Below are 144,179 nucleotides of genomic sequence, written 5' to 3'. Positions count from 1 at the left end.
CCGTGGACGGGTGGGGAGCTATAGAGCAAGCAACACCTGTTAGCGTTGTCCCTCAGTGCCCCGAGCTAGCGGGGCCTTCCTACTCCACTTCTAGATGTGGGTTGCCTAGCGCGGGCATGATCTCACACCCAGCGGCTGCTTGCAGCCCAGGTAGGCCCTGAAGGAGCCATCAGCTGGGAGCCGTGTGGCGATGGACCTCTCCACAGCTCGACAGTGAACCTCCCTTCAGGCGGATATGGGTGGCCCATCTCTGGGTCTACCTTCCCACTACCTGTGATAACGTGATAGTAAATGCAAAAAAGCACCTATCTCATTATGGTGAAACACGTTTGGTACGCGGATCGTGGGGTTAGCTGTTCTGGGCCCCCCAACAGCTGCAGGAGATGGCCTTGCCGGTTGTTCTAGCCACCCTTGCTTCTGCTCAAAAATTACTTTCGCAGGCACACCTCCATGTACTTCGGAAACATCTCTTGTCAACCTCTGTTGACTCTGCCTCCTTTGGCTTTGGACCTTGACTCCACCTCTCCGCTTAGCCTCCTCGGATTCACCACCGCATTTTGGGCTGTTGCAAAACTGCTGGCAGGCACCTCCCCCAAATGGGAAGTAGAAAGCCGCAGATCACCAGACAGCTTCCGGAGCACCCTCCCCAGGGCCCCATGGCCCCAGCTGTCAGGAGCAGGGTGTCAGACCTGCGTGGCACCGAGGCTGGGCAAGTCTGAGACCTGAGAAAGGCAAAGCAAGTCTGCCCTCAGTGAGCAGTGGCTGCAGAGGGCACCGAGCCAACCAGCCATTCTTTAGTCATTTCTGCCTGCAACCCTGATTTTCCTTGGGGGAACAACCATGCCTTTCTCAGGTGCCATGGGTCAGTGAGGATGCCCAACCCTGAAGGCCCGAGGTGGTCCTCTGGCTCAGGTCTGGCCGGTCAGAAGGTCTGGATGTAGCGATCGGGTCAGAAATGGACACTCGACCCAGCCAGGGCAATAAAACTCTCCTCCAAGACTCATTCTTGAAAGGGGTGCTTTCTCTCTGTGGGCAAGCCTGTGTCAAACCTCAATTCAGCCACACCTGAAATGGACATGTTGGCCACGGGAGCCGATAAGTTCCTTTCTATGCCTAAACAAGTTTGAAACGGGATTTTCTATTTGCACCCAAAAGAATCTGAGCGAATACAGAACCTATCACAATCTCCTTAGTAAGTGCTGGTGAGGTTGATTTGATGGCGAGCTCACCACTCTTGATTGCACCAAATCAAAAGCCTCTTTGAAAGTTCACCCTTTATCCTGCCCCATGGAGCTGCAGCAGGCAGAGGCATTGATCCAAATATCGCGTCTACATCGGTGGTTCTCAAACTTGGCCACACATCAGAATCAGCCGGGAAACTCGAAAATTGGCGATTCCCGGTCCTCATCCTGGGTCTACAGAATCTGAATTTCTGGGTGTATCGTGTATGCGTATTCTTAAAAAGCTACAGAGACAATGTTAACCTCAGATTTAAGAGCTACTGATCCCATAACGCCACGTAATTGTTCCATTAAATGTAATAAATTGGCCAGCTGGAATACAGCCATGCACACGTCTCCTACACGTTTGTGTCATAGTTTCTACAGCTCTGGTCCTTAAGTTCAACAAGCAAACATGCATCCTTCCCGAAGAAACAATAGCAGCTCCAGCCGAAGAAAACTGGAGTGGACAGAAATGAAGAAGTGGATTTACCATGAAACTAATAAAGCTTAAGTTTCATGGCTCCTCGTGTGAGGCCCTTGTAAGTGCTTCCACGGCCATATGTTCTCATAAAATTTATAGGAGTACAATATTTTAACCACAAATGGCTGGGGCCACGGGTTCTTTCCCACTGCAGCTTCTCCTCAGTCATGTCTCCCCTTGTGTTGGGCTCTACAGGAGAAGCCACAGACATTTTTGGATCATGGCTAAGGAAGCAGAGGGGGTTACATATCGTTGTAGTTTAGTGGGCTATTTATGTGGTTCACAGACTCTTCTGTGTATACTTTAGTTAGTTCTGGCTGCCCCCCTACAGGAACCATTGTCAGTAGTGGGTTCTAACACCCACTCTCCCGACACAGTTCACCTTGATAAATAAAGGCGCAGGGTCTGACGTGACCCTCATAATACGCCACGACATTAGGGACCCCGAAGACAAGCCAGTCCACGAGTGGTATCAATTCAGAAAGTATTTGAGATTTGCTTCTGCAACCAACCTCGGAAATGCCTTGAAATCCTCCAGCTCGTCTGTGAAAGACACGTGAGAGAAGTTTTCCTAAAATTGATAACAGTCCTAAAAATGTACCAAGAGTAAGATGAGAAGCCAAAAGAAATCTTTCCACACTATCAATCATAAAAAAAAAAAACATCATTTCACCCGTGGCAACAAAACAAAACAAAGACATCATCGCATCCACCATGATGATTCACCGCCAATCCATTACTGGATTGATCCAGTCAGAGGAAAGTCTGATTTCTCCTTCTATTCTCTCCGTAGGAAAAGCAGGACAAGATCACTGCTTCAAGAAGAGGTGACTGAGCCTATGCAGACAAGAATTTTATTGAGTCGTGCATCAGGTAGCTAAGTATTAAATACGTTATTTTCTATATTTTGAGATCTTTCCAGAGTTTGGGTCCACAGCTTTAAGTATTTTGCTGTGACGGTGGTCATTTACATGATGATTCTAAGTGAATATTTAATGTCGTGTCTAATAATCTGAATTATTTAAAAAGGGCCTCCAACACTGTCTGAGCTGCAGGCCCACAGATGTTCGTCCACTTTGAAGGGAGCACCTCAGCCCTGTGTGCTGGTACCGGATGTGATACAACCTTGTGGATCTGTCCCTTACAGCTGCCTGAGTCTCCCAAAAACCAAATCTGCTTATTATTAAGTCAGCAAATGCGCCGTTGATGGATTTAATGACTCTGTAGGAATGAGTCAGTAATGACTCTGAAGGAATCTGTGTGGCCAGACAGATAAATAATACATCATTTAAAGGTTTTTGAACTCAGTGTTTTGGAAGAAGCCATTCGTTGAAAGAAATTAGGAAGGAGAATATATCATGGCCAGGGAGAGAACTATATCAACAACCAATATGATTAATGGGTAATTTATTTTGCTCTTATTTTGCTCCATAGGAAATATTCCAAATCATCGTCATGTGAAGAGGTGATTAAGTAGATCTCATCTAACAGATCTTGGCTGGCCGGGCTCAATAGAGCTTCAGAATCCATTTGCTCTTGTTCAGCAAGGGCATTGCTGCAAATAGGATGGTGCCCGGTTTCATGTGTAGCGCGTATGGAAGAAATGGCCCAGGTCTCCATGCATGCTGACTGTCACCCCCTGCTTTAGCTCCTTATAGGCGTGAAGGGAGAAATCAGTTCCTGTGCTGACTGATATGCTCCGTTGTCCCAGCATCTTATTTCCTGCAGCACTCTGAACAAACTCAATATTTACAATGCAGCATTTAACAACTGTTCATGTAGGGGCGCCTGGGTGGCTCAGTCAGTCAAACAGCTGCCTTCGGCTCAGGTCATGATCTTAGGGCCTGGGATAGAGCCGCATGTTGAGCTCCCTGCTCAGCGGGGAGACTGTTTCTCCCTCTCCCTCTGCCCCTCCCCCAGCTCATGCTTTCTCTCTCTCACTCTCGCAAATAAATAAAATCCTCAAAATAAATAAATAAATAAATAAATAAATAAATAAATAAATAAATAAAAATTGTTCATTTAAATTCTCTACTCTGAGTGCCTTTAGTCATACCTTAGATTCGTGGCACGTTAACAAAGTTTACTAAAAAAAAAAAATTGTAGCCATAATAGTTTGGTAAACACTGGTTTATACAAAACTGAACTGATTTCTTTGTATATCTGCAGCAGGACTTCTCAGAGCTTTTAACAATGAATCTCTAAGTGCAGAGTATAAAAGAATGTAGTTTGCAATGCTTCCCAAATTATTGGATCACAAAACCTTTTTTTGAGGGACCAGTATTTCAGGGACCATAACTTTAGGACATGCTGCTTTAGACTAAAATAAAATGACATAATGGACTATAACATAAAAGCTAAACAAATTATATGACACCATGGCAATCACTATTATTATTGTTATGATTAAGATTACTATGCTCTTGGGGTGCCTGGGTGGCACAGTTGGTTAAGCGCCCGACGCTTAGTTTCAGCTCAGGTTGTGATCTCAAGGTCGTGAGATCGAGCCCCGTGCAACAGGCTCTGTGCTCAGTGCAGACTCTCCTTGAAAATCTTTCTCCCTCTCCTTCTGCCGTTCCCCCTCCCCCACTCACTTGCTCTCTAAAATAAATAAATAAATCTTAAAAAAATAAAAAAGATTACTGCTCAAAGGAAACAACTGATTCTCTCTTCCCTTTCTCCTAAGCACCATAATCTGTAGAGATCTGAGAAAAAGACAAACTAAGACAAATACATTTACTGGTATAATTTTCAGCTGTGATAGTTTTATTTTACCAAGAGGTTGAGAAAATTACACATACTTCCGGCTATCAAGCTTCTGACTGCTGCCTCGGTAGCTTTCACTTCTTTTTTGGGATTCTCCACTGCATTTATTAAAGAACAGTGACTGTCAGGGCAATCCCTATCAAATATCCCAGTGGCATTGTTTGAAGACAAAGGAAAATTCATCCTAATGGATGGAATCTTAAGAAACCCTGAATAGCCAAAATAATTCTGAAAAAGAAGAAGAAAACTGGAGTACCCACAATTTCTGATTAAAAAAAAAAAATTACAGGGGTACCTGGGTGGCTCAGTCATTTGAGCATCTGACTCTTGATCTTGGATCAGGTCTTGATCTCAGAGTCATGAGTTCAAGCCCCATGTTGAGCTCCATGCTGGAGTTTATTTATTTTACTTAAAATTAATGAAAAATTTAAAAATTACAAAATTACAAAGCTACAGTAATCAAAGCAGTGTGGTACTGGCATAAAGTCAGACCAACAAATTAATGCAATAGAATATAGAGCTCAGAGGGGTACTGGGTGGTTCAGATGGTTAAGTGTCTGCCTTCAGCTCAGGTCATGATCTCAGGGTCCTGGGATTGAGCCCTGCATCAGGCTCCCTGCTCAGCAGGGAGTCTGCCTTTCCCTCTCCCTCTGCCCTTCCCCATCGTTCGTGCTCTCTCTCTCTCTCAAATAAATTAAATAAAATCCTTATTTTTATTTATTTATTATTTAATTTTTTAGTTTAGTGTTTTTTTTAAGATTTTATCTATTAGAGCACGAGCATAAGAAGGGGGAGTGGCACAAGCATGGGGAGTGGCACAAGCAGGGGGAGCTGCACAAACAGGGGGAGCAGCACAAGCAGGGGGAACGGCAGGCAGAGTGAAAGGCAGAAGAGCCAGGAGTCCAATGTGGGGCTCGATCCCAGGGCCCTGGGATCATGACCTGAGCTGAAGGCAGACACTTAACCAACTGAGCCACCCAAGTGCCCCTAAATAAAATCTTAAAAAAAAAAAAAAAAAGAAAAAAAGAAAAGAATATAGAGCTCAGAAATGAATCCTCACATCTATGGTCGAATGACCTTCAACAACAGTGCCAAGATTACCCAATGGGGAAAGGACAGTCTCTTCAACAAATGGTGTTAGAAAACTGGATATGCACATACAAAAAAATGAAGTTGGACTCTTATCTTGCACCCTATACAAAATTTAAATAAAAGTGGATTAAATCGGGGTGCCTGGGTGGCACAGCGGTTAAGCTTCTGCCTTCGGCTCAGGGCGTGATCCCGGCATTACGGGATCAAGCCTCACATCAGGCTCCTCTGCTATGAGCCTGCTTCTTCCTCTCCCACTCCCCCTGCTGTGTTCCCTCTCTCACTGGCTGTCTCTATCTCTGTCAAATAAATAAAAAATCTTAAAAAAAAAAGAAAGAATATGAAAAGATGCTCAACATCACTAATCATCAGAGAAATGCAAACCAAAACAATAACATACCCATTAGGATGGCTACTATCAAAGAAAAAAAATACCAGAAAATAACAAGTGTTGGTGGGGGTGTGGGGAAATTGGGACACTTGTGTACTGTTTTGGTGGGGGCCAGGGGACTGTAAAATGGTACAACCACTGTGGATCACAGATTAAATTAAAAAATTAAAAAGAGAACTATGAGTCAGTCATCCCACTTCTGGTTTATATCTGAAAGAACAGAAAGCAGGATCTTGAAGAGATATTTGCACGTCCATGTTCATAGCAACACTATTTACAAGAGCCAAGATACGGAAGCAACCCAAATATCCACTGACAGATGAATAGATACACAAAACGTGGTATATGCATACAACGGATTGTTATTCAACCTCGAAAGGGAGAGAAATCCTGTCTAAGTCACAACCTGGATGAACCCTGAGGACATTATGCTAAGTGAAATAGGCCAGTCACAAAAAGACAAGTACTGTATGATTCCACATGTCCGAGGTATCTAAAGTAGTTAAATTCATAGAAATTGCAAGTAGAATGGTGGTTACCAGGGGCGGGGGGGAGTGGGCCGTGGGGGAGTTGTCTAATGGGTATAGAGTTTCAGTTTTGCAAGATGAAAACGTTCTGGAGATCTGTTTCACGACAATGTGACTATTCTTAACACGACTGAGCTGGACACTTAAAAACGGCTCAGATGGTAAACCGTGTGTTATGTACTTTTTACCACACGAGCACAAAGGAACAGTCACTGTCCTAGAACTACTCACAGATGAATCGAGGACATTTACATCCAGGTATTTTTAGTACTGCTTCTGCTCACCTTTGTTCACTTTTGTTCTAACCAAATGTAGAAGTTCTTTTTAAAAATTTCTCTTGGAGGGGCGCCTGGGTGGCACAGCGGTTAAGCGTCTGCCTTCGGCTCAGGGTGTGATCCCGGCGTTGTAGGATCGAGCCCCACGTCAGGCTCCTCCGCTGTGAGCCTGCTTCTTCCTCTCCCACTCCTCCTGCTTGTGTTCCCTCTCTCGCTGGCTGTCTCTCTCTCTCTGTCAAATAAATAAATAAATAATCTTAAAAAAAAAAAAAATTTCTCTTGGAGCCAGAATACTTAAGAGATTATAAATTGACTCCACAGGTGTGTAAAGCAAAAGAGCTAAAGAGTGAGAATTTCACAATGGGTCTGAAAAATTTTTTTAATTTAATTTAAATTCAATTAATTAACATATAATGTGTTATTAGTTTCAGAAGTCGAGTTCAGTGATTCATCAGTTGTATATAACACCCAGTGCTCATCACATCACGTGCCCTCCTTAATGCCCATCACCCAGTTACCCCAGCCCCCCATCCCCCCTCCCCTCCAGCAACCCTCAGTTTGTCTCCTATAGTTAAGAGTCTCTTATGGTTTGTCTCTCTCTCTGATTTCGTCTTATTTTCCCCTCCCTTCCCCTATGAGCCTCTGTTTTGTTTCTTAAATTCCACATGTTTTTATTTGAAATCCCCTTTCTTTCAAATTTTGCAGTTGGAGATTAAACACATCAAGGAGCTGCTTGGCCATCCAGGGTCTGGGAAGCCTTTCACTACTCAGGACTCTGCAAACCATTCAAGAGACTAGAGTCTCAGAGGCTGGACCATCTCCTCAACACTCATGGTCCACAAGCACCTACAGTCCCTCTCCTTCCGGTCGAAGGTATGGTTAGATATTGTGTGTATAGACTTATACCATCTTTGGCCTTTATCTCTCTAGAGGTCAAGATAATCCCTGGTGTCAGGCTGGGAACTCCAGTGTCTTACATTTTCCCACCTTCAGGGAGCCTTCAGAGTCTGGGGATTCATTGCAGCGATAGAGTGCTGGCACAAACACTGGTCAGAAATGTGATACAATTGCAGCTTCCTTTTCTCCTGTGTGGCGTCCAAGAAGCTGCTTATCTTTTGATTAAAAATACTGCACTTGATTTTTGCCTCTCAAAGAGAAGATTCATAGCTTAAGGAGAAAGAGCTTTTCTAACTTTAAAACACATTTTCTACTTAATTATTTTTATAGCATCTAATCAAAGGGCAGACTCACAAGAGGGGAAAAGTTTTTTTCTCCATTAACCCTACAGACTTGATTAAAAGGGCCAGGCTGCAGAAGGGCCTTTTGGAGAAATGTACATTACGTGCATGTCCAGTGAATTTTGCCTTTGTCATGCACAGACACCAAACGATTGGAGGGTGAAGAAGCTGGACTAGAACTGAGCCGGCAGCTGCTTGGCACGTGGGGCACGATCTCTTGAATGGGTCCCAGAGATGAAGGTGGGGCAATGTTAGCCTCATAGACTTTCCGAGGTGAGGAGGGGCCCCGCCTTCGAGACCTGCATCTCTCTGAATCTTTGGAAAGATCTGAGTAACAAACAGCTTGGCCGACCATGTGTGGTCACTGCGTAGGAAGCTCTAGTTTATCCGTTCTGCTCATAGAACATTCATTGATAACCTCCTACACAGCCTCTTCATCTCCCTTGATCCACTCATTCTGGGTTTTGGAGCAATGACTCAGAGATGTCTGGAATGATAAGGGCAGAGCTCTGGGCTCTGATGGTGCCTGAGCAACAAGCAAGAGAAGAGACCGGAGAGAACGCTTGGGGCTTGCCCTGGGCAGTGAGCTCGGAAAGACTTGGTTTGACACCTGGGTTCCCCGCCCCCCCCTTAGCACTTCCTTAATTTCTTAAAGAAGGCTGAGAAAAGAGTCAAGAAAAAATAATGAATGAAAGAGCTGAAATCAAGATGATTTTCTCTAGTCCCTTAAAACCAAAGTGCTAGAGAGACCTTCAAAAATGTGAGCAATATTAGGGCTATTTTCATAGAACGCTGCCAATTTTGAGTTTGTCTCTAAGATTAACAACTGACAGGAACATTTTCAAATATCACAGAAGAAAGAAGTATAATGAACACCTGAATTTCTATCATCCAGCTTCAACAACTTTTATACATGGTGACAATCTTATTTCTTCTATTCTCCCACTTTTCTTTTCTTTTAAAGATTTTATTTATTTATTTGAGAGAGAGAGAAAGAGAGAGCGAGAGAGTGCAAGCAAGGGGAGGAGCAGAAGGAGAGGGAAAAGCAGACTTCGTGCTGAGTGTGGAGCTCCACACAGGACTTGATCCCGTGACCCTGAGATCATGACTTGAGCCAAAATCAATAGTTGGATGCTTAACTGACTGAGCCACCCAGGCTCCCCTCTCCCACTTTAAAATGCATTTATCTATATATTTATTTTTGCTGAGGTATATTAAAACAAATTCAAGATATCACACTCTTTCTCCTACATCATTAGAGAAGATATGAACTTTTTTTCATAATCCCACTGCTATTATTATACCAAACAAAATCAACAATAATCCCCTCATATCACCTAATCACAAGTACTGAGGCCTCACCTCACCTGTCTGGGCTCATTGGCCCAAAGGAGGGAGCCAGGACACATTTGTCTGACACCTCAGTCTCCTGTCCCTCCTCCCTGCCGACCCCTTCCAGACTATCTTTACCTGAGCTCCTCATGAGGCCTCTTCCCCATCATGGCACTGACCCATCCACTTCCTTAGAGCCACAAGGGCATACCAGTTCAGGGGAGTGTGTGTGTGTGTGTGTGTGTGTGTGTGTGTGTGTATGCACACCTGTGTGAACCTTGAAAAATAAATTGGTTTTAGTTTAATATGTTTATGCTAGTCCACATTATCCAGTTAACCTGTGTTTTCCTGGGGTTATTTTCATGGTGTCACATGAATGGTGGACCACAGTTAAAACAAATAATGGAAAGTGAAATATGTTCTCCAGTGGCAGATGCAGTATTATATGCTCCTGATTTAGAAGCCCCCCTCAATTCTTCTTGAATAACGGCAAAAGAATAAACTTAATTTTGCCAATAATACAGTCACTTCTTTTCCAGTTTACAAATCAAATTTTGGGGTAACGGTTCAGTCAGTTCAGGACTGTGGCCTCTCTCCTTTTACTCTGGATGGCACCTGGGACCAAGGAGGGCAGAGGCAGGAGGCGGGGAGGAGCAAGTGGGTCCTCGCTGGCCTCTGCTCAGGTGACCGTCGCCCCGTCTCGGTCCCTGGTGCACCTGATGCTCTGTTGCTGGGACTTCCCCTCTCAGGTCCATCTGCCTCTTCCCTCTCCCAACCACAATCTCCCTGTGGACTGTCTCAGACGCGTCTGCTCCCCACTCGGGCTCAGGAAGTGTTGTGTGCTCTCCTGGAGTGCACTGGCACAGCAGGAGACTCGAAACTGGGTGGTGCAATGAGTGTGTCTAAATCTCTCCACATGGAACTCCCCCTACCCCATTGTTACAATATACTCTGGGCCTTTGGGGTGCAGCTTCTCCTAGAGGCTTGGAATCTCCCCAGGGTATGCTCTAGAAGTGAGAGACAACCACTCAGGTCCTGGAATCCCCTACAATATATCTACAGGTTACTACTACCCCCACTCCAGTTTTTAGTTCAAGAGGAGTTCAACAAGCAAAGTTTTTGCAAATGTATCTGAATATTCTTTTTCTGCTCTCCCTTCTTTTCAAAGCTTTTCCCCATATCTTAACTGGAGTTCTTCCAGAAGTGGACCAGGAGATAAGAGGGGATCCTAAGGGGACAGCAATAAGAGAGGTAAGAACAGGAAGCAGGAAAGGGAAGATAGCCACTAAAGGGTGCCCTGTCAAGCCAGCTCCTGCTGTGTCCGGAGCTTAATTCTGCTGGGGAAACTCTGAGAGCAAGGAGAAAACACATGCCCCAGAATTCACTTGCCTGAGGAGGGATGAGGGAGCTGGGGTATGAATACACCAGCTCTCATTCATCCTTGGTTGAGGGCTACTCCTAGGGGCATTAATTCCTCAGTACTCCAGGCAGCAAAGGAGACTCTGGTTGCAGCAGAAAGTTCTCAGGGATGGAAATGGGGGTGTTGGCACTCCTATGACAAAAAACCAAAAAACAAAAACAAAAAAACCTGCTTTTACATTATTATATTTTATGGCAAAGTTTCCTAACTGGTCTACTGCAGCCCACCGGTGTGCCATTATGGACTGAGAAATATTGCCCTCTCAGCTGTTTTGCAACTGAGTGCAGGCTGGGGCAGATGCAATCTAAGGACCAGCCACTAGCTGTGAGCAGCCTTACTGGGGCCACAGAGCTAATATGGCCAGGAAAATAACGGCCCCTAAAGATGTCCACATCCAAATCCTAAGAACCTATGAATATCTTACTTTACATACCGACAAAAGGGACTTTGCAGATATGATTAAGTTATAGATCGTGAGATAGGGAAGATATCCTGGATTATCTAGGAGGGCCCCGTGCAATCATGGGGTCCTTATATAAGGGAAGCAGGAGGGTCAGAGTCAGAGTTAGAGGAGATGTGAGCTTGGAGTGAGGTGGCCATGAGGCAAGGAATGCAGGCATCTTCCAGAATGGAAAAGGCAAGGAAACGGATTCTCCCCTACAGCCCTCAGAGAAATACAGCTCTGGATTCTAGCTGAATTTACCCCATGGCCATGGGTAAACGATTTGGACCTTCATGGCCTATATTAGCACCCTTATTGTAAAATGGGAGTAGAAAAACAAAGGAATCGCAAAATATTGGTGTGAAGATCTACATATTTAAGAGCAAAAAAGCATTTTTCAAATTTCTTACATAAAAGAACAAAACATTTTAAGACACAAGAGTCTGTGACGCTCTGACCTATCTCCCATCTTGTTGAGAACTGATTCTGTTTTACGCTGGGGTGTAGACACTTGACAAGCCTTGGTGACGGCCAGCTAACAGAAAGCCAACCTCAGTACCAATCACTGCCAACTGGGATAAGCTCTGGGACATTAAACACTTCATAGGTTTGCATAAGCAATGTCAAGTACACAGGATTATGAAGCCCGGAAGCCTCCAGCTTTTCTCTTTTGGTTGGCAGCTCGAAAAATTACATTTAGAGAAAGTTAAAACTCTTAAAAGCAACTACTAATAGTCCCTGGGGGGCACAACAGACATGCATTTTCTTGCATAAACTACAGTTTAAGCAGAGTATTAAAACACCAAAAATCCAATGAGACAAGAAAATATACGAGGAAATGGGATGAATTTATTATGTTAACTACAAAATCTACCTAATTATTCTTTTTTTTACTCATATCTTGCTGAAAAAAATTAAAATGAGCAATAGGAAAAGAAATGGTTTTATACTTACAACAAAGTTCTAGAAAAGAAAAAAGCTACTCTTTTTGAAAAAAAACTCTTCCTTCATAAACACAAATATTAACAGAATAAAAGCATTTTCTTGGGTGGTAAAATGTGTTTCTAAATGACAACTTAACTTGTCAAAGGATAATTAATGCTTAATATGATGTAAAGTCATCCAGCCAATACATTTTGCAAATTGCATTTTTTAAGGACAAAAATTCCACTTCTGAGAGTCAGTCTTAGAGAATTAATCCAAAATACAGTGAAGACTATCTGATGAAGATTTGAATTGCCACACGATCTATAGTAGCATAATATTCTACCCAAATATGCACTGATGAAAGAACACTTAAGAAAATTATGGTAGAGGGCATCTGGGTGGCTCAGTGGGTTAAGTATCAGACTCTTGATCTCAGCTCAGGTCTCAATCTCAGGGTCGTAAGTTCAAGCCCCACGTTGGGCTCCTCACTGGGTCTGGAGCCTACTTAAAAAATAAATAAATAAAGGAAAGAAAACAAAAAAGGAAAAAAAGAGGGGGGGAAGAAAATTATGGGAGAGTAATTGGATAAAATGTTAATCAGCCATTTAAAATCACTTATTCCTGGGGTGCACAGGTGGTTAAGCATCTGCCACCGGCTCAGGTCATGATCCCAGGTCCTGGGACTGAGCCCTGTGGCAGGCTCCCTGCCCGGCGGGGAGTGTGCTTCTCCCTCTCCCTTTCCCCCTTCCCCTGCTCGTGCTCTCTCTCTTATGCTTTCTATCTATCTCTCAAATAAATAAAATCTTTAAAAAAATAAAATAAAATTCAAAAATATTTTTTGAGTGTCTATTATGTGCTAGGTACTATTCTAGCCATTGCAGTAGGGCAGGAAACAAAACACAAAAACGTTATCCCCCACAGACTTCTGTGAATATGAGGAGGGACAGACAGTAAATAAAACAGCTAGTTAAATATATGACATACGTATGCAGGGCTGGCTTCTGGGGCTTGTGACAGGGCCCTCTACTCAGAAGGGCCTCCCACTTGCTTTAATGCTTTGCTGGCAAGCTTCCTGAAATTCTTTTTGTAAAAAGATTTTATTTATTTATTTGCGAGAGAGAGCCTAAGCAGGGAGGGGCAGAGGGGGAGGAGGAAAGAATCTGAAGCCGACTCTGCACTGAGCACTGAGCACAGAGCCCGATGTGAGGGTCCATCCCCCAACCACGAGATCACACCTGAGCAGAAACCAAGGGTCGGATGCCTAACTGACTGAGCCCCCCAGGTGCCCGAAGCTTCTTGAAATTCTTAATAATTTTTTAACAAGTGTTCTACATGTTCAATTTGCATTGGGCCCCGACAATTATGCTGCCACAGAATGAAATACAGCAGGGTAAGGACAGGAAGTGGGGAGGAGGTTGCAATTTTGGATTGGATGGTCAGCATCAAGCATCTCTGTTACTATATTTGAACAAGGAAACGATGTCCTGATTATAAAAAGTATTAATATCATGGAAAAATGCTTATTGCGTAGTTGTTAAATTAGTGATTGCTATTGACTAAAACACGTAAGCTGGAGTTTTTGGATTCAGGACAAAAGCCCTGGAAATATCCTTGGAAACTCTTCTCAATCCCTTGCTCCCCACATCAGCGGGTGCTGTCAGCCTCACGTTCACGTGCAGAGTCCAAGCAGTCCCAGGGAATCCGAGCACCTTCCTCTCTCTAGTTTGTTAACCAAAGCCACCTATCCAGGTTGCCTGTTTCTAAACTTGCCCTCTAATCAATTCTTCACACAGCAGCTATAGTGATTCTTTTGAAGCCTAAAGCAGATTCTGTCCTTCTCTGCTCAAAATCCTTCAATGGCTTCCCATTTCATTCTAACTAAAAACCAAAAATCATTAAAATGGTGTGCAAGACCCTACATGATCATCTCTACTCTGACACCTACTGTGGCCTTATCCCCTGTCCCCTCCCCTACCTCACTCTGCTCCTGCCATTGGCTTCCTTGCTGTTCCTAGAACACATCAAGTATGCTCTTACCTCAGGACCTTTGAACATGCTCTTTACTTTGCTTGGGGCACTCTCGGAATACCACATGGTTCTGTCCCTCACTTCCTTAATGTCTTTGCTCAAATATCACTTTATTAGATGGGCCTTCCTGGTCTCTTTATTTAAAATAGCAAGCTACCCCTTTGACACCCCAATATTCCCTGTCCTCCTCTCCTCCTATATTTTATTCCATAGCAGTTTCCACTTCCTATCATATTACATATTTATTATTGCCTGTGTCTATCATACACACACACACACACACACACACACACACACAAGAATATAAACTTCATTAGGGCAAGAATTTTGTCTGTTTTCTTCACAGTGTGGTTTACATTGTCAACCTGAAAAACACTGTCTGGTACATAGTAGACACCATAAACAGTAATTTGAATGAATAAATCAAATTAAAGTGAAGCAAAGTATGTCTATCACTATTACAACTGTGTAAAACATATGCTTAAGTGAATAAATTCAGTGATGGCAATAGCTATGCTGAAGTACTGGGTTATAGGTGATTTTAAAATAGTCTCTCCCTGAAAAAAGAGAAATTAGGTAATCCATTCCATTTACAATAGCACCAAAAATCTTACGTTATCTCGGAATTAACTTAACCAGAGACATAAAGGATCCATATTCTAGAAACTACAAATCACTCTTGAAAGACATTGAAGAAGACACAAAAAGATGGAAAAATATTCCATGCTCATGGATCGGAAGAATTAACATAGTTAAAATGTCTATGCTACCCAGAGCAATCTACACTTTCAATGCCATCCTGATCAAAATACCAAGGACATTTTTCAAAGAACTGGAACAAACAGCTGTTAACTTTGTGTGGAACCAGAAAAGGCCCCGAATCGCCAAGGAATTGTTGAATAGGAAAAACAAAGCTGGGGGCATCACGTTGCCGGATTTCAAGCTATACTACAAAGCTGTGATCACAAAGCCAGCATGGTACTGGCACAAAAACAGACACATAGACCAATGGAACAGAATAGAGAACCCAGAAATGGACCCTCAGCTCTATGGTCAACTAATCTTTGATAAAGCAGTAAAAAACATCCGGTGGGAAAAAGACAGTCTCTTCAATAAATGCTGCTGGGAAAATTGGACAGCTACATGCAAAAGAATGAAACTTGACCACTCTCTCACACCATACACAAAGATAAACTCCAAATGGATGAAAGACCTCGATGTGAGACAGGAATCCATCAAAATCCTAGAGGAGAACATAGGCAGCAACCTCTACGACATCGGCCACAGCAACTTTTTTCATGACACATCTCCAAAGGCAAGAGAAACAAAAGAAAAAATGAACTTGTGGGACTTCATCAAGATAAAAAGCTTCTGCACAGCCAAGGAAACAGCCAAAAAAACGAAGAGACAGCCCATGGAATGGGAGAAGATATTTGCAAATGACACTACAGATAAAAGGCTGGTATCCAAGATCTACAAAGAACTTCTCAAACTCAATACACGAGAAACAAATAACCAAATCAAAAAATGGGCAGAAGATATGAACAGACACTTTTCCAATGAAGACATACAAATGGCTAACAGACACATGAAAAAATGTTCAATCATTAGCCATCAGGGAAATTCAAATCAAAACCACATTGAGATACCACCTTACACCAGTTAGAATGGCAAAAATTGACAAGGCAGGAAACAACAATTGCTGGAGAGGATGTGGAGAAAGGGGATCCCTCTTACATTGCTGGTGGGAATGCAAGTTGGTACAGCCACTTTGGAAAACAGTGTGGCGGTCCCTTAAAAAGTTAAAAATTGAGCTACCCTATGATCCAGCCATTGCACTACTGGGTATTTACCCCAAAGATACACACGTAGTGAAGAGAAGGGCCATATGCAACCCAATGTTCATAGCAGCATTGTCCACAATAGCTGAATTGTGGAAGGAGCCGAGATGCCCTTCAACAGATGACTGGATTAAGAAGATGTGGTCCATATATACAATGGAATATTACTCAGCCATCAAAAAGAACAATTTCTCAACATTTGCTGCAACATGGATGGGACTGGAGGAGATAATGCTAAGCGAAATAAGTCAAGCAGAGAAAGACAATTATACGGTTTCACTCATTTATGGAACATAAGAAGTAGGAAGATCGGGGGCGCCTGGGTGGCACAGCGGTTAAGCGTCTGCCTTCGGCTCAGGGCGTGATCCCGGCGTTCTGGGATCGAGCCCCACATCAGGCTCCTCTGCTATGAGCCTGCTTCTTCCTCTCCCACTCCCCCTGCTTGTGTTACCTCTCTCACTGGCTCTCTGTCTCTGTCAAATAAATAAATAAAATCTTTAAAAAAAAAAAGTAGGAAGATCGGTAGGGAAGAAGAAAGGGGGGTAAACAGAAGCGGGAATGAAGCATGAGAGACTATGGACTCTGGGAAACAAACTGAGGGCTTCAGAGGGGAGGGAGGTGGGGGAATGGGAGAGGCTGGTGATGGGTATTAAGGAGGGCACGTATTGCATGGTGCACTGGGTGTTATAGGCAAGTAATGAATCATGGAACTTTACATCAAAAACTAGGGATGTACTGTATGGTGACTAACATAATATAATAAAAAATTATTTTTAAAAAAATAAATAAAATAAAATAGTCTCTCCTCGGGCACCTGGCTGGCTTGGTTGGTGGAGTGCACGACTCTTGATCTTGGGGTTGTAAGTTCGAGCCCCATGCTGGGTGTAGAGATTACTGAAAAACAACAACAAAAAATCTTTAAAAGAGATAATGAAATTCTCTTTCCCAAATTTTCTTCCAAGGAGTTGAACAATTCCTATACATTTTAAAAATTACTCTTATCAGCACATTGTAAAAAGTATTAAGGTACTCTAACGTAGTAAATACTAAATCAGATGTTTCCTTGGAAGGTTTTCCAAATCTTGCTTACCGGATTTTACTCGAAGAGGTACAAATGCACAGTAAGCAGATATGTCTTAATCCCAAGGAATGTTAGTGGCCTCGTGATTGCAAGTCCCCATGAACTGACCACATTTTAAAAAAATAAACTTTTTATTTTAGAGTAGTTTAGATTCACAGAAAAATTACAATGATAGCATAGAGAGTTCCCATATACCCCTTACTCAGTTTCCCCTATTATTCACATCTTATGTTAACAGGCCACATTTATCATAACTAATGAACCAATATCGATACATGATAACACTGAAGTGCATGCTTAAACAATGAATCATGGAGCACTACATCAAAAACCAATGATGTACTGTAGCAGTTCAATAAAGTCTCAAGGGATTTACAAAAAAAAATAAAGGTCATTGGGGCGCCTGGGTGGCTCAGTCATTAAGCATCTGCCTTTGGCTCAGGCCGTGATCCCGGCGTTATGGGATCGAGCCCCGCATCGGGCTCCTCTGCTGGGAGCCTGCTTCTTCCTCTCCCACTCCCCCTGCTTGTGTTCCCTCTCTCGCTGGCTGTCTCTCTCTCTGTTAAATAAATAAAATCTTTAAAAATAAATAAATAAATAAATAAAGTGCGTGCTTTATTCAGATTTCCTTAGTTTTGGCCTAATGTCTTTGTTGTTGTTGTTCCAGGATCCGATCCAGGATATCCCATCCCATTTAGTCGTCCTGGCTCCTTAGCCTCCTTTAGGCTGTGACATTTTCTCAGACCTTCCCTGTTTTTGATCATCTTGACAGTCTAGGGAGATCCTGGTCACGTATTTTGTAGAATATCCTTCTCTTGGGATTTGTCTGATGTTTTCCCATGCTTAAACTGGGGTTACAGGTTTTTGAGCGGAATATCACAGAAAGTGCCGTTCTCCACACATCACATCAAGGGTACATGTGAGCAGCCTGACTTAACTGCTATCGACGTTAACTTTGATCACCTGGTTGAGACAGTTTTCATTATGAATTATTTTTATTTTCCAAAATGGAAAAAATAATTTCCCTAGAAAAATAATCTTTTGGTTTTTTGAAAAAATATATTTTATTTATCTACTTATTTATTTTAGAGAGAGAGAAACAGACAGAGCACCTGTGCCCAGGAGCAAATGGGGGAGGGGCAAGGGAGGGAGGGAGAGGAACGAGCAGAGTCCACTCTGAGCCCCGAGCCTGAAGAGGAGCTCAGTCTCACGACCCTGAGATCATGACCTGAGCTCAAATCAAGAGTCAGATGCGTAACCCCCTGAGCCACTCAGGCACCCCAGGAAAAGCACCTTTTGAATCACTGCAGATTGGGCCTGCTCAGTGAGCTTCTCTTCTTATTTGTGGCACTTACTACGTACTAGGCACTGTTTGAAGCTGAACAAATATTAATTCATTCTGACCCTGCAGCAACCCTATGAAGTAGATACCACTCTCCCATTTTACAGGAGAGAAAACTGAGGTACAGAAAGGTTAAGTAACTTTTCCAAGACTGCACAGCTAGTGAGCAGCTACTAGTGTTCTCAACCACTAGACCATACTGTCTCTCCACAGTGGGAGAAAACTTATCACCATACACGGAATACATTAATTCTTTTAGAGGTTATATCTTTGCAGTATAGAGCAATGAGATCTAGTGCCTACAGTAACCTTCCAATTGATACGGGTCCCTCCTGAGACTCAGTTCTAATTCCGGCCCGCCTACCACTCCCAAGCTCAACCTCCCACAGACACTCCTGTCCTGTGCTGACCGTCGACCATCCAGCTGTCTACAGAATTAAGCCCTACCCTCCTAGAACAGCATTCTCGGTTTCCTTTGATGGTGTCCTACACACTGCATGCTCTCAGTGAAGCAGGCCACCTGCCATGCCCTCAACACACCCGCTTTCCCTGCGGCTGCCTTGAATGTCTTTCTCTCTGCATTTTTCTTTTTTTTTTTTTTAATTTTTTTATTTTAAAGATTTTATTTTATTTATTTGACAGAGACAGCCAGCGAGAGAGGGAACACAAGCAGGGGGAGTGGGAGAGGAAGAAGCAGGTTCCTAGTGGAGGAGCCTGATATGGGGCTCGATCCCAGAACGCCGGGATCACACCCTGAGCCGAAGGCAGACACTTAACGACTGTGCCACCCAGGCGCCCCATCTCTCTGCATTTTTCTAAGCCCTCCACAATTCACTGACCATGAGTCTGTGGGAACTTCTTACCTCCCTAGAGCAGAAATTACTTCTCTCTTCTCTTTATTCTCACCAGACCTTGTCCCTGGACCACAAACTTGCCTCATTCTGCCTCCAAGTTTTGCACACATGTTTAATATCCTCTATTAAAGGCTTAGTTTCTAGAGGCCCAGGTACCTTACCACACGGCAATAACGCCTGCCAGAGAAGGACCTCAATAAATGTCTAATTGAATCAACCCAGCTTCTATTTTAAAATGTCAGCCTTTTGATTGACTCATTTACTACTTGCTTCTGAGGGGCATTATCTGACTATACATCTGTTCTTCCAATATTACCAATGAGAGTTCACTTTGTCCTCATATTTTATACAGGGCTTTATTTATTATGACTAACAGATCAATAACACGTGGTTAGATTCCTAGGTCAGGGCTCCTCCTCCTTGTCTTTCTGACTGAGATGCTAACTGGATCTCTATCTCTGAAATAATGGAAGACCTGGGTTGGAACCACTCAGTCATTATTGGCTTGTCACCTCGGGCTGGTGACACAAACCTTCTGGGCCTCTCTCATGGGGCAGTTGTGAGAACTGTTGAGACCAGGAATAGAAATGCCTGGCAGAAACAATAATGAGTGTTAACAGAGATCGGGAACTCTGTGTGTAGAACATATTCAATCTTCACAACAGACTTATGTCACTATTCATCGCCATCTTGAAGTTGGGAAAACTGAGGGACAGAGAGGCTAACTAGCGTATCTGATGCTACACAGGAGGTGAGGAGGAGACCTAGCACTTGGACCCAGGACGATTAATCCTAAAACTAAGACATTCTCTCTTTAGATAGTCGATGGAGGAAATATATATAAAAGATTACTCCAGACCATTGGTGTCTTCCATCTACTCAGGTCTTCAAAAAGAAAACAATTCGGCCACTACTGTGTATCTAATATATTCAAGGATTGAGCTGGATTCACGAGCAAAGCCAATTCAAACCCTGATGTGAATCCTGGGTTCCTTGTTCCTGGCTTAAGATCCCTTTCCACACAGTTTTCACCACAAGGAAAGCCGAATTCCTACCGGAATGACCAAGCTTCACTACTTACTGCTGCAGGCAACACTGTGAGTACTGAGCCCTGCAGCTCATTAGGGCAGATGCCTGTGACCTGCGGCATCAAACTCACACTCCTCAGGCATGTCATGCCTCCTCGCTGCACTGAAAAAGCCCCCATGTGGCACCTTTATGAGTCCTAAAACTGAGTGACTGGCCTTAGGACATAAATGATTAGAAATGCTGGGTCCCTTTAAAAAGCCATCCAAACACAGAGAGTAAATTCCAGCTTTGCTAACTGAATCCTGGTAATTGTTTATGACCCCATCAATAGAAGGTACGGACCTCTCAAAGAGGGTGCTATGGTGTTTAGGGACCATGAGCTGTAGTAAAAATGCTGGCAGCTACTAATAATTACTCCTGAGTACCAAGGCTATCTTTGCCTGTACCAGTTAAAAGCTGTGAAATGTTTTTGCTTTTGGTTTCCCGTAACCAAATCTGTGACCTTGGTAGAGACCTGTGATCCTCCAGCAGGGGCAAGTATACCCCCAGGGTGAGTTTACCCCACCCCCACCCCATGTCACCACTGGCAAAGGGCTGCTACTGATATCAAGTGGGTAGAGGCCAGGGATGTTACTAAACATCTGACCATGCACAGATCAGTAACACAACAAAGAATTATCCAGCTCAAAATGTCAATAGTGCTGAGGCTGAGACTCTGCTCTAGCCCCGTGCTCCATTTCTCCATTCTTCTATCCAATGCTGAGAATCCAGAATCAAGTGAAAATTCAAAATCTTCAATTGGTTTGCCCAATGCAGACGTGTGGACTTTCAGAACTCTTTTCCATCCCCTTTTGACCTGGAAGCTGCATATGTCCTAGGAACTGGGTGGGTGGGAAGGACAAGACATAAATACACACCATCTCTCCTATTTTTTGTGCTCCTTCCCCCCCCCCATGCCCTGTTTTTATATGTTTCCTACATCAGCATTATGTGTCTTCTCAGTAAGGGCTGATCAAGGCTTGAGTAGAAGAGGGACGCCTGGGTGGCTCAGTCCGTTAAGCATCTGCCTTCAGCTCAGGTTATGATTCCAGGGTCCTGGGATTGAGCCCAAGTTGGGCTCTCTGCTCAGTGGGGAGTCTGCTTCTCCCTCTGCCTCTCCCCCTGCTCACACCTGTTCTTTCTCAAATAAACAAATAAAATCTTTAAAAAATGAGAAATAACAAATTTAAAAAGGGCTTAAGTCGAAAAACCCAGTTAAAAACTGCACATAAAATGTATGATTCCAGGCTCTTCACAATCATACAGCTCAAGGAGGAAAAGAGAAGGACAGGCTGCCAGTTCCTTCACTGAGAGGTTGGTTTGCATAACTTTGTAATATTCCAAGGCCAGACTAGGGCCTTCTTCTGATGTCTCATCACCCTGCCCTCTGTTCATCACAGCCCCCATCTCAAAATGACATACTTTAAGAAGAAAGAGTATTATCCCAAATCATATTTATAAAATTTGAAACTAGGAAATGGAAAGCTAAAGGGGTCCTCTAATGAGTTTTCCTAAGACCCTTCACACTTAAGACACCTACACATTCACTATTCACCATCAGAAAAAGTAAATTTACTTTCAAATGTCATAGAAACTTACTGGTTGTTTATGACAATTCCTGCATTTGTGGCTTCTTGGTTTCCTTTTCCTTCGGCTCCTTCCCCGTTCATTCATCATTTCCACAAACATTCTCTGGAGCATCTTACTGCCTTCTGCAGAGAACCAGGAGAAAAAGTAGAAACATTCCCATCTCATGAGAACCCAAAGAACCATTCTCTTCCTCTCCCTTGTTGTGGTTCTCTCTTCATGGGGGAACATCGAACCTGGAGAAACAAGGGAAGAGAACTTGTGGTTAGGAACACCTGAACAGCACCTTTCCCATGGTCTCCCAAAACCACTAGTCCTGTATTCTACTGGGTGTTCCTTCAAGAAGTGCTGCTTCCTGCTAGCCTGCCAGTGGGGCTTCCCTTAGTTTTAATAAATCGGGAAGATCTGTCCCAGGTTACTCATGGAATTTTTGGCTCTCCATATTTGCGTATTAAAACTTTAAGTGGAGGAAGCTGTTGAATGGTGCCAGGGGTTAGTTTAAGCTGGACTCTGAAATTCCCTGAACCTGTCTTACAATAACATTTCCCCCTGCTGCCTCTGTAAACGCCTGCGCACCGACGAAATAGCTACCTCCTCCCCTGTGGTCAGCGCCAGAAAATCAGCGAGACCTGGCTGGTCTGTGTCTTCGTGCCTACTTAAATCTCAGCAGGCGATATTTCAAGGGGAAAGAAAGATACAGTTTAGCTCCAAAATTTCCTCCAAATGGTGAAATGAAAATGCCAGCCCTCCGCTTCCACCCTGTGAATGCTGCAGGGTTACCTGTGCTTTGCTAATACAAGTGGACAGCGTAAATGGCTGGGGGATTACTGGCTTCGCCCTTGGACAGAGAAATGAGATCACGATTTTCACGAAGGACAGGAACCCGCTCTGCCGCCGCCGCTGCCCAGGCTGCTGCTTTCCCTCCCTGCGCGGGTCCCGCATTACATCACCGGTGAGCTCTTGCTGGTGGGGGGAGAGGAGGCTCCGCCAGGGACTCAGCCCCAGACCAAGGGGAGTAAACACGGAATAACAAGGATAAGGGGGAGGAGGGCGAGGGAGAGGAACAAGGAGAAAGCAGGACCAGGTTTCCCACCACCACCCCCTGTCTGTTTGCCGGGGAGGGGGAGGGGGTGTGTGCAAAGGCGCCACATCCTTAAGCAGCCGCACCCCAAATTTCGTTCCCGCACCGCCCCCCAGCATCCCTCCACTTCCAAGTCCAACAAAAACCGACATCCAAAGGGCCGGGACAGTGGCCTTGAGAGGCTCAAGGGGGACGACAGAGAGACGCCAGGGGACTGGGAGGGACCGAGGCGCCCGCGCCTTGGGGTAGCGGGGGGAAGGCGGTCGCCGCTGCGCCCCCGCCCGGCCCAGCTAGCGGTGCCTCCCCCGCCAAGCGACAGCAGCGGGAGTGGGGGAGGCAGAAGCGCCTCCTCCCCGCTGGGAGCCGAGGCGGCGACCGAGGGGGAGGAAGGCGCCTCACCTTGCCCCCGATGAGGGGCGGATCATGCCATGGCAGCGCCGGCAAGCGACAGCGGCGGCGGCGAGCGGAGTCCAAGCAGCAGCCCCGGGAGCTCGACAGGAGCCGGGGTCGCCGCGGCGGGAGCCCGGGACGGCGGGGACGCGGGAGCTCGGAGCGCCGCCGTGACGGTCCCCGGCCTCCCTCCGCTTGAGGACTACGAGTGCAAAATCTGCTACAACTACTTCGACGCGGACCGGCGCGCGCCCAAGCTGCTGGCGTGCCTGCACACCTTCTGCCAGGAGTGCCTGAGCCAGCTGCAGCTCCGCGCCGCCGCCGCCGCCGCCGCCTCTGCCAGCGCCGCGCCTGAGCGCCCGCTGCGCCCGCCGCCCTGGCACGGCCCGCCCGGCGCCATCGCGTGCCCCGTGTGCCGCCACCGCACGCCGCTGCCCGACAGCCGCGTGCACGGCCTGCCCAACAACACCAAGCTCGCCGAGGCCTTCCCGCTGGCCCTGCGCGCCGCGCACGACCCGCTGCCCCAAGACCGCCTCCCGCCGCTGCCGGCGCGCCGCTCCGCGCCCGCCGCCGCCCCGCCGCCCTCCCCGGCCGCGGCCCCGCCGCCGCCCGCAGAGGACGCCGCCCGCGGGCCCCGCGCCCGTGCCGGCCTGCGCGCCCCGGGCGCCTACGAGAGCTGCCAGAACTGCAAGCGCGCCGCGCTCACCGCCGGCTGCGTGTGCGTGGTCTTTTCCTTCCTCTCCATGGTGGTGCTGCTCTTCACCGGCCTCATCTTCGTCAACCACTACGGCGGCGGCGGCGGGGGACCTCCCGGCGGCGGGGCGCCCCCTGGCGCTGCCCCGGCAACCGGGTCGCCCTCGCCTTCGCCCGTGGGGCCCATCTGCCTGTCGGTGGCCAGCATCCTGGCGCTCTTCTCGGTCGTCGTCACTTGGGTCATCTGCTGGCTCAAGTACAGGCCCGAGGGCGCGGCCGCGGGCTCGGCTGGGGGCGGCGGGAGTGGCCCGAGGGCGCGGGCGGCGGCGGGCGGCGGCACACGGAGGAGCGACACGTAGCACCTCCGCCAGTACCTCCAGCACCTCCAGCCCCGCGACGCCAGAGAGGAGGGGGTCTCCGGCTCCGCGCGCTCGAGCTTCGCCCTCTCCGAGCGGCCCCCGGACGCCCCGCCACCGCGGGGCCTGAGTGTTGCGCCCCTCCGGCCTCGCACGCCCCGCCGCCTCCGCGCGGGGTCGGAGAGGGAAACCCAGGAGGCGGAGATCCCGCTGGGGAGTCCCGTCTCCACAGACTGTGCAAGGTTAACCGCTGCTTAGCGCATCACCCGCGTCCTCGCCAGAGTGCACGACCGTCCCTCCCCAGAGTCCGAGGATTTGCAAAGAGAAGGGGAAGAGGAGCGGGACCCCCGCCGCCCCGCCTGAGAGCAGGTTTCCTGGCTGCCGCGACCAGAGAGTTTAAGGGGAGAGGTGCGCGCGCGCGCGTCTGCAGCAGTTGTGAAAGGACTTGAATTGTCCAGAGCAAGGATGAATGAGATGTCAACGTGAGAGAAGGCTTTCCCTGCTTCCTGGAGGTCCTGGAAGGCGAAGGAGCCGGGGCCTTGAGGGTGACGTCCACTGCCCCGGGGCACTGTGCGGGAGAGTGCGGGGGCGGCGGCGGGCGCCAGCCTCGAGCAGGTGCGCAGCGCGCGTGCGCGACCCGGCTGCGTCCGACTCCGGGGAGTGGCGAGGTGGCGGCGCGCGCTAGGCGGTGGATCCTGCTTGTCCCAGCCCCGCGGAGTGCAGAAGTCCCCTCTCCTGGAAAGTTATGGTGGTTTTATTCACGGTGTTACTACCAGGAAGTCGTTTCATCTTCTGTAACTGGACTCAGGGAGCTTAAAGAGCCCGTTCTCTCTTCTCCTCTCAAAACTGACTTACTGTTGCCCCCACCTGGAAGATATTGAAAGCTATTCACGCAGAATATAAGCTGTAGGCTTCCTCCGCCCTTTTTCTTAATTTCATTTTTTTAAAAAATTATTTTAGGATGTATAAATCTGGAAATCTTGTGCATTGAAACTTCCAGAAAAGTGTTTGATAAGCAGTACTATTTCTCCCATACCTCCAGTCCAAGTACATTTCAAATTTAGGAGCAGAAAATAAAGGCGTGTTGGTAATTGATTCAAGATTTTATACTGTGAAACAACTACTGACTTTCAATTATCTGATAAAATAGAAAATAGCTCCCAAAGATGAAACTGAGAAGTCTTAACTGATCAGTCTTTCTTCCTTTGATTACAAATATATGACACATTTATCAGGAAAATATTATTTTGAATTTAATTGTTTGATATTGTTGGAACTCACTGAAATGTTCGCATCGGTCACATTAGATGAAAAAGAATACATATCTACCTGATTTTGTAACTAAATAGATGAGTTGCGAGTGTATGTTGCAGGTGGTTAGATGCCTTTTTAAAGGAAAAACCCCCACTGGTCCAAATGTATTTTATATGAAAACATTCTTTATTCCATCTTTTAAAATTTGGAATAAGACAAAGTTTTCATGTTTAAAAGTCACAGAAGCTATTGAGGGTATGCTATTATTCCTCATGTATTTATGCAAGCTGTCTGCATGATATCCTGACACTATTCTATTAACTGAACTTGAATGGAGCATTTGTATCTACCATAGAGTGAAGTAATTTATTGGTCATTGATAAGTGGTATGGCTGCAATTTAGGAATTGCAATATGGTGTGGTTTATGTCTGCACTGTCTTAATAAAAACAAGAAGCATTTATAGAAAAACTTATTTTCATGCTCTGAGTTATTTGTATGGCACTTTTCTTAAAATACACATCCCCATCCAAATCCTAATCTCAGATTTTGAGCGGGGCTGAGAGAATAGCTCACACGTGGGAGGAATGTCCATTGCTAGGGTGAGCATTTTATGGGAATTATTTCTAGGGTTGAACAGGACTCCTGAAGGCCACGGGAGGTCTGTTGTATTTTGGAGGGAGAAACAGCTTACCCACCCATTAATATAACATCCACTAAAACTAAGCTCTGCTGTCAGATTTTATTCTCAGTTTCTGCTGAATGCTTTCAGGTTCCTAACCGTTTTATGTTCCTAATACTAAGAGTCACATTTCAGAGACAGTCTTGATTTGTTTTTACCTCCAACAAGTAACTTGTGTCACTTCTCTATTCATTTTTATCTTTTATTTTTTGTTTACTTCCAGTGCTGAGATTGTATTCACAACTGTTTAGTTGCACAAGTGTATCTGCACTAGCGTGTATGCTAGTGACAGAACTTGGCTTTATGTATGTAACGATGTGTACAGTGTGTACACACGTGTTTGTTATTTCAGTCCCTCAAACTGGCAACCTGGAAGTCTGTCTAAAGTTACTTGGGGACCAGCCTGCTTCTTAGAGAGTTTATTTGTGTTCCACAGAGGAAGGTACACCGATGACCTAAACCGAATTATTCCTCATAAATGAGAAAGAGATCTGAATCACCTCAGTCACAATACAAGCCACATTTTGTTTCTTTCATAGGTTGCACATGTAAATTTCTTGTGATGAGAAATTTGAGTTAGAATACTTCAAAACAAAATAGATACAATTAGTAGTTCAGTACCTAAACAGGGTGAGTTTTCTTTTCTTTTCTTTTTTTTTTTTTTTTGTTTTGTTTTGTTTTCCCTTGGCTTACTTTGTATTACTGCTGACTTCTGACTTCCTTATCGGGAATTAAGTGACAGGATAGACTAATGGAAAACACTTGTTCGATTTCCAGTGGTTTTCGAGTGTCCCCCATTTTGCAGATGTTCTTTAGTGGGAAGTCCTGGTACACCAGCACCTTAGACAAAACGGGAGTTTAAAAAGTAATTGTTGAAGTGGTGGGTGAGTTGTAGAGAGGGCTTGTGGTGACAGTGGAGTGCTTTCTCCCTTCTCCTGAAATTCTCATCTTCTTGGAAGAGCTTGACTCAATTCTGGACACATCTCCAGCTCATAAGTGTTAACTACCAATAAAGTTGCTGTAAAAAGCCAGCCTGGTTTGCACACCTGCTCAAGAACTCAGGGTTTCCATGGCCCAGGTTCTGCTTAGGTCCTGGATCTGCAGGTTAGAGTTATCATTGTGATTCAATAGAGTCTAAATGTCAAGTGAAAGTGATAGATTAAACACTCAGATTAAACACACTTGCAGGTGATAGATTAAACGCTCAGCCTCTGAATGCAATACAATTTGGCAAATGGTGTGCATATCTAGAAAGAACATTGATGTGTGGTCTAAAGACTAGTAACGGCACCCTGGATATGTGAATCAACATGGGCTCTCTCCTTTCTTGGACTCCTCTGCTACGAGATGGGAACACCAAGTATCAGCCCTGCTTTACTTTATGGGATTGCTTTCAGGACTTGTACACAAAAGAGGGCTTATAAGTAAAAATGCTTTGGAAACTGAAGTCCTGTGGGGATCTATGGCCTTGTTTTCCTTCAGATTTCCAAGGGTGTAATATCCCCTCCCCAGAGAGGTCTGCCCCGACCACTCTATCCTCAGGGACTATCTACCAGTTTTATTTTCTTCTTAGCGCTTATTACTGTCTGCAGGGGTCTTATTTCATTGTTACATGCTTTATCTCAATCTCCCGCAACCAGAATGCAAAAATAAGAGCAGAAACCTAGTCTGGTCACAGACTTCACCCATAAAACCTTAGTCAGCCCTAAGCATATGGTAAGTGGCAGATAACTAGTCTGTTGAGTTGGCTGAATGGGAACCCCTAGACTAGAATGTTAAGCGACTTGGCTCCCCTAACTCATACTACCACTTAAAAACTCCCAAGACCCTGGGGGGCTTAGGTAAACAGTTGCTTTTCTCAATTTCATAAGGATTTTTGGAAGGTGAAAAAATATACCAGAAAACCGCTTTGATTTTTTAGAAAAATCAGTTCACCACAGTGAAAATCTTCAGTGCATTATATCCAGTGACAGAAGGTACTGGAGAGACTGGAGGACATTTGGCCTTGATTTCTAATCATTTTCTGCCTTGTGAGATTTCAAGGTATGACTCCTCCTGGCTTCCTTTCTTTACCTGCATGACTGCACCATCCCCTCCAAAGCCAGCAGCACCTGCACCGGGGGGACACGTTTATATTGCAGTGAAATTTCCCACGACATTGAATTTAAATTTCTCATTTGTTACTTTCTGTTTTAATTCTTCAATCTTTGCCATCTTAAATAACTTATCCTTCATAGACTTGCTAAATTTATAATCTTAATAGCTGAGTAATCCCCATTATTCTGTGATCCAGCTCATCCTCTTTAATCATTTATTTCCCATTAACTAATATTTACATTTTAAATCTCTGCTCTGATACACAGTTGATTAAATTCATGTCTTAGGCAATGAACTGCATCCCTGCTAAGTATGCATTTACATTTTTTTCCCTTTGAAACGATGTGTTTTTATTGTATGTGTTACAGTGTAAGTTTGGGGAATATCTAATATTTACTCCAGGAACAATTTCTGAAATAAATGTTAGAAATGACTGCAGCCAGATCTTAATTTGAAGTCCTATGAGTGAAGAAATTGTGAGAGATTTTATCTATCTTTTGCTAGATCTCTTTTGAGTGTCCCTTTAAGAAAAGCTTGGGTATGTATACCATAAGCATGTTTCTCCATCAATGAAGCTTAGGGCTTCGGTTTAATGCAAAACTAAAACGTTTAAGTTTTTTTCTATGACAAATTTACCACCATTCCTGATTACAAAATACATTAGGGGATGTAAAACTGTTCAATATCCAATTTCTAAGAATATTCCTAGGAGCTCAGGAAGAATGTGCACACTTCCTTTGGAAAAAAATGTCTTTGCATGTAAAATTGGATTATCTTTGGTTTAGAAATACCATGTCTCCATGGGGTGGAGTGGGGGAATGTTGAAGTGAGAAGAAAGAGGATAGAAAGGATATGGAAAAAGCTTCTCCTAGCTCCTAATATTTAAAAAAAAACCCACATTTCAAAATATAGAGGAGAGACAGTGTTTAATCACTGCAAGAACAGAACACTATTATTTCGACAGTTATTATTTCAAAAACCACGGCAATTCCTGTGCAGCTCAGCTATCTCTTACCACAATGACAGAGTTATCTGCATCACAGAGAAATAATACATTTATATGTCTACTGTGTGTGCGTTTAAAAATATTTTATAGTCAAACTTGAGTGGTAGAGAACAACTGTACCTAACTTGTAGTTTGGGTGAAGGATTAACTCCAAGTGAGAAGTAGACAGTTACTGCTTGGGAAGAATATTTGGGACCAATCTCTGCAAGGCAAATGATTTGTGCATAGAGCCCATTTCTTATTAAATTCACACACAGCAAACTTACCACCTGATGGGAAACTTAGCAGAACTTCTCTATGCTGACTGCAGGTTAGAATTACCTGGAACTTGAAAAAAAAAAAAAAAAGCCCAAGCACCCGACTGGCCCCCAGAGACGTATATTTAATTGGCCGGGAGGGGAGGCGCATCAGTATTTTTAAAAGGCACCCCAGGTGATTATACTGTGCAGCAAGATTTGAAAGCCATTGTATTTCACAAGGTTTTTATTGAAACTCGACCTTTTCCCTAATCTCACTTTAATGAACTAAACCCCACCAGGTTTCTTAGAAACTGCGAGATCGTGGAGCAACGCTTGGATTTTGCAAGTAGTCATAATTTAGATAACTAGTTTGGATAACTATGTAATGGTTGCTTTGGCTGCTGACTCTCCCCAACCCCCACATGCACTCCTGTAGACTTTGTGCTCCCTGGAAAGTTAAGTAAATATTTGTATCCCCATTTGGAGTGCTGTGATCTTTCCCAACGAGGTTGGCCTCCCAGCCCTACAGGACTATTCTGTGGGCTCCCCCTTCCCCGCAAAATAGGTGAGTGTTTTCCAAGTCCCCTGAGTCATCGAAATTCAGTGACAATGTGGGGGATTTGGGGGTGGATTATATGGATAACCAGGAAAGTCTCGAGGTTAAATTATCAAAACTTTGCCAGTGACAGCTGTGGGTGTCATCGCCAGTGACAGCTGAAGGGGAATCCGCTGGTCGCCAATAGGATGGAAGTGCGAGCAGATTTAGCGGAGTCATGTTTTAAAACATTCGCTAGGAGAGCTATTAAGTGCTTTTAAAGGACCCTTCTGAGCAGCAGTGCAGCGTGCAAATTAATTCCACGCTCTTGGATCCAGGTGTAAATGGATTTGCTCTGAGACCCAGTTTGCCCGCTGTGGGAAGGAGGAGGGGGATTACCTCGATTTCTCTCCCTTTGGACTCCGGAGCCCGCCGTGGCTCCCTGTTGAGCCAAACGACCCTCAGGGGAAAAGCGGGTTTGTGCAAGCGCTGATGACTGTCCCGCCTTATTCCTCGAGGACCTCCCCGGGGCCCGCCTTCAAACAGTTTCCCCGAGGACAGCTCCGGGGGCGGCAGGTGGAATCCCTCCTCCTGGGGCTGGCCTATGTCCCTGATCTCCCGTAGCCTCCTGGGCTGGAGAGAACCTGAGTTGGCTGGGCTGACAGGCCGATCCCCTCACAGCTGTGCCAACGACTCGAACCTGTCTCCTTCGCGGTCCCTTGCCCCAGTCCTCCGCCCCGCAACCCGCGCACCTGTGACCCAGAAAAGCGGGCACCGGCCGGGGTGGAAATCGAAGGCGCAAGGACGCTCTCACATAGCCCACTTGGGTTGCGCGGGTGGAATGGGGACCAGCTTGCAGGCATCTTCTCAACCCCACCCCGGCACCCAACGTCTCGGCTCAGCTTGTTTTGTTTTGTGTTTGTCTGGAACCTGGTCTTCAGCCCTAACGCCCCGGATTTTGTGATATTTCAGGGCCGGAAGGGTCTGTGATTTATGATCCGATGGTGTATTTACAGTCCCTAGGTGCCCACGAGACCCTGCCCGCGCCTGCCTCAAAGCTCTAAGTTCGCAACTGTTCTTAAAAATAGCGGTGAAGCTCCAAATACAGAGGTAAAGAAGAAAAGAGACTCGGAGTGCGGTGGCTGTGGCAGCCTGCGGGGGACGCGGAGTCGCATTATTTCAGCCTTTCCTTCTTTCTGTGCTTTCAGGGCTCTGGAAAACCCGCCCCATTCCCCCACCCGTTCAAAGACGCAAAAGGTGTCCAGACAAACCCTGCCCTAGTCCGGGGGGCGGGCCAGAGCGAAGTGGACGTGAAGGGCGGGGAAGGAGGGTTTGGAAGTACCTTAAGAGTCCCTGGCTTTCCCTTGTCAATTCCTTGGAGTTCCCCCGCAGGCGCTGCGCCAGCTTCCCACCCCAGATTTTCCAGGACCACCTGTTCAGCAGAAGGCCAGTTTGGCCACTGAGCTAGACGCCTGGTAGGACCTCAAGAAGTCCCAACGATGACACGTTTCAGAGACAGAGCCAATCTCCAGGGAGTCAGAAGACTTGGATTCTTTCTGCGAATCTTCAGCCGGCCTACCACTTGTCCCGCCAGAATTAGAGGCGGATGGATGATGCCAACCTGTCTCAGGTTATTTTCCACAAGGAATATAGGCTAATAATCTCTCCCTGGGAGTAAAAAAAAGGCGGGGGTTGTTTAGAATAAGTAAAAATTTAGAAGTGGGACTATATCGTTGAGTGTGTTTTAGAGCAGGGACTGAGGTGGAGTAAATTTCCAAATTATTTTCAACAGAGATAGACCAGTGCCTCCCAGAAACATTAAAGGTAACTTTAGTTGAAATTTATTTACAACCAGAACAAAGCAAACAATGGAGAGATGAAGTATTTGGGCAGCTCCCAGATCTCATCCCTTTGGGGGTCTAATCAGAGTGGTGGAAATCTAGGGCTTTCTTTTTTTAAAATTTATTTTTTAAAAATGTTGTTTTTTAAAAAATAAACTCTACTCCCAAGGTGAAGTTCGAACTCACCGCTGGGAAATCAAGAGTCACATTCTCTACCCACTGAGCAAGGCAAGCAACCCAGCAACCTAGGGCTTTGTAACTGAACAGGACTGGTAATATAACGCCCTGGGTTTAAATCTTAGCTCTGGGGGCACATGGGTGGCTCAGTAGGTTAAGCGTCTGCCTTTGACTCAGGTCACCATCCCAGATCCCAGCCCCCCCCCCCCCGGGGCTTACCACTGAGCGGGGGAGTCTGCTTCTCCCTCTACCCACCCCCCTCTCGTGATCTCTCTCTCTCCCTTGCTCTCTATCTCTCAGATAAATAAATAAAATCTTTTAAAAAATGTTTTAAAAATAAATCTTAGCCCTGCTGCTTCCTAACCGTGTGACTAGGGCAAATTAATTAACCTCTTTTTGCCCCCTTTCCTGCATTTTAACTAGATATAGTCTGGTTGTTTGGAGAAGTGGGTAACTTGTAAAATTGTAAAGTGCTTTGAACTATGCCAACACCTTCAAAATGCTCAATATATATATATGCTATTACTATCATATAATACATATATAACATTATATAATATATAATCATATATCACATTGTAGTAATATAATAACCATAAAATAGTAATCTAGTGTGATTATATAATATTACTATTACATATTTCTGTGATGATAATCTGTCAGTGTCACTGAGGACTGTTGTCACTACATAATGGACTTATGTTTTCCCAAATATATTTGCAATTCTCCCAAAATAGCTTATTCAAGATTGGGATTCCAAGCAGCTGGCTCAAGGTACACCAAGCCTTCTGAGCTCTCCTGCTGCCAACCCCAGGACACTGGACATGTCCTCAGAGAAGTGTCCTGGAAAGTGTGGTCCAAATCCTGGGAGAGAGGCTGAGACATGGTACAGCGACCTGTGATGGTAGGCAGAGGGTGGTGGGATCCCTTTCTCTGATTGCCCCACACTGGCACTTCCATAACTGAGACTTTGAAAGGGTTTGTCTCGAGGGTTGATTTTATTTATATCCATCCTTTCTTCCATCACCTTGCACATCTTCAATGTATAAGCTGGCAAAACCCAACCTCTATTTCATTTGTTTTTAACATAAATGAATTTGAAAGCCTTGAGAGCAAACCACACAGAATTATTCTTAAGTCAATATTAAGTAAGGGTATACGTGACATATCTGGCACATAGTGGGGTTACAACTATTGTGTTTTCCATCCTAATGTCCTTTTCTTCCTCTCAATCCCCTATATCCTGCTATTCCCCAATATACAAGTATGTCCTCCATGCCCACATATTCTGGAACGGTGAAATGGGGATTCAGATTACTTCCAATATAAACGTGTCCTTCAAATCAGAAACAGTCATTCATTGTTGTCTAGTATGAATCCACCTTGACTGACATCAGTTAGGATTCATGTTTTCAGAAATATCTTAGTCATACTGTTTCTTCTGTATTTCGTCATATTTTCTTTTTCTCCCTCTCACCCCTCTCCCTCTGTCCTTATCCTCCCATCCCTTCTCTCTTCTTGCCAGTTCTAAAGCAATCTTCTCTCTTTCCAGTTTTCATTTTCTTTTCTTTTCTTTTTTTCCTGCCCCAAACCTTTCATTCTGGTGGCACTTCTTTCTTTTTGAGCTCCAAAAGCTTCTTTCATTTCTCCCTCCCAGGGTGACCTGCCACTCTGTTCCTGAGTGCCCCAGGGTCTGGCTCCTGCCTTCCTGGGTCATTCACCCCAACGAATCCACGTTGTTTGCTCTTCTGAGATTGGGGCTTCCTCACCGATCAGATGAGTAGAATGCAACCCCTGCCCTCACACCAGGGAAATGTGACCTTGTTCTGAGGGACCTGAAAGTATCATTTCTATTCCAGGGGTGACTCTTATGACCCCGTTGTGACAGGGCATCCTCGGCTTTCTGAGAACCTTCTCAGCCAGGTTTGGAAATAGAGAACTCAGGTCTGGAGATGCCATTGGGATTCCCTTTCCCATGAGCCTGCTTACCTCGGCCACAGCTACACGATTTCTGTTTTCTCCTCTGCTAGGGAGCTCCAATGTCTCGTCCAGTTCATTTTATCCATAGTTTTTGTGACAAGAAATGCTCCCTTTGGCTGGGCAGTATATCTGTACACTGTTCTGAAAGAGCTCTGGCCTCTTTTCAAGCCCCCACTGCAGGGCTGCTGGCTACTGCCTCCACTTTAACTGTTGGGTCCCCTGGTCCCAAATCTCTTCAGGAAAAGTGTTTTCGAAGCCGTTATATTAGTAATTTGTGGAGTCTTGTGAAGACACGCTCTCCTGAATGTCCCTGATTTCTTTTCCATTTATTGCACAAGAGCTACCAGCTGGAAAATGATGGCTGGTTCTCTAGGATCGGGAAGTTCCAATCCCCTGGGGCGCCTGGGTGGCACAGCGGTTAAGCGTCAGCCTTTGGCTCAGGGCGTGATCCCGGCGTTCTGGGGTCGAGCCCCACATCAGGCTCTTCTGCTGGGAGCCTGCTTCTTCCTCTCCCACTCCCCCTGCTTGTGTTTCCTCTCTCGCTGGCTGTCTCTCTGTCAAATAAATAAATAAAATCTTAAAAAAAAAAACACACACAAAAGGAAGTCCCAATCCCCTGACCTCCAACAGTGACATCTGCCTTACTCCCAGAGGCGGAGAGAGGGTAGGTCTCTAGGTAGGTCTCTGTTCCTGAGAAGATCCAGTCCCCCTCTCACTCCTTTGGTGTCTTGAAGGAAGTGTCTTCAGAAAGAAGACAATGGGGGAACATCCAGAGGGATGCTGAGCCCCAAGAAGATCCCCAAACTGCTTCTTTCCTGGAAGAACATATCTGCAGGTTTGGCTGGCCAGGGCCTGCCTCAGTTTGCCAGCACTTCAGAATGTCCAGTGGACAGTGTCTCTCACTACTGTAGTCAATGTGTATGTCTCCCACACTGCATCCCTTTGGCCTTCTCCACCCACAGCTCCTTCCTACCCTCCCTTCTCTTCAGTAAGTTACCTTAGAGGAGCTGCCCAGACTTCTCTGGCTGAAATAGCACCGCCCCCGCCCCCACACTCCCGGGGGCAGTCCATGCTCACTCCTTCCCCTCTCCTCCTCCCCCAAATCCTTCAGCTTCTCCAAAGCTGAGCCTCATCCTTGCAACCAATCTCCTGACTTGTGGCATTTATATTCTTTTTAAGTTATTTTCTGGACTGCCAGCTCTGCCAGGAGGAGGATTCTGATCTGTTTCCTTTACTAGTATAGCCCCAGGTCTCAGAACAGCACATAGTAGAAGCTTAATCAGTAGGTGTGGAAAGAATTAAAGTCCTTGGGCGCCAGTCCTGTGATCTGCTTCGAGGATACAGCAGAAGACAACTGACCATTCAGCTGGAGATAAGGGCTAGAATAAAATAATCAAAACTTTCCCAGGGAAAGGCTTCAAGGGCCAGCTTTGCCGGTGTCTCAGGCCCTGGAGGTGACCAGTGAGCCTCAGCATTTAATGAGAGTTTTATGAGGGGTTAATGGAAGATTGAATGAGATACTGTGGGACACCAGAGTGTGCCCAGTGTGGGCACGAAGGACGCAGTGGGAAACAGGGCAATGCTCGAGGCACTGCGAAAGCCGGAGGGAGAGGGGTGCTAGCTGGCCACCAGCTCCCACACCTCTTGGCTGGGCCAGAACAACCCAACACAGTGAAACAGATTGGCTTCTCCACAGACCATTGGGTCCCAGAGCTAATCCGACTTTCCATTTCCAGGGGAAACTTCCTTGGGCCAAGGGTGCCCAAGGATGCAAGGGTGGACAGGCCAGTGCTTTAGGGCCCAATCGACTGAGGGCCTGACCTCCGACACCAGGCTTGACACAGCAGTTATAATTGGGTGGCAAAACCAAAAAAAGGCAACTAGGAATGGACCCAATGTCCCTCCAGGTCCAATCCTTGCACACATGGCTCAGAAAACCCATGAAGAGGCTTGCGCAGCTCCTAACTCATCTGCTACAGCCTTGGAAATCACTGTCCCCAAATGCCCACTTTTTCTTTTTTTAATCCAGCAGAATCTCCTTAAGAGGCTCCGCTGGAAGAATCTCAGGCCCGATGTTCCAGATTCAAGATACAGAGAGGACAGGACCCGCAAGCTGGCGTTGGAGGGATGGGGGTGAGAAGGGCTCTGGCCCAGACCAACCCAGGGCCCCGTTGGGAGCGGTGGTTGCACAAGACACCCATTCCTAGGGCACTTTTCAGAGCACAGGCTCCTTGCCCTCAGAGGTCAGCGGGGCTGCCGGAAAGGAACCTGAATTTTTTGACTCCCATCTCCAGCCAGCTTTCCCACACGTGATCTGGAGGCTTCCAGCTTCCGGGGTTTCTCTGCCTAGACCGGGAGCTTTGATACCCTACCCCACCCCACCTGCGCAACGCAAGCCTCCCTGGCACCCTCGGTACCCAGGAGTAGTGTGAGCCGCCAGAAGGGCTTCTAAGATCTTCCCCACTGTACCCTCGGGGGCATCCACCGTCCTCAGGGTCATTGGACTGGGTTTTCTGTCCCCCACCCCTGTCGCCTCAACCCAGGAGTAAACTGATGGCCCCAGGATTGTGGCTCAGCGGGGATCTGGGCTCCGCAGAATCGAGTTTTGTCCGGCTCTTCCTCGGAACGTCCGAGGGAGGAGGATGGGGACCTATGTGGGCCTGGCTAGGAAGTGAAGGGTGAGGGTGGAGGGAGGAAACGGGCCCTGGAGTGTGTTGGCACCGGTATGTGTCGGCTTCCGTGCGTGTATACGAGTGAGTGCCCGGATGAGGGAGGGACAGGCGTGGGGGCCTTTCGGGCGGGTCGGGGATCTGGGAGCCGTCGGGCTCGCGCGCAGCGGGCTCTGGGTTTCGACTGCAACCCGAAAGGTGGCCCTGAGGAAGGAAACGCCGGCTTCTCAGCTCGGTCTCCAAAGGCGCTCTGGGAAGGGATTAAGCGCCCCTTGTACTTTCGCTTTGGGCGTGATTGATGCGAACGGAGCTCTGAGGGCTGCATAATTAATAAAGATTACGCCAGTTTTGTCGAAACGTCCCTCTTAATTAATGGAGAGAAGGGCGCGAAGGGTGATTTATTTGCATTTGCAAAATGCTTTCGGCCGCACGGGCTTAGCGGTGGGGGCGGCTGCTGGGACCCAGGACTTACTGGCAACCACCCGGCTGAGGCTGTCTAGTTCCGGATCGAAGTGTCCCCCGTTCTGTTCTCGCCTCGCCGCCTACGGGACCTACTCCCTGGGCCTTACACCTCCAACTCCCTAACTCCGTCTGAAACCACCCTAGCTCTGGGTGGGCTTGCATCCCCTCAAAGGACGAGGCGGGCCGTGGCTGGCACTCCCCGCCCCGCACGCGCCCCGCTGCGCCTTTTTACCCACCCCCAGCACTGGAGGGGACCTCCAGAAGATCTGATCGCCGATCCCTCCGTGCAGCCCCGGCTCCCGTCGGTGCTGTCAGAGACGGGGTGCGGGATGGAAAGAGGCGTTAGCTCCGAGTCCCTAAGGCCAAATGCTCTCAGGAAACGCTGGGAACCTACCCCCTGCATGTGAATGTATGTGTAATCTTGTGTCTGAATGTGTGTGTGAAAGTGTATGACTGTGTATGTCCCTATATGAGTCTTATGTGTCTGTGTTTCTAAGTATAGGAGTGGAGAGTTTTGCTAAAATACCACTTTCTCTCCGGTGTTGCTGTCCACCTGCTACAGCCCAGGAAAAAAGTGCCGCCTTTCCCTTGAGCGTCTCCGCGCGTTAAAACACTCCGGTTTTAGCCGGAGACATTCTCCCCCTGCGTGGGGGAAGCAAATGCTTCCCCGACCCAGCAGGGGCTGGGGGCGGGAAGGGGGGAAGCCGCGTGGCTGCGTGGAGGGCCCAAGAGCCAGGAAGAGGCTTCAAAGGTTTCGGTAACGACTTTTCGGCCTTTATTTATGCCCCTATTAATACAATATCCATCATGTAGATATCGATCTTTATCCTTTAAACTGATACGCTAGGAATCAATTAGCCATGCAGATTACATTTCCTACATATCCAAATGTTAATCTTTCAGTCTCTGGGCCAGTGATATATATATTTGCAGCCAGATAGTATTAGATTTCGTTTAGAAACGGGAAGAAGAAAAAGGCTCTCTGAAGCGCATTCCTCTTGGGGCTACTTGTCTTAACTGTTGGCGCTGGCTGGGTGTTGGGGGTCTCGGGACCGGGATACCTCTCTGGAGTTTTCCGGAGGAAAGAAGCAAGACCGCGAGAGTGACCGGCACGCAGGGCCACCGAGGGGACGCGGGACAGCTTTCTATGACAGGGCTCTGGGCAGCCGGTTAGTGCCAGGTCTGCACTTCTGTCTGGGCGGGGCTCCCTCCCGCTGAACTACCCGGTCTGGCAGGCTCCTCTCGATTGCTTTTGGCGTTCTGGATGGCCAGTTTTCATCTTTTCAGGCTTTCCTCTCCAGGTTCCTCTCGTCTCCAAGGTTCTAAATCAAAATTATTCTTCCACTCCTCACCCCAAAACCCAAGAATAGTTTAAAGATCCATATCCAGAAAGAAAAACGTAATTTAAAACACGAAATAGCTGCTTTCCTGGGGAAAGGGAGATGCAGAGAAAGTTTAAGGTCTAGGAAGGAACGAAGGAACGTAATGGAATTAATGATGTATAGAAACTGGAAGGGCTGAGGAGTCCTGTGTGGCTTGTGGTAATTTATTTCTTCTCTTCTCTTCTCTTCTCTTCTCTTCTCTTCTCTTCTCTTCTCTTCTCTTCTCTTCTCGTCTCTCTCCTCTCCTCTCCTCTCCTCTCCTCTCCTCTCCTCTCCCTTCCCCTTTCCTTTCCCTTCCCTTCCTTTCCTTTCCTTTCCTTTCCTTTCCTTTCCTTTCCTTTCCTTTCCTTTCCTATCTTCTCTCCACCTCCTCCTCTGCTCTCTCCTCCTCCTCCCCCTATAAAAGGCTGGTGGGATCAGGAAAGAATGCAACCCAGGGCGGGTGTCCCCTCCTCTCCTCTGTGCACGGAGAGCCCGCAGGGGCCTCCCGGAGGAAGGGTGCGTGCCGCCAGCTTCCTACTATTTTCCTCGGGTCCCTGGCCCGGCCGCACCCACTCAGCTCTGGGAGACTAGCCTCTTCCACCCCCCCCCCCACCTGTTGCACTTACTACTTGAGTTGGCTGCTCAGTCTCTCGCTCCGGGCAAGTTTTTAATCCCTGCAGATTGCGGGTCTTGGGTTTACTCACAGCTCTGCCGCCTTGGGCTCCCATGCCCTCACTGTCACATGCGTCCAGGCTTAACTAGAGACCCGGGTCTAAATATTCTTCTCCCAGATCTATTTTTTCTTGCCCCTTGCATCCCTCCCTCTGAAATCCACCTGGGAGAAAAATTTCCTGAAGAGATTGAAGATATTAGGCTGGGGGGCAGCGGCGGCTCAGGGCTCTGGCTTGGGCACTGGAGCCCCGTGGAGTCAGAGACCTGGCCTGATTCAAGCGAAAGGCCTGTTGGCTTTCCCCCACCTCATCTACTCCTTTCCCCTCCCCCACCTATATCTCCCCCACCTCCATCTCCCCCACCTCATCCCCCACTCAAGTCTTCGAGAGTGGAACCCAGTTAGGGCTCTTTTCGTCCTAACGCGCCTCCAAACACCCTGGGGCAGGAGTTCCTGGAGTGGTCATTTGCCTAGCTTTTTGCTCCAGACGTCAAAGAACGTCCAACAGACCCTCCCGTCTCCCCCAGCACCCCTATCAATGTTCTCCAGCTCTACTCCCGCCCCCACCTCAGATCCCCCGCCTCTTCTCCAAGGCCCGGGCTGCCCCCAACACCGGACAATGCCCCGGCAAGACCCCTCAGTCCTTACCCCCATGCAAACACAGGACGTCCCTCCCCAAAGGCACACACCCTGCATTCTCACAAGCAGAGCAGTTGTCGAATCTCTTCTAAATTTCAAATCTCTCCACCCCCAGTGGACTCTCACTGAGTTGGGCAGAGCATTTTTGAAGATTAGAGAGGACTTTTTCTAATTTTTTTACAAGACGCTTTTTTCCCCGCGAGAATTGGGCTCTGGCATCTTGTCTTCCTTATTTGCATAAAAATAATTTTTGCAGAGCCAAACAAATGTCTGTAGGAGACAATTTGCCATGAGATTCATTCTCTCCCTCCCTCGCTGCCCTTTAAATCTTTTTTTTTCTTTTCCATCTCTCTTCTTCCCCTCTCTTCTTTTTCCTTTCCTCGTTTTCCTTCTTTTCGTCCCACAAACCATATGTTCTTTATTGAGAACCCGCTCACACGTCCTCAGCCCACTCCCCCAGCTCCAGGGGCACCGTGGGACACGCAGGGGCAAAATCACTGGGGCTAGCCCACACATTTCAGTGTGGCGCCCAGATCCCCGTCCAGTCCCTAAATCCGACCTCATCCCGGCAGATTTTCCAGCGGGGAGAATAGCGGCGCCAAAGCTTTTGACAAACAACTGCGGGGGGCCTAATGAAGGTCGCTTCGCCTGGCGCTGCGCTGGGCCGCGGGTTTAACCCAAGCATTCACCAATCCGGTATCATCGCATCCGGCCAAGAAGTGCCTGGTCAAGGACTCGGTCCTTTGATTTCCTTCGCGTGAACGCGGGGCAGCCTTTCTGCAGAATCGAGGGCTTCATGGTGTTTGCTCAAACTACAGAGCAATGTCTGGGACCCCGCGAGCCAGCAGACGCGTCTCCGAGGGGCTACTACGCCAGGCTCTCCGGTTGGGGCAAAAGAGGCCTGCGTGGCAGACCTCCCCCCACCCCCGCAAATCAGGGATATTATTTTACATAGATCATAATTTCCTCTTAAGGCCTGTGTCTGGCTAGAAATGAGGTCACCTCTTAGAGGCCACAAGAAGTCCATGGACCGTGAAAGGCTCATGCCTGGGTCCACTAGGGCGGAAGGGCGTCCCGAGGCCCAAGCAGACGCCACTCAACAGTGGTTGGACTGTCCATCCACCCATCCAAACCCGACAGCCGAAGAACCTTCAAGTGAATGGGCCACGCTCACCTCGGGCTTGAACAGGCCCCCGGTTGTCTATTTCACCTGAAGTTCCTCTGAAACTCTGGGCAGAGGAGAAGTCTCCCGCAAGTTATTCCGCCCCCTCTCCCAATTATCTGACGATTGCGCTCAAGGCTTCAGTCGTTTTGCACGTGCACAGATAGCGGGGATGGACACAATGTTCATTCTTGAAACCGTAGAAGAGACTCTCCTGCCTGCTTTCTGGGTAATTTGTCAGCCTGGGGAAATGATGCTGCCTCCCAGACCCGTGTTCAGGGCTGCAGGGCTCAGGCGCTTGCCTTCCAAGCCCCACTGGGGGGCCGCTTCTTTGTTAATTAGCGCCCATATCGTGCCCAGATTCGGTACGAAGACTTGGCTCACAGGCCCGGGACAGGGGAAGGAGCCTGGGTGGAGTCTCCCTCCCGCTCTGGGGAGCGGGGGCGGGGGTAGCTTCTCCTTCCGGAGAGAAGGGGAGGCACAAGCTTCGGAGATAGGGAAGGAGTGGCTGAAGTGTAGAACCGGGGTTCGTTTTCAAAACTAATCTGGAAAACCGGGAAGCACCCCGCCCTCCCGCACGACCTGTTGCACTCGACTTTGTCCAGCCTCCGGCTCTGGGCCTGGTCTGGTTTAGCTTCAAGTGGGCGCCAGAGGCCCGAGAGCCGCAGCCAACATCGCTGTCCTGGCCTTCCGGGGTCGGACTTCAGGGTTACCAAGTTCAGGGAATTTGGACTCCCTAGGGCTTTAGATCCAAAGTGGCCCCGCAGCCCTATTGGCCCAGCGCCGGGAGACCGAGGGTGCCCTCTCACCCTGCCCTGGGTCTCTGGGGTCCTCTGACCGCCGCCCGGCTGGAAAGGGGCCCAGCTGATCTCTGGCTACAGAAGAACCTCAGAGCACTCCGGCAGGGGAAAGGCCGAGAAGGAGAGACCCTGGAGCTGCCGGCCCCCAAGCCACACACACACACACACAAACACACACACACACACACCCTTGTGGTCTCTATTTGAACATTTTTATAGCAAGTGATGGTCGGTTTATGGATGCTCATACTGGACTGGCTCGCATGGGTACTTTAGATCCAGTTCAAGCTGCAGTACTTCCATTCCGGGATCTCCCTGGCCCCGCCGCTCACGGTGGCTGGACGCGCAACCCGGGAGAACGAGTCTGCGGCAAGCGCGTCCCTTCCCGGATCTGCCAGCTTTGGGGAGGAGAGCGCCGGGTCACCGCCTCCAGGGTTTGGAGACCGAGCCCCCGGCTCAGAAACAAGTGAGACTCAGTCCTGGGTGTTCCTGGGTTCCTTTCAGCGGCGAGTTGAGTCTGCATGTGCCCTCTGAAAATACACTTTGGGTACCTCCCTCTCCCAACTACCGCTGATCCTAGAAAATGCCCTCTCTGCTCCACTCAACCTTCTGAAGACGGAAAACTTGAAAAAATTCTAGCTCCCGAGATGCAATCCCTGAGAAGTGGCTTAGGAAACCAGGACACAGACAAGTTTGCAGAAGGGAAATGAGAAAGTTTTCCCCTTGACAAATTGAGTCATTTTACATAAAATCAGGTTAAAGAGGGCTTCATCCTAAGCAGCGTCTCTCCTTTGTACTGTGAACGCACGTGGGCCCTCCCCTCTTGGGTGGATGAGGAGATGTCCCGACTTTTCCCGTTTTTCCAGAGGCCTGTCTCGGCTGCTCCGGAGGTCAGTCGAACCTTTTAATGTTGCAGCCCAGCCGAAAGCTGCCTGCTTTTCCCGCTTGCGAGTGGATTTTTAAAGGGCCAACTCCCGGAGGGTTGAGCAGCTATACGCTTCCCGCCACCCCCACCCCGCCATCTTCCCTTCTGTGTTTGCCTTAATTAGGGGGTGGGGAAGTGGGGTTGGGGGCCGAGTTCACGTAAAAACTGTCAAAGGAGTTGGGGGATGGGAAACCGAGAAAAAGAGAGTGAGAGAGAGAGAGGGGTGGAGAACTCGGGAGCAGGAAAATTTCAAAAATCGTAAAAGGAAAAGGGGGAACTTGAAGCCCAGAAGTCATTGTTTCCTTTATTTCAAAGGGAAAAACCTGCCCGATTCTCATCCTTTTGATTGATTAAGGCCCTGAATACCTCGCAGTCCCGGAGTGACAGTCCTTGAATAGACTCGAGCGAATAAAGCGCAGTGCTGAGCGCGGGGCTGGCACTCGGGGGTGTAAAGGAGGCGAGTTCGCTGGCACTTACCAAGTTATAAATAAAAGGCTATGCACAATGGTACCTTCTCTAAGGACAGACAGTCTTTACAACACTCCTGGCGTCATATCCTGCTGGGGACACTTCAGCTCCTAGCCAAGACTTCGCTCCTTTTATTTTTCCAGCAGTTTAGTCTGAATACCATAATAAATTCCTGAGAACAAACGCTGCAGCCGGGCAAAACTTTAACATATAGACACGTCTCCGCCGCGTTGGGAATCTATACCTCGAGATTTAGAGCTGCTGCTTCCCAGAGTGGGTTTTTCAATCAAGCAGAGACAGTTTTCCTCGCCCTCCCCTCCCCAGACTTCAACTCGCGAGTCCTAGGGCCTCCCCATGGCTGCCCAAGCTTCACACTACTCCTGCTCCCAGACGGAGAAGACAAAAGAACTTATCAGCACACCCTGGACTCCTCCTGGGAGGAACCCCACCGGGAGGACCCCTATAACAAACCTAGGCCAAAGGGGCATTGGCCAGAGGAAGGAAGGCAAAGCATGTCAGGGGCTCCCAATGCCTTCTTATTGGAATTGCGCCCCCTCCCGTGGTAGTAAACCAAGAAAAATGAGAGAGGAAGAAGTCACAGGTAGAAAAATAAGAGACATAGACAAGGAGACGGGATGAGAGAAATAGAGTCAGAGACTGAGAAAGACACACAGAGATACACCGAGAGAGACAGAGACAAAAGAAGTAGAAAGTCAGGGAGAGAGTGATACACATAGAGTGAGACAGAGAAATAGGGAGTCCTCTTCTCTCGGCAGCTGCCGTCTCCTTCGGGCTCTCTCTCCCGGTTTCCACGGGTCTGCGCTTCTCTTCCGGGGAAGGGGCGCAGCGTGGGTCCCTCTCCGGGCCGGCCAAGGCCTTGGCACTGCCGCGGATGGGAAGAGAAAGTGGCCGCTGTCGCCCAATCAGCGCGTGTCTCCGCCACCCGGGACGGTCTCCCCGTCGGCCAATCGCAGCTCAGGGCTCCTGACCAAGCTTTGGGTGAAAGAACTAATAAATGCTCCCGAGCCCGGATCCCCGCACTCGGTGTCACGACGGGAGGAGACTCAGGCCGGCCGCGCTCCCGCCCCCACCCCCCTCCCTGGCTCGTCGCGGCGCTCGGAGCCCCCTCCCCAGCGCCCCCAGCCTCAGGGCCACTCGCTCAGACTCGCACGAAACTTTTTCGCCCTGGGCTCTCGATCCTGGACTCTGGGCCTCCCTGCCCGCCCCTTTCCCCGGTTCCTTCTCGAGCCTCGCTCTGGGCTAGGAGCGAGCAGTTCTCCTCCCCGCGTCCCTCCCTCGCTCTCCAGCCTTTTTGGGGAGGGGCTTTCCACGCTCCGGGGAGTTTCCGAGGGTCGCCAGCGCCGCGCTTGCCTTTCCATTTCGCCTTCACCTGGATATAATTTCCAAGCGAAGCTGCCCCCAGGATGACCACGCTGGCCGGAGCTGTGCCCAGGATGATGCGGCCGGGCCCGGGGCAGAACTACCCGCGCAGCGGCTTCCCTCTGGAAGGTAAGGGAGGGCCTCAGCGCCGCCCGGGGCCGTAGCCGGGCTGCTCCATCTACCCAGGGTCTCCACCAGCTTCTTCCGAGTGCCCAGGGACCCGATTCCCTGGGCACCCCTACCGCAGGAGGTAACAGTCGGGTCGAGATCTCCACTCGATTTTCTCCCTGCAAACAGACCGCAGTTCTTTCTGCAAACCCTGGGGGAGCCTGGTGGCCAGGCCTGCTTCAGGCGGGTCCTCTTTCTTCTGCTGTTTTGGAAATGCCGTGGTAGGAAAGGGATGAATCAGTTCCTGAGCACCCAGAAAGCAACTTCTCCGCATTTGTCCACCCCGAGGCATCTCAAAATTGTCCCGGCTGTGCCCATATTTGCTAAGCTCTTGTTAGTTCCGAAAGAATTTTCTTGCCGCTGCAAAGTGTAGTGGCAGACACTCCGTGGCATCGTGCTTGGAATTTTTAGTATTAATTAATTAATTAGAGTTCCATTCATCTCAAGTGGTGTCCCGAAGTTTCCAGAACCCTTCTGGGGAACTGCCTTTCAGTCATCCAGAAGGGACTCCCAAGGCAGGAAGACTTGCAAGCCCGAGCCCTTCTGGATAGTTTGCGAGGTTGGAGCACTGGAAAGGGATGCCCATCCAGGCGGCCGGCCCTTCAGGCTGGGTCTAGAGTTGAATGTCATACCCAGAGCATGGATGGAGGTGAAGGGGTTTGTGAGCAGACCCGCCTGTCGTCTCTGTCCCAAGGTGTAACAGGTGACACACGCTGCCACCTGAGGCCTCTTTTCCGAACACTCTTTGACCTTTGCTTGCCGCACTCTTAGCCAGAAATCCCAAGGCTGTCAATTCCTCCAAGTCCCTTAGAAAGGGATGGTTCCAGTTGAGCGGGGTTTGGTATGAGTGGAGATCTAGAAGGCCCACGTCTGGGTAAACTTTTCTCTCTGCCAGGACGCTGTTTCTTGAGTAAACCTCAAGATACTAGCCACAGGGTCTCCCCCACCCTCAAAGTTGCCACTTTCTCCAGGCCCGAAAGGAAGACAGTTTCTCTGGGGCAAGTTATTTTGCCCTTCTTGTTCCCTTCACACAAGATTTTGTGCCCGGAATTGCTTAATAATTTGAACAGATGTGATTGGAAAAGGGTCTGGGGCTGGTAGCCGGTTGTCGAGCAGTTTCAGTGCTATGGCTGTAACATGCCGATTGTCCAAAAGAGTGCGAAATGAGGTGGGCTCATTTTTCTGGCTGCTCTCTGTTCTCCCGCAATGACTTTCCCTTTGCCTCCCTTTTTGCCTTCTGCTCCCAGTGTCCACTCCCCTCGGCCAGGGCCGTGTCAACCAGCTTGGTGGCGTATTCATCAACGGCAGGCCGCTACCCAACCACATCCGCCACAAGATCGTGGAGATGGCCCACCACGGAATCCGGCCTTGTGTCATCTCCCGCCAGTTGCGTGTGTCCCACGGCTGCGTCTCTAAGATCCTGTGCAGGTACCAGGAGACAGGTTCCATCCGTCCTGGGGCCATTGGCGGCAGCAAGCCCAAGGTGAGCGCGGGGGCCTGGCCCTGGAGGCCTCCAGGCCTGTGGTCTCCTGGGTTAGGGAGGATGGGGTAGGGGCCTAGGACTGTCATCTGGGGCTTTCCAAGGAGTTATTTTTCAAGACTGGGAAGGGGACTATGGGGTGTGTGTGTGTCTGTGCTGCCTGGGACTCTCCTCCTCCATAAATGTTAAGGGGAAACTCTAGCCTTTTTGCAAAGGAGATACAGCACTTTAAAAAATGTGCTGGAACCCTAGAATACTCATCGAATTATTTTAATAGGCACACACCTAAAGCGTGCTGCTGTATGTGCCCACCTGTTGCTTGTTTCTTCCCCAAGAGTCTTCCCAACTCCCACCCACTGCACTGCCCTTGCCAAACCTAATCGAAGGAGCCACTTTTGGTTCTCTAATGGTTTCTCTCCCACCTTCTGTCCCCAATCTCCTCCAATCCAAATTATCTTCAGGGAGTCAAAAGCTAGGGTGATTTGTTTTCTTTGTAATGAGCAGATGACTTGGCGTTTAAAAAGCAGTTTGGTAGTATCCTCAAATTATTTTGGTTCCTTTTAAAAAATGAAAGAATCACACTGGCTAAGGCTTAGTGGGAGGGGATTACACAGGGTCTGTCTTTTCTTCTGGAAGTGGGGAAAATCCAATATAATTTTCTAGTTGCCACAGGGCAAAATCAAAAGGAGAGTTCTGGTAAACTGAAGACTTCCAAACACACTGGTCCCCATCTTCCCCCCGCCCCAGGTCCCCTTGCAACCTCTCCAAGAATCTCTGGAAACTACTTTTATTGGGGGAAAAAAGAGCTAGTCTCTCAAATTATCTGTATTTGTTATTCACTCCGATTAATTTTTTAAAACCTATATAATCAGCTTTTGCCTTTCATTCGGTACTTCAATTTAGCTAAAATCGTGTGCTTTTTTGTGAGAGGTACAAGTTGCAGATCTAACTTGATTTTTTTGCTTCTCTTTCAAACATTCCCCTTTTTAGTTTCATTTTCATGTTGTTTCTGTGTAAGGAGTTGACTTTTATTTTCAGGGATCAGAAAGTACACCCTCCTCCCCATCCCAAGACGTTATAATTATTCTTAATTTATCCCGGTTGTCCACGCTGAACTAGGGAGGAAGAGGGTCCCCAGAGATGGGGCGATCTCGCTTCTACCCCTTCCTAAAAGTAAACTTCGTCAGAGAGTTGGGGTCCTTTTGCTGACAGGGGGGCCTCTCCAGGGGATGCGGGAAGGAGCATCCTGCCGGGCCTGAAGGCGGTAGGGCCACCACGTTTGGCCCAGAGTACTGGGTACCAACGCCTGCCTGCCTGTTCTCTTAAAGCAGGTGACAACGCCTGACGTGGAGAAGAAAATTGAGGAATACAAAAGAGAGAACCCGGGCATGTTCAGCTGGGAAATTCGAGACAAATTACTTAAGGACGCTGTCTGTGATCGAAACACTGTGCCCTCAGGTACCAGGCCCATTAACGTCTCCCTGAGGCGCGGCCGTTAGACACTATTCCCCGGGCGGGTCATCCGAGCCACAATCACCCCAAGATCGATCTGGGCGATCGGGAGGCAGCCCCTCCCAGGGCCCTGAAATATTCACGAGCCAGACGCGCTTGTGGTGTTTTACCGAGAGGGGGCTGAGCTGCTGGTCCTGGGGTTGAGAGACCGCCAAGGGCTCCCCGAAGAGGATTTCTGTCGAGGAGGCAAAGGCAGGAAACGTGAGGCGGAGGCCAGGCGTTTATTAATATTGATGTTCCCTTTTAAAGAGAAACAAATGTTTTGGTAACCCCAACGAAGGGAGATGGGGCTGCGCCCGCCGAGGCTTTGCCTTGTGCGCGAAGGAGGGGAGGCTTCGGCAACGGCCCGGATTTTTCCCGAGAGTCCCAGGGACCATCCGGCGCCCCCGGCAGCCGGGGGAAGGCGGAGGGAGAAGAGGGGCGAACGCAGGGGCGAGCGAGAGGGCGCGCGGGAGAGTTTGTTTTTAATTAAAAAGAAACTCCCTTTCCCCCCTGCGAGAACGAGATATTTCGGAGTATGGATTTGTTTACCAGACTGGAATCTGGAAAAAATAAATGGGGGAGAGTGCATTTTCTTTTGATTTTTTACAATAGGAAACGATTCTGCAGTTGAAATTTAAACCCTTTATAGCCTCAAAAAAAAAAAAAAAAGTTGAATCGCAGGGGACGGCTCCGCAGTGGTTCTTCCTTCCTTAACGCGAACCGCGGAGGCCCAATACCCAGGTGGTGGTAAGGGCTGCTGGGTGGGCTGGCGGGAGAATTCTCTTAGATTGGAGACCTAGAGCCCCGTCCGTAGAGTGAAAAGGGAAATGCTTCCCGCCGGGACGAGAGGGACAGAGGCGGCAGTTCCTAGTTCCCGGGTCTAACTCGGAGGTGCGGATTGTGGGGAAGGGTGGGGGGTTAGGGTGGGAGGGTGGGGGGTTGTAGAAGGTCGAGGATGCCCCAAGATGCAGGAAGAGACAGGCGAGTTGCGCAGGGCAGCCGCTCTAGGGTCCGGGTTGGGGGTTCGGGGGTTCCTTCCTGCACGGCTTGGCAAGGCTCAGCGGTCTGCGCTCCCACACTCCTCCCGCCTCCAGTGAGTTCCATCAGCCGCATCCTGAGGAGTAAATTCGGGAAAGGCGAAGAGGAGGACGCTGACCTGGACAGGAAGGAGGCCGAGGAGAGCGAGAAAAAGGCGAAACACAGCATCGATGGCATCCTGAGCGAACGAGGTAAGCGGCGGCGCGCTTGGGCGGCGCGCTCAGGGCCCGCGCCTCGGGGACGCCGCGCTCTGACGTCGCGGGCCTGAGAGCGCGGGCCAGCCCCGGCTCGGGTCAAGGTCCCTCCTCGCTGGTATCCACTGCACTCGGCGAAGAGCTTGCAAGTGAAAGACCAGAGACGCACTTGAAATTAAAACAAAAATCTCTTTCTTTTTCTACTTTTTAAGTCTTTCTTCTGTACTAGCCGCAGCCCTTCGGAGTCTAGAACTTCGAACTGCGGTTTGGTGCAGGGCAACCCTCTTGCCCTCAGTGTACGGGACCGAGCGTCTCAGAGCGCTTGAGGGGCTGGGGACAGTCTGTGAGCCTCCGGAGGTTGAAGGAACTTTTGCGTCCTAAGGAAAGGCCCAGATCTCCAGAGAGGTTCCCATTATTAGAGGAGGGGAGGGGAGAGAAGGACTCACAAGTCTTTGGGGCAGTGGGCCCCAGAATTGCACCACGTTCACTGCCTTATAAATACATACACAATACATCGTACATACACTTATGCAAGTTGGTTGTTTTGTGCTTTACAGTGGTTTTCAAATGCCATGGGGCTTTGATTTCTGTGTGTGTCTAGGAAGGAAAGTCAGCCGAAGTTGTGGGTTCTTGGGGCCGCAGTGTTGGCACCCTGTCTCCACCCAAAGGTGCAGGCCACCTGCTCCTTGTTGGCTGTGACTTGTCATCATCAAGAGAAAGTCTTTCCTTTGGAGCCCAAAGTGCAGCCTAGTTCCCTTATACCTGCCACACACATGGTCTGGAGAATCTTAAAGGTGCCCCCTCTCCCCATAAGGAAAGCCAACCCGTGGAAATTGAACCAGAAAGGGTTCCCTGCAGCAGTTTTCCACTCAGCAGTTTTGGCCTTGGGGATGGTCTCACCTCTTCAAAGTCGCAGACGGTCGGGAGGTGTCTGGCGTCCCTGCCACGCCTTGAGTTGCCACTTCAGGGCCCAGGACTTTGGTGGGTCGAGTTGAGTTTTGACTTGCCCTGGAAGGGCAGGCGGCTCTCCAGGTGGGCTTGGGAAACTCAGTGTGACCAGCTGGGTCTGTACCCTCAGCAGGTGGCCTCCAGAGTAGGACTGTGGGTGGAAAGCTGATCACTTCTTTTGCTTTCATTGCCCAACCCAGGTGGCTGGCAGCAGCTTTACAAACCAATGTAAATTCTCTACACAACCTTGAGACACTTGGAGTTAGATGTGACAAACCCGAACAGTTGATTTCAGGGATTAACAGAAGTGTCGATGTTCTGGGACACACGGGCAATCAGGAAAGGACACCAAAAACCACGGCAGGCTGGGCAGGGAGACACATAGGCTGTTGCTTTCCTTAAAAGCAGGGGACTCCCAGGGTCTTAGCCTAAGCCCCTCCTTTGGGAGGGGTGCTTTTCTGCTCTAGTCTCTGAGGAGACACCCCGGCTTTTATTCCAGGCTTAGATGCAGCAGAGAGGTACTGGGGAGGGAGGAAGGAGAGAAACCAGCCAATCCCGAACCCTACAGGCCGGTGTGGGCAGAGGGGCAAGAGGCCCAGAGCTATCGGAGAGGCTCAGGAAGCAGTGTGGGGGTAGCACGGCTTTGCTACTTGTTGCTGGAGGCACCGACGGCAGACCGGCCGCTCCCTCGCAGCACAGGCAACCAAGGCCCAGGAGACAAAACGCCCCAAATGAGCTGGTCAAACATTTGTACAACTTTTCCAGCTTTTACAAAGAAGGCCTTCTCTACACAATCTACACTTGGAGATGAACTTGGGAGACAAAGCCTGGAGAGTCCATTGAAACTCACACTTTAGCTCGGCCCAGACAAAGCTCTAGCTCGCAGCAGCTTGATGTGAACAAAGGAAGGCAACCTTTTTATAATTCAAGGAGAAAAGAAGAGAAAACAGCTCCACAAAGGACCGAGAATAGACATTATGGGCTTGCAATGAGGGATGAATTATTCAATGAGCTCCAATAGCTGCTGCGCCAGGAAGTTTTATGGACTCTCCAGCGTGGAAAAAGTGGCTATTTCACCTACAAAATGTTTCTAGTCGTTTGGGCCGTCTAGCTGGGCCGGCTGCCATTCAAGGGCAATTGCTACCATTTTTAAAATCAGAGTATTCTCCCCAGCGGGGGCTGTACCGTTGAAAACACACACACTCAGCAGAGGCTGAAGCCTTATTTAATTTGGGGTTGTCAGAGAAGATGCAGTGTCCTCTCTCTTTAGCGGCTCTAGCTCCTTTTCCAGATAAGCCCTGGAGGGCAAGAGGGGCACAGAGAAAGGACAGAGTGAAGTGTAGTTTCAAGGGAAGTCTAGAAAGCTCAAAAAAATTACCTCTGTTGTTTGGGTACCAAAAGTCACTGGCTGCCCCGCTTGTAAAATAGAATGAATGTTGATAAAGCGACCTGAGCTCCCTGGCCAACAGGGAGGAGGCTGGCCGAGAAAGGACCTTTTGGGTGCCCTGAAGGGCAACGTGCTCACTCTGGAGGTTCCAGCTTCCTTGGGGGTGAAAGGGGGGGGGGTGTTGAGATTGGCTTTCCAGGGGACATCTTTCTGCTTGTCAGACGCTAGGACACAGGAAGAGAGGCACCCCGAAAGACATCAGAGGGGCTCTCATTTTTCTCTCCAGTGTTTGGCCTTTCTCCTAGGTGACCCCTTTTACCTTCTCTACTTTCCCTTGTCCCTTGCCCAGTCCAAGAGCTGCTCAGCGTGCAGACTCGGTGCGCTCAGGCCCTGGGGTCCTGGCACGCACTAGACGCTGCGCACCCCTCCTGGGTCCATCCGCCCAGTTCCTTTGCCAGGGCGGAATGAGAAGGTTGGGAGGCCGGGGACAGTACCGACCCCCACCCCCACCCCCACCCCCGCCACGCCTGGTCCCGGCCCTCTGGCCAACACCGAGATCGGAACAGGCCCAGTCGGAGGAGCCAAGCCCCGGTCGCAGCATCGGGGGCCGTGGGCACAGCCTCCGCTGCGGCCACTCAATGGGCGCCTCTGTTCCTCCCCCAGCGCGGCCGAGCGGGCCCGCGGGCGCCGCCACAATGGGTCAGCCCCCACTCCTGCGCCCTGCGCCAAAGCGCCGCGCCGCCCCCCTCCCCTGCGCTCCGGCCGGCTCGAAGCTTAGCTCGCCGGGCCGCAGCCGACTCAATTGCCTCCTTTATGTCCTTCTCACTTTCATCTAGACACAGCCCGCCTCCCCCCCCTCTTCTCCTTTTTTTTCCTCTCTTGCCTGAGGCTCACATTAGTGAAATTTCTGCAACCTCCCCCCATTTTTTTTCTTATTTTAAAGAAAGCCCTTAACACAAAAGCAGTGACTAATCAATAGAAACTGCTCCTTCATCTCTTCCTCCTCCTCCTCGTCCTCCTCCTCCTCCGCGTCCTCCTCCTCCTCGTCCTCCAGCAGGGTGACGCTTTTCCTGTTTGTGTTTTGGGAAACATTTTTGCTTTGTGCCGTAATGGAATTAGAGGACAGATGAGGACTGTAAATGGGACACGCGACGGCAAGACTCTCGCTTAAATATTTAGATGCAACGTTACAATTACTGACTTGTTGCCGAGGCTTTGAAGTGGCAGCTCGGGAGTGCGGGGGGAGAGAGGCCAGATTGCCCAATTGATGTTTTGATTGGAGCTGGAGATACACTTTCATAGGACTTTGCTTTCCGCCTTTAAAAATCACTAGTGAGCGTGGGAGGTTTGCAACAATTTCAAAGATTAGGCTAAGAGACCCCAAGCATAGGTCGATTCAGGCTTATGCTCCGTTCGTATCTCTCCTTCCTATTTGACATTTATGAAAAGCAGGTCTATTTATTTTTATTTGAGAAAGTAAAAGTGACAAAAGTTTTGCTCGAGTCACGTTTTGTTTGTAAACTTGCGAGCTTTTCTGAAATAACTAGGACGACGTCAAGGTTTCAGGGGCGTAAGAGAAAGCAATTAAAAACACAGAGAAGTTTTAAAGGCCCTTGAAATATTTCATTTCCAATGGAATCATGAAAAGAGCACTTTATCATTAACGGGGGTACAGAAGTCGAAAGAACGGAAGGCCGTTTCTTCCCCCCGACTTAGCAGGGAAGGACATTTTGGCGCGAGGCAAAGCGGGGGAGGCGGGGGAGGAACTTTCCCACAGACTGAAATCATGGGGTATAAGATCTTAGGTTTGTGGCATCGGAACCTTTATTAAAGTGGACAGCCCACTCTCCAAGTCCATTTGTCAGAATCCCAAATTTGACCCCAATGTCGCCTCTAGTCTTTTGAGTGAATTTTATGTTTTCTGAAGCCTTTATGATATTTAACAAGGAAAGAGCACCCATTTAAAAGTGTATTGGAAATATCGGAACTTGAATCAAATTAAAACACCACGCTGCGTTCTTTTCAGGGACGTAGTGATCTTTCTGTTGGGATGGTGAAAGAAAGAAAGAAAGAAAGAAAGAAAGAAAGAAAGCAAGCAAAACACCAGATTATGGGTCTTGTAGGTTTTTCTTTTTTGCTTGTTCGTTTTGTTTGGTTGGCTGCTGTATGTTTCTAGCCTTATCGAAAACATGCAGATTTTCTAATTAATGCTTGAAATCGTATGTTTATTTTGGGGCTTGATTTGATTGTTGATAGCACCGGAACGGGGACGTGGGGGCTTCAAGTGCGTAATAATTACTGAAGGGTCATTTAAGAGTCCCTAGGGCTTCGCAATAAAACCCACCAGGGCGGTGAGGCGGAACCAGCAAGCGCGCCCCGGTTCAGGAGCGTGGGCTATGCGGAAATCAATCAGGTGAATAGGAGCGTTGCCACTGAACCCAGATGCAATATCCACGAACAAATATATTTTGGAAGACGAAATCCTTCCTAACCATAAGGTTAAATGTTTAAATCATACACAAGCAAATAGCCAACGAAAATTAAAAGTCACAGCAGCAGCAACAAAGAGTGAGATAGAGTTTGTCCAGGGCTGGGGACAGAGAAGGTTCATTTCGGTGGGGCTCTAGACAGGTAACTTATTTATGCGGGCAAATAAAGATTAAGGAACCATTAAGAATGGACATATATAACTAACGCGACACTAACAGACAATTAAGCAGTCAGTTTAATGCCTTATCTCACTGGCTGCTCTGGGGTTGTTTTACAACTAGGAATTAAAATCTGAAAAGGAAGTTTTCAGCAGCTCTGGCCAAATATTGATTAAGTAGCTGTTTGTTGATAGCATTGTTACGCATTAAAAGGCCGGGATCGCGGCCCCTCAGTGGCCGTCTTCTATTGTGAGGGATTCTTAACCATAGAGATCAAAGCGGGATCATTTCAACTTATCTGTCTTGGAAAATCCTCCTTTTCCTCTGAAACCTCTAAGGAGGATTGACCAAATTCTCTTTAAGAAATAGGAACCCACACCGGTTACATGTCGTAGGTTTGTAGAGAAGAGATTCATGGGGTGTTTTTAATTATCCTATGGTGATTTCTTGTTTAGAGCTTAGGCTAAGATGGTGAATTTATCATCAGATAGATTCTCATCTGGGGAGGGTGGCCGGAGGCATGGAAGCTACTATCCGCACATCCCTGAATTTTTAAATATGCAACTTTCTTTCACTGAAGTTGCCTTCTAAGCTGGAATGATGTAAAGGGAAGATGTCAGATTTTTTATGTAAAACTGGGTGGGGAACAATTAAACACACGGGAAACTGCGAGTTATACTGACGACATTTCTCTACATGTGTTTCTATATTTTTGTGTGTTTATAGATGGTTAGATGAGTCTCGTGTATATTTTACCCCCCTATAATGTAGGAGTGCACATGTATTCATATGTACAGTTTGGGCATCATCAGAGTGTATTTATAAGTTCGTCACTATGAATTACGCTGGCAGTAAACTATATCCAGTTGCACAAAATAAACGCTCATTTGTCCAGTGGATTACACTTTGAGAGTCATCAGAATTTGAGGTAACCGCACAACCTCCCAATTCTTATTCAGCACTGCTGTTGAATGCTAGGAAAAATCTTTTCCTGGATGATTTTATGACTTTTTGGCTGTTGATTTTTAGATGAACTATTAGCCTTTTTTTTTTTTTAAGCTTAAGAATTCAATATATTTGGATAGATTTCTTTCTTTTATTATGAGAGCTCAAATTCCTGCAAGGGCTTTTTTGGAAATACCGTCTCTGTGCTTAATTAGCAAATGCCAACAAATCACTGTAAGGTTGTGAAATTTACACCAGATTCAGGCTTTGGATATTCAAACGTGCATCATGGATCTGTCTTCCTGAATCCCCTTCTCTGACTGTGCTCATTGCAGTACTAAATAATTGTGCATAGGGCTGTATCTTTATTTCATTTTGTTTTTATTCTTTCTTGTCCACTCTTGAACAAGAGGAGTCTTGACGTACAGAACCGCTAGTGGATATTTTCTAATATATTCTATTGTAATCTCCCAATTAATTAATAGTCAACCTATGCTCAAATGTTCTTTGATACAGTCCCAATCTTTACAGTGTAGAGCAACTGCCTGAAATGGATTAAGCTGGGCGGGTGAGTCAGCTCAGATCTGTTTTGGTTACCTTGTCCTGGGTCCAGATGCAGCATTAGAGAGTTCTTTGTTGCATATCTCACATGTACATGTATATTTCATATACATATGGAGTTAAAGTTGCTCCCCCCCCCCCGCCGCCCGCCATGGGTATCAGGCTTTGTGTTCATATACTGCCAGGGAAAGCAGCAGAATTGAGCTCCAAATTAGGCTTGATCTCAGTATCAAGGCAGAATTACTGACTCAAGATCTGGCTTATGTTAATTATATCTCAATAAAGTTGGGAAAAATAAATATGATTTTGATATTATTATTAAAAAAAAAAAAAGAACTGGCTGCTTTTAGCTGAGGAACTGTGACCAGAGAAAGTGAAAGGGAATTTCAGAAGTTTCCCTTCTCTTGGAAGAGTCACACTAAGGTGGGAACAGAGGACCATCTTCTGCTCTGTTGGGACAGATTTTCTTGCCCCATTGCTGCTGGTCACTGGTAGAGAATGTCACAGTTCAGCTCTCAGCTCTGTCTTGCAGTGTTGGGCCAAACACTGAGCCCTGGTAGCATTGAACTTTTGCTGGAATCAGAACATCTGTCTTCTAAAAAATCTTTCTCTCAAATTATCTGTGTTAGGATTATGCTCCCAAATAATGAAATATATATAATTTCCAGTTTGTAACTGGAAGGAACATGCACAGTTATCAAAATGCCCATTAACATTACAAACAGTCTATTCTAGGGAGATGAGTTAGAAACTTCACCATTGTTAAAAGAAAATATGAAAACCATGGAAAGTAGTCGCTGAGGATGCTTGAGGAAAGGTTCAATGAATTCTTACCTTCAATGTCTGTTGTCCTTCTTTCCTGTTAAAAACTAAGAAAAGACGAACAGATAACTTCTGCTGTGGAAGTGGGCACTGCTCTTTAAAGAAGAACGTGTATATTATTGAAGGGTGATGTAAAATTTAGAATTTGATTTGATGCACATTTGTCCTAGGAGGGAAAATCCTGAGAAAGAGTTTTTCCCGTATGTTGCATGCTGCAAAGTTTGTAGCATTTATATTTTTGCTGCAGGATTTTAAGTAAACGACAGCAACAGCAACAAAGACCCTCTTCTCTTTGGGGTGAAGCAACTTGATCCAAGGAGTCTGAGTTTGTATGTCCTCCTTACTGCAGTGATGGGGAAGTCAGTCTTCCTCAGTAAAACAAATTAGAACTCATGACAGGCAATAATGACCTAGCTGGATATTTGTCTCCTTCAACCCATTTAGGGATTTTGTGACTGTATGTACTTTTCTTGGGCCAGATTTAATGCGTCTACGGTGGTATAGTAACAAAATCTCGCTTCTAGGAGCCAATCAATGGATTCCATTTAAAAATAGCTCATCAAAATACTTTGTGACAAGGATGGGAGACTCTTCTTGGCTGACCAACATGTAACCGAGGAAGAGGAAATACCACTGATTTTTATCATTAAAAAATGTCCAGGGTCATACTGTAAGTTCAAACAGTATAGTTCTATGGAGGCTTAAATGTAGATTTTCAGAATTTTTATAATTGTCTGGTAGGCATATTTCTGGAAAAAACTGCAGAATTAAATGTCCCCGCCTTTATGTCATTAGATGGAAGCAATAAGTAAGTTAGGGTAGAATAGTTAAGAAAGGAAAGTTAATTGCTGTGCAATTTATATTATAACATGAATTAGTTTAATTTTTGTGTACTTTCCTAGTGAATACTTATACGGTGACATACAAATTTGCATTTTTAATAGAAAGCCTACATTTGTAGGCTGGTGATTTTACAGGTACACAGATATGCTAACAGTACAACCAACATACCCGTCTTCTCTCTCTCTCTCTCTCTCTCTCTTTTTTTGGGGGGGCAAACCCTAGTATAGACATAACTTCTCCAGTCAACAAGCACTTGGGCATTGTATGGAGATATTATTAATATGTATCTTATGTCCTTTATAGGGCCTATCTCTTTAAAAAAATATTTTATTTTAAAATAATTGTAGACTTACAGAGTCTATCTTCAAATGTATTTTAAAATTTTCCCAGTATCCAAATATATTATCATGATTAAGAAAATCTTGGCCAATGGAGGTGAGTATGTGTGTGTGTGTGTCTCAATTACCATGGTTGAGCTTAACCTGAACTAAAGAAAATTAATTGGTCCAATTCATTTTATTATAAGAAAAGCAACAGGTTTCTTCTTTCTGAATCCCTACTTGGCCAGTTTCCTGATTGAGGTTCACTAAAGCATTTGAGTGTTTCTTGTCTGTTCTGATTTAAACTCACCCCCAAGTCCCTTTTCCTGCCTTTGCTTGCACTGTAAGAGCTTAGTACCCAAGGCAACAGTGGCCTGTTCTTGCGTCCTTTATTTTACTCTAAAATTGCAACCAAGCACATTTCAGGTGTGACCCCTTAAACTTCAGTTTTGACGTCTGTAAGATGGGGCACATCATACCAGCTTCCCAAGGCGATATGAAAAGAAAATGAGAAGATGCAAGTTATATGCAAATTACATGTATCATAGGAAAACTCAAAATCTTGGGGGAAAAAAACCCTCTGAACACGCAGAAAGTGACCAGCCTGCTGGCAGATGGGCTCTGCCCAAAGGCAGATAAAAGCTTAATTCAGGGCTTAGGAGCAACAATGAAGGAACACACACACACACACACACACACACACACACACACGCACACACACACATACACACACATGCACACTTCACTTTCACTGAGTCAAAAAATTGAGTTTGTAAGCAACGATTTAATGTAATAGATTTTATTGACTTACCAGATAAGAAAAATAGCAAAATTCTAAAGCCATTCACTGAGATGTCAAAAGATATTTCTAAATTATTTTTTCTCTTAGTTCTGCAAAGATTACTTTTCTCTCTTAGATTAACTTGGCTTTTTCAGAGTCCTCCAAATTAAACTTTTCCTTTTCTTTTCTTTTCTTTTCTTTTCTTTTCTTTTCTTTTCTTTTCTTTTCCAACAGGTTCTTTTCAGTCCATCAGAGATTGACAAACAAGTTGCTTTTTGAAAATAGGTCTCATGCATGCGTTCTTCCTCCTGAAATTGGCTGCCATGCTTGATTTTACAGAATTGCTTTTGCACAATTTCTCATTCTGTCCCCTCTTGAGGCTCCTTCCTTGTTCTTAAATGTCTTCTTAGCTCCGCACGGGAGACTGTGTACATTCCTCTTTCTTCGTGCATGATTCTACTTAACCCCCCTCCTATCAAATTTGAGTTCAGAAATATTAAAGAAACTTTCCAAAATAGCATTCGTTGAGCTGGAGGATACATTTCAGTGACCTTTCTATTTGATTTCCCTCCATCCAGTTCCCAAAGCTCGGGACTTGTGTGTTATCCCGGGTGCAATGCAACAGTTGAAAACAAAGTAGCCTGGTGTGTGAGGCTTTGGGGGGCTAGAGAACTCCTGCCCCGTGTTTCCCCCGCTGGAGCAGCTTCTCTAGCAGCCACTGCAGAGAAGGAAGGTTGTTTTCTTATCCCCACATGCACTGGTCTGACCTGTCTCCAAAATAGGTCAGGCTGGGGCACGGCAAGTTTATGCAGCTGTTGGGGCTTAGACGTCCCGGCAGGCAGCCCGGGCGCCTTGGTTGGCGGCCCCCAGTGAACTGATAAAAACTTGCTGGCCAGCCACGGGGGCTGCCTTCTGGACCCTGCTGCCTCCCCACCCCCACCCCCACCCTGAAGGCTTTTAGATGCTAGAGGACTCCTGGATTATGGGGGCCAACTCTCAGCCTCCAAAGGGAAGCGTTCTTTGATTCCAAGGTTGGGCCTCTTGTGGAGGCAAGCATTCAAATGAAATGTATACTCTGTCAGATTTCATTTTTAAATCATCCTATTTATTTTGATGGGTAAAACATTCACTCTTACCTAATTCCAAAGATACAGAGGGCTAGAAACAGTAACAGGTTTGCTTCCCATCCGTGTCCCTCAGTACCTTGATCACCTTTCTAGAGAGTCTATGCATAAATAAACAATTACATTTCCCTCTCTCTTTAAAAAATATTCTCTCCTCCTTTGGCGCGCATGGTAGCCCACTGTAGAAACTATTCTGTGCCTTGCTTCCCCCCCGCCCCCGCGTTCACCCCCCTCCAAGCCTGTATCTCAGTCATTTCTCCGCATCAGGGTCTGGTGGTCTCCGCAGCCTGTTGGTACAGCTGTATAGTATTCCATTGCATTGGCAAATGATTTATTTAGCATTAGCTAGTCTCCGATTGAATAACACCATTTGGCACAGGTGTGAGTTTATTTGTAAAATAATTGGTCCATGGTAGGGACAAAGGGAAAGCATTTGTAATTTTGATAGCTTTGGTGGAATTTTGGTACTGCGTTGAGAACAAATGGGAAAACGCTTAGTAAACATGGAGCAGAAGCGAGTTTGCCTGTGGCCACGTGCACGAGAAAAGGAAACACTTTTCTCTACCACTGTACGTGTGCTGGAGCATAGGTTTTGAAATTTCTGCTTAGGAAGTTGTTCTGCCAATGGTGACTACCCTCTGGACGTTAATCTGTTGTTGCTCCAAATGGAATATTCTCTGAATCCGAGGAAAGCTTTTATCCTTTGACTTTTTGTTCCTCTTTTTATTCTTTTTTTTTTTCTCCCTACTATTCATTTCACTCCCTGCCCCCCTTCATATATTAACATATTTACGATAAGCATTCTTCGCTATTTTTCTTTCTGTCCTGGAAAAATTATGGATAATTTTATAAGAATTTCGAGGCAACTTATTCTGATTGTTTAGTTACAAAAGAGAAGTTGTCTGTCAGGGTCACCAAACCAGGGTTGAACTAGGAAGAGCACAGGTCATGAATAATAAAACAGGGTCTTATATTTCTAATTTTTGAGAAGAGCTGGCCTGGTGTTCTCGGGGTTTCTTGAGTTTGGTAAAGGCTGATTTTTAATTTTACAAACTTTAAAGAGGCATGTATCCATTCCCTTCTATGCACAAAGGACTTTTTATGTTTTTGCGCATACCTTGCCTCCCTCAAATCATTTCAGCCTATTTTCCCTTAAATCTGATGCCCAGGAATTCAGTTATTGGTGCTGCTGAGTACCTGGCTTACCTGAGCTGGAAGTCCAGCCTGTGAAATGAGCCAGAAAGAACCGTGTTCCAACCCTATGAGAAAAACAACCCTCTCCAAACCCTCCTGGGAAAACTGAAGATGTGAACGCCAATAAATATTATGAAGTAAATGTTTCAGGTCATTCCTTTTTAGGAATGGGACTTTCAGAAACAGGAGAACGAGCTGGGAGCTAAGGATTTATTTTTGAAAAGCAGGATCTTGATTTGGTTTTAAAAAAAATAACAGAAAAACAAAACCAATCTTCTGTCTGGACCGTTCTCGCTGCCAGTCCGCGAGCACAGCTGTGGCAGGAAGGTCCCCTCTCCTCATACTAGAACTTTCGTCTGTGCTTCCGTTGAAGACAGCTGGATGGGTGCTCTGGTTGTCTCCCTGTTTCCCCTCTGACTTGCTTATGCAAATCTGAAGGAGTCAGTTTGGACATGTAAACAGTCCTGGTGTTAAGAGCATCTGTAAAGAGCTGAGAAGAATCAAAAGCAGGTTTTTTCACACACACCCCCCCCCCGCTCTGTGCATAATTTGGATTGAATCAGGCCCATAATTTGTGACATCTGATTACTACCTGCGAAAGTATGCGGTTCTCCACATAGGAAAGAGGGCCGAGGGAGGGTTAATTTTGAAGAAATTTGGATTTGTTTGTCGGATTGCTGTGATGTGCTCAACAGAAATTTAGACCAGAGAAGATACGCAGTTTTTCAGACCCGCGTCGGCAGAGTGACCAAACTTTAGATTCAGACACATCTCCACGATGTTCTCCCCCAGGCAGGTGAAGGGAGAGCCTTGTCCCGGGGGCTGGCCTCCTGTCAGCAAGCAGGGACCTAGGTGGGAGAGCTGTTCTCTCTCCAGATCTGTAGATTTGCCACTTTTTAAAATAGAAAGGGACCCATGAATTCATTGGGGGAAAATAGCTTCAACTTTCCATTTCGTGATTTGCAAATGAATGGGATCTCAGTGTCTGGAATCATTGGTTGTATTTGAAAAATATTGGAGCTTCTAATCTTCTCAGACCATTTCTAAAAAGGGTTGGGAGTCCATTTCAGGAAGTCCCACAAATAAACGGGGGTCTCCTCCCAGCGCCTTGGGGGGACTCGCCGCAATAGGCCAGAGAGGAGTCTGATTTGGGAAGCCATCCAGTGTGGAAACTTTCCAGGTGGTAGACTCGCTTGGCTTTTGTGCAGACAGGACACATCCGGGGCTTGTGTGCACGCGACACACATTTATCAGAGGGCAGCAGAAAGGCAACTCTTCTTTAATTTCTTACTGGAAGCCAATGCCTGCTTGTGGTCACTGGCCCTGCCAAGCTCTGAATACTTGCTGAATTTTTGTCTGAAAAAAAGATGGCAAGACTGGGATCTCAGCATCAGGTCAGAAACTGTAGAAACCCGGGCTGAAGAGTCCAGGGGTTGGAGGGATGCCGGGGTCTTGGCAGGTCCCCCATCATCCAGGGGATGGGCTCCAGGATGGAGGCCAGGGTGGAAACTCAACTGGTGCATTTGGGATTCAGCTTCTGGGCTCTTTTCAGTGAACCGTTTGGGCCTCGACTCCTCAGTGTCGTCTTCTTGCCTGTGCAAAATGTCAGCTGGTGTGTCTCAGGGCGTTCCTGAGCCCAAAGCCAGTTGGTGGAGGGTGGGCACCTACAGAGCCTGTGTCGGTCACAGCAGGACTCGTTACCTGGCACACTCTTGCGTCACGTGGTCTCTCTCTCTCTCTTTTTTTTGCAAATTGAAACTAAGTGGCTGTGCAGGCTTTTCTTTCTAATGGAGTATTAGCGTATACCTTGGGCAGATAAGGAAATGTCCAATCTCCTTATTACAAAATACAAATGACGTAGAAAACCAAATTTGGTCTGAATTTTGTTTGCTGTCTAACTTTATCATTTTATTGAATTACTATAATTTAATGTTACTGGTTTAAACTAACAATTCTTCCCCTGAAATGACTCCTTTTTATTTTTTTTAAATTGAAAACCCAAATTAAATTCATTAGGAAAGACAATGACTATCTTTCACATTGAAATTCCTGGTACTTGGAAAATCCTTTTGGAAAAGCTTTAGGAAAAATAGAACTGTCACTCAAACTATAGTTTATAGGAAATGATATTACCAGAACTAGTTTAGGTTTTTTTTCAGGGATGTTTGAAAAATCTCTCTACCCCCAGTGCTCTGCCTTTCAAATCCTTTGAAAGTTGTTTCTCCCCATTTTCCTTTCACAAAGGCCTCTCTGGGCTGACCTTGGGTAAAAAGAAGGAGGTCTGTCTCTCATGTTGTCCCCCTCCTTCCCTGTGTCCCCCACCCCTGTCCTGCTTCCATCTGGTTTATCTTCCTCTTGTGCACCCCTACTCCACAAACACACACATAACAGATGCTTCCACCAAGCTCTTCCTCATTCACATCGAGACTCGAGACTTGACTGGTTGCCTCTCCCTGGGATGTGGGCAAGAGGTCCAAGAGGACCCTGGGAACTGAAAACCTAACATGGAGGAAAGAACCCCTAATATAGGAAGGAAACCTTTGCGGGGGGCCAAGGGATAGGTTTCTGTTGCCCCTCAAGACATACCCCTTGGATCCTATCTTCAGGGTGAATGGCAAGACTAGTTCTGAAATGAGGGAGCTTCTTGCTGGTGAGTATGACCTACAAGGGCAGGGTACACCTGAGAGCTACCCAGGAGGATGTAGTCCAGATGAGCCAGAGAGCAGTCTCCATCACAGGTAGATTTTCCACGCTTCCCCGGTGCTAGAGAAGAGCCTTGCCTTGTGTTCTTTGGGCTTCTTGGCAAAGAGCAGGGCCAGAAGACCATGAAAGGCCTGGGAGGGCACGGTGGGGCCCATCTTGCCTCAGAGTTCAAAATCCCCCCCAAGGGACAGACATCTGATCTGAGCTGTCAGACTTTTTTTTTTTTTTTTAATAAGATTTATTTATTTATTTCAGAGAGAGAGAGAGAAGGGGGGTAGGGGCAGAGGGAGAGAATTTTCAAGCAGACCCTGCCCAGTGAAGAGCCTGATGCGGGGCTCGATTCCACGATCCATGAGATCAGGACCTGAGCCAAAACCAAGAGTTGGTTGCTCAACCGAGTTAGCCATCCAAGGACCCCAAGCTCTCACACTTCTAGTGGCACCTGGACTGATATTAGAGGTCAGAAGAAATGAGGCTCCCCTCCTCAAGGGGACTAGAGCCCAAGGGGCAGCCATGATGGATCTCCTAGCTGGAAAACTTCTGCAAAGTGCACTGAAGCACTTCCAGGAGTCTTCTGGAAGGTGAGAGACTCCTAGACTCTCAGTGCTGGGGTTCTGGAGAGCCTCAGCAACGCATTGCTTTGGAAGATGTAAGCCTGAACATCCCAGCGGAACAGCTGGGATTTATTCCATCTATGATATATGGGGTTCTGAAACAGCCTGTCATGTTTGTGAACTATTGAATAATCTTGAATTCCTGCTGAGCCCCCAAAGTTGGCCCTTAGACTTGATCAATGTTTTATAAGTATTAGGTAATGACAGCAGACACAAGCATGTAGAAACAGTCTACATCTCCCACAGGTCCCCTCAAGTGGAGGCTGAAAGAGGAGTCCATGTTGGACGTGAGCTTACCATAGAGGGAATAGACCTTGAGGTCCAGGGATCCTCACCTGTGTGGGCCCTTCCAGGCTCCGGAAGGGACCCCACGCAGCTTCATGCCATTAGGCTTTTGCAAATGTGGCAAAATGATGATATGTTGGTTTTTATTTCTCAAGAGGGGCTCCCTAAATTATAAAAGCTTCAGGTCCCACAAAACTGCATCTATCCTTGTCCTTGTTCAGTTTAGGGTAGGAAAGGTAGACGTGAGGAGAGGTGGTCCTTGTGCCTGGTGAAGGCCTGGCACAGATGTGTGAAAGAGCAAAATAATAATGATAATAATAATAATAATGATGATGATGATGATAATACTCTGTTCCGCTCCACTGTGTCTTGGATGTTAGGGTTGCCAGGATGCTTCCTCGTTTCTCACGCCTTATCTTCTTTATTTATGGAGCCAAAGTCTGGGTCTGGCAACCCAGAGCTACTGAGACTTTACCTGTGTGGCCCTTTATACTGCATAGCATCCTTGGTCCTTGCAGGGAGCCCATTAGAGGGATCCTGGACAGATTCCTTACAAGAAGATGAGGAACATCCAGCCCCTCATGGGATGTGGGCAGGTGGGCAAGAGCTTTAATTCTGGGGGGGCCTCGGTTTCCTCAGCTGTAAAAGTTGGGTCAGGCAATTTTTAGATGTTTCTTGTAGGTCTCCCAAACCATGACTATGACCAGGTTGCTTTTCCTCTCTGGACCTCACTCTCCCTTCCTCTGGAAAACAGAAGCATTGGCGAGGTGAAGGCTGTGGTCTCTCAGCTCTGGCGGGATGTGGCAGCTACAACCTTGTCCCATTCTCAGCAGACTCTTGGGAGCCCCAGGCAGCTGTTTGAAGAAACAGCGGGGTCTCCAGGCAGCTGGGGAATCAGAGCAAGGATGGAGAGGACTATGGCTTCTCGATGTCTTAGTAGATGAGGAATTCCTACCTGTCTCGTCTTGAGAAGGAAGGACTTCAGGTGCTGGAACAGACAGGTTGGGGACAGAAGCTTGCTGTGCTCTTGGGCAGGTGGACATGCTGCCTCTTCCCCACCCATGCTGAACAATGCATCATTTCTTGTATCTCCTGTCAAAACTCTGGCTTCCAGACTCTTCTGGAAACCCCTGAGGGTATTGCTTAGAAAGTTTCCCCTTAAGTTAGAGCTGCTTAAGCAGGACAGTAACATTCCCTCTTTCAAATCATCTGTGTCTGGATATTTTTCCCTGTGACCAGAGAGGAACACGTGAGATTTCTGGTAGCTGACCAAGTCAGAGCTAGAAACTGGACTTGAGGAGAGAGAATCGGATGATGGTTCATTCACTTCATCTGATTCTGCTGTCGTATTTTACATGTAAATTAACCCCCTCATTAGTAGTTGTCAAAAACTGAACCAGATAAATAATTTTTTTTTTGTTTTTTTTTGTGTGTTTGCCTTGGGTTAAAAGACATGCATAGACACTCATGAAAAAAGAAACGGATTTGACTCAATTAAAATTTTCCATGAAAAGCAGAGTTTGGGAGAAAATGCTAAATAGTAGGTAATTTCAAATCTGCAAACCTACTGTTTTTGCAAGGACTTTGCAATTAAGCACTTCAGAAACTTGAATGTAAGAAATATTTTTGGGGGCGCCTGGGTGGCTCAGTCGTTAAGCGTTAAGCATCTGCCTTCGGCTCAGGGCAGGATCCCAGAGTCCTGGGATCCAGCCCCACATCAGGCTCCTCTGCTGGGAGCCTCTTCTTCCTCTCCCACTCTCCCTGCTTGTGTTCCCTCTCTCGCTGGCTGTCTCTCTCTCTGTCAAATAAATAAATAAAATCTTAAAAAAAAAAAAGTCAACATTTACATATTGACTTTTTAGGTATATATTCTGAAAATAGACTATGAATCATTCCAATGCAGCGAACCTTAACTGCAAAGACCAAATGACAAGATTAACAATGTAAAATGCATGGTGAAAATTTATTTTTTGAAGACTTTTTAGAGCATGTAAAATATCCAAACTACTCTTTGCGTGCATAATTTTTCTTATGTATCTGATAATCTATGGCTCAAGGTTTGTTGTAGCTTTATCTTAAACAAATAGATTTGTGAAAACACATGTGAGCAAATATTGCTACAAAATATCTGCTAATCTTTTGAAATAGAAGCCGAACATTATAAAACGAGAACATCAGGAAGAGGAACTATGCCCCTTTATACATTCAGAATAATAAGTACTACTGTTTACCATATGAAAGAGTTTGTTTCTACTTTTCTTAGTGATTATCCTGTACTCAGATCAAATGTATTGCGATTTTGAACTTCGAATCGCAAATTAAAATTTTTATTTGATAAGAGAGAAAGCCACTACTTGACCTGTAGATTAAAGAAGAAATCTGATCTTAGCTACTTTTAGCCACCATTAGAATTTTTGTCGAGTAACTCCGTACAAATCAAAACAATTTGAGTTGTCGACTCTCCTTTCTGTATCCACAAACAAACCTCTGACTTACACCGCCGCCCAAATTTGTGCTTCCCCGACAGGTTTGAAGAAGGAGAATTAGTGAGAGTTATGGCATACATTTGTTTAATATAGTTTGAATAGTAAGATGACAATTTAACTTTTAGAACGGCAGGCGCTTATAATGTTTTGCCAAGTTTGGGGTGGTGAGCGGTACTCGATCTGAGTATTTGATTTCCTCTACCTACTTTTTTCCCTGTTTTCTTAGGGAAGTGCTAGTGGAGATTTGAAGAAGAGTTGCCATTCTATTTAACTATATAAAAACATTAAAGCATTTTAAGGAATGCAGAAATACATATGCTTCAGGTTAATATATTGAGACATCTTGGATATTTTAATAACATTTCCACTATAAAGTAGCAAGAGCAGACTTATTTTTTAAACTTCTTTTATACAGGTTACATTTGCTGATTAAAGTAATTTGAACACTTTGGAAGAACACTTCAACTTTCTAGTGGTGAGACACGGACTGTTTTCCCCTCCGCTATTAAAGGAGATGTCTTTTATTTATAAATAGAGTGCTATTAGAATTACTTTTTGCAATTGTTCAGAGGGATTTTAAAGTCAATATGAATACAGATTTATATGCATTAAAGAAATGAAATCGAATGCTGAAGCTAAACTGTAGAATGACATTCTGTAAAATATAGAGATATATTCCACTGAAATTATTTATATTAATGATGCTTAAAGACTTTGTTGTACAGTTCATTTTGGATGTTTGAGATAAAAAAATATCCCTTTAGAATTTGGAGAAAGTGAAAGTGTTGCTGTGTGCAAGGAGAGGGGTCAGCAGAGCAGAACACATTCTAGAGAGTACTTACCCTGAACATTCTTCAAACGCTAAGGATTCTGTATATTTTACTTCTCAAGTCCATTGTGAAGTTGATTTCACACATTAGGATGAGAAAAGTAATTTCCCTAGAAAGCAAATAAATGCCAAACTCCAAATTCACTAGCAAGGCAGATTACAATTTAGACTTGCTTTTATTTGTATGATGGGAATTTTCTAACGAAGGGAATGAGTTGACAAACAAATTTCAGAAATTATAGCACCTACTTTGTCATATTGTGGTTGCATTTTAATTCTCTTATGGTCCCACGGCAAATTACCTAAAAAGAACAATGAGTTTCTCAACAGAAAGAAAAAAAAAAAAAAAAAGAGAGAGAGAGAGAGACAGCGAGAAAAGAAAGAAAAAGAAATTACCCAGGGATGCTGTAACTTACAAAACAATTGTTCCTGCTAAGCTTTGTGCAGCTCTAAATACAATTGAATATTAATTCTATCAGACCCAGTTGACTTAAAAGCTAGGGTGGATAAGGAGCTGATTTTTGGCATTCCTTCATTTTTCCACTCTTTTGTTCACTTGACACACAGCTTTTATACACTGGCTTTGCGGGAACCACTGGCGTGATCTCTGAACAATCTATTCGAGGAGGAAGGGGCTCCTCCAACCAGCAGCCAGAGTTTTAATTAAATACTGTTCATCCTGTCTATCTCAAACAGCTGCAGAAATAGCTGTTGGCATAAAGGTATCAATGAACTTATGTTCTCTGGTGTTAATAGGGCAAGGAACCTCCTTTGTGCTTAAAAAGCAAAACAAAACAGAACGCACACACGCACACCCCCAAAATCATGTCCTTATTATTTTTAAGTTAAGAAGAATCACATCGAAGCCACGGTCCCGCTGTGGAGCCAGACTCAGTATCATGTTGTAAGGCAGATGCAGGTTGAAGAAATTATTTTGTTTATTAATTCGGGTTCCACGTCCTGCCTGGCTGGCTGGAAGAGAAAGGAAAGAGAGGTGTAACTTTCAGCACACACTGATTTGTTCTTATTACATAACAAAAGTCTATTTCTTTATCATGTTATCATTCAGTTAATAAAAATTAGCTACAATAACAGCATCAACTTAAAAACCCCTCAAAGTCCAGGGGATTTTCTTTCACAATGAACATGAATACTGTTCAGAAATACAAACAGTCAAAGGATAACTTTAGGTCTGAAAGAGAAACCTGGCAAGGGTAATTGAATAAGCCTGGGTCCCTTGACTGTGTCATGGTGAGGGCAGTCAACATGTCATAATTAGGTTTATTGAGGGCCATTCCAACAATCTGCTTCTATTCTTCCTGCCTTATTGTCCACAGCTAGGCAAATAGCCAAGGGACAAAAGGAATCAAGTGCTGACAAAACATGAAAGAGGAAAAAGATTTAGCTGCTTTTATCAAAGAAACTGAGAAGGACTTTGTGTAAATAAAATAAGTGACTGGCCATCCTGCATTTAGGCAATGCCGTTTTCATTAGAATTAATTCTTGACATATTGGAAGAGTTCCAAGGGAAGGATTTCTACTTCTGACAAGTTTAATTTGTAAATTAAAAACAGTTGGTTAAACATGAGCCTCCATCAACAAAACTTAACCAAAGCCATACACGGCAAAGGCCTAAGCAGGTGAAAAAGAGAATGACTTTGAAAACAGTCTTCCCCCCAAATTATGCAAATTCTTATTACTTCATAACAAATGTTTCCCACTGAAGCTTACGGCAGGATGTCTGCTCCTAGAGGTTTGTTTAGATCACATTTTCTTCCCCTTTAAGCCTCTTTAGTTGACATAACACTTACTCCGCTGGTTCTGGGGAGAAGTGGCAGCAGGAGCGGAAGAGATACACAGACGGCACGTTTTTTCAAGAAGTCAAGCGAGTACGACTTTTGTTCAGTCTGCACATTTCAGGACAGGCTGCCCGGCTTCTTCCTTGAAGGTGAGGACTTCTCGCAGGCGTGCTTGTGATTCCTAACGGGGAGAGAGTGTGCAAGGGGCAGGCGGTGGCGCCTACGAGAACCATTCATCAGATCTCCGGTCCAGGTTGTCTGCTCTGAGGCTTGCACGCCACGCCAGCAGCTTTGTGGTTATGACTTGGGGATAGAGACAAAGTGAAAACCTTCACTTCGGAGGTCCAGCTGGCCTCTGGACAAGACTTCGATTGAAGTCCAGGAGAGCCCTTTCATAAAACAGCTGCTTGTGAAGTGGGGACACCGTCCCGTTGCATTTGTGCAGTTTGTGGGATCATCAGCTTCAGAGAGGGGTCTTTCGCCTGGACCTGGATTTCAGAAATGCTTTTTCAAGCTGTAAACGGGAAGGTGGCTAGAGGAGAGAACGCTCTCCTGAACGATTTGTCCCTTGGGAATATAAATTTTGCTTGCGTATCAAATGCCCCTCGGTTTTATTGAGAGTTACATAGGAAATAAGAAACCTATTACTCGGGTAGCTTCAGGGACCAGGCTGTTTAGATTTAAGAACTTCACAGGGCTTTATTTCACCTGACACCAAGGCATATTAGAGATGCGCGTTGCTTTATTCCTAGGCCCTTGAAATTCAAGTGAAAACATTTATTTCTTCATCTCAAAAAAAATCACATCATTCCATCAGAGAGCGGGTGTGAGCACACTTTACATGTAAAGCCCTGGACAAATGCAAAATAGAATCATTACCATTGGCATCACTATTATTGCTTTGTTTGAATGGAGCTAATCAACGGTTGCATTTATATGATGCTAGGGAAGCATTGAAATATATGGTCCAAACGTTTGTCTTGTGGCCCATTAACCTGTAAATGCAGTATCTTGAAGTTTATTCCACTTGTGGATTTTGGAAGAAATCAGAGCACACTGCACTGCCCAAATCTAGTTCTGCACCAGATGTAACAGTGAATTTCTGAAAGGCTTCAGGGTTAGGCGACTTTTACTTTTTGTCCCCGTTTGCTCTCTTCACTGGCTGTGTGATCAGGGGAAACTCACCAGCCACTCTGAGCTGGATTCTTCTGCCGTGGGAGTGATCATATTTGCTCCACTACCTCAAAGGATTGTGGCGATGTATTAGTGGCCCTGAACGCATTCGAAGTTCTGATCGAATACGGAGTGTTACTTACTTACAATCTGCTCATTGCTTTTATACTTATTGAAACAAGATTTGGTAGCTGATTGAGTTGCCTTGATGCTTTCTCAGAGCACAGCTTAATAAGAATTAAGTGGATCTTCCTGTGGTCAGTCCAAAATACACAGAATTCCTTTTGTATCCAGGACAGAAGGCACCTAGTTGCTGAGATCACGTCGCTTTACTGCAAAGCGGGACCATAGTGCATATTTGGTGGAAAAGTGGTTTGGGGGAAACTGCTGTTCGGGGTTTGGACTTGGGCAAAATAAGGCTTTTGATTTCCACATTGTTCTGATGCCTGTTGGCTCATGTCACAAGATTAGAAAGCCCAGCAGGCCAGGAAGGAGTTTCTCTGGAAGGAGTTGGAGATTTATGCAGATTGGCTGACTCTCTGACATGTATTTGCTGCCCTTTTCTCCCTCTGTTCTGGCAACTATGAACTAGATGGACAAGCTCATGGAAAATAAGGCCAGTGAAGAGAAGATGCTTTTGATTTCTTGAAAGACAAGGGAGAACTCGCTTTCTCTCTTTCTTTTTGACCTGGCAGGCAATTTTATGGGCACAAATTCAAAATGGGCACCTTCACTTTCAGAGATGGCTTGAAACATTTGAATAAGGACCTTCCTTGGTATGTCACTGAGAGTCACAGAAGCTCTGTTGATCAGGCATCTGCTGACGGGAGAAAAGTCCAGGGGATGGGCCGAATGTTATGTCTACCAGAGGCCAACCACCCACTTTGTAGCCCGGCACCAAGGATGTCGCCTGAGCTTTAGTTAAGATGATAATTCACTGGGACTGGAATCCTTCCTTAATCACCAACCTCTCCAAAAGGAGAATGATGACGGGAGGAAGCATGGCTTACTATTTCACTCTGTAATCATTTATGATTTGAGCTGCATTTTATCTTATGTTGACCTCTGGTTACGAGGGGACAGTGAAGACAGCGGCCATCAGGTGGTGATTTCCCTGGGAGAAATCTGGACTACATATAGGGCTGATTGAGAGATAGGTAGATGGATTTTACTATGTTAGATTCAAACTAAATTCTTCGTACTGGACGAGTTCGTAAAGCACCAGTAATTTAAACACAAATGTTCCTATCCAAAGTAATTATGTCTTGGGCTCTGGGACTTTTTTTTGGCGAAAGTTAACCGTTTTTCCTACATTTTAGAGTCACAACAGTTTCCCTCTGTGTTACCTATGGCACAAAATTTCAGACTGACATTTATCTCAGGCATGTTGTTGAGCCCCACCCTTGGAATTTCAGTGTCGAAATATGGGATTAAAAATGGTGAATGGATTTGCTAATTACATGCAGTTTTTTCTTTTCTGTTTTAAGGGAAGTATGGGAAGGGAATGTGCAGCGCATGAATTTAGCCTTGTTATTTATTTTATGATGTCGCTATTGGTAGACTTTTTTTGTTGTTGTTTACTCTTGTTTGTTTGAACTAATCACTACTTAAGGAAAAGACCTCTCCGGACAGCCTCCCCTTCCCCAAGCCTTTAGCCGGGGTGACCATTCAGGCATAAAAACGTGCTTATCTGCAAATGAATGGCAGCTCTTCGCTTCATTAAAGCCCCTTTCTCTTTTGGCACTCGCATTGTGACCCTTTGATATTAATTCAAAGGGCAATTAAAGAATGCGGCCCATCTTTGAAGTAAGGCATTCAGAGCAAGGGTAGGGATGAACCTGGCCTCTGATGGACTGTGTGTATTCAACAGGCCTTTTCAAGGCAGTTTGAAGTGAGTCAAAGAAAATGGGCAGGAGAAGGTCAAAGAGAAAAAAGGGGCTAAAGAAACAGTCTGTATTTGTTCGGAGTATTAGCCAAGCAAACTGCAAATAGCAACAAAATGAAACAGTTAATAGAGCAGCCAGACAGAGCCATGTCAATCACTTAACTTGGACAGCATTAGGCCCACGGAGGCTCCCTCCGCTGTGTTACCTAATTATCTTGGGAAAGGCAGTAACTGGAAGTAATGGTATTATATTTCTTTCTGCTTACTGCCCAGAAAAGGTGATAAATACTCACTGCTCCATAATTATGCAACATATATACATAAAGGAGGAGGAGGGGGGTGGGAGGGGGCTGGAAGGGGGCGGGGGCTGCATTGAAGTCGAGTTCCTAGTCAGAAGTCCAAATATGGCACAAATATGGCATTTTCAAACATTAGCATGCTGGAGAATCACTTAACTCGTTTCATCTGGAGCTGGCTGAAATATGCAGGATTTCTTCTTTAACAACCCTTAAAGACAAACATGTTTACCCATCTAGGAAAGTTCTTTTTTAGAAAAAAAAAAAAATTTAGCCAGCAAAAGCTGTGCTTAAATCGTAGGAAGGATTTGGCTAACGCTCCACCCTGCCCCCGTGGAGGAGAGGAGATGCAGAGTGAAGCCGGATTGTCTCTGAGCTTTCCCCATTGTGCCTGACTGTTGACACACCCTTGGGGGAGGCGGCTGGAAAGCTGTCCTGGCGCAGACGTCACCTAGACGGGCCGGGGGAGAGGCAGGGCTGGGGGTCTGATTGGAGGCTGGAGTGTGTTGAGGAGGGGTAAATTTGGATTCCACTTTTATTGGGCATTATGAAAAAAGAAACCACATTCATTAACCAAGCACATCTTCGAAAGTGTGAGCAAACTGATTTTAAAAAGGTCTCCAGGCTTCTCCCCGGGGGATAGGTAAGAGAGGGGGAATACCCCAGGCCCCCATAGAAATGTCTGCAGATAGGTCGAATCGTGTCTCTGAATTACGAAACACAGAAGTCGGCTTCTAAAGAGGCCCCTGAGGACTCTGTTCAGATTATTCGTAACATGGGCTGTTGGAGATTGTTGTTTGATGTTGCCTTCGTGCATAATGGGTTTTGTTTAGAGGGACGGTAATAGATCTGAAGGATCTGTTACGCAGCTTTTCGACATAACTGTTCCAGAATGTAGCTATTAATATAAAGTTTCTGCCTTTGTAAAAAGTCCATTATTGAAATAAGTACTCAATCACTCTGCCTTTTAACACACCAATCATACAAATCACCCCCAAATCAGGATTTAAAAAAAACACAAAACTTTTCTTTTTCTTTTTTTTTTTAAAGATTTCTTATGTATTTATTTGAGAGAGAGAAAGCGACAGACAGAGCATGAGCGGAGGGGGTGGGGCAGAGAGAGAGGGAGAAGTTGGAACTCCCCGACTCCCCATTGAGCAGGGAGCCCAACATGGGGCTCCATCCCAGGACCCCGGCACCATGACCCGAGCTGAAGGCAGACACCCAACCAACTGAGCCACCCAGGCTCCCCATCCATTTTTTTTTTAAATCCTAATTTGGGGGTGATTTGTATATAAAACTAGAAAAACAAATTAAATGGTTAATTTTTGGATCTATGAATATCTTCAGCTCCTTAGAGTCAACCTATCCATTCTCCCTCCTGTCCTGTTTACAGACAGAGCAATGTTGGAGGGGAAAGAGGCTTTTCTACCACATAAAGTCAACAGAACCGTAGCTGCTTAACTAGCAGAAATCCACTATGGGAATTTGCAAATTCCCTTAGGTGTCTTGGGAGGAAAGTACTACAAAATACCCCAAATAATAATAAAAACCTAAGTAAACAATAATTGTAAAATAAGGGAAGGCTAGGCAATAGAAATCGAATAAATAAGCTAGGACATTTTCATCAGTAGTAACCATGGAAATTTTTCTACTTCTAGAAGGAAGGCATTTCTTTTTGCAAAGTAACTTTTTCAAAGGACTCATTTTGAGGTCCTTTTTCAGGGTGACTAAAAATCATGGAATCTGGAAATATTAGGAAAACACTGATGTACCTTTCAGATCAAAATCAGCTCTAGTGGGAAGACTAAGAGCTTTTGCTTTCACGGTGCTCTCCCCACTTCTGGGTGAGGTACAAATTTCCACCAACTTGTACCTTCCAGCCTCTTTTTTTCTTACTCCTTTTCCCACACAAACCCCACATTTTTGTTTCACAAAGTGACGGCTTAGAAACAGTGAAGATGAAGAGCAATTTACGTTCCCATTTTCCTCCCCTTTTAAATTTGCCCACCTGCCCGAACTATCAGAATCGTGTGCCACCTCTAGCTGAGACTGTGGCTCTGAAAGTCAAGATAAATTATATCATTTGCTCTGCCCATCCCTTGGTGAATTGATCGAAAGGGCTGAATCTAGCTTACAGAGCAGAGTTACGGTTATTACACTTGTAGGTCCTGCTATCTACAGGTTCAATGCCAGATGCTTTCTTGGCTTTACAAATGCTCCCAACCCACTTGTCATTCCAAAGCTGCTTCCTAGAAATACGGAGGGAATTCCTGGAATCTGTATGATCTTTGGGATCTTCTGGTTTTAATGGTTCTCCCAAATTAGAATTTATCCTTGAAATGACAATCAGCCCTTTAGGGTCCAGACGGATAACAACAAAGCAACAGTAAGAATGTACTTCCTAGGGGCTCCCTGGGTGGTAGAGTCAGTTAAGTGTTTGCCTTCAGCTAAGGTCATGATCCCAGAGTCCTGGGATTGAGCTCTGCATCGGGCTCCCTGCTCAGTGGGGAGTCTGCTTCTCCCTCTCCATCCCCCTGCTCATGGTCTCTCTCTCTCAAATTAAAAAAAAAAAAAAATGTATTTCCTACTTTATAGCTAAGGATGCAGTTGAGCAAGACTGAGGAGTGTGTCTTGTAAAGGCAGAGCTGGGCTCAGGATCCCAGTTGGTCTGACTCCAGAACTTGTGGTTCCAAGTGGCACCTTCTGGGAAGACAAGCTGAATTAAGCAAATATTGAGAAGCGGGTTTGTTTTCAGGGAGTGTGCCTAGCGCCTCCGTACCTGGGAGTTCTAGGAAATGGGACCAATAGTATTTGCCTTAGAGAATTGGGATTAAAAATTATATGAGAGAATACACAGAGACACTTTGTGCCCCTCAATAGGCATCAGATATTATCTTCGTTAATCTTATTTGTGGAGTGTGGCTCAGAGGTGGGATTCCCAGGAAGCTAAGAAAGCTTCAAGTTTAGGGCTCTTAGGTGCTTGAACCCCTGGGAGTGCTGGGAGTGCTGGGAGTTTGCTGGGCATTGTAGAGTATTCTAGGCAGGGAGAGGAAACCAGGATGCCGTCACCAACTTTTTTTTCTTTTAAAGATTTTGTTTATTTATTTGAGAGAAAGAGAGAGAAAGCAGGAGCAGGGAGAGGGGCAGAGAGAGAGGGAGAAGCAGAGGGAGAGGGAAAGCAGATCCCAGGACCCTGGGATCATGACCTGAGTAAACGTAGACACTTAACCGACTGAGTCACCCAGGGGCCCCAATCACGAATAGTTTCTGTGTAAGGATTCCTTGTAAATTGCCTGGACACATACACACAAAAGGGAGCTCTAGTAACTTACCATGATTTTTTCCCCCCATTCTAAGCAAGTACTCACTTTGTATCAGGATTTTGTATTTGTAAATCTATTTTATTATTTTTTCAAGTTTTTATTTAAATTCCAGTTAATTAACATAGAGTGTAACATTAGTTTCAGGTGCAGAATCTAGTGATTTCATTACTTACATACAACACTTAGTGCTCATCACAAGTGCCCTCCTTAATGCCCATCCCCCATCTAGTCCGTCCCCCTACTCAACTCCCCTCCCGTAATCCTCAGTTTATACAGTATAGTTAAGAGTCTGTTTTCTGGTTTGTCTCTCTCCTTTTTTCTCCCCTCTATGTTCATCTGTTTTGTTTCTTAAATTCCACATATGAGTGAAATCATATGGTATTTGTCTTTCTCTGACTTATTTCGCTTGGGATAATACTCTCTAGCTCCAACCACGTCACTGCAAATGGCAAGATTTCATTCTTTTTTATGGCCGAGTAATATTCCATTACTTCTTTATCCATGCATCAATCAGTGGACATTTGGGCACTTTCCATAATTTGACTATTGTTGATAATGCTGCTATAAACATCGGGGTGCACATATCCCTTCAAATCAGTATTTTTGGTATCCTTTGGGTAAATACCTAGTAGTGCAATTGCTGGTTTGTGGGGTAGTTCTATTTTTAACTTTTTGAGGAACCTACACGCTGTTCTCCGGAGTGGCTGCACCAGTTTGCATTCCCAGCCAACAGTGCAAGAGGGTTCCCCTTTCTCTGCATCCTCGCCAACACCTGTTGTTTCCTGCATCTGTAAATCTGTTTTACAAAGAGAGTACCTCAAAACCTAGGTCAATTACTGGATTCTTCTAGTACTATTTGCTTGGTCCTGCTTTTAAAGGCTTGGAGACATATTCTCTGTTGGCACTGGGGAGCCAGTTTCTGGAAGGAGGAAGGAGATGGCTTACTTTTCTGATTGCTCAGTTAAGAGTTTGATTCATTCACAGACATGAGCTGAGAATTCTAGCTGTTCTGTCAGATTTTATGCATGTGTGCATGAGCTAAAGAAGTCAAGACCATCATCCTGTTCTGGAATTGTTTGAAGTCTGTCTTGCCAAATGTGCTAACTCCTGGTATTCTGAAAGAGAAAAAAAAACTTTGCTCCGCATATAAGGGGTCCACACGGGGCTAACTTAGAACTACTGGGAAAACAGAACCTGGAGACTCAGAATTCATTGTAAAGCAAGGGCAACAACCTATGTGAATGAGGAGAGACCAGAACTTGTCCAGATACCAATTCAGATTGTTTTATGAGAGACACAACAATCCACACAAACTACGCTTACCGAATGCCTACTCTGCGGTAGTTACTGGAGAGAATAATGATGGGCAAGATATGCCCCCTCCTCTTCAGGAGCCTATCATCTGGGAGGGGGGAGGAGAAGACAGTCATATGAGCAGACCATGCCAATCACCTGTTGAATGGCTTGTAAAATGCTGGGCACTGTGGGAAAGCAGGGAAAGATCATTGGCCATCCATAGGTTCAGGGATGCTTCATGGAGAAGATCTCGGAGCTGAATTTTAGAAGATGTCTAGGAGTTGACCGGAGCAAAAAGCCTGAAAGAAGAAAGGCATTACAGGCAGAGGGAACAGCATGGGCAAAGGCACGACAGAGCAGCCAAACCCATCGTGTAGGGGGGAATTGGCAAACATCTGAAGACAAAAAGGGGTCCTGTCACCAGAATTCCTCCGTCTTTAAACGCAAAATAAGCTCCTCTCTTTTGTCTCTCTTCTGTTAAAAGACAACCACATTTTCCACAGGCTAGGTCAGTCACTCCCCGCCATCCCCCGGCTTTATTGAGATATAATTGACATCTGACATGGTGTAAATTTAAAGTGTATATGGTGATGATTTGATACACTTATATATTGCAAAATGATTACTGCCATAGCTCAGTGAACACCTGCATCCCATCACATAATTAATATTTCTTTTTGTTGTGGCGAGAACACTGATGATCTACTTTCTTAGCAACTGTCGAGCATATAATACGGTATTATTAACTCTGGTCACTATGCTGTACATTGGATCCCAGAACTTATGCATCTTATAATTGGAAGCTTGTACTCTGTGACCAATATCTCCCCTTTCCCCTCACCCTCCAGCCCCTGGTAACCATCATTCTGTTCTCTGCTTCTACGACTTTGGCTTTTTTAGATTCCACATTAAAGTGAGATCATATAGTATTTGTCTTTGTCTGACTTAGTTATTCTGCATATGCCTTTAAGGTCCACCCATGTTGTTCCAACAGGGAGGTCAGTTTTAACACTGGTTATTAAGCACTGTTTGAAAAGAAAATGAATTTCATAAGTTGAGCTTTTTTTTTTTTCCCCTTTGGATCGGACAAAAAATTCTCCCACTACGAGCAACCATTTTGCAGGAGCATTTTCAGGAAGAATGGAGCCTAATGCACAGAAACGGGAAGTCTTCTAGAATGTAACAACCTTATTCCAATTCTTCTTTCATACTTTGTTCAAGGAGGTAATCAGAGCATGGAGTAACAACCTCATTAGTTGTTTATAGTTTCCTTCTTTTTGCGACTTTGAATTTATTTTTTGAAATTGTCATATAGTAAAATAGACTTTTTTGGATTTCTTGTATTTGTGAAATTCAAATAACATAGAACAATTCAGTGGCATTTAGCACATTCACGATGTAGGACAACCACCAGCTCTGTCTACTTCTAAAACATTTTCATCACCCCAAAAGGAAACCCTGTACCCTTTATGCAAATGTAAAAGGAATAGGTCCCTATCCTCTAGCAACCACCAATCGTGTTCTATCTCTATGGCCTTAACTATTCTGATTATTTTAGATAAATGGAATCACATGATATATGACTTTCTGTGTTTTGCTTTTTACACTTAGCATGTTTTAGAGATTCATCCGTATGGTAGCATATATCCCTACTCCGTTCCTCTTTATGGCTGCATAATATTCCATTGTATGCATACACCATAATTTGTTTACCCATTCATTCATTGATGGACATCTGGGCTGTTTCCACCTTTGGCTATTGTGGGTCGTGCTGCTACGTGAACATGTGTGTATGTGTATTTTGTTCTTTTTTGGGATTTTAACACACGTAATTTCATGTAACCACCATCCCAGTCAGGACAGCGAGTTGATTTGTCACCCCCCTCCCCCCAAGTCCCCCTACTATCCCTTTCAAATCACACCCTCCTCCTACCCCTAACTCCTGGAAACCACTGACCTGTTCTCCATCAATGTCGTTTTGTTCTTTTCAGAATATCCTATAAATCAAACCATAGAGTTTGTAACTTTTGGCTTTTTTTCACTCAGTAGTTATTTTGAGATTCACCCAAGTCATTGCATGTGTCAACATTTCATTCCTTTTTAATGCTGAATAATATTCTATTGAATGGATGTGTCATTGTTTATCTGATCATACTTATTGGGGAACATTTGGGTTACTTCTAGTTTTTGTTCATTATGAGCAGAACTGCCATAAACATCTGTGTAAAGGTGTTGTGGGAAGGGGACACCGGGGTGGCTCAGTCGTTTAAGCATCTGCCTTTGGCTCAGGGCGTGATCCCGGGGTCCTGGGATCGAGCCCCGCATTGGGCTCCATGCTCTGCTGGGAGCCTGCCTCTTCCTCTCCCACTCCCCCTGCTTGTGTTCCTTCTCTCTCTGGCTGTCTCTCTGTCAAATAAATAAATAAAATCTTTAAAAAAAAAGTAAAAAAAAAAAGGTGTTGTGTGAAAACAAGTTTCATTTCTCTTCAGTAAACGCCTAGGAGTGGAACTGAATTACCAGGTCACATGTTACGTGTTTGTTCTAACCTTATAAGAAACTGACAAACTGTTTTCCACAATGGCTGTACCATTCTGCCATCTACCAGCAATACACGAGCATTCTAGTTGTTCTGCATTCGTGCCAGCCCTTTGTATTGTCCGTACTTTTTTAAATTTTAGCTCTTCTAATGGATGTGCAGTGAAGCCTAATCATGGTTGTTTTTTGTTTGTTTTTATTTTTGAGAGTGAGCGTGAGTGGGGGGGGAGAGGGAGAGAGAATCTTCAGCAGGCTTCATGCTCAGCCCAGAGTCCAATGTGGGGCTTGATCCCAAGATCCAGAGATCACGATCTGAGCCGAAATCAAGAGTCAGACACTAAACTGACCGGGCGGCCCAGGTGCCCCTAATCATGGTTTTAATTCACATTTTCCTAATGGCTAATGATCCTGAACACCTTTCATGTGCTTATTTGCCATCCATATATCCTCTTTGCTGAGTGCTCAACTTTTTTGCTCATTTTTAAATTGTTATTTTGTTTCTTATTATTAAGTTCTGAGAGTTCTTTTTTATATTCCGGATACAAGTCCTTTGTCAAATATGTGATTTGCTAATATTTTCTCTCTGTCTCTAGCTTGTTTTTAAAATTCTTCTAACAGTGTCTTTTGCAGCACAAAATTTTTTGCTTTCAATGTAGTTCAGTTTGTCAATTTTTAATTTTATGGTTGTGCTTTTTAGTAACACATCTAAGAACTTTTTGCCTAGCCTCTGGTCATGAAGATTTTCTCATATAAAATACAGATTTTACATTTAGGCCTATGATCCATTTTCAGTCAATTCTTGCATGTGGTTTTATATTTAGGGCAAAGTTTGTTTATTTATTTTTTGCATCTGCATGTCCAATTGTTCCAACACCATTTGTTGAAAAGACTGTCCTTTCTTCACTGAATTGCATTTGTTCCTTTGTCAAAATCAACTGGCCATGTTTGTGTGGGTCTGTTTCTGTACTTTATTCTGTTCCATTGATTTATGTGCCTATCCCTTTACTAATACCCCAATGTCTTGATCACTATAGTTTTGTAGTAATTCTTCAGATCCAGTAATTTCTTTTTCAAAATTGCTTTTAGCTATTCTGTTGCTTTTCCATATACAGTTGTCTGTATCTACCATTCCTGCTGGGAATGGTTTATTTGTTGAAAGCTATTTTGTTGTGGTTTTGAAGAGTTTTAGAACTCAGAGAGTGATAATAAAATGGATCTATTTCTCTTACATGTAAAGTTAATAAAATTATCTACCAAATTGGGGATGTCATTCTATTACCAATTTTTCTTCTATATAAGTGCTTGGTTTTAGTGTTTGGCTGTCAGTCAGAGAAGTTGAGGAAAGTCATGTCTACACCAGAGATGAACTTTGAGTCACCACTCATTTCACCTGCTTCCTGCATTTGTCATGCAACACTTAAAATCAGTCTCGGAGAACAAGGAAGGCATTTGATGTATGTTCGTGAAGAACAGGTCAATCTGTCCTTGGCTTTTTTATCATTTATTAAATTTATATGGTTGTACGTCTTTGGGTCCTTTCAAAAACATTTGCAAATGTGCAGTGTTATAGGGTTTCCAGGTCAATGTTCTGGCCCATGAATTAAAAGCTAAAATATTGGGAGCTCAGAGAGGGAAGTAGAAGGTAGGAAGTTTTGCTTTTTTCCCCCTGTGCTTTCAGTGAAGAAAGGAAAACCAACCCCTGCTCTGCTTCAGAAGGGGATGATGAGAAAGATGTTATAATCTTGGTATCTTTTCCTCCGAGTCTAGAATTTCACTGCAGAGTTCCAATGAACTTTGAATGCCCTGTCCTCATGTTTTATAGAAACTGACATGTATGCCGGGTATTTAGCATGTTTTTTTTCCTACCCATTTTCTAACATTGAGAATAGAATGAACATTTATTTTTTATTTTTCTAAAAGATTTTATTTATTTATTTATGAGAGAGAGAGAGAGAGAGAGAGAGAGAGGCAGAGGGAGAAGCAGGCTCCCCACTGAGCAGGGAGCCCAACTCAGGGCTCTATCCCAGGACCCTGAGATCAGGACCTGAGCCGAAGGCAGATGCTTAACTGACTGCGCCACCCAGGCGCCCCTAGAATTAACATTTAACAGTTACTAATGAGTCAACACGTGAATCTCAAATATAACCAAAGATTCGACATGTGAATCTCAAATTGGCAGAGATTGCCTGTAAAGCGCCTGGGTTTTCGAGGGAGGTTGTTAAAAACAAAGATCCTGGACATCTTGGCAGCCTCCTCTCTGCATACGAGGTCTGCCAGAATAGTTCAGTTTCTCGATCTAATTTTGGAAACTTTGGAGTAGATAAATCTAAGTCAGGTGACTTCTTAAAAACTGTATATCGAGATGAATATCCAAAGTTAAAGTTTATCGGTTAAGTAATTTTAGGAGTTTTGCATTGAGACGGCACATGTTTGTGGCTACCTGAGTTCATTTTCATTATTTATACAAAGTTTAGGTGGCTCTATGTGATTTTACAATGGTCCTAAGATAAGTATGACTCAAATTTTATGTGGCCAGAAATACTTTTTTTTTTGGTTCCTCAACTAAGACCTTATGGTGTTAAAATATGGCCACATGTAAATGAGAAGTAGTTATTTGATTTCTTACACAGAAACACAGAAATCTTGCTCAGTAGAACTATCACAATCCAGCAATGATAATTACAATGCTTTATTTTTGTATGGATCTCTTACATGTAGATTTCATGAGCCACTTCCGTGTTGGGATGGGCTGCAGAAGGGCATTGCTTTCCCTGCCTCAGAGATGAAGAAAGCAAGACTCAGAGAACTTCAGTGACTGATCCAAGGCCACTGAGTTAGTAGGAAGTAGTAGAATCAGGATGAGAACCTCATTCCTGAGGCCAATGTGAAATGGCATTTTACTTTTAGATAAAACACATTCCTACGGAATATCTGTGAGAATGATGACTCCAAGATACTGAACTTCTGATTCTAAGGCAAAAGTCATTTGATTTCTTTTCCCCCATTAAAACAAAAAGGAAAAAGACAAAAGGGCTGAATTCTGTAGCACCAGCTCTGGCTTTGAAATATTTTAAAAAAAATTATGGGGGGGCGCCTGGGTGGCACAGCGGTTAAGCGTCTGCCTTCGGCTCAGGGCGTGATCTTGGCGTTCTGGGATCGAGCCCCACATCAGGCTCCTCTGCTATGAGCCTGCTTCTTCCTCTCCCACTCCCCCTACTTGTGTTCCCTCTCTCTCTGGCTGTCTCTATCTCTGTCAAATAAATAAATAAAACCTTTAAAAAAAAAAATTATGGGGACTTGCATTTTTTTTTTCCCCCTCAAAACACAATCAGTGTTATTTCCCAGAGTAATTTCTGTTTGGACTAGTAGTTATAAACCCCTTTTATTTTGATGTTCTTAATAGATGTTGACTTGTACCCTGCTATGCTGAGTCTTTATATTCGATATATCATCTATTACCTGCAAAGTGCTTACTTACTTTGTATAATCTTTTGGTCTTACCTTTTGATCTAGATATAAAACAGGCAGAAGCAATGTGATTCCTGTCTTTAATGTAACACGATTCCAGAAATTCGAATTTCCATGTCAGAATGCAGTCAGAAGTGGGGAATGGGTTTATTCAACAATGATGTTTTGTTGGATAAGTTGTGTTGGTTGCTTCCAAGTGTGTGTATGTGTGTGTGTGTGTGTGCGTGCTCATGTGTGTGTTCAGCTAGAAGGAGTAAGAGCAGGTTTTCCCTTTCCAACAAATCATGCTTGCAAAGTAGATCTCAGCTGCTGTAGATAAAGTAAAATACAGAATAAATTTAGTTTGAGAGAATTTAAAATTTGAGATGAATTTTTTAAAGGAAGCCATAGAAATACACATCTGCAGGAAAAAGTTGCCTGATTCCAGTTTTCTCGTTGAGCTCAGTTTAGCGGCTCACTTCACAGTATGCCTCGGGGGTTGAGATTTTTATAGTGTGTGTTAAATCAGCACCGTGCTTTCAATCCCAGATTTGACCCAAGAGAATAAGACTCAGGAAAAAAAAAAAAAAAATCTCAGCGTTACCAGTAAGAGAATTTTTTTTAAAGAACTGAATTTCAGATCCACACTTTAAAAAGATACAGTCAGCAACCCAATACAGCTTAGAATGAAACAAATTCCCCGTCTGCCCAAAACATTCTCTCATTGCAAACAATATACAAGGTTTAGGAATCAAGTCTAAAGGTTAAAGGTTCTTGCTGGCAAGCCAAAGAGGGAGGAAAGAGGTATATTGAAGCATGTCAGTTTCCAGATTCTGGGGTCAAGCTGTCCTCCTTGAAAGGAACAAGGCATCTTCAGAAAAATGTGATTATCAAACAAGGGGTCAAAGTTTATCTCTAGGTCAATGAAAAGGGGGGGGGGTAGGGCCATCCTTCAGGCTCTGAATATAAGCTTTGTATTTAAATAAATTTGTGGCAAGGTATTCAGTTTTTCTTTTAAATTACCCTGGAGGTTTATGAGAGATTATTTAATAGTTCTCACTTATCGTTAACATGCAGTAATACCAAGAAGAATAAAATAAAGCTTCACATACATTACGCAGCTCAGTCGTCAAAACAATGCTGTGAGGCAAATATGCCCACTTTGTGGATGAGAAACTTGAGGCTCAGAGTCATGAGCACCTCTTCTCGGGTTGTAGATAGGAAGGGACAGATAAACACAGTTTCTTCCACCGCTGTAGTTCCTCAAAAAAAAAAAAAAAAAAAAAAAGGATGGTGGGAATGTGAATTAGTCCTAATTTGATTTAACATAAAAATGTGCTCCAGAGCACTCCAGAAAACCAAGTCGGTTTTGGGATGGAAAGGTGTCTCTCGACTCTTCTTTTTTGAAGCTGTCCTTTTTTCTCCTCTTTCCCCCAGCGGGGTCAGCGGTCCGCCGGGCCCGTGACAAAGCTCCTCTGTGCCCGTCTGGGTTCCCACAACCGGCGGGGTGGGAGCGCTCCGAGCGGGTCGGGACCGCGGCCGGCTGCGCCAGGCGGCCCCCTCGGCCACAGCACGGCCCGCTCCGCGCCCGGCCGCGAGCCTTCCAGCCCCGCAGGCCCCGACTCCGCGGGGGGCTCGGATGCGAAGCCCCCCCCCCCCCCCCCGCGGAGTCACCACGACTCCCCATTGTTTCTTGGGAAAATACTGCAGGGGGAGTTCTGGGCCGGTGGCCCGCAGCGTGCATTCCTCTCGCCTTTCTTCCGACAGAGGCATCGAGACAGGTAGTTTATTTGATGACCTTTGCTACCCCAAAACGAAGGATGATTTTGCAACAATGTCTGGAAAAGAGGCAGTTGCTCAGTGGAGAGCTTTGAGAACAGGAGCCGCCATAATTAGCGTGATAAAACATCAAATAATGATTTAAAAATTCACGAGCTATGCAGGTTTTCATGTTTCTGGTAGCTGTAGGGGCAGCGAAAGAATTGTTCTGCGCTTGTACTAATGCTTACAACATGAAAGTGTATTATTAATTGGCCCTTTATGTTTGGCTGCATGAGTTAAAAGCAAAGGAAAACAAAATCCATCTTGAATTACCACGATGGGCAAACTCCCATAGTCGGACAAAGAAGGTGAAGAATGAGAAATTCTGAAGGTCTAAACACGCTGAGCCATTTGCTGAACAAATATTTGTTGTGTCCCAGTTGGGAGAAGGCACTCGGAGACACTGAAGTGGAGTGTAGACAGTTTAAACTGTGTATCTACGTGGACGCTCCCCCTCACCCCGTATCCTACTGTTTTCCTCACCAAAAAATAGACTGTGGCCTGTCGCGCCCGTCTGTGCAGCTTCTGTGAATATTTTCCAGATTTTACTAGCGTATTATACCGCATGCTATAACTATTACTAGTTATACTTACTGTCTCCAACTTGCCTTACGAAACAAAACTATCTCACCACGACAGGGTGCACGCCCACGCTGCGGGGTGAGCCGAAGCTGAGAGTTTGGTGTTGGGGGACCACAGGCGTGCGTTCAGAGGGAGGGCCAGTCGAGGGACAGGGTACGGTTTCAAAATGGAGAGCCCGTGCCTCCAATTCAGGGACTGCTTTCTGAGATGGAGTCCGGTTACTTTCCCTAAAACAAGTGGGGTAGTCGAAGCATCCCATTAAAAGTCCCGTATTTGTATTCGCTTTCGGATTTTTAGGGGAAGGAGATTTGTAAGATCGTCTGTTTAAACGCCACAGTTACATATCATATTTTATGTTGTATTTATGAGAAATGGAGACTTCCAGGCTACTAGGGAAGAACAGTTAATTCCTTGCAGTAGAGGAATCAAAGAGCAGTTTCCGAGTCTCCCGGGCGGAGCCTGGAGGAGGCTAGGGGGTCTTTGTGCCTGGGGGATTGTCTCGGTGGGAGGGGAGAGGGGAGCGGGAGGCATCAGGAAGCGCCTTCCCCGGTGTGAGCCGAGGGATCAAGGAGGGACCGCAGGGGGCTCTGAGAGGGAGGGGTGGCATTAGCAGCCGTGAGGAGGTCCGGCAGGCTCGAGGAATCTTCCAGGGGATGGTGAGCACGTCCTTGGGCTGGTTGGAGGGAAGAATGGTTTTCTGTGCGCAGAAAAAGCCCTTCACGGAAACTCTGAAAACACTTCGGAGAATGTGCCCGTCTGCCGAGCCGGTTCGCCCCCTTGGAATGTGATTGGTTCTGGGACGCTCCCGGTCCCAGAAGGAAGACAAGAGTCCAGGGGCTCTGATGCTTCCAGTGACAGGGGCTGGCACAAACTACAGGGGGGTGATTGCTCATTCTCAAGTTGGGCTCTCACAGCTGTGGGTGAAGAACACCATCACTGCCCAATTATGGTCGTTTTCTCGAAGGCACTGGAGCTCTCTGGAGGAAAGCATGCACTCTATCAGTTCCTGGAGGAGTTGGGGTGCCCATCTCTTTTGTGCTTTATGTTCATCAGAGCTGTCCTAATCACAACACCGTGCAAAGTAGGAATTCTGACCCCTGTTTGACATGTGAGTTCGCTGGGTTTGGAGGAGGTCCATACTGGAGAAAAATGACAGATCCAGGATTTGCCCCTCTCTTACTCCAAAATCTAGCCCCGTGGTTCACCAACTTCATGGAATCTACCAGTTACAGGTAAGAGAACCTGAGTTAGTATATATAAAATGCTCCGAATGTTGACTGACATGGTAAATGCCAGACAGGTGTTCTTACTCTTACAGTTAATTTCTGGGCTCCTTGCTTAAAAGAACATTGCTGGGATCAATTTCAGATGATTCTGATTTTGCAGATCTGGGGTGGAGCTTAGAAATCATCATTTTCCACAAACACCTCAGGTGACTCTGATGCAGATGTTGGTAGATGATTTGCATAATATTTCCATTTAACTGATGCTAAGACTTTGTCACCTGATGAAGACTCTTTAGCAAGGAGCTCCTGATGCCCCTTCACTCATCTCCTTGAGACCTCGATCATATTTAGGGAGGACAGACATTTTCTACCAGATGGTTCAAGAGCAGGAAGGAGTATCTTACTCATTCTCAGTATTAAAAATCAGATCCCATGACTCATGTTTTTGAAGACTATATAGTCCCTCTTTCTCTAATGAAACCTGTCAATAAGTCTGGCTATTGAACCAAACAAAATCTCTATTTCTTTTAATGTTGCAACATGCTCGACTGAGTTGAGAATAGAACGTCTAATAGTAAACCTTAAGCATATGGGATTCTGTGATTAATGTGTGTTGATATTATCCAAGATGTTTGACGTGCTTATATTGTAGAGTGATAGGAAAATGATATGAAAATAGTCTCGAAGAGATCTTTGAGTGTTCTCAGCCAGCCACAGTACTCTCTTGCATCCTAAGTAATCATGGCATTGATCTCTCCATCCCAAGATGGATCTCAGAGTTGCCTTTGTGATAAAATAATACTCAGATTTCCAAAGGTCTTTCTGGACATCTCAGAGACCCTGAATTTCAGACCTTCAGAGTATAACCTTGTATGTGTGAAGCAATGATGGTGCTTATTGCAGGAGGAAGCATGTCAGAACAGACAAGCATATTTGAGTCCAAAAAACCAGTGTAAATGTAAGGTGAGACAAGTCTGTGACAGCTTCCTTCCCCCCACCCCTGCCCCACTCCCCAGCAAATAACATATCCACAGAACGCAAAATGGGATTAGAAGTCCAACTATTATCTGGTTAACCATCTAACATGTCTGACTGAAAACTTGAAGTGAAACTCTCCATTTAAAAAAAAAAAAAACATTGGCAATTGGCATTTCCTGGAGATTGGATGTCAGAATTTAAAAATGTGGTATTTGCAAGGGTGTGAGCTCTGATCTGTTCCCCTTTATGCATGTATTGCTTTGCACAGAATCGGACGTAGAGTGGGCACTAATAAGCATTTGCTTAATAACTAAAGGTAGAATTAGAGGAAAATTTTGTGATGAGGTTTTTAAAAAACTTTAACTTCTTTTTTTTTCCTCCCTGGAAAAGAAAGCGTATGTCTAAACATATGTAGGGTGTAGGTTATGTCCTATCATGTGGACTCTGGTTATATGTTTGACAACTTGTCTTATTATTATTTCGGATGGCGCATCATCTAGGTTGACTCCTGTAGCCAGACAGGGTCTTTGTTAGCATGAAGGTTTGAATCCTTGAATCACACCCCAAAATGTTTTTGGCGTTTGAGAAAGTTAGCAAACTGATGTCAAACCGGGATACACACTTGATACTTCGACACTGTAGCTTACCTTTATTTTAGATTTCTATAATACTCTCCATTTTTCAGAGTCAGGTCACACCCCTGTAAATTTGTTCCTCACGATCACCTGTGGATTGTTATTACTTCTTTACAAATGGGGAATATGAGAGCAATGCAGTTTAGGCAACTTGCCCAATAGACCGTCTGGGTTGAGTCTAGAATCCTGGGAATAGAATACCACTTCTTTCTTTTGTGCTGCCTCTCGCTTCCTTGTTTACCAGATAGGTAAATTTGCTGCCCTGGTAGTGGCTACGTAGATAGAAAGGATGGGGGTGGTGGATGGGTGGGGGGGAATCAGGACAGAGGATTAGGGAGTGAGTTGACAACTGTGGTTCTAGCATTTCTGTGGGTGTAGCCAGTGAGTGGTTCATGGCAGAGGTCACCGAAGGCATCGCATGGAGATCCAAGATAATCTAAGAGACTGAAGTCAAAGCAGGGTTCAACATTAAAGTAACCATGGCAGCAAAACTTCAGATCATCTGGAAAACTGTTGTCCAATTAAATGTGTTTCATTGTTCTCTATCTTTCTGCAAACTGAGCAATGGTGTGTTTCTCGGGTGTAATTAATCCATGAATTACATTTGGCATCTGCTGTATAAAGTGGAGTAACAGCACAGAGACCTGGGCTTTCATGGGAAAAAGTCCCCCACAAATCTGGCTTCATTCATGCCTGGACAGGGGGAATGAGAGCAGCAGGAGAATGGGGAGGCACCCTTCCATCCACACTGCAGAAGGATTGGGACTAGCGTCATGCCGTGGAAGAGTGAGAGTTCGGACTCTGTATTTTGCCAGCCCTTGGATGGTGGTAGTGATGATGGGCTTTCGTCGTGACAAGGAATGTGGGGGTGAAGTATGGCACAGAATTTATGAACATGAGCATCTACGTACATTATGTCAAATCCACTTCCACTCCACCCCAGCTACGTAACTGTGTCTGTGCCTCAGTTTTTCATCTGTAAAATACGAGATGATCATAGTGTTCATTGGCAGATTAGATGAATGAGAGCAAGTCCAGATGCCTGACACGGTACCTGGTGCATAGTGAGTACCCACACAGTGTTGGTTATTGGGGCTATATAGTGAATATTTTTGGTTTTGCAGACCCTTGGTCTCTGTCAGCTTGCCTTTGTAGAACGTGATCATAAGAAAAATACGTACATGAATGGGTCTGGCTCTGTTCCAATAAGCTCTACTTATGGACACCAAGATTTAATGAAGTGTTCATGTGCTGATGTTATTCTTCTTTTGATTTCTCCCCAACCATTTAAAAATGTAAAAACCATCCTTAGATTATAGGACACACAAATACAGGCAGTGGTTTGTGTTTGGCTGATTCCTGGTGGAGACCTTCATGTCTTCAATTTGGAAGAAATTCTTTCATTCCCTAGCACCACATCTGGGTTTGTGGTGGTGCCCGTCATTCGAGCTCTTTCTGTTGGCAGCTTCTGGTTAGGCAGCAAAGCGTGTGATGGGGTGTCAACAGTCTTCCTCACTCACCCCAAACTGGCTCTCCAAATGGAACACTTCTAGAAAACAATTGAAGTGATGGGGGTAGGTGGTCCATTAATGCAAATGTGCGTTTTCACTTTTGTGGAATCTTACCAAAGTCGGCTCCAAGTTTCATGTTCATAACTCTTTTTTTTCTTTTTTAAGATTTTATTTATTTATTTGACAGAGATAGAGACAGCCAGCGAGAGAGGGAACACAAGCAGGGGGAGTGGGAGAGGAAGAAGCAGGCTCATAGCGGAGGAGCCTGACGTGGGGCTCCATCCCATAACGCCGGGATCACGCCCTGAGCCAAAGGCAGACGCTTAACGACTGCGCCACCCAGGCGCCCCCATAACTCTTTTTTATATGCTGTGTTAGACGTGCTCTGAGATAAACAGAAATTAGTGTTTGATCTATTTACAAGTGAGAAGAAATGTAAAGAAATCTAGTCCCGTGTGAGTCATTTGGGGTAAAGCTATATGGGATCCTAGATCACATTCAGAATTTAAGAAATCTCCGATGAGAATAAAGCCACATCTTCAGATGCAAGTAAAGAAGAAATGCAAGGAAATATTTGGCTACATAAAGCTCTAACATCTGTGTGCCTAGAATAGCCAAACAATTGAAAGAAAGGCATTAGTTTTCCTTCTAACTTTGTGATTGTCCCATTTCTTCCCCTTCAGTTTCTAGAGCATTATATCTGTCCTAAGTCAGGTGCGAGTCTCATTTTTCACAATATTTCTGTCCAAGTCTCTGTAGTGCAAATATTTACTAGGCAAGATGTTACAAAGTTAATTTACATGCCCAGCATTTTTGTAGGGTGTATGATTATTACTCTGGTATTTTTTCAAGTTTGGGAGGGGGCTAGTGGTGTCATCTTTTAGGTACAAAAAGATTTCACATGCTGGCTAAAAATGTTGCATTGACTCACAGGGTCGTTTGCAAATTCTCTTAAAAATACCCAGGCTTTTTTGAGGATACTTCTCAATACCAGAACTATTTCCATTATTATAAAAGTAATACCTATTTATTGCAGAAAAGTATTTAAAATAGAATTTGCCCAATCATTTCAATGCATTCCTTTTGAGGCCTAATAAGTATGAACAACATGCACGTGGAGGTGCCAGACTCGTGGTAGTGACTTCACGAGGGTATCCCCACACTCATGAGATCGCTACCGAGGCTGTGCTCCAGGTTCCAAGATACTTCCTTAAGGTTAGGAAACAAATCAAATGGCTTTCCATTATTTATCATGAAGTTCTCTGAACTCTATGATGTGCATGTCTCCAGAGTTATAGTTTATAGGATGAACTTTATTCATAGGCTGAGGAAGTGGCTACCTCAAGGCTTAATTTCAGCAGGATTGGGGAAGAAATGCCATCCCCCACCCACTGTGGAAGACTCTAGGTAGTTTATAATCATGAGTATTGGTTGACTTGTCTGTCCCTGCTACTTGTGATAGATTGGGGTGTCACTGCTGCTGTTGAGGGATGTTGACACCTTTGATGGCAGGAAAGGTGGCTGTGGAACCTTTCACTTGTGCTTGCATTTAAGGCCTCTCTGGTTTGACCAGAGGTGCGTGAGCAGAAGTGGGTTTACAATGAAGCGGACTTCAGAGCCTCTGCTGGTAAGGACTCCTTTCAAATTCCTGCAAAGGGCCCCAGCAATGTGTTCCATGGTCACGTGATTTTGTAAAACATGCAAAATTAGCCTAGTTTTGTGTTCTTTTTTTTTTTTTTTTAAAAGGACCCTCCCCCCCCAAAATGTAGAAGCTGTAGGCTCCATGAAACATCGATCTATTTCTAGCTCTATATTTTCAGGCTACTACCTCAAACTTCTTTGGAAGGGGAGAAGAACATCTTTGTTGAGAGATATGTGGGATTCTGGAAGTTGAGAGTTAATCTTCTCTAAGGCCTAAGATTGAAGAAGAAATTGTGAAAAGGAGAGATTTCCTCTGGGAAAGGAACTTGTAGACATTGTCGGTGTCTTCCTGTATTCAAAGAAAATCGAGAAGTTTGGGGACAAAGAGGGGCAAGTGTCTTTAGTTGATCAGAGAAGAACCTCTTATACACGCATGTTTTTATTTTCTAGAGAAAGTGAAAGGCTTCATATGATGCCATTTTAATTTAACATTGGCTAATAAGTTTTGTACAATTGGTGCTGCAGTATCTACTATAACAATAGTGACAATGTGGTGGCGATCATGATGACAAAAATATGTATGTTTTGTGAATGTTACAGTTTACGGAATACTTTCACGTGTTTTCCTCTCATTGGTAACTACTGAAGCCAAGAAAGGGTCTCTTTATCTATGGCCCCTGGATGTCTCTCAGATTAACTGGAATCCTATGAAAGATTGAGATAGGATGGTCTCCATGTTTCTCTCAATTATTCTTTCCTTATTTTGTGATAAAGCCGTGACACCATCAGTCAGTTTCCTTCTTTTGTCAGTTCTTCAGTATCATGGCGTCAAAATAACCAGAAACTTGGACACTTGACGCCATTGCTCTTAGAACGGCCTCTAATTTTTCGCTTGCAAAACGACTCAACTGGCAAGCAAAGAACCAAGATCCCTCAAAACCTGCTCTTAGGCAGGAGGTGTTTGTATTTGTTAGATTTGTCTGTATGAACTTACTCGTTGCTTTTCTGACTTCTGACTGTTTTTGACCCTTCAGATGAAAAAGCACTGTGGGACCCACAACTAAATTTATACTAATTCAAGGAAGTGGTCAGTCTTAGAAATGTGGGGTTGCAAAGGAGTTGACCTCAAATTTTGGTCCATGACAAGTGCTGAATGTATGGAAAACATGAAGCGCTCTTGAAGTGCAGAGAAGGGAGGGGTAGCGGTGAGTCGGAGGTTCAGGGCAAGTTTTGTGGACCTGGGTTTTGAGGCCTCTGTGGACATCATGTCAAGATGGGCAGGAAGGCACTCCAGATGGACGAGTGAGTGAGGGTGGAAAAGTCAAGATATGACCAACCCTTGGTCCATTTTGCTAAGCACATGGGATTCTGGAAAGAAGGTTTATTCCAGTCCAATGTAACTTTAAATTCCATTCAGTGAACCTTTAGCAGATTTTTGCGCACGTGTTCAACTTCACGTTAATTAATAACTTTCTACATTTTAAAGCTGACTTACTCAGAAATACATAAGTCATTATTTCTTATAAATATGATTATTAGTGATCAACATTTGAATATACATGTTACTTGAGTGAAGAAATTTGTGAATGATACCAAGAAATAGATGACAAATCATTTTTATGCATTTTAAGAGGGAAGACTGGTGATTATCTTCCCAGCACTGAATTGGCTGACGCCTCCTTGGCTTGCTAGGACTTTGGTCAAGTCTTTTTAAACATGGTGAGTGTCAGTTTTATTTTTAAGAAAAGGATAATAATGTCTAACTCACGGAGTTGTAATAAAGATATAATGAGGTAAACAATATTGAAAGTCAGGAACAAAAACAGCATCATGTGATGGTTAGATGTATATAGAATGGTTGAGAGGCTAAATGTTTATTTTCTCCCCCAAGCCCAATTTGAGTCCAAAGTGCTTCATCTCATTTCATCATCTTTATTTTCTTAAAAAAATATTTTATTTATTTCAAAGTAAGCTCTACCCCCAACATGGGGCTTGAACTCACAACCCCAAGATCAAGAGTCACTTGCTCTACTGACTGAGCCAGACAGGTGCTCCAGATTCAGTGGTTCTGGTAGGGGGACCCTAGCTACCATAGCTGATTGGAAAACAGAAGTCAATTCAGCCACAGATCTGCAGAAAATTATGAATTAAAAGTGTGATACAGAGGTAAGAACCAGAATTTAGAATTCACAGCTCTTGAGTTTTGAGATTTAACTCTGCCGCTAATAAGCCAGGTGTTCATAGACGTATCATGTCAGCCATTTGAAACTCAGTTTTGTTTTGTTTTTAATCTGTGAAGCATGGTCTGGTGGTGATTTAAAGTGATTTCTTGCTTTTCAAGTTCTATGCCAGGCATCACATTTAACAGAAAACATGATCACTAGCAAGTAGTGGGAAAAAAAGATCTTAAACACTGACGTATTCCTAATTTCCCCCCTTGCCATTTACATTATTATTTACCTGGGATGTTGTCTTGCCGTGCGCTGGCTGGTTTTCTTCTGTTGGTTTTCTTCTCCAGCCACTGTCTGTCTCTCTGCACAGTCTTACGCTCAGATATTCACACACTCTTTCTGCTCTGGCTTCTATCAAGGAGAAGGAAGCATTTTAGGGGCCCCCTCTTAGTTACAGCCTTAGGTTAGAAAGGTAGATGAGGATTGAGAGGGATGGTCAGTAAAGACAAGCCCCTCTGATGCTTTAGGTCTTTGACAATCTTTAATTAAGACTGGCTTATTTGTAGTGAGATGTATGGGAACAGCTTCCATTTTGAATGAATTATATGCCAGCATCATGTGAATGCAATGTGAATACATGCCATTGATCATGGTCCTCATTATATAGAGATGGGCAGATGCTCATATTTGCACAATCAAATGTATCTACAGGTCTATGTGAGCAAACTGGAAGGAATAGTGCTGCATAATTTCAGAACTCAAGTTAAATTGTCACACATCAATAATACTAACAACAAAGGTAAATTTATTTGACTATTAGCTGGAGGGAAGAGTTTCATTTATCTTTTTAATGTGTAGTTAATCAAGAAAGAGTTTTTAAAAAACTTACGTCTTGTTACTAATATACAGAGAACAAAAGAATGGAGAGAAACAAAGTAAAGAAGTTTGGTCCATCTATATCTAACTTTCACTCCATCCATCCATCCATCCGACCAATCTATTTATTTAATCTCCTTAATTTAAAATCAGTAGTGATTGTTTTGGATTCTGGGATTATCACTGTTTTTTAAATTTTTAAAAATTTTTAGGCACTGCCCAAATTTTATTCTATAATATACATTTATAATGTGAAAACAAAAATGGACAAAAAATAGGAAATATATGTTGTCCAAGACACTCTTCTTAGGAATAAGCTTACGGTTGGGTAGTGAAGAGTAGGACTTGACTCTGAATGGAATTAAATATTGGTATTGTCCTGACGTATTGATGGGGTGATTCCTAGTTAAAAACACGGGCTGACGTGGGTGGGAAACATGAGTAGGACTATCTTTGGTCTGCATCCAAGAAGGTCTGTAATTTATTCAAAGCTGCCAAGGATCAGGACATGTTTTCAGACCCTCACTCTCCCATTCCTGTCCCTCAGAGCAGGCTTTCCCAACTCAAAAGAACTTGTCATCAGTCTTTTGGGAAAGGAGTGCCTGGGGTCAAACCACTGACTCTGAAATTACTTTTACTGCATTACGACTCGCCTTTGCTACGATGGGAAGTTGACCCTCTTCTCTTCTCTTCTTTCTTCTCTCCTTTCCATTACCCTCTTCTACCTAGCACTTCCTGATTCATTTCCCTTCAGTTCTGAAACATTGTTCCTGAAAAGGCAAGGCAGTTGTCCAGTCATATAGCAGCCGGCTACTGAAGAAATCCTTGGTATTTTTTTTTCTGAGATGGGGTGCCTGACCTGTTCACATCGGCTGTGGACACTAATCAAGATGGTCAGAGAGTGAATGGCTCCAAACTGTATTTCATTTTGCTGTTTAGACACGTATCAATAGACATAAAAGAGGATGAGAATTTGCCTCCAAGCAAACAATATTCAACGTTCTTTCCCATGGAAACCAAAATGAATGTTGGTGTAAAGGAGAGGCCAAGTATACTTCATTTCTTTTAGGCTAGTTGCCTGATTTTTGTTCAGTCAGCCTTCTTGTTTAGGCCCTGAGGTACTCGGGAGCACAGAAATTATTTACATTCAGAGCTGCCTTAATCATTGATCCCACAGCACAGGCACGTGTCCCGGGCCAGGAGGAATAGAGCGCCCTGGCCAACATTTTGGATTTTTAAAGGAATTAGAAATGGAGCAAGAGCTGAATATCCTTTTAAGTGGGCACATACATCTTGGCTGATTATGGGCAGAATCTTCAGAAGAGGAAGCAGATGACGCATTGGACGATGCTCTCATTTCACAGATTTGGGAATTCCGACAAAATTTTAGTGATCACTTTTCTCCTAGTCTTAAAATACGGAGAGGATTTTCCTCATGCGTTTCCTTTGTGCCTGGTGGGCTTGGACAGTATGAAGGTGAAGGTAGGCAGAGGGGGCTACATTTGCTGAGGACGTATTGTGTGTTGGAAACTGTTCTGTGATTTACAAACTATCACCTTTCCTTTAAATCAGCCTTGGAAGCAGGTGTTTTAAACCACATTTTATTAATGAAAAACTGGTTCGGAGGGCTAAGCAGCTCTTCCCAGATCAGAGAGGAAGTGGCTGAGTGGGCATCTGAGGGAGATCGACCTGTCTCCAGAGCGTATGTCCACCAAGACATATGTCTTTGTTTGCCCAAACCTCTGGAATCACCTCTTCTGAGTTCAATTGTGACTATTGCTCACACCCAAAGAGAAGAAAACAAAATTTTCAAAAAGCAGCTTTCCCCATCCAAGGGTGGTGATAAATCATTCATATCACCTACTTAGTCATCTCGACTGGTTTGCCAGCCTCCCACACCTGAGCCTCCTACCTTTGCAAGACGAAGGGGAGAAATCACTGTCTCTTCTTCATTATCCCTTTCCTCCCAGCCTCTGGCGAAGTCCTTCTTGCACAGTGGGTATTCCGTGAATGATTTCTGACGGTGAGCCTTCTCTGTGGCCTCCAGGAAAAGAGTTTCCTCTTTCATTTGTATCCAGTTATTACCTCTCCACCTTCCAACAAGCCGAAATTGACCCAGATAAGATTTGGATTTTCAAAACAAGCTTCCTGGGCTGCCCCGTTTTTTCCCTTATGGAACCCCGTAGAACACAAAAAGCAAAGAAACAATCTTGAAATGCCATATGGGAGGTGTCAGTGAAAGCATTTATGCATTAATTTGACCTCTGTATTAAAGATCACAGGCTCACAGAATCTATGGCTCTGTTATTTGGTAAATAATGTATCTAGGTTTTTCAGCCTGGAGAGGCCATTTAGTCTTCCTGTTGCTGCAGGGCATGGCTGGATTATCTTCTCTATATACCCCGACTTTGCCTCGGAGGAGAGAGCACTGCAGTGGGAGCGAGGTGATTTGAGTTTTACACTCTGAGTTTCAGCTACATCCATGATTCATACTTGCATCCTTGGGGCTGTGGACAGTATCGGCCACATCTGAGGCAGTCCGTAACTGTTCACTGAAGGATCTGTGATTTGGGGCAACTCTCCTTGCCTTCTGGGCTTCAGCTACAAAATGCAGGGACTGGCCTAGGTTTCTGACGATTCTGCAGTTCTGTCAATGCTTTTCCCTGGTATATCCGGTTTCTTAGTCACTTATCTCTTTACGGAGAACTTTATGGAGGTTTCTGGCACAAAAAGTGTCAAATTTACTTTTTTCTTAAATCTGCCTTTCTTCTCTTTTCCCAAACATCTCCTATCATGCTAATCTCTGCCAAATTTAGTTGTCGATAAAACAGTTTAGGTTTCGTATGTCTCTGGTTGTCTTGTCTTAAGAAGGGTGGCAAAAGCATTCTTTTGTTTTCTCTCCCCTGAAAGGCACTTTGGGTAACTTGTTACCTTTTTTCTGTGTCCTGTTTTGGTTTATTTGTTGCCTTGAAAATGACTGGTGCACATACTAGCACAAATAACCAATAGTGGGAAATAAAGAGGAAGGCGGGGTGGGTCTTTCTTGTCGACCGTGTCACGAGTCTAATTGTGTCTTATTTAAAGCTCTGTATATATAGCTGGGGTTTACGTTTTGTAGCCAGAAATCTTTGTTAGTAACTGTGCATAACATAATTTTCACACCCACCAACCACCACCGAGAATACCACTCACCTTTTATGGTCATGTTTTCACAACTGATTTACAGGGTTGGCTGTGACTTCTGAGTCCTGGCAGGGTAGACCAGGAAGAAAAAAAAAAAGTGATGATATTGGCTACAGTTTTTCTTCCAACCCACATCAACTTTACTCCTCAAATGGCGATGTGAATTAGATCTTATATTCGATATATATGCTCTTATATTTGGATAACCTCTCTGCGTTCTCATGGATCAGGTAGGGTACATTACTCCCTACACCTCATTTTTCTTTCTCATCTGTAAGATGGGGATGACACTATGCCTCCAAAGAGGGTTTTGGGAAAAATGAAAGAAAATGGACAGAAAGGATGAAGGAAGCAGGGGTGGGCTATGGTAGGCTGTCAGTCCGAATAGCAGCTTGTCTCCTATCACTATTGAGTTAATCTTGCCCAGAATGTTGAAGGAGCCATCACTAGAAGGGCTTTGAGAGATCTGTGTTCTGTCTCTAGTTAACCAGTTTACACAGGAATGATTTCAGAGGTAAGTTGCTCTGCATGGCACTGGATGAACCACACTTGGACCAAAAAATGTGGTTTCAATTCAGATGCGGTAACAAAAACATAAGCTAAATCTCATAAAGCAAGTCTTTTGCAACGTGGTTTTTCTTTCCCTATTAAAGAGATCCTTTTCTAAAGGAGGACGGTGAATATGTTTGGGGGAAGTGCAGTGGCTAGACACAATTATTTCTTAAGCTGCTTATTTTTTGTTCTGATATCATTGGTGACAGTCATGGTACTCAACCCTGAATGAGAGCATTTCTAATATTCTACGGTTCTGAATAAATAAGGTGTAAATGGAAGAAAGGTATGTAATTACCACGTGGAACATGATCTTGTGGTCCATTTCTCAGGTTTGTTTGTTTGTTTTTTCCATTTGTATCATCTTAGAAATACATATTTCACTGTGAGAGAGTCAAAATTGCCTATTGTTCTATCAGATTGTTCGCAGTGTTCTGATTTTTTGCCCTAACTCCATTCTACTGAATATCTATGAGTTGTCACATTTTTAGCAAGTAGTAACTGTGTCTAGCTGTGCTGACAAAATGTCCCAACCTAACTGTTAATAAGCATTGTCATTTTAAGCATGAAACAGTTTAGCTAATGATTTATCTCTTACAATGCAGCACTCAGGGCAGCTGTATGATTTGTCTCTTTAGCAAGTCAAGTAATTTCTTTAACAAAATGTTAAGCACAGATGGGCCATAAGCTGTCAGTTAACTATTATTGTGTCTGCATCTGCTTGCTTTCAATGCACTGTTTTATGCATTCAGCCAGTTACTTAGCTGCCGCTCTGTGAAAAGCTGAACCTACTCTGATTGGCAAATAAAATGTTCATTTGTCTCTTCTTCCTATTGTTTTGTTTTGGTAACACATGTCAGCAGCTCAATTACCCAGTTCATTAACAGCTCCCAAAGGACATGATGGCCAGCCCATGATAAGAGGGTAATTGTGGCACATATGGTCAATAATGGCCTCTCTCTTGGCAATTGTAAATAAAAGTCACTTGGCTCTTTTCCTTTCACGAGAACTACTGTTTTCCTGTTCCCCTTCAGTGTGCAAATTACCTTTCTTTGCTCCATGCAGTCCAGTCCCGGTGAATCAGAACCTAGCCCCCTGCTTTTAGGGCCATGGAGACAGAAGCTGGATAGAGCTCTGGTTCTTAATTTTAATTATGACTGACTTTTAAGCTCTTGAGGGGGAAACTCTTATCACGGGAGACTATTCTTAGAAAGCTGTTAACTGATTAATTAGTTAACTAATCAGTTTTCCTAATTGAATAGCAACACATTTTCTTGGGGCTTTCCTCTCTTTTCCTCTTTGAAATGCTCTGGTGGCAGTTACCATGGAGTTGGAAAAAAGCCATTAAAAAAATTGCAAATAAAAATCATTTGCAGGGGTGGGGTAGGGAAGTGAGCCTTCATCTTTTCTTGGTGAGAGAGATTCATTTTATAAAAGCAGGTCTTGCCACACACACACACACACACACACACACACGTGTCTTAAAATAAAGGGTTCCAGAAGCTAGTGAGTTCTTCTGGGTGAGCGCCAGGGTCTCTGAACAAGCCCTGATTCCTCCCTCCCCTGAAGCCTTTGCAAGGAGGTGCTCAGTTTGGTTGCTGCTCTGTCAGGGGAAGAGAAGGGGCACAAGCACGTTTTTACTTCAATGTATTTTTACTAACAAGCACCACTAGCCGGGCTGTGATGACGAAAGGGAAAGCAAGCCTTCCTTTCCAGCTTCGTGGTTACAGAGGAGGCCTATTCAGCGAGGACGGGTCCGGTGATGGCTGTTGGGACAGAACTCCATGCGCAGTACGATCTCTCGGTGTAACGTAGACAGAGATCCAGCGGGCACCTCAAATTCAAAGTTATTGGGGCCTTAGGCTCTGGGGTCTTTGGGGCCATGCTGCTCGACGCCCTGGAGGCAGCTTGGCCGGTTCTGCCAGCTTGGCTTGTCAGCCCTTATCTTAAACAAACACCCAACGGTCTAGTTGTGCATTCGCGATGACGGCCGGGCGGGCGCGCAGCACACGCGGGCTTCCGGGACGCCGCCGCCCGCCATATTCATAACCAATCTGTACTCTCCTCCCAGGGCAGCAGGCACTCGGGGAGTTGTTGAGTGTCAGGGTTTATTTGTGCTATTTTGATTAGCACCAACCTGGCAGGAGCTTATTTTCCTTCTAATGACCCCGTGCTGTGAGAAGGCGGCTTCCGAGGGAAGGACTTGGGTCAGAGGGGAGGGGAATAGCGTTTCATTTCTCCAGCCCCCAAAATGGGGACTGCGGGGGAAGGAGCAGGAGTGGGTAGATGGCTGGAGGCTCTTAATGAGATTTCGGGTTCTCAAAAGAACCTTTCTGCGAGAAAGCCCAGAATAGTCTTGCCATAGATGGTCCTACCATTTTTGGGGGGGGGGGGGGAGGGGAGGTCCTTGTTAAAAGATTATTTGGAGAAGTTGTAGAGGCAATGGAAACAACACAAGACCCCCACACCCCCAGATGGACCACTGATGAGGTTATAAACCATTTCTCCTAGTTCCTCAACTCACAAAATAACAGCTCCTCAAATCCTAGCTCTGAGTTAGGAATTCTGGGAAGTTCGCCTTAAGGCTTGTGAGTGCATTAGGTCACACACACTTTGTAGACCTACCTTTAGGTTCTGTCCTAAATCGTCCGTTTGTTCCTTTCAGAGGTGTATCTCTTTCCTTTTCTTGACATCTATACAATTTAAACACACTTAAAAAAAAAATAATGTTGCCGATTACTTCTCAGCTTGTGAATTAATGTGGAAGAGAAGCTTCCAGGTGCTGAAGTCTCTCAACTGGCTTGGATTAACCCCTACTGTGCATCCATTTCAACCTCCCCCCACCCTCCTCCTCTGGAAAAAACACACACACACACACACAAAAACCAACCTCCCCTTTCTCATCCACTCCCGGCTTTCTTTGTGTCTGCTGCTCCCTGCCAGGCAGGTGTCAGAGCCCTGAATGAGGGTAAATGCCCCGTTGATGGATTCCACAGATGGAGCGTGGAAATCGGTAGAATAGGCCTCAGCCACAGGCCATTTCTTGGGATCCAACAAAAGCCTCCAAATAAGTCAACAAAAATCCCAAAGATCACAAAGGGAAAATGTCATTTGTCATTTACTCTGGGTCTGTGAGGGAATATCAGTCTTGCTTCACTCCTCCTGGCTTTCACCCGAGTAAACACGAGAGAGGTCATTCACATCTCTCTCAGTGTAAAAGGGCCACTTCACATCAGAAAACAGTTAGCTGTCCCATCGTCCCCTTCACATTGGATGGTAAAACTCACAAACACAGGAGACATTCTGCAATTAGCCAAGCAGGTGCACCAAACTTCGAGTTGACCTGCCTGCCAGCTACCCTGAAACCTTCAGATCTGGGAGGAAATGATCTCAGGGAGCTCTCAATCATGATTCCTATTTTTATTTTATTATTATTTTTTGAATCAGGGAGACACAGCATTAAGTACAAATGCTGACAGGTCTAGCTTACAAAGATTAGCACAGACAGAAAGACCATCTGATTTGGTCTGGGGCTATCTTTGAGTAAATGACCGATGACTAAGGACGTCAGCCTCGGAGCCCGCAGAGAGAGAGATCTCCCGCCCCCACCTCTTCTGTGTCTGTAAATTGCATTGTATTATATCTGGGACAAACATAGAGTTTAAATGGTTGTCATGTTTTGATTCTTTAATTATTCAAATGAAAGGTCTTGCTGAGAAGAAAGACAGTGTGCCAAATTCATGCTTGTGAATTATTTTGTTTCTCCATTTTTTGCCTGTCTCCCATCTCTGAATTATATTGGTCTGGAAACCAATAATTATAGAATTCCACATGACTAAATCCCTATAAAATTGAGGTAAGATCTCATGTATAATAGCGTTAACTAGGATGAAATATTTCTTCAGGCTACAGAAGAGGTCGCAAGGGGTTAACGGACAAAGACATACTCTCTAATTCTGTAATTCCTTCTTTAATTAAACTTCATGGTTGGTCCGCTGGTGGTAATACTTCTGCCTTCTCCTTGTTTGATTTGTTTCCAAAGGAAGATTTGTAATCCTGTGGTATGATTGTTGCCTATGCTTGGTCTTTTTATTTTATTTTATTTTTTTATTTTTATTTTTTAAACTGATGCTGTCCACTTCCCCAAGGTTAATCTTGGGAGTTAATGTGAAATCATTGGGATGACTAAAAATTGTCTCCTAAGACCTAAAATTAGCTTGAGATAGAAAAAGAAGAAATGAACTTCCTTACAAAGCACAGAGCTGAAACACTGAGGTACCTGGGGAGAGACAATATTTTCCTGTGATCACTCTGGGGTGTCAGCTGAATAACTTGTGAATATCCCAACAGATTTCAAGTTATTTGTTCCCGTGCTTTTGTTTGAAAACAGTTTGAGGTTACTTTACAGCACTTGAGATCTTTTCACTAACATGTTTTTAATAGCAAAAAAAGAAGGATTTAGTAAAGATAAAAAATGAGTGATCGGTTCAACTACTTGTGATCAGTAGAATGTTCTGGAAATGGACCCAGGATCTTAGGACCAGGAGTCAGTGATGATTTTTAAGGGAGACTGCAAATGGTCACACTGACTATTTTGTTTTCTTAAATACATTCATTTAATAACTTGGCAAATTGATTCATTTCTTAGAGCTTTATCCTTATTTAACAGCCACACTTGAATATGCAAAGAATTCAATCAATGTTCGTTGAATTGAATTAAATTCAATTAGAAAATTGTTTTGACTTGGTGTATATTAATCAAACTGTTGTGTTTTCATCAATTTCATTTGATTCTAGGACGTTTTTGAAAATCTGGGACAAATGAGAGTAATAGGTGGCAATCAGCTAAATGATTTGCATTGGAATTCCTGTTTGGATTTGTTTCTGGTACTCTTCAAAAGAACTCTGTATTATGTGTGTATGTGAGAGAGAGAGAGAAAGAAAGAAACTCAGCACCTATTTAGAACATACCAGGCTGGAAGAGAGAAAGCACGTCTCCTGAAGCCCTGTAGACCTGGGTCAAATCCTAGCTTCTCTAGCCATGTGATTTGAATGGTGTCTCTGAGTCTCAGTTTCCTTTTTCTATACAATGGCATATTTATTTCACAGGGTTTTTGTGTAGTTACATTGGAAAGAGAATGAAATCCTCGTTTTCTTGGTAAGGTTTGCTCCAGGTTCATTTGAGACATTGAGTCACACAAAGGTATAAGTCAGAGAATGGATGGTGAGGGGGTTTTGAAAATAGAGTCAAAACTTTCAAAATCTGTTAAGAATATGGATTGGGATAAAATCTGAGAATCATGCAATTTAAAGCAATACAATCTCCACTTAAAAAGCCATGTATTCCTATGGAAAAAAAAGCGCCATGTATTATATGTTAATATGGATTAAAAAATTTTTTTTAAATTTAAATTCAATTAATTAACATACAGTGTATGTTAATATGGATTTCTTATGAGCGCTATTTTGGAATTTCAGGTGGGGAACACTATCTCTAATTAATGAATAATAAAGCAAACTTTGTGAAGGCATTATAGAATATGATTGAGCAACTTAAATGTAACTGAAAATCTCCCCTTAAATTAGGGCTGGACAGCAGAAATAATCCAAAGAGATGATTTTACTGGAGACATTATATTTAATCTTGTTCCTATATCCTCACAGAATCTACAAACTCATTTAGATAACTGTCTTACTGGTGGTGCTTGCAATGTCCAAGTCAGAGCATTAGATATTCTGTGCAGAGACAAATATAATTTCTTTCTGTGGAGCTGTCTGAAAAAAAAAAAAAAGCCTTGTTTTTACTTTGGGGTAATATTTAGCAAGATGAGGTACTTTGTATCTAGGATCTAAGTTGAATATGTAAAACAGATGGACTTCAACAAAATGATTTTTTTTTTTTTTGTGCTGTTACAATGGAATGTAAGTATCAGATTTATTTTTGGTAAAAACGGAATGATTCAAGTTCATGGCATTATCGTGTTCTCTGTAAATCTTATTTCTATTGAGTGACATAAAAAACAGTAGTATTTCCATCTTTAAAAATAGCTAGTATTTCCTAGCTGGTAGATTAATCTTGGGTTGCTGACTTAACATATTTTAAAGCCCACATCCTTTTGGGGTGTACAGATGGAGGAAAGTTAGAATTAACTTGTACAACTGCGGCTTCTTATTGCCAAGAAGGATCAGTTGGTTCAGATAACTTTCCAGCAGAAAACTCAGGCAAGTCATTTCCTCAGTGTCTTTTGAAAGGATGCTTTATGGAGGTTTTCCTAGTTAGATACAACTGTTGGATTGCTTTTGAATAAACAGTCTAGAAATACAAGTAGTGATTTGTTAGCTTGTTGACGAAAATTTTATTTTGAGTGGTAAAGGCTGTCCTATTGAACTCCCAGACATTCCGGGTCTTTTTAATCATTGGCTGTCGGTGATTCTTCATCTTTTTTTTTTAAATCACAATCTTCTGAAAAAATTAGTAATTATCTCCCAGAAAAATTCAGGTATGTAAATTCTTGCAAAATCTTCCAAATTATTTTTGAGGATTTATACACTCCCAAATCTCATTTCAGTAGATGTTGGGAGACTCAGAAGGGCAGAATTTCCATTTAAAGATGCAAAATAGGGGCAGAGAAGTCAGCGTTGGTTCAAAACTTAAGTTCTACCAGGCGTTTCCATTCTGTCAAGATGTGTTTATTGAACACCTACTATGTTCCAAGGCATCCAGCAGTGAACAAGTCAGAGAAAGGCCTTGAGCCCACGAAGCTTATATTCTGGGGGATGTTGATTTTTAAGATGAAACATGGTGGTCTTGACCCTCAGAATTAACTCTCGCTGGTACATGTACATTTCAGGAGCCCCTTTTCTTCAGAAACTAGAGATGATTTTGATTAATTGACCTGACAGTGCATGGCTCATCATATTTACTTGGGAGGATTTAATAACCTTAGAGACTCCCAGAGGAAACATGAAAATTTCCACATACTATTATCCTAATGGGATCATAGTAAGAGAAAGTGCAAAGATTTAAGGTTCTCACAGGCAGAGGAAGGTTTTGGTCACTCCTTAAATGCTGTTGGTTTTTTCACCTGAATTCACAGAAGACGGAAAAGTCAGGGCAACAGAAACTGGAAGTGGGGAAGGGAAACATTTTATGGCGATTTATTGTCTTAGGGGGAATGAATAATCTGTTTCTTGGGAAGTATACTGTTTATAATTTAAAAATATGTATGTGAAACCATTGTTTTGATAAGTTACAGCAGGAAATATTTTATGTACTTGGGAATTTTGGGAGAGAAAATAATAATCTGGAATATTCTATAGAGGTGGTTCTCAAAGGGTCATTTAGGACCAGCAAAGCTGGCATCCACCAACCCCCAAAACAGAATCTGTGGGGTTGGGGGGGCAGCAGTCTGTGTTTTAATAAGCTTTTCAGGTGGTTCTGATACTCCAAAAGTTCAAGATCCTCTGCTCTACAATGATGCACAAATTATTGCCTTTTTTTTTTTTTTTTTAAAGATTTTATTTATTTATTTAACAGAGATAGAGACAGCCAGCGAGAGAGGGAACACAGCAGGGGGAGTGGGAGAGGAAGAAGCAGGCTCCGAGTGGAGGAGCCTGACGTGGGGCTTGATCCCGAAACGCCAGGATCACGCCCTGAGCCGAAGGCAGATGCTTAACCGCTGTGCCACCCAGGCGCCCCAAATTATTGCTTTTTTTTTTTTTTTAAAGATTTTATTTATTTATTCGACAGAGATAGAGACAGCCAGCGATAGAGGGAACACAAGCACGGGGAGTGGGAGAGGAAGAAGCAGGCTCATAGCGGAAGAGCCTGATGTGGGGCTCGATCCCGGATCGCCGGGATCACGCCCTGAGCCGAAGGCAGACGCTTAACCGCTGTGCCACCCAGGCGCCCCCCAAATTATTGCTTTTTTAATTTGACTCACATTTATCAAACATATACACGTGTAAGTTGTATTGGGAGCTCTTGAAGTTTATAAAGCAATGCACTTTCCTTAGCGTGTTAATTCTCCTTTAAAATATTCCCACACTTAAAGCAAGTCTAGTTTTGTTTCTTTAAGTATCCTAAAATAAGATTTATATCAAATTAGACCATTTTATATCAAATTAGACAACATCATTGAAACACCAAGCGTAATGGCTAACCTACAGTAGACGTACTATATATTATAGTTCCCTTTTGCTTTTATCCATAAGCACTTGTTTTTCTTTAATTTGTTGTATAGATTATTAATCCACTCTCTCAATTTTCTAGCTTGAATGTGACTAAATGGTAAAAGTATTAAATACTAAAAAAATGTAAAATTCTATTTATGGATTATTTTGGATGTATACCCCTTTCGGCAGCTTATAATATACTGAGGTAGAATGAAATTTTAGAGTTCTGTAGGGCAGCATTGAGTTTGAGTTTAAGATAAAAGAGAATGCATGGTGTGGAAAACACTGCATTTTGACATTGCTTCTGGCACCACCTGGATCCCCCCAGGTCCTACAGCCTGAGAGTGCAAAGGAGTTACCTTGACAATGACCTTAATAATCTATAATTTTCTGAATTTCCTTCCCCACTTGCTAACAGCACATTTCAGCCCCTTCCCCAGAGGATCCCCCAGTCATTTGAGGGAGTTTTCAGAGTGTATTTGGACATGCTCAGGAGCATGGCTGCTCGGGCTCCTGAGTTCTGCTCAGAGTAAGTGTCTGAGAGCCCTCTGATGGCCCTCTGCTACTGGTCTGATATCCTCTGGGAGAGGGCTCTGGGAGAGGGCTGCTTTCCTGCCCGGAGCCCTGTGACTGCTGTGGCCTCAAACCCAGAACCCTCTACAGGCTGACAGGTGCTCAGTTACTGCAAGAACTCACGGGCGCCATATTGTATCTTCAGTGCAAATTCTTATCTAATTTCCCAGTTCCTTCTTCTGTTTCGTAGATGCTCACCCGCAAAATATGGAAGATCTCCTTCCCTGATGCCTGCTAACACAGGCAAATTCAAACTGTGCTGGGGAGAGGTCTGCAGAGGACTGGTTTCAGGAATACGTGACCTATGCAGTCACCCCCCCTTCCCCCATGCTTACAAGGGCCCTGGGTTTGGTTTTTATGCTCTGTTGTGGCCATCTCACAATTTGTAATAATTTTTGAACATAAGAACTTGCATTTTTGTTTTGCACTGTGTTCCTCAAATTAGGCAGCAGTCCTGGGCAGCTGCTCACCATTTAGCAGAGACCCAGACTCTGAACTTCGTTTTAGGGACAGTTTGCTAGACTGTGCCTGTGCTTTTTCTCGACTCTGTTCTTGAGGTTCACATTAACAATATCGAAACTCTCCTTAAACGTTTCTCGGTATCTGGTAATAAGATACTAAATTTAAATATAATTTCTCGTACAGGAGTAGAGTCTATACATTTGTAGGAATCCTGTAACGCTTTACTATTATTGACTTTTAAGACACTAAGTCAGTTTTGGAATTTAAAAAAAAATCACATTTGTTAACAGATTTCCTCCTGTAAAAGGCGGGCAAAGTGTATTTGGAACCACGTTAAATTTGATTCATTCATCAAACAAAAATGGAGGACCCATTAAGCGCTAAGCATGAGGGCCATAAAAATGGAATCATGCCTGTCCTTGTTTTCTAAGATCTCATAACGGACCTAGGGTGACAGAGTGACAGATGCAGGCAACAACGATTTCTGCCTGGGGGGCTTGGAGACAAAGTAGGGGAAGAGATTAACTATCCTTTAATAATGCGATACTGCACAGAGGGGCTTGGTGTCCAAGCGAAGACGTTGGGAATGTACTTTAGGCTTTGAGTCATTAAGTCTTGGTCAAACTCGTGTTCTGACTCCCGTTTTATCACGTTTTCTCTCCCGTGCATTTAGCCTCAGCACCGCAATCAGATGAAGGCTCCGACATCGACTCCGAACCAGACTTGCCGTTAAAGAGGAAACAGCGCAGGAGCCGAACCACTTTCACGGCAGAACAGCTTGAAGAGCTGGAGCGAGCTTTTGAGAGAACCCACTACCCTGATATTTATACCAGGGAGGAGCTGGCGCAGAGGGCGAAGCTCACCGAGGCCCGGGTCCAGGTACTGACTCGAAATATCCACGTCCTGATTAAATCCGGGCAGGGAAACAGTGTCTTCTCATCTAAAGCAGATTTGATGTTCTTTTTAAAGATTTTATTTATTTATTTGAGAGAGAGCGAGAGCGCAGAGGGAGAGGGAGAAGCAGACTCTCTGCTGAGCAAGGAGCCCGATGTGGGACTCGATCCCAGGACCCTGAGGTCATGACCTGAGCCGAAGGCAGACGCTTAACCCACCGAGCCACCCAGGTGCCCCTAAAGCAGATTTTAAACCCAGAGAAGAAATATGTTAGGAATGGCACTGCACTGTGAATTGTAGCCTTGAGTAGTACAAAGTTCCCACCACGTTCTCTCTAGTGCCTTTTCTTTGTCTTCTGCCTTGTCCTGATGGCACGATCGTGACCTCTTTTTTATTTTTATTTGTATTTGCCCTATCACCCCCACCGAATCTAGTTTGTTTTAGGTACGTCTATCGTATCCAGCAGTATTTTACTTTGCTAACCAGTCAGACAATTTTTTTTTCTCACTGAAGAAGTTGGTAAGTCTAATCAAATTTGTCGACGTGATCAATATGTTTGGCTCCTTCTCTGTCATGTGTTGGATACAAGTATTTTATGCGGATAGATTTTAAAATGATCTATTTGTTCTCTTTGCATTTTTAGGGTTGTTGTTGTTATTGTTATTTACAAAAATATGCATTCTTATTTTAGTCTTTGGTTGTCATTAATAGGAGAATACGATTATTTCAGATATAACACCCAGAAGCGTGTCAGTTCCTGTTCAGGAATCCTTGTTACGGGGGCGCCTGGGTGGCTCAGTCGTTAAGCATCTACCTTTGGCCCAGGGTGTTCTGGGATCGAGCCCCGCATCCGGCTCCTCCGCTGGGAGCCTGCTTCTTCCTCTCCCACTCCCCCTGCTTGTGTTCCCTCTCTCACTGGCTGTCTCTCTCTCTCTGTCAAATAAATAAATTAAATCTTAAAAAAAAAAAAAGGTATCCTTTTTACACACGGGCCACTGTATGGACTTCAAGGGGGGTACATAGATAACAGCAAACAAATTGTGAGTGGCCCCCTTGTGCCAGAAATATGGTTAATGAAATAAACACGAATAATTAAAAAAACCCAGATGTGATAAGTACCAGAAGAGAGAAACAAAGTGCAGTGGGAGTTGAGAAGAGGAAAGAATGAGATATTGCTGGATAACAAGAGAGGCTCACAAATAGGGCAGATTTAAGATGAACTTTTAGAGCTAAATAGAAATTCTCTGGACAGGGAGGGCGGGGAGAGTACATTAGTAAGAGGGAATAATGTGAGCAAAAGCACGGAGAGTTGGACGCACCTGAGTTACATACCTGGTGATCTTTCATTTTTGTTCATGTCAAAGGAATAGTTCAGTTTGGTTGGAGGGTAGGGAGAGGTAGGGTGGCGCGGAGGAATATGGTTGGAAATCTAGGCTGAGGACATCCTGTGGAGGGCTTGGGTTTCAGGCAAGGGCTCTCACAATTGTGATGGGCAGTGGAGGCTGTGCTCATGAACGGGTCAGGAGCCATCGGAACGGAAAGGAAAGGACAGTGGCAAAAGGTATTCAGAGGTGGAATGTAGGCAACGGATTGCGTAAGCAGGAGTTGGGTGGAAGGGTGAGTGAAGAGAAGAGTCACAGATACGTGGAGGCTTATAGTGCAGATATTTTACAGCTTTTTATTGACTTGGTCTACTTGTTACATTGGGGTACAGTGTTCCTCTCCAGAATTGACCACCACTAACCAGAAATTATGATGGTTTACATAAATAAATATTGTATGGTATAATACTATATGTAGTGTATGTATCATGATATCATATAGAACAATGTTATAAATATCGTATATATCAAATCTGATTGCTTTTATTACAGTTCTGTGATTACCTGCTTTAAATCTGAAGTCAGATCCATTCCCACCTCCATTCTTCCAGCAAACCTTTCTAGAGTGCCCATTGCATTCCAGGATTTGATCCCTATATTCCCTGTCTGGCCAAGCCCACATCCCGAGTCTGTCCTTTAGACAGATAGGAGACCAGTTCTGCACTCAGTCAAAAAATAAACACTGATTTTAAAGAAGTAAAACAGAGAGTGATGGAAAACTGAAAGTGTTCCGTGTTGTTTTCTGTCCTTCTTGCCTTTGCCAAAAACGAGGATGGGAGACAGACTGACTCTCAAACCCATGCAGCTTGTGCAGTGCCCAGCGTTCACATCTGGTTCAGTGAATGTCAAAGGAGAATAAGAAAGGCCCATTAACTTGCAGAGGACATGGGATCAAACCAATAAAGAGTGGTTCATATTTTTCTATACAGTGACCTCCTCTCCGAAGCAGGGCCCTCATTAACCTAACAGCTGTCCTAATGTGGCTTTAACCCGGTGACTCTTGACATTCCTTATGGCTTCGTTAGTTCCCTTGAGACACATCACGTCTTGCACCACAGCTATGATCTACGGCCTAGCAAATTCCCTACAACACCCAGCATATGGATCTTTTACTTAACACAGCAGGAAAAAGAAGGGAGTAGTTAATCACTGATTAAAATGCCAGAACAAAATCCTTTAGTTTTTAGAAGGATCTGGGAAAGCAGTAGCGACGTCAGCTCCGTCAGCTCCGTTTGAGTGATAGCCAGAAAGTGTGAGTTAGTTTAATTTGGGGCACCTGGGAAAACCAAACACCCAATGAAAAAAAACCCCTCAAACAAGTCTACATTCTTTTTTTTTTTTTTTTTTCCTCCTGAGTAAAATATTTCTGAAGTCTTCTGGCTAGAGATGACACTAAAAGCTATAATAACTTAGGCCTTTGTCAGTATTTCATAAAAATTTGTTTAGCCCGTAGCTCTGTTGTGTTTATCACAGCCCAATCTGAGGACACACTCTGAGAATTACTGTACACCAAAGACTCATTTGCCTAATTCACCTCCTGGGTGTTATTATGCAAATAACGGCAAGCATTAAAGTTTCGTGGGGGAAGAATGCAAATATTTATGATGTGCAAGAATTCTAGTAAATATTCCATCTAAGAACCCCACAAAGCAGGGAGGTAGCGCTCTTTGCCACCAAGATGATGGAAGACAGCAGAGGAAGCTGCTGGAGGAGACAGCATTTAAGTAGGAGTCAGAAGATGTGGGTTTAGGTCTCAGCTTGCCAAATGTGTTCTGCTGAGCAAGTTACTTAACCCTGTTGTAATCCTGCTGGCTTCAGATTGTTTTTTCTTTTAATTTTAAAATATGGAGTAGGTTCGATCAGAGGGTCTCAGTCTGGGTCCACAGATGATCAGGAGAATCATGGATGGACTTCAAGAAATCGGGGAGACTTGAGATTTGTACACACAATTTTGTGCCTTTGCCTCTGCCTCTGTGTGTGTGTGTGTGTGTGTGTGTGTGTGTGTGTGTGTGTGTACACACGCATTAACTGGGGTGGCGGGGGGGTCCCTGGCTTTGTCATATTCTCAAATACCACTGCCCCCTCTCCTTTCCTATCCCCCAATTAAAAATAACTAGGTGCATGACTTCTCATCAGTAATTGGAGATTCTCACAGAAGCCCAATAGGGATGGACGGATGGATGGATGGATGGATGGATGGATGGATTGATTTTAATTTGAGTACAGTTAACATGCAATGATATATTAGTTTCAGGTATACAGTAGAGTCATTCAAAAATTCTATATATTATTCAGTGTTCATCATGATAAAGGTATTCTTAATCCCTATCACCTATTTCACCCATCCCTGCACCCACCTGCCCTTTGGTAACCATCAGTTTGTTCTCTATAGGTAAGAGTCTATTTTTTTTTTTTTTGGTTTCTCTTTTTTTCTTTGTTTTATTTCTCAAATTCCACATATGAGTGAAATCATGTGGCATGTGTCTTTCTCTGACTGACTCATTTCACTTAGCATTACATTCTCTGGATCCCTCCATGTTGTTGCAAATGGCAAAGATTCCATTTTTCTTTTATGCCCTAGTAATATTCCATTGTATATGTATGCGCCATCTTCTTTATCCATCTATGGATGGACGCTTAGGCTGCTTCCATAATTTTGCTATGGTAAATAGTTTTGCAATAAACTTAAGAGTGCACCCATCTTTTCGAATTAGTGTTTTCATATTCTTTGGATAAATATCCAGTGGTGGAATTACTAGGTCATATGGTAGTTCTATTTTTAATTTTTTGAGGAATCTCTATACTGTTTATCACTATAGTGATCGTACCAGTTTGCATTCCCCCCAACAGTGCACGTGGGCTCCTTTTTCTCGACATCCTCACCAACACTTGATTCTTGTGTGTTTGATCCAATGGGGTTTTAAAGCCATCCAGCATGTCTGTATAGTTCAGAAGTTAGGATAGGTATGGAATATTTGGCCCTGAATTCCACAGTGATGGAAAAATATGATCATCCTGAAATTCTCTGCGGGAGTTTGCTGTTGGGATGACTGGAGATGCAGTTGAGTGTGCCTCTGTGTGTGTCCACGATCCTCTGACGTTCCTGGGAGTGTGGTGCTGCTTCTCCTCAGCCTTACGCATTCCTTCCCCAACCTGCTCTTCGTACAGTGGTCAGAGCTGGAAGCTGCAATGATAGAAGGGCTGGGAGAGTGTGATGTGGAAAGAAAGGGGGTGTAGAGTATATAAGAAGCTCCAGGGATGAGCAGCTGGTCCTGAATTTACTCACTTGGAAAGTACTATATTGGGCATTGGGTATCATCACATTAGATATCATTGAATCTAGAGTTTAATCTAGCATTTTATTTTATTTTTTAAAAAGATTTCTTTATTTATTTTAGAGAGAGAGAGAGAGAGCACATGTATGAGCGAGCATGAGCAGGGGGAGGGGCAGAGGGAGAGAGGAAGCAGACTCCCCAATCTGAGCGAGGAGCCTGATGCAGGGCTCAGTCCTACAACCCTGAGATCATGACCCAAGCTGAAATCAAGAGCTGGACGCTCACTGACTGAGCCACCCACGTGCCCCTAACCAAACATTTTAAATCTTGTTGTGAATTCTCTTTCTGAGCATTAAGTATTATGTTCTCTTCCCATTTTTCAAATTGCATTTGAAACAACCCATCTTAAATAATGTAGGTTAGATTGCCTTTGGGGACCACACCAAAAACGTGAACCAGTAATTTTTTTAAAAATAGGTTTTATTTATTTCCTTGACAGAGAGAGAGAGAGAATAAGCAGGTGGAGCAGCAGGCAGAGGCAGAGGGAGAAGCAGGCTCTCTGCTGAGCAGGGAGCCCAATGCGGGGCCCAATCCCAGGACCCTGGGATCATGACCTGAGCCGAAGGCAGACGCTTAACCGACTGAGCCACCCAGGCACCCTGAGAACCAATAATTTCTTGATGGGCAAAATTAGGCTTACACCATGAGACAGCACTAATCCATGAAACTTGGAAGCAAATTTGACCTAAGTCTCCATTCAAGCCAAACTGGCTTTCAATTATTTGAGGTGTTTTTTGGGCACTTTCCTGTTTGCTCATGGGCACAAAAAGCTTGGGCTGTAGACCACAGAGCTAGGAAAACAAAGCAAGGCTTTAATTCTTGGGTGGCTAAGACAGAGATGGCAACATGACATTCATACTTAAGAGCTAACATTTATCGAACACGTAACATCTCTTAGGTATTCTTCCAAGGGCTTTGATTGTATCGTCTCATTTAATTGTCACAACAATCTTGTGAAGTAGTGTTTTTATTCCTCCCATTTAGTAGATGAGAAAGCAGAGGCCCACAGATGGTAAACAAATTGTTCAAGGTCACAGAGTTAGCAAGGTGGGGGGCCTGGGAGTCAACTTTTGCCTGGTTTGCATTTCAACTGTGTGAATAAAAAGTATTGCTATATCGTTTAAAGTACAAAGTTTTTGGGATGCCAGGGTGGCTCAGTCGGTCAAGTGTCCGATTCTTGGTTTCTGCTCAGGTCGTGATCTCAGGGCTGTTGAGGTTGAGCCCCGTGTCGGATTCCATGCTCTGCGGAGAGTCCGCTTGAGATTCTCTCTCCCTCTTCCTCTGCCCCTCCCCCCATTCATGCATTTCTCTCTCTCTCTCTCAAATAAATAAATAGATAAATCTTTAAAAAGAAATAAAGTATAAAGTTTCCCCCAACTTACATTGTTGAGAGTCTGAACAAATTTCTTACTTACTTGACCCACGAAGAGAAAAATTTATGAAAACCTTATTCTTCTTTTGTGGGTCCTTATCTTTTTCCCCTAGTTATCATGATGTTATGAGGATCTTTCCATTGAAATTTTGCTTTGAAAATTCATTGGATATTATATTACTTTAGAAATGGGTCTGAAGATCGTGTCTGAGAAGCATGAATGTAGGTTTGTGGAAGGGCTCTGTAGAGAGACAGACAAGTAGGGAAAGATACAGGGGCAAATGAAAATGAACCAGGTTGCAGTTCATCAAATGAAGTAAAAACTTGCTTTGTGGGAGGGTTTTGATGTCGTGTGACGTTATATAGGCAATTATCAGCATTTAACTGTAGCTAAGAGTGTTATTGAGTGTCGTCCGCCTCCTGCCCTACTTCCTTACCATGCCAGCTGTGGTGTGGAAGGCCAGGTCACGTGTGGGGAGAGTGAGATGACATTGAATTATAGGTCATAGAATTACATTTAACAGGTGAGAGCCAACTTTGTAAAACTTGTTCTTTCTGCCCTACTGGCTAAGACATTGGCAGAACACTCATACTCTCCTTTAGAACGTCAAAGGCCAGTTCGTTTCTGTGGCCATTGCTACTCTTTTCAAAACAAAGAGAAGTTTCTGGTAATTGTAACTGAGTCATCAATGCCTTCCACCCATTTTAGATGAACTTATTCAGTGTCATACACTCAGGCAGTTTATTTAGTGGATTATTCATTGATTGTTAGGAATTAGTGAAACAATATTGAAAGAGTTTTCTAAGACCTCTGAGTACTAAAGGGAACGCCTTTCAGTTAAAGATGGGGTCATAGCAGGATCCCAGGATCACTGTGCTTGGTCAGTTTGGATCTTTAAAATGAAGGTTATTTCAAGGGCACCTTTTTCCTTTTAAAAATAGCAGATATGTCTTTTATGAGTTTCAAATTATAAAGAAGACAAGGACCACTTTCTGATTTGCAAATTCAGTGTATGTGTGTGTGTATGTATGTATGTATGTATCTTTAATGCTACTTTTGGCTGACACAGCTGGTTTTAGGAGATGCAGAAGGCTGACAATGGCAAGATGATAAGAAGTCTGGTTAAATGGCCAACAACAGGAAGGAGAGTCCTCAGTCCTTAGTAGTCCCTGGTTCTCTCAGGAATAAACAGCCCTCTGGATTTATTTAGCCTAAATTTAAACATCATTTGAATTCCTTACACTGGCAGACTCTTGGACCTCCTGTTGAAGGTTTGTTTTTTAGTAAAGATTTGCTTCCCAACTGTTTCTCTTCAACTTTTATTGTAGGCGTAATAGATATTGTATTGTAAATATGAGAACTTTCTAATACAACTGCTGGTGGGTTTACTCAGTGTCTTCAGTATCTGATCGTTTTGGAAAAATGAAAACCCCCCCAAACCTTTACATCCCTCGTCTTTTGGATATTTGAAGCTATCTGTAGAAAGTTTTGATGTTTCTTCTGATTTATTACTTGAGCAAATACATGTTTGATGTAAAAAAAAATGGGTTATGGAGGAGTTAGAATGATCTTGGATCAACAGTGGTTGAGATCGACAGAGTGATCAGGCATGGCCACCCACTGGATACATCACACCTGGTTTACTTATCTAAAGGTTACAGGAGGAAGTTGGCACAGAGAGATTGGCAGTGTTTTCTTTTAACAGCGGAAGTGCAAGCTCTGGGTTCTTCCTAAAGGATCTCACCAGTAGAATCGAGGCTAGTTCACTCCGAATGAGTGAAATCACATAGGAACTTTGGGAAACTCAGCGCTCTTCCTAGCCTAAAGCGGGAGATGCCCTGCACATAGGTTGGTTGAGATCGGTGTCGGAGACTGCTTCACCTGAGCCAGGTGTGACTTATTAATCTCAAGATTTTTAATGTAAAATATGACCATGGTGTGTGGTGTAGCACAGCATACTCAGGCACGAAAATGGCCCCAATTTCTTACCCTCTGCCCCCTTAGCCTGAAACAGCTCGTTCCCAGCGCTTGGGCGCATCGTGGTAACAGATGCTCAGATTTGCAGTGAGCAGACACTGTTGTTGCCGACCTGAAATGGAGTGCTTGCTTGCTTATGGTTCTATTATCCCAGGTGGCAATTTATTAAGTTAAGTAAGACTCTAATTCAATTATATATCAACATGGGAAAATATTGACTTACCTTCTTTTCCTGTTGGAAACTTAAGGAGTATTAAATGTTAGTATTTTGAGGAAGTTCAAACAGCTTTCTTTACCAGCATCATACAATGTGCCTGGAGAAGACCAGACTCTTTTTCAGACAAATGCTTGGGTGAATAGCGAAAGTTTAAGCAGATGCCTTGCCAAAGTATTTGTTAAACTGGGCTTTCTGGCTCCAAAGGGGAGAAATTCCTGCCTCCACTCTTTTAGAAGTCTCCACAACTTCAGAAAAATTACAGTTGTGTAATTGTTAATTTTGTCCTGTAAGGAAATCAAATCTTACCTTTTCTTAGACACGTTGGTCTCCTGCATTATCACCTCCATCTGGAGTGACCTTTTGTTGAAATCATACCCATACTCTAAAATGAGTTCAAACTCTGTCTCTACTCAAAGCTTTCCCTGGTTCTCTGCATTTCCAAATGTGGAGCTTCTACCTCTCCTGAGCCTTTATTTCGGCTTCCTTGAGGGCTCTGTGCATTCCAGAGGATAAGTCTGAAAGTTACTGGGGTGCAGGGATCCTGTCTAATCCTACCATTTCATTCACCCCTTTTCCCCTCTGACTGCAAGCACGATCCTTCATCCATATGAAATTTTCAATGAACTTTCCATATAGGAATTAGAATATCTTTAATTGGTAGAAATACTCTATAATTTTGGGAGAAACATCACACATGCGCTCTGTCAAATCCTTCAAAGTTCTGCATTTAAGCTGCAGATGTAAAAACTGGGCAAGATGATGGGGCCCATTAAAAGCCTTGTATCACAATTCCTTAACATTTCAGATGTCCGGTTACGTTTCTTGCTCCCATTATCACCATTTGTCCCGGCTGCTTGCCAAAATACACGGGCTTTGAATTCTCTGAAGGCATTTTCTTACATTTCACCAGTTTTTTCTGAATGTACCTGCTTATCGTAGTTCTCGGAACAGAGTATTATAGGTGTTTAAAGCTGCGGTAGAAAGAAATGATACACGAATTATTTAAGGGATCTTCTTAGATAAAATGTTTTCATTTCTTGAAATACTCACCTCTTTGGCATTTATTTCCATTAAGATCAGAGCAATGTCTCAACTTTGAAAGGGGTGATAAAAGGGCTCCATTTCTCCTTCTGGTTAATTTATATGACGATATAGGAGCTATGCCCGTAATGACCATAGAAATGCAAAAACAGACTGATAAAATTATTAAACTCTAAGTTAGTGTGATAGGCAAGACCCAGTTAGGACATACGTCACGTACGGGTCAAGGAGGTTCATACATCCTCCCTACAGTGCTGTCATAGATAAAGGTGGATAGGTGCTGGTGACGGTGACCGTGGGGAGCTCCTGTGATTGCCACTCCTGCTCAGTCATCCCTGCCTGTGGTCATCCCGGGGTTTGTGGGGGGCTCTGCAGGACCATGGAAGGTTCAGGAAGCCCCTTTCCTGACCCCTGACATTTCACTCTCCTTTCTCCCCTGACAATACAACACAGAAGGTGGAGGGCTCTTGCATCTATTTGCCCTGTCAGTAAGGGGCCTTTAATCTGTTTTAGCATGAAAAATTCATTAAGAATGTACTCTTATTTCATCAGTGAAATCCTCAAATTTTAAATTAAATCCATAGGTTTGGTTTAGCAACCGCCGTGCGAGATGGAGGAAGCAAGCTGGGGCCAATCAGCTGATGGCCTTCAACCATCTCATTCCGGGGGGATTCCCTCCCACTGCCATGCCGACCCTGCCAACATACCAGCTGTCGGAGACATCTTACCAGCCCACAGCTATTCCACAAGGTATGGAGGGAGTCGAGGGGTTAACAGAGAACTCCCCATTGCTTTCTCAGCTGCTGGGAAATCTTCCTCAATGCTGACATTATTGCTGCTTGTGTGTTAATGACCTTATATCAGGTTGTCCTGAAGGTACCTGTCCCATTTCAGAAACATTGTTTGGTGACATAGTTGGATCTTTCTAGATGAACTGTGTTATAGTACTGTTTCAGTATTTTAAAATGAAACAAAACGATGAAACCAAACCAAAGAACTTTCCTAAATAAATATGCCATTTGCTTTTCCTTGGTTCAAATTTTACTTGTACATTGACACTGCCGTCGGGGATTCACGGAGGGTCTGTGACGGTTACTAACTCTAGTGGTCATAGAGCAAAGGTAAGCTTTGATCAGGTCACTATTGGATGGCACAGAGAGGTGAATGGGAACAGTGAGAAGACTGAATTATTTGGGATTATGAAAGATAGCATTGCAGGCATTCCACGCTAACATTTCAGTGCTTTGAAAGTGTATTTGATATGAAATGCGAGACTTGAGATTCTGACACTGGTTAATTCTTACACTGATTCATAACGCTCACTACCAGAATGGGTTCATTCTCATTGCTCATGTGATTTCTGCGTTCGTGTTCTGGGTGAGTATGCCCTGAAAGTATATACATAAGTTACGTCCTTGCACTTCGGTGCAGAGACGTAGCTATATGGGTTATGATTGGTTCTATATGCATGTTAAGAAACGCAGTTTGAAATTCACGTTTGGTCTGAGCCATGGATACTCCTGGGGGCTTGGGGATGTGCACTTTTGCCCCGCACTTTTGCTGGGGGCCTGCAGGGAGCCTTAGCGCTGACCGTCTTCTTCATTGCAGCCGTGTCGGATCCCAGCAGCACTGTTCACAGACCTCAGCCGCTTCCTCCGAGCACCGTACACCAAAGCACTATTCCTTCGAACCCAGACAGCAGCTCTGCCTACTGCCTCCCCAGCACCAGGCATGGATTTTCCAGCTATACAGACAGCTTTGTGCCTCCGTCTGGGCCCTCCAACCCCATGAACCCCGCCATTGGCAATGGCCTTTCACCTCAGGTCAGTCCCGTGTTTCCAGACAGACGATTTGCTGTATACCAGAACCAAACAGTCAATTCCCCGAGGCGGTCATATAATGAATTGCCAAATTTAAACCATAATGTATTCTTTATACAAGCCACATGATTTCAGTTTTCTGGTTTCCTTTCTCTCCACCCTTCCTACGGGCTGTATCAAAAGTTGTAGCTTGGACTTACAACCCAAGTGATTATTAATGGAATCAGGGAGATTCTGTGTTTATGCCTCGTTGTCAAGGCGGTGGTCAACTCCACTCGCTAGTTCTGAGCTTTGGGTCAGAAGCTCACACACATTTTTTGTTTGTTTGTTTTTTTAAAAAAAAGGTATTTGATCAGCTGATCTGGTTGTGAACAAAAGCACCTAACAGGAAAACACCAAAGCTTTTATAAAACAACTGGAGAGGAAGCAGGAGAGTTGTGTGGAGAGAGACTAGCTGATGACTCCAGAGCTCTGGGATGAATGAGTTATAAATGCACAAATTAGGAGAATTACTGCTACTTTGGGAATATATAGATATTTGAATGTTGTAATTGTTTTTCTAATTTGCATTGGACTAAGAGCCTTTTTTGAGAGATCATATTAATAAATTGCCTTGATAATTGCATGTCAGAGGGTTGGATAAATTTCCTCCATGTGGCATCTGTCTGAGGTTGACATTATTAGCAGTTGTTTAAATACAGATCGCTTGATTTTATTAGAGAGCTCTTGGCCCAGGTGGCGAGGATAGTTGCCCACTAAATTTGGAGAAATGTCACAAAGGGGTTGCAATCTATAATTGCGATCGAGAATCTCTTCAGGGCCGGGAGTGAGAGTTTTAACAGCTTTATCTTTTCTTAACCCCCTTTTTCCTCTTGGTGGTTAGAAAAACAGAGAGAAGCTCAGAATGACAGAAATGAAAAGTGAAAAGACAATTATACTCAATTACACACTAATCACCGACTATCACCGCCGCCTAAGCACCAAGAGGGCATTCTAATAGGCAGAAAATGAGATTTTAATGGCACAAAGGGTGGCCAAAATAACGACTCCTATATCTTTGCCTTCTTCGTTTTCTTCAACTTGTGGTTTGCGTCTTGGGAGTGCAGTTCCTGGGCTCTGCACAACGGTGATAACTCTGAGCAGCTGAAAAGTTCAAAGCCGTCGGAGTTGAAAAGAATGAATAGCAAAGGCAATGAAATAAACATTTCTGCCTAAAGGCAAAAGTTCATAAATCCTTTTTTGTAACAGTCAATGTAATTAAGTTTCATAGATTCCTATAGCACATCCTGGGATAAGAAATAAGAGGTGGCTTTAAACCTCGGCCGAAAAATAACAACATGAAAACAATGAACGTGCCTTCCTACAGGACTTTAATAAATTTAATTTCCAAGGGCTGGCATTTGTGAATGTGATTTTGCATGAAAATCATGGACTTAAATTAGTAGATTCCTCTTTAAAATGCCCAGATTTATAGCATAGAAGCTTCTTCCGCAGTTTAGAGGGAACGTCAGAAGTAGTTATCTCTGCGGTTTTTAACATCAGTCGTTTGGGACCATAGCAGGGCTTTTTCGAACATGACTGGGTTGAAAGTTTTCATAAAAAGTAAACTAACCCTGACTGCTTCTGCAAGGTGAGACCCAGGACTCCCCTGGCATTTCTTTTGTGTTCAGTCAGAACAGAAATAATGACACGAATCTGTATTCTCGAACTGGTAGTCCTAGTTTCTTGCAAGCGTATGAGCTTGTATGTTCTAGTAAGTGTATTCTGCTTGACTCTCTTCTATTCTATTAGAATTATGTTACTGGAATCACTGACACAGTCTTGAAACTGTTCATCTTTGATTTGATGATTCCAGAGTTGGCAGTAGGGTGGGAATCATTCCAATATCAAGCAATGGAAAATTCCACAGGCAACTCTTCCTGTATTTCTTTATTATGCTCTTACGTATTATGTTAATTCCTTACTTATTCCTCTGTACATATCCCGGAGATTTTGCATCTCTACCACATCTTTCCTCCTGAAACCACCACTAGGAATCCGAATTGTCTTAGTACTTGCAGTGTCCTCAGTGAGTTAGAAAGGGGACAGATAATATAATGAAGTCCTTCCTTATTTCTTTAGGCAGAGTCGGGGAACAAAAGACGATGAGCGGACCAGAATCATGCCAAACATATTTTAAAAACAACAGAGTAGGAGAAATGGAAATGAAAACTAGGATTTCTAGAGCCTTGGGGTTTATCACTTCTCAGCATTGCCTCTATTTAAGCAAGGGGGACCAACCCGACTTTTGGTTGTCTGGCTTTATTAGGAATATCCTAAAGAAAATTCGAAGATAAGAGCCCACTTCGAACAGCCTGGTTTACCTGTTAACTAAAGGAGAGAGAAAAGAAAGGCCCTTCAGTCCCACTGCTGATTATGTAGAAGTGCTTATTACTATATTGGATCATACGACATTCAAAAAGGAAGTAATTCTACCATTTTTCCTCTTCCTTTTCTCCTCTACTTCCTCTGCTTCTCTCTGGACATCTAATATGCAGACGAATCAGGCGAGGCTCAGAGAGCTTGAGGCCTGCTGAAGACCACCAGGCACTAGAGAGAGAGTTGGGGCTGGAACGTGGGACCCTTGGCTCCTAGACTAGGATCGTCCCCATGAAAGCACATGGTCGGGCAGAGAGGGACAGGTTTCATGATAAATAGAGGCAGGGGGCTTTCATCACATCTTAAAATCATTTAGTAGAGATGAGTTTTTCTAAGCTTTTGGGTTCAGGTTAAGTGACACTCTTTTTGCTAATATGCTCTTTACCTGCATTTTTGCTTTACACACTTTCCTATCAATCTTTTAACTTCCCCTGGTAGTAAAGGTACCGCATGGTTATTGTAGAAAATGGAAAAAAAATTTTTTTAAGTGGCTCCAGAGTAGAAAAAAGAAATTCCCCCGGGGAACCGCTGTTAATATTTTTACATATTGCCTTCCAGCTCTTTTGGGCCTTATGCCTTTAAAAAAAGTATAATTGAGATAATAGTGTATATAGCTTTGCATGTTGTTTTCTTTCCATCTTTACATTTCAGCATTGGTCTTTCCCTCCACCAAGTAACTTACATGAAATTGATTTAAAGGCTTTTGAGTTATTTCAGTGGGTTCACTGTAGATTTTTTTAGTGGAGGCTGTTTGACATGTTCAAAATAATGTGTGCATTGCATTTGACTTTCTTCCTAGTGGTGTTGGCCATTCAGACTTGGATCTCATGAGAATTGTTTCTCTGTGTGTCTGTGTCTGTTAGTTGGTTATCTTCCTCTTGGACATAACTGCTCCCTCAAGCCAAGATTCCTCCAAAGCTTGGAATCAGAGCTATCAGCCCAAGGGTATTTCTTAAACGCCCTCAGCGCTTTTCTCAGGGAGGATCTCAGCCTCATGAGGGACAGGTGTGAAACAGTGACTCGGGAAGACCACACCTGTCCAGCTGGTCAGATTTGAGCAGCAATAGACCCACATGTTATTTGACAAAAGATCAGGATATTGACAAAACCTTTTAGAAACTTGGGGCAATACCCTTCCTCAAGTTTATCTTGTTCCAAGGGAATCAGTAACTACATCTGAAAAATATGGCCATTTTTTTGGTGGAAAAACTGAGACCACTGCAGGACAATCATCTAAACGGCAGGGTGAGCAGCTGAGGACTTAAGATCCAAATCTCTCTCTCTTCCAGTTGTTACTAATTCTCGTATAAACTCAAATGACACATTTCGCTTGCCGAAGAAGTGAAACGGCTTAGCGAGTCTTCCATAGGCTCCGGCACTGATATTTGACCTGATTTTCCTGCAGGCATTGTCCAAAGGCTTCACCAAATGGACGGGTTGGCTTTACATTCTTCTGGAGACTGATCTGTTGGGGGAATCTGAGACAAGAGTCCCAGGGATGGGTGACAGAGGAGATAGGCTATGACCTCAACCTTTTTTGCTGTCTCTGAATTGCATTTCGTCTGAACCACGTAACCCTTGTAGGAGATGGGGCTTCTTACACTGAATGACAAACAGCCTCCGAGAAGACCATTCAAGTCACTCTAGCGAGGGCTTTCCCCTGCAGTAGCAGCCTTCTATGTAAAGGTTGTGTTCTCCTGGTGTGGGGACCATACAGAAAGAACACAGGGAAATAGAGACCAGTATTTCCCCTCCAGACCCAGATGGCACGTTCCCAGCACCTTGCTGCACGTGGAGGAGAGAAGAAGGAATGCTGACTTGGAATACAGAGCGCCAGGGAAATCCTACCACATGCTTAAGACATGAGACTAATTAACATTTGGCCCATGTTCTTCCAATTAACTTCCCTTTGCAAGAAACACTACCCTTACTGCTCCCCCACACAGAACCAAACCCCCAAAACAAGGCCAATTAATTTAACAAACTTTTATCATTTCGTGCCACACCCCCATCCCATGGCTGTAATCGCCATAGTTTTTGGTAACAGCTTCGAATGATTTCTTGAGTGAAATACAGTATCAGTGGGGTTACGTGATTTCTAGAAAGCTTTTTTTTTTTTTTTTTTTTACTGTTCTGTTGTATACAAAAATGGGCCAACTTGGCTGCATTTAGGGTTCATCAACCATTGCAAATGATTCTTCAAATGTTTTGGGTTTGGTAAAACCTAAAACACATTTTGCCAAGCACTTTTCCTCCTTAATTTTTCAAACTGTGTATTTTAGGGAAAATTTGATCCATATGGTTTTGATTCATTTACTCTTATATCATTGACATTTTTTTTTCCTACGGAGCCATTTGATATCCAAGAAGCTTTCTGAGCCTTTCCTACGTTCATTTTAAGCATTTTCCTCCTTAAAAAGAGGAAGTCCTCTTTGCAACCTCAGAGGCCATAAATTTTGAGTACTCTCTCAATTCGGCAATACTTAAAAATACATTTGGCATAAATCTGGATTATTATGAACACATTTTATGTTTAGAGCAGATGGGCAGATTTTCGTTTCTGATTTACGAGTGAAACCAACGACAAAATAAGAAAATGGGCTGAAACTACAAAAAAAAGTTTTGTTTTGAGGAACGTTTAACTGTTATTAATAAATCCCTACGGTAAGAGCTGTGCTTAGAGGCCTCATTTCAAATTTTCGTCCAGGTCTTGGATAAGATTTAATTGAATAACCAGTACACCTGTCTTATTTCATGGATAATCTACTGAGGAAAGAAAAAAATTCTCGCAAAGCCTGTGTACCAGGCTTAAAAACGCTTGAATGTTTGCTCGCGGCTCCACACCTCAGGAACAAAGCACAGGTCTGCACATCTCATCAAGCCCGTGGACCATGCATCTGTTCCGTCTGGTTGCAGGACCATGGCTCTGTGGGGAATGGGATGGACCCAAGAAAGAGCAGATAGATCGTGGCACTAACGAGACTGTGGTTAATGGCGGAGGACAACTGGGATCAACTTTTGTTCTTAGCCACATTTTACAAAGGAAAACCTCCAACTCAACCAGCCATCCAGTTGCTTTTAAAGAATAATATTAAAATTGAGATTATTAGTGTGTAATGTATGTAAATTGCATATTTCGTGGCAGCCACGCTTTATTAGGATGCTTCTTCATTTCATGCATATATGTATTAGACCGTCGTGGTTCCATTTCAAATCAGATTTCAATTGCTCCGCACAGTTTCTTTTGACAAACATTTGTTAATCCCGACACTTATTAGGGAGAAGCATTTAAGTGTTAATAGGTGTACACGAAACTCAAGACTGCTTTTGATTTTGCTTGTCATTTTCTGCACCGCAGTGTTCACAACGATCTCAGATTCCTTAGCTCCAAGGCAAGATGATGGTTGTTCTTTGTCCCGCGAAGGAATAAGGGCTTACTACGGGATCAGCTTGTTCCGTGGAGGCGGTATCGTCATTAAGAACGGTTGTGATGGGTACTTTTCGGTCGCATAGAAGGAGAAATCTTTTTCACTGTGGCGTGGTAATTGCTTGACCTTTTCTTGTACTGCCGGTCCACGGCAAAGCGGTAAGATTTACCCTGGTGGCGGGGCTGGCTCCTGTTTCAGGAGAGCTATTTTTCTGGCTGCTTTCGGGCACACATGCAGAAGCGGCTCGATGCCAGGCCATTTGTTTTGTCCATTTCACACACAGGTTGCAGACTCGGCACCCTCAGCCCTCCTTTATCATTGCGCAGAACCAGACAAGCAGGTGGCCTGCCACCAGCCCGTTTCCCAACAGAGGCACTTCCTTCCCTTGACACTTTCCAGAAATTCACCTGTGGAGGAAAATGGAGTGATTTTGATTAGAGAGATTGGTTGGGTGTCAAACAAAGCTCGGACAGAGAGACATTCCATGCAAAAGTGGCAGTCCCTCCAAAGCTTGAGCCTCCTTCGGTTTCACTTCTGAAGCAGCCCATGAGCTCAAAACCAGGGCTGCAGGAGCCTCACGTGTTTACGAAGGCTCCAGGATGTTTATGATCATAAATGAGCCCATTTCAGCTACAGCAGAATAACTGGGGACCATTCGCATGTTTCCACTCTGCCATGCTAGGTTTTCGCGATGCTCTGCTGCGCGGTGAAAACATTGCTGCTAATCCATTTGTTGAATCAGTGCAGGCTGTAATTGACCCGGTGCCTTTGGTTTTTCTCCGAAGGCTGTGGTTGCTCCCCTTAAAGAAGAGGAGGCGAGCCCTGGTTTATGTCAGCTCTGGCCGCAGCGTCTTGAGTTAGTTACAGATTGGGAGAATTTTGCAAGAAACAACTACTTGGCCCAAATCTCCTTTTTTTAAAGAAGGGAGGGAGCAGCATCAATGACTGAATCTTACATCATCTCACTGAAATGAGCCACAAACAAACCTTTCTTGCTGAATTACATTTTTTTGTGTGTCTGCTGAATTGATTTAAAGAGAAACTCCATCAGCTACTTTCCCCCATACGTTGGACAAATCAAATGCAACAACCCCGTGGTTTGGGGGCCCATTTGAATTCCTTTAATTTTTAGGGGAGAAAAAAAATTGAGTGTGATTGCTGGGTCTATAACTAAGCTACTAGAATAAGAAGTTTTTCTTTGTAGTCAGTTAAAGCACAGGAAAGCCATGCTGGATTCTAGTGTGAGGCCAATGGTCTGAATCAAGCCTTTATATGTGGTTGGAATGCAATGTAAAGCTTTTAATTTATTACTGCATTTGCAAAATGGCAATATCTACAGAAATCTGAATACTTGCATATTTATTCAATTAGGGGCTGAATGTGTGCTTTGTACTGCAGACACAGAAGACTGGATTTACTCATTAGTTGTGTACTATTTTTTGTTTTCTTTTTTTCTAAAGAAATCTGTTTCTGCAGAACAGTCTGGGTCTCATCAGAGGTGTGTATTTTTCAATGTACAGTATAATATTTAAAAATCACTCTTGACATTTAGCTAGAATTCAGTGAACTAGAGTTTCTGAGGTTAGTGATTGCACTGTTCCCGCTGGTCAATGAGAACGATGGGCAGTTGCGAGACAGTGCATTTTGCAGACTCCCAGGGTAGGAGTTCCACCTGGAAGGGAATATTTCCTACCTGTGACAGGATGGCAGTCCGTCCCCGGCACTGAACTAATGAAGGAGGCAGGCATTATTTCAAGAAATAACTTATCTTCTTACCTCACAAAAAACTGAAGGTCTCATTTTGGGCAGCTTGCATTAAAAAAATCTAATTAAACTCTGGATTTAAAAATCGCCTGCAGCGCTGGGCCTCTGTGTGTGTGTGTGTGACTCCACAGGAAAATTTCTAGATTGGTGGCAACTCTGTCATGACTCTTGCAGGCAGAATTTTTCTTTTTGCCTCTGTTGAGGTCCACTGGTGTGTCTGTACCTTGTGAACACACGTACCACGTACCACGCTGTATTATCTGATAATGTACACATTCCCCTCTTCACTTCTAGAGGAGTGGTACTAGGTCCTAATCATCTTGGAACACCCAGGAACCAGGCAGTGCCTCATCATAAAGGTTTCTTCCCCGTAGTGGGCTCCTTGAAAGGTGGTTTGGGGAAATGGATTCTGAATCAACAATTTGATACATGTTCCAAATTATATCCCTTTGTCTTCCAAAGTCCCAGGGCACATCAGCCTACTAAAGGCTCTGACAAGTCTTGCAGTATAGAAACATGTTTGTTTCACTCCGTGTTTTCTGATTTAACTATGGAGCCCTTCTGTTGAGTATCAAACTACCAAGTTTTGCGGAACATTTCCTAGGAGAATAAGAGAAAACACGGGTAGAGATCCGCTCACGATTTGTTCATGTCTAAAATGCTTCCCTTGATTTTTTTTTTCATCAGTGAATCTTCTTTCTATGTAATGTCTGATGTTATCTTCTCCTTCCACACATTGTACCCCTCTCTGTCTAAAAACTTAGCAGGTGGAAGAGTAATTTTAAAGAAGAAGCTGTGAGCTGCTTACTAACGTTTAGATAGGGAGAGAAGGGCGTAAATAAAGGAAAGAACTCCTGTTTAGTGACTCGATCGCAGTGTGGGTGTAGCTCATTGATCTAAAGAAGGAGCCTCGAGGTCAAAAGCACCAGATTTCAAAACGAATCAGCCACTTGCTAGCTGTGTGTCTTCGGGCAAGTTGCTTACACTATCTTCGCTTCTGTTCCATTTTCCTGTTAAACGGGGAAGATAACAATAACAAAAAATTGTCCAGTAGAGCTCGGCTGAGAAGCGCAGTACTTTGGAAATTTGGAAATGCTTTTTATGAAGCAATAATATGAATTCAACGGGGCTTTCACTACTGTTTACTCCAAAATAACCCATGAGCCTCCGACAAAAACCAAAAACTTTGTCCCTGCCAAAGAAGGCAAAGGTGGAAACTGAGTCATATCAAAAGAAAGGCAGGTTCTTGGTGGAGTGGAGGGTTTTCAGTTGTTCTGTCCATTCCGAATGCAGGAATTGTCACGTACCTAAGATACAGCAGGCCCCAGAAGTGCAATGTACACAACTCGGTTTCGTTTGAGAAATTCAGATAACAATAACATAAAAACTCACTACAGTAAGAATACGAGCCAACCGTCCTTTATTCCATGGGCCTAGAGGTGGGGAAAGAACAGGGTTATCCTGATGGTTTCCTTTTCTTAGTCTCACTTCGATTTACTGAAATACAATATCGACATGGACACGTTTTTAAAAAATCTACAGCCAGATTCTGTGGTACTGGATGCCTTAAAGGTAAGCGAATCTGATAAAAGCTATGCTTCTCTCTTCAGTAAAGAATAGAGGCAGCTAAGACAACAGGTACAATGGAAAGATCTTAGAAAATAAGGGACAATCTAACCAAGTAATTTTGAGCTACCAATTGGGGAATATTCTTTTAATCACTAAATTACAAAGACACTATTTGGTCAAGACCTGTAGGAGCAGATTTAGTTTCTGTAGCTCAAAGAACTATGTAAGTGGTTTCACTGTGGACCCTGGATGTTTCCAGCATAAACATCAGTTTCCTGTGCGATAAGGAGACACAGCCACCATCCACCTTGTGATCAAGGACGTAAGAAAATTTTCAGTAGAAAAGCAACACAACATCTTTGTTGGCTCAGCATCCCTGGAATTGGGTAAGGGAGGGAATCGAGGTACATAGGATTTTAGCTTAGTGGGGTAGTAGCTTCTGGTTCTTGGAAGACTGTATTCTCAGACGTCCCCTGTCTGTAGAGTTACTGCAAATTTCCCTGCATCTTGGATGGATGCTTATCCTGCCTTACCACAAAGCCTGTGAAACAGGCCAGAACACATTTCCTAAAGGATATATTCATTCTTAGACTTTTGCAAGGCTGTCCTCTGCTTTCCCATGGTTAGTAGAAATAGCCTTCTTGACATCAACTCATTAAATTAGTATCACTTGTCTTATCAGTTGACTCTCTCCTCTACCCTGAGAACATACCTTCTTTCCCATGAAGAGAAGGATAGGGAACCTTCTCTTCTGTAATCTTGGGCATTTAGTAGATGGAGTCTTATGACCTTGACTTTGGGCAGCCATAGAAAAATTTGCCTACATCACACATGGTCTGGAAGAAAGAAGAGATGTCCTTGTTGAGATGGGCCACTGTTTTCCTCCCTTAGTAGGTTGGAGTACCTGTCCCCCGTGTTGTTAGCGTGTTGGTGGAAGGGAAAATCTCGGGGGAAAGAGAATACAGTGTAGCCCAACATCCTTTGTTTCAGAGGGGCAGAGTTTAGGACCGTCTTTCTAAAAGCCAGCGTGGACTTCTAGTCTGTTTTAAGTTTTCTTGTGTGTGCGTGAATGTTAGAGCTGGGCAGTTAAGGTGCACGCAGGAGTGGTCATGAGGGTGAATGAGCCCCGCAGTTCCTTGAATGCAGGTTGACTTTATGGGCAATTAGGGATGAAGTTTTAATCCATCTCCCTGAAGTACTGTGGGATGCCCAAGTGTAGAGCTTTTCCCTTTCTAGATTCGGAATCCCAGGTCCCAGAGGGTCAATTAATATTTAGCAAACATGTCCTGAAGTCGTCATGAAATTAAACCAAGATATATGTTTGATTTTCCACAGTCACGTGTTCAGGCAGGGTTTTGAAGTGGTGATGGGTTTGAGCGCTTACCTTTTGGAGGGCTGCTGTGGTGGTGGGGAGAGTTAACAGCAGGTAATGCCATTCCTCCCAGAGAGAGTTTGAGACTGTGTGTTAAGTGATGAATGAGGGTATCTGACCCACATCTGTTTTCCATTAGAATGGAACATTGCCCTGACATCGTTAGGAGCATTTGTCAAGATTCCCTGGACAGAGCTTCTGTAAATTACATGCTGCAAATGTGTCAGGGTCAGATAAGAGGATATCATTAACTCCCTCAAGTTTACTCAGGGCTCTGTCAGTCCATCTTAATATGCTAACAGCCAACGATTTTCCTTGAGCCGTTTTGTTATATTTTTCATTCATAGAAGAAAAAAAGTCGATGCTCTTCCCCCCCCACCCCCAATATTGCACATGTTCTTTTCTCATAAATCATATTAATTGTAGACATGGTCACAAAGCATATTAAATGCAGGCATGCGTAAATGAATTAAAACATATGAGAATTTTATTATGACCCATGGTGGGTCTAACATAGTCAAATACCAACTCTGTTAACTGGCATCCTTTTTCATTTGGGTGGAATAAGCTTTTTCTTAATGGGCTTTATTTTATTGATAATAGATGGACATGATTATCGTTGGCTAGACGTAAACAAGACGTGTGTGTGTGTGTGTGTGTGTGTGTGTGTGTGTGTGTGCGTGTCATTATTGCACGCCATTTCTATGCTGAGTCTTTGCCTGGATCTGTGGTTTAGTCAGCAGTGCCTAAAGGATATTGCTTTCAATTTAACAGCTTAGCTCTATTGAGAAATAGGTACTCTAAAGAATCGAGGAAATAAAAGTTATTCTGTGATTGGTCATAGGGCTGGAGATTAAATCACATCTATCAGAGTTTATCTGAGATGGTACTGACTGCGTTCTTTACAAATAAAACTTAGAAGTGCAGGTAGCATAGGAGCCACGGACGTCTGGCATTCAGACTCTTGAATCATGCATTAAACATAGCTACTTGCAACATGTAAGCTAAGGAGTAAAATAAAAAATAAGGGTGTGTTCAGCTGGACATTTTACAAACACTGGTTTTCTATCTGGTTAGGTAAGGAAAGGTCAGGCATGCCCTTGCCGTAACTGTGGGTGTGGGTGGGAAGGTCACCATACTTACCTTAAAGAAACTTCTGCCCTCGGGCAACTTCCCTCTTACAGCTTTTAAACAGACAGGGCCAAAAAATCTAATTATTTAGATTCTAATCAACTGCAGGATCATTCCTAAGGCATTTGAATCTGAAGGCAATGTTCTGGTTCTCAGTTGTTCAAATTTAGGCTTTTGCAGGCTCCAAGATACAGTCACTGAAATTTAACCATCAGATGACTCCTGCAGCGTCTGTGTAGCCAAAACAACAACAACAACAACAAAAACCCCATTTAGACATTTGAGTATTTTTGTTTGGTTTTGAAAATACATTATATCCAAATTAAGAATATATACAGTCAGTATACACAGTTTTGGAGGGGAAGGTAGAAGCTGGGAAAAAAAGCCCGTCCTATCATACGTAACTGTATTTCACAATCACAAGAATATCTGATTACTTAAGAACAAAAAAGAAAGTACAGACACGAACCAGGATTCCTACTAAGGAAAAACGACATGCGAGATGTACACCATAATTTGCTAAATCATTTGAGGTTTCTGATTAGCTCTGAGCCCTTTCAACTGACGGCAAAACCATAACACTTAGGCTAAGACAAATATTTTCCAGATTCATTGTTTCAAACGTAAATCTTCATTTGGCCCGTAGTTTTTATCTTTTATATATAATCTTCCAATAGGAAAATTAATTCAAGGGAAATATGGCATGAAGCAATTGTAAAGAGTGTTTTTTTCCTGAACCATATAATCTTCCGATCAAGATAGAAACAACCTATTTGGAATTCTGAAACTTGAGAATGACCTTAAAGAGATCTTTCGAAAATGTCTCTAATAATTCAAATGATGCAAGGATCTGTGCAAGGGTTGGCACACGATTCTAAGGCTTTGGATTTTTTAAAAAAGGTTATCCACAAAAAGGGGAAGTGTTTTTGGAGGTAACTATTTAGAAATATACTGAATAGTTGTTTTTTCAGGTGCCTCACCTAGGAGTTGTACTCCTTGTGAAATCGTTCTCCTACACCCCTTCCCAGTGGGACAGAACAGAGATCTTTATTACAGAAAAATTCTTCTTGGTCATTGCATCTCTTGGACTTATCTGGCATTTAGTAAGAGTGTGGTTGGTGTTCCGTAGACAGAAATGAATGGCCCTGAGTTTATTTATTTTTCTTTGAAATTGTTTGTGAGAGCCAGGCATAATTATGCTTTCCTCAACCCCAAATTAAAAAAAAAAAAAAATCAGGCAAAAATGCTAGTCCTGTCATAGAAACAGCTTGCTATGAGGGGGGAAAAAAAACCCATTTTACAACAAATGAAGATTTTATTTTAGGCTTTGAATGACAAATTGCTGTAGGAAAAGCGTGTATAAAAGAAATTGCGAGAATATTCTTAGAAAGAAAATATGACTGGAAGACATTCCGTAACCATATTGGGGGAGTTCTAAGAAGTTCGTTTACCAACTTCTTTATGCAGCAACAAGAAATTTCCATAGCTTTCCTTGAACCACATGAAATACAAAATGGCTTTTAAAGATATGTACATTAAAGTGTAATGGGACCCATCCATAGAGACTTGAGGTTTTAAATTATGTTAGGGGAAAGTAATGCATTTTGTATTGATACCTTCACTATTTTATTTTCCAATGCAGATTTCCTTTTCAATTTTTAAATTAGAAGTTACTAAAAAGATGTGTATTTCTCAAGTTTTCTACATGTGAAGTATTAAAATAAATCATGTTAGTTTCCAATTATTTGTTAATTTCCATTTTGGGCCACCTGTAGGAAAATATTAGTTCCTCTTATCCATCCTTATACAGTTCTTGAGAGAGAAATCATGAGGACAGTATGTGACCATCACAGTGGAAATAAGAACTTGTGGGAGAATGTCTGTCTCTTGGCTCTATTGGGGAAGTCAAAGGGAGCAAAGATGGTGGGTCTCTGGTCCTTTTTCAGTTTTCATGTTAGCCACTGCAGGTACTGGGCTGCTGAGCTAAGGGCTTTTGCTCAAGCGGAAACTGACACTGGCTTTTTGTGGGGGACACAGGCCAATACTGAAAGGAAGACCCAGCGTGGATTCCTCCTGTTTCCTTCACGCAGCAGTCATCCCTCCTGACTGAGTCATGCTCTGCAATGTCTTTAGGACACTGTGTCCTGGAACCTTAAGGGACTGTATTTCTGTTGCCCTGGAATATGGCTCTGACAGATCCTACTGTGTCTTGTCCATCCTCCAGGAGATCTATTTCTAGGTCTTAGATTTAAATCTTGTCCTAAAGTATTTTCTAATTCAGCAACTGCCAAAAGTTGCGCCATGAACCATAAGCTGAATTTTGCTTGCAGGAAGGACTCATTTCTTCTCTTTTGGGATCTTCATGGTGTTCTCCCATGGACAAAATTATTACTGCTTTCAAAGTTAATGCAAAGAAAAAATATATGGCAGAGGATGAAAAAATAAGTTTATCACAAAAACGTACAGATGGCTCGTGGGAGTGTGTGCATGTTTTGAGCACACTGTGTGTACAGTTTGCTCTTTGACTGTAATTGTGTATTGATATTCCAGTTCTCCCTTAAAGTGATACAATATTAACTAGGTTTCAAGTAAGTATTTTCATGAAAGATGCTATTAATCTAAATATAATTCCATTTTATCTGGTTCCATTGGATGTTTTTTGTTCTCCAGGTTAATATAACTACAAAATTGCTTTTGCTAAGTGTTTGTTTTTACTCAGCCCAGTTTATTTGCAATAAAATATTTGTGCCCTGTGTCATTATCTCCCTTTCATTGACATGGTCACATTTGTCATGTTTTTATTTTCCCCATCCATTCTTGCTCCTGGGCTAGTCCACAAAGAGATACCCCTGATTTGAAAGGGGTAGGCTTGGCACTGAACAACCTCTGTTTTAGATCCTTTTCTTCTAGTAGACATGCCTGCATAATTTGGGCTGAAATAAAATACTTAATAAATTAGTACATCAATAGCTTTTAAAAAATTTTATCCATATAGAGGTACTGTAAAATCTTCTATACAAACTCAAAGGCAAAAAAAAAAAAAAAAAAAAAGAAAAGAAAAGAAAAGAAAAGAAAAAAAACCATGTAGGTGGAAGAACATTCAGGAAATAACTTAAATGCATTCTAGGTTATGTTCAAGTTTTTTAAGTGAGAAAATGAAGTAATTAACTTACTATAAACAGCATCGGGGAGGGCCGTGAGAACCCCACATTCTGGTGACTCCCTACCCTCCCAGAGCTCTGAATCCCCAGTAAAACAAAATGCTGTTCTGTCACCCATGATTATTTTTTAGAATGTAAGTAGTTTTAAGGTTTTTTAGAAAGCAGTTTCACCACGTAATTCAGGAAAACGTAGGTCCCCTGGAACATCTTTAAAAATTCGGGTATTTGCCATGTTGCTTTCCACACACTGGCCCCCCCACCTCCCACAGATTCACACGCACAACTCAAACGAAAAGGCAGACGAGGAAACATAGACTAGCTCTTCAGGGTGGAGGAGATCGGTGGCTTGTTAAAATAGAGGAAGAAAGGGTCACCCGTAGAGGGCGGTTAAGCAGACCTGCCCCCACTTTTGTCTCTTGGGGCTAATTGACCGTAGATCAGTTGAAAGCTGCATTTCAAGAAGATTTTGTTTAGATAGCAGGATGATGCAGACCCTTCCCGAAGGGGACTGTGGCGTCGTTGGTTTCTGAATCTAATTTAAGATGTCTTTTCTGGGATGCCAGGCTAGCCCCTGTCTCCCACCTTGTTGGAACCCCTCCATCCAGGATTCCTTGGCCTGAATTACCTGGGTGGACAGCATGAGGCCAGAGTCACGGCTTGGGGCTCACCGCCACCCTCTCCTCTTATCTGTCACTTTAACTGCCCTATGTGTCAAAGTCCCTCAAACACAACAGGGAGATTACGGCCCTGTGTGTGGTTGTGAGCTCCCACGCCGAAATACTTGGCACACAGGCTCTGCACACAGTACCTGGTTTCTCCTGCACCTGTTCCTTGACCCCTGCCGCTAGATGGTGTGAAGTTGGGAAGAATCACTCCCACTCCCCGGTTGCAGTTTTCCAGCTGCCAAATTAATTCGCCACTTGACTTCCATCACCAGAAGCTGTAAGGGTCAGCGAGCTTGAGTTCGCGAAACACTTCCCCGTGCGATCTGAAAGTTCTGTCATCACAAGGTGGTGGTTGTTGTTTTTCTTTTAAAAGTTCTCCGGCTCTCCAGGGTTATTTACAAAACTGAACAGAATTTTTAGAACATGCGTGCATTTCGGGCTTTTCTTTTAACGTCTTCTTATATATGAAATGTTTAGATAAGAAATGTAAAGGCAGGGAACGGAGGCAGGTACTTGGAGAGTTGTTTGCCCCCCTCCCCTTCTTCCCTCCCTCCCTCCCTCTCTCCCTCCCTCCCTCCCTCCCTCCCTCCCTCCCTCCCTCTCTTCCTTCCTTCCTTCCTTCCTTCCTTCCTTCCTTCCTTCCTCCTCTCCTCCCTCTTTCTCTCCCTCCCTCCTTCCTTCCTTCAGTACCTAACATGTATCAGGTACCGTGTTAGACACTAAGACTATAAAGGTGAGTAGGTTATGGCCCTCAAAACTCTCATAATTCAGAGCAGGTGACCAAAGTCATGACTGCACCGTGGGAGGGATGAGTAAAGCACTAGGGAGCATCGGGGAGGGAGTAATTATCTCTGAGTACTTAAGGACGGCCTAGGTAGGGAGAGGAACTTTCTTGAGAGGGAACGCTATGAGAATAGACATAGGCATCCTAAGATACACGAAAAGAATTTCACTCCAATCCGTTGAACTTTAAAAAAAAAAAAACTAATGTCTGTTTAAAATCACATGTGAAGCTTCCAGATGTAGCCAGTGTACTGTATGAACAGATACGATTTCTCCCTCTGTCCTTCTGTCCCTCCTTCCTTTCCCCTTCTTTGAAATTCTAGTCCAATTTTATCGCTAGGGGCATGGTGAGGCTCTCTTTCCACCTCTTTTTCTTTTCCCTCCCTCCCCCCTGCTCCCTCCCCGCCTTTCCTTTTTCTGAAACCTCCATCAGATGTTCTCACTGGGCATGATGCTGTGTCCGTGGCCCTTTGCGCTGTGGTCGGCGTCTTCTGGACAGCCCTGTCCCCGCAGATTTCCGAAGAAATAAAAATAGGACTTTTCTAGTTATCCTCTCGGCTCTCAGCTATGATCTGGTCCTCTCTGCATTCTTACTTCCTCCCAATCTGCCTGTTTATTTTAGGTAATGGGACTCCTGACCAACCACGGTGGCGTACCCCATCAGCCCCAGACCGATTATGCTCTCTCCCCTCTCACCGGGGGCCTGGAACCTACCACCACGGTGTCGGCCAGCTGCAGTCAGAGACTAGACCATATGAAGAGCTTGGACAGTCTGCCAACATCTCAGTCCTACTGTCCACCCACCTATAGCACCACGGGCTACAGTATGGACCCTGTCACAGGCTACCAGTATGGGCAGTATGGACAAAGTAAGCCTTGGTCTCTCTGGGGCTCATGACTCCTGACAAGATGAAAAATCTCAACCCTTCCTTAAGAAAGGGGCGGCGGCGGCAGGGTTAGGCCTGACATCCCAGTATCAGTTTCGTGGTAAAGCCCGCCGACTGTTCCAGCAAGGGCTCCCTTCTATCGTTATTTTCTTAACTGATGTCAACAACATCTTGCGGTTATTAATTGCCGCGATGTGAAGACTGATTGGCACTAGGTAAAACACAGGGGTTGGCCAAAATGAAATAACCCCTGGCATTAGAAACACATGTTCTTAATGAGGTCAGCTCAAGGATCATATGGGCTATAATCCCGAGGACGCAGACTTGTGTCAAACTTGTCTCAGGAATAAAAATATTAGTCTCGATCCTTTGATACCAGGGTATTAAATATGACATTGTCAGCCTGTAGCTGATTTTGCCCCTTGCTGTGAATTGTCCTAGCGTGACCTAAAAAGCTACGTGTGCTTCCTTACAGGTGCCTTTCATTATCTCAAGCCAGATATCGCCTAAGTGAACTGTCCACTTGGAGCTAAAACTGGCCCTGTTTCCGGTCTCCACAGCCTACACATGAAGAATCTTCTCAGAAAAAAAAAAAAATCACCTTTTTGGGGGGCAGTCTCGCCAGGAGACGAAGAAGAGTGATTGATTATTTTTCCTCCAGTAGTTGGTTTCAAATTCTTTTGAACGTATTGGACAAAAGCAGTGGAAGAAAGGAAGGCCTGGAACGGTGAAAAGACAAATGCAACATTTTAAGGCAATGATTTAACATGGTTACACAACAAGTACCCCGACTCTTTAGTGCTGATGATCAAGGAGCTAAAACATTCCATCTGTGTGTGTGTGCGTGTGTGCGCGCGTGTGTGTGTGCGCGTGCGTGCGCGTATGTCCCTGTGTGTGAGATTTATCTGGACTGGTTCAGGCAAGCAGAATGTTCTAAACTATAGTTGGAAAGTACTCTAAAGTAGCACGTGTTTGATGTTCAGTGCTGACACTCATACAGTTTTAAAACTGCTCGCGTAACGAAGCAGGAATGGAGGAATCCTTGACTTTCTTACACACTGGAAATGGATATAAAAAATCCATGGCACCATTTTTTAGGAAGTTAGACTAGATGTAAAGGACCTCCCAAATAAATTATTTGTGATCTTATCCTCATTTGTAACCCAGTTGTCAATAAATGTCCCCGGGGGCGGACAGCCTTGCGGACAGGATATGGGATAACGGGAAGAAAAAGTTTGTTTTCTTTCTCGGTGTGGGGAGAGGTAGGTGACATTGTCCCAGTTCATTTTCATTTTGAAGCCAACCTGGCCGGGGGTGGGGGAGGGGGTGCGGTGGAGAGGAAGTGACGAGCATTCCCACAGCTGCTTATCGGTGTGCAATACTGTGTACCTCACGGATGCTTTGGCCATGGCCAGGGCCGTAGAAACAGAACCAGAACTATATTTTTGCAGGTGCTTTATTTTCGCAGCCCATGATTCATTGCGGTAGGAGGCATGACGTTCGCCATTTAATGGACAACCAACAGCCAGCTTGCTCCTTTTGACTAGAGACCGTGTTCGAGAATCGTGCTTTTACAACGACGACGTTTACATTCTTCTCTTTTCTATGAAAGGCAGGGCAAGAGCAGAAGTGTCCACGTGGCTCTCATGTACTTTTAAATTATACAAGGATATCCGATAGGGAACGATTATAGGAACTGAGGTTTACATACGTTTGTGGGGTGACATTTTAGAATGTCAATAAATTTGCTTTTTCGAGCTGTTAAGAGGAACGAGGAGGTGGAAGGCAGTGTTATTTATTTCTTTCTCTTCTTGGAACCATGAACGAGGTAGGCACAGATACATTCCCTTTAGAGTTAAGAACGATGACATAGTGGGGTAGCGAGACTAGACGTAGTTCCTGGTTAGTTCATGCGTTGGTCGTAGAGGGCGATGGGTCACGAGAAGTACCATCTTTGTGTTGCAGCCTCAGCCAACAACAATGTGTTGTAAAAATGTCTTTCATGTAAAAAGTGCAGTAAATATTTACTATTTATAATGAATAAACAGTTATGAAAACTTGCCCAACACTGCTTTTTTGGGGAACCGGTGAATGGTAGCAGTAATAAAAACTTGCATATGGAAAACCAACAAACAGGCCTCGCTGCCCACGGCCCTTCTGGACTAGACTGTAACCTCCACAGAGAGGGTCACGCACCCCACAGTCGTGTTCTGCTGAAGAAGCTCGGTTGAACACACTTTTTAAATGATGGAAGCTTTTGTTTTTGTGGATGTGGTATTAACAAGACCCCTAAGTCCACTTTTCTCTCTCCGTGGTTCTCTGAGCTGTCAAATCCCCTCACTGTCATCGTGGGAGTATGTCTTCCCCCAGGTACCTTCTCTGTCTTCATCTCCAGTCGTCATCGCCACTGAAATTCTTATGGAAAGCTTTCAAATTTTGTCATTCATTTTATTTTAGAAGCTCTCTTCACTCTTCATGGAAAACATTACTGCCTCTGTCATTCATTCTTTCTTCCTCCTCCTTCCCCCTTCCTTCTAGACTTCCCTAACTCCTTCTGTCTCTTCAATATATTTTTATTTTTTATTTTATTTTTATTTTTTTTAAAGATTTTATTTATTTATGTGACAGAGAGAGACAGCCAGCGAGAGAGGGAACACAGCAGGGGGAGTGGGAGAGGAAGAAGCAGGCTCATAGCGGAGGAGCCCGATGTGGGACTCGATGCCGGAACGCCGGGATCACGCCCTGAGCCGAAGGCAGACGCTTAGCGACTGCGCTACCCAGGCGCCCCCCCTTCAATATTTTTTTGAACACTTATTTATTGAGAGTCCAAGTGTACCAGGTGTGGTGCTTGGCACTGGTGTTATGGCAATGCTTGTAGCCTAGTGGGTAGGCCAGGCGAGTAAGTGCACAGTCGCAATAAAGCACGAGGACTGCTTTTGTCGAGTAAATAAGCACAATGCCCTTTGAGGCTCTTACTTGCATTAACGCATTTATTCTATAGGCAGGTGTTGTTGTCATTGACATTCCTCTTTCACGGATGAGGAAACCGAGGCATAATGTGCTTACGCGAGATCAGCCAGCGGCGAGCTGGGATTTGATTCCAGGCAGACTGATTCCAGAGCCTACGTGCTTATGCGCACTCTTCTGCTCCCCAAGTCCCGACTAGTGCGGGAGAACCGTATAGTCAAAGACGCAGAAAGAAGGAGCGCTGTTCAATTCAGTAAGCAGCTAGCCACGTATGGCTATTTAAATTTACAGTAGTTAGAAGTACACAGAACTAAGAAATCAGTCCCGTGGGTGCACTAGCTGCATCTCGAGGGGGCAATAGCCACATGTGGGCAGAAGCTGTGGTATCGGGCAGGGTAGAGCTGGAGCATTTCCATCATTGCAGAAAGTTCTGCTCGTCAGTCCTGATCTAAAGCATGTCTGTTTAGGGGCGCCTGGGTGGCACAGCGGTTAAGCGTCTGCCTTCGGCTCAGGGCATGATCCCGGCGTTATGGGATCGAGCCCCACATCAGGCTCCTCTGCTATGAGCCTGCTTCTTCCTCTCCCACTCCCCCTGCTTGTGTTCCCTCTGTCGCTGACTGTCTCTGTCAAATAAATAAATAAATCTTAAAAAAAAAAATAAAGCATGCCTGTTTAAAACCCCAAGGACTTGAAGGGCCGCAGGTAAAACTTCCAAGTTCTTTAAATGTGTTAGGTGTTCTTAGCTCACACGCTCATCCTTCCAGTCAAACATGTTGCTCTTTTTCCGATGATTATCTATTCCAAAAATATTTTAAGAAGAGGAAAGGAAGGTAATCTTTACCAAACACTTTTGTTATCTTGTTTAGTCCTGTGAGGTGGGCCTTATTAGCCCCAAACGACAGATGAATGGACTGAGGTCCAGAGTTGTTCATGAGTTGGGTCGAGGTCATACACAGTCAGAAATAGTAGAAGCAGGCTTTGACTTCTGCTCAGCCTGGGGGCAGAACGGGTCTTCATTTTCCCTTTCCGAGTCCTGCTGGCGACACTCACTTCATTATATCAACCTAGCCTCATGCCGAACTCAAGTTGAAAGCAGGTACTACGGAAAATAATTCACTCCCAGTCTGAGAGAGCAATGCGTCCAGGACCTGGCATCACACAACAGAAACCGATCTTCCAGGTCACTTTCCCTCTCCCCCAATCTCAGAATTTGGCATGTGTGGCTCAGCGCTCTCTCTTTTATAAAGATTTTATTTGAGAGAGAGGGAGAGAGACCATGTATGAGCCGGGGTGGGGGGGTGTGTGCAGAGGGAGAAGCAGAGTACCCGATGAGCAGGGAGCCCGATGCGGGGCTCGATCCCAGGACGGCGGGATCACGACCTGAGCCAAAGGCAGACCCTTAACAGACTGAGCCACCCAGGTGCCCTGCTCATCTCTCTCTCTTTTTTTTTTTTTTTAAAGATTTTATTTATTTATTTGACAGAGAGAGAGACAGCCAGCGAGAGAGGGAACACAAGCAGGGGGAGTGGGAGAGGAAGAAGCAGGCTCATAGCAGAAGAGCCTGATGTGGGGCTCAATCCCAGATCGCCGGGATCACGCCCTGAGCCGAAGGCAGACGCTTAACCGCTATGCCACCCAGGCGCCCCTGCTCATATCTCTTTTTGATCTATTTCTTTATGCCCTTATTTCTGTATGTCTCTGAGATCTCTTGCTCAGTTCATATCTCCCATGTTGAAAATCTCTGTAGATCAATTTTTCCTTGACTTTTTTTTTTTGGTTTGTATCTAATCTATCTCCAGAGGAATGAGGACTTGACTCCCCCCACCCTCCAGTCCTGACTCCCCCCCCCGTCAGAGTCTTGCTCTTATTCCCTGGGACAAGTGGCCTCTAGCGTTCAACTGAGCTTGAACCTGACTCTGTGTAGAGGGGTTTGCCTTTGTCCATATAATTATACAACTTAGTTGGAAAACTTAAAAGTAAAAACTAAAGATTAGAACTTAAAATTATTAAATCATGGATGTACTAATGTCAATTGCTGAGTGATTCCTTCCTGGGCAGCCATTGTCCTAGGAATAGGTCTGATATTTCACATCCGTGATGGACACCAACATATTTTTTTGGCCCCATTTGGAAAGATATTTTCACACACACCTGGATATTTGGGGGAACATCCTATGTTAGCAGGGATCTTCATTAGTGCTGGCAACAGAAACAGCACAAAGGACAAGGTCATTGGCTCACGGCTGTGGGGTTCAGGAAGAGTCTTAAATGGGGGAGGGGATGGATTAATTGATGTCCTTCGTGCAAACATACCACGGAAGACTCGATCCTCAAACTACGTAATCACCACATGGAACCAGAACCAAGATGTCTATAGAAAGGAAATCTGTTTGGGGACAAAGGCTTGGGCCTCAATCATTCTGAGTAAATAAATGATTTTTGGTGTTTGATCATTTACGGATAAGGAGAGCTGGTGTCAAACACTGAGGAGCAAAGCAAGTGACAAGTGGCAGTGTTGATGCAAAGTGATCCACAAGGCCAGCCTCAGCCCTAGGCCAGCATTCACGGGTCCCGAATCAGTGTTGGATGATATATGAGAGAAGGGAAAAAACAGACCTAGGCTCCGGCTTCTTGTCAAATGCTGGTGATACAAGCTAGTCTCTCTCTCATAGATCCACTCTTTGGTATCACTGACCATTGTATCCCAAGAGCCTAGCACCATGTCTGACCCATAATGAGTACTCAGTACCTGCCTGTTGAATAAATGACTAAATAAATAAATGAATGAATGAAGAGTGCCTCTCTTGTACTGTCCTGACATGATCTTCTGAAGAAGGAGCTCGACCTCAAGGGTGTGCGAATTGGGGTGAACAAGTTTGATATTGCGTTGATCCCTGGGGTGGGAGCCCAGCTAGCTGGTTAGGGTAGGACCAAAGGGACAGAGATTGTCTTGAGCTTGGATTAGTACCAAGCCTTAGGGAAGGAGCGGGAGGCAGGGGGCCCTGACAAGTCACTTGAGAGCCATATTTCTCGTGTTTCTGACTGATTTAGATGGCGCGAGGCAGGGAAAGAGCCAGTTGGTTGATTGCTGAGAACATGGTTCTAATTATAAACTCACTCATTATAAAATACCCCAGTGTCTGGACCTACCCAGACCTGTGACTCAGAATCCAGGGACATGGGCACAGGGAGGATTGATCAAGCGAGAGCTCAAAGAGAAGCCTTTGGCTGGATTGAAGCCTGCCTCCACTTGACCAGGGAACTGGCAGATGTGTTTTCTGGGCTCGACGTTGTAGTCAGGGTCATTCATCACAGCACAGCTGAGAGAAGTCACTCTGGCACATGGAGTCACCTTAGCCTTATCTTCCACCAGTCCTTGAACCAGAGGGAAAGATGTGGAGAGGTAGCAGTTGAGTGATGCTGCACGAGGGGGAAATCTGTGGAATTACCGTTGGATTGGTGTTGCGTTATGACCCCATCATATCTCCAGCTGGACATCTACAAAACCCTACCACACGAAATCAGCAGTTCTTGGGCTTTTCCCAAGTGGCGTGTTGACATCTTGTGCCCCAGACTCTTGTGATCCTGTAGCATTCGGGAGAGTTCTAATCATGGGATTGAAAACATAGCTTTCTCTTGGCCCTGCTCATCTGGCACCCCCCACTCTGGGAAGCCAAGCTCCTGAGCTTCGGACAGAATCTCCACAAATGCCAGCTCCTTTTACCACTTGTAGAGTGAGGGAGGTAGGCAATGGTATCTATTTCCTAATTAATTAATTTGTGGGATATGTATTGAGCTCCTCCTGTATGCTGGGCAGTGGGACTTCAGTGGAAGTTGAGACAACTCCTGTTGCCAGAAGACCCCAGCTCCGAATGAGCTGGATCAGCAAGCAATGTGTTGGGAGACAAAGCGATATGTAAGGGAAAGTTGGTATGGAAACACAAGAAGAGAAGACATTGGAACACTTTTCAGAGGAAGTGACCCTGGAGCAGAATATCTAAGGATAAACAGGAAGTTACGGGGGCAGATGTGGTTCCAAAGAGCCTGTGGGTTCCCTGTTTGTATGATGCCAGCTGTGGGGCTGCCAGACAAAAGAGGCCAGGGAGGTCAGTCAGGGGCTGGGCCTCCCAGACTCTCCAGTAAGACTGGTCCGCAGCCAGAGCCTTCTGGGAATCCCCAGTTTATAGAGTTCAAAGGATATGAGATT

General features: G+C 44.4%; 2 protein-coding genes across 2 annotated transcripts; both read left to right on the top strand.

The window, feature by feature from the left end:
- The first annotated feature begins 23,421 nt into the window (after nucleotides 1-23,421).
- Nucleotides 23,422-24,435, top strand: LOC123000666 (RING finger protein 223). Its single transcript, XM_048214449.1, has one exon. It carries the CDS (start codon nucleotides 23,422-23,424, stop codon nucleotides 24,433-24,435), a length of 1,014 nt encoding a protein of 337 aa, XP_048070406.1.
- Nucleotides 24,436-44,540: 20,105 nt separating this feature from the next.
- On the top strand, nucleotides 44,541-138,162 carry PAX3 (paired box 3). The gene is made up of 10 exons (XM_048214309.2): nucleotides 44,541-44,910; nucleotides 46,197-46,432; nucleotides 47,758-47,887; nucleotides 49,018-49,152; nucleotides 108,462-108,667; nucleotides 118,592-118,757; nucleotides 119,616-119,830; nucleotides 136,741-136,987; nucleotides 137,481-137,511; nucleotides 137,670-138,162. The coding sequence occupies exons 1-10, from the start codon at nucleotides 44,826-44,828 to the stop codon at nucleotides 137,734-137,736; spliced, it is 1,518 nt and encodes a 505-aa protein (XP_048070266.1). The 5' UTR covers nucleotides 44,541-44,825; the 3' UTR covers nucleotides 137,737-138,162.
- The last annotated feature ends 6,017 nt before the right edge of the window (nucleotides 138,163-144,179 follow it).

Source organism: Ursus arctos, unplaced genomic scaffold (assembly GCF_023065955.2).
Source record: "Ursus arctos isolate Adak ecotype North America unplaced genomic scaffold, UrsArc2.0 scaffold_1, whole genome shotgun sequence".
NCBI classification, from domain to species: domain Eukaryota; kingdom Metazoa; phylum Chordata; class Mammalia; order Carnivora; family Ursidae; genus Ursus; species Ursus arctos.
The sequence above is the reverse complement of the archived record's forward strand: the minus strand, read 5'-3'. Positions and strand labels throughout refer to the sequence as shown.

Bases quoted from the DNA above. Each gene is read 5' to 3' on its own strand.
- PAX3 (XM_048214309.2), top strand. From the start codon at position 44,826: ATGACCACGCTGGCCGGAGCTGTGCCCAGGATGATGCGGCCGGGCCCG. The intron at 44,911-46,196 runs GTAAGGGAGGGC...TTCTGCTCCCAG, and splicing joins CAGCGGCTTCCCTCTGGAAG to TGTCCACTCCCCTCGGCCAG. The intron at 49,153-108,461 runs GTAAGCGGCGGC...CCGTGCATTTAG, and splicing joins TGGCATCCTGAGCGAACGAG to CCTCAGCACCGCAATCAGAT.
- LOC123000666 (XM_048214449.1), top strand. From the start codon at position 23,422: ATGGCAGCGCCGGCAAGCGACAGCGGCGGCGGCGAGCGGAGTCCAAGC.